The sequence below is a fragment of the Diceros bicornis genome, chromosome 4 (genome assembly GCF_020826845.1).
Source record: "Diceros bicornis minor isolate mBicDic1 chromosome 4, mDicBic1.mat.cur, whole genome shotgun sequence".
NCBI classification, from domain to species: domain Eukaryota; kingdom Metazoa; phylum Chordata; class Mammalia; order Perissodactyla; family Rhinocerotidae; genus Diceros; species Diceros bicornis.
The window spans coordinates 94,850,662-94,994,840 of NC_080743.1; the positions used below are offsets into that span (position 1 = coordinate 94,850,662).

Here is a 144,179-nt window from a genome sequence, read left to right on the forward strand (position 1 = left end):
CTGCCTGAGAGCCCAGTTTTGACCCGTTCACCAGGAGGTTGATTTGGGAGCTGGTTTTTGGATCTCTCTAGGGCCTGAGGAAGAGTTAAGCCAAGTGAGGCCTTTTGAAGTTTTTCGAGGACGACTAGGTCCTAGACTGTGCTTGCATTGAAGCCACTAGGCTACTCGAAACTGTTTTCATTTATGTAGCAAGTATGTTTCCCTACAGTTACCTGTGGACACATAAGAGCATATAGTGGGAAATTATAAGGGTCTGTAACAGGGTGTGGGCCACTTCAGTCTGAGTCTTAGTTTCCTCAAATGCAAAATAATGATAATAATATGTACATCACAGCAATGTCCTGAGAATTAAATGAGGTATATGTGACATTACCTGCTACCCTGTAGGCATTCAGTGTGGAGCAACAATTTTTGAGCCCCTACTATGTGCCAGACACCATTTTAAGTTATGTACATGTATCACATCTAATCCTCACCACAATCCTGCAAGATAGATATCATCTTTTCCATTTTACAGACGAGTGGTAGAGCTCAGAAGAGGTTGCACGACTTCACAAGCCACGCAGTTAATGTTAAATCTCAGCATATTGGGCACAGGTATTTTACACTAACTAGGCTAACCCTACTGGAGCACAAAATATTACTAAACCACAGCTAGGTTACAGATCATTTAAAATCCATTTACTTAATATGGATCATAAGCTATGCCAACATATGCATGAGGGATCTGTGGATTCTGTCTCCCTTCTGTAATCTGATCATTCTAAGGATAACATTCCTTCATGCTCCCCAGGATCGCATGGCTGAGTTTAAAGAATTTTTCTCCATTACCTAGTAACTGGTGTCAAGATTATGGAAAAATTCTAGAATTTCTTGGAGAAAGAGCAGAGAATGAATCTTGTTATTTTAGCATAGACTTAGTATCCCTTTGGCCATCTGGAACTGTGAACCATGAATGAATGCTAGGCAGTTGTCAGGGCTGTTTTTGCCTTCTCAGTTTATTTATATGTTTGTCTTCACCCACTAGACTGTGAGAACCATGAAATGCAAACTGTGCCCCCTAGTTTCTAGTTCAGTGCCCGGTGCTGGTAGATATATACTTAATCGAATAAAAATAGAATGAGTGAATAAATGAAGACAAGGAGTCTTTCCAAAGTGCGTTAGTTTAATAGTTTTAAATTTATGTTCCATATCTGACTTTCATGCTGGTAAGGGTAGAGATTTTCATCCCATCTTATGGATTCATATACAAGATTTTTTTGTGGAAGAGACACAGTGGTTTGTTTCCTCTCACTAGTTATAGAACCAATTCCCATATGTGCAGTGATCAAGCTCCTGCCAAATGTTAGGAGAAGAGCACAACAAGCTTGATAGTCATATCAAGTATGACTTGATAGTAGCAAACACTTATATTGTATTTACCACGTGCACTGTTCTGAACACTTTACATTCCATTTGTTATCTCTTTCAACACACGAGACAACTCTGTGAGGAACATACTATGATCATCTCCATGACACAAATGAAGAAATTGAGGCACTAAAAACATAGTCAGTCACCCAAGGTCATACAGCTGGTACGGTGGTGGGGCTGGGATTTGAACCCAAGCCATCTGGCTCCAGAGTCTGAGTGCTTAATCACTACTTTATAAAGCTGCCTTACATCAAGGAATTTACAGTAAATATAAACAATGATAATAACTATATAGTGGGACAATATTTCAATATATTAACTAATTTTGTTGTTGTTTTCAGTACTTCCTGAACTTGATGATCCTTTCCTTCCTTCAAATCAGTGACTTAGTACCCTTAGGGAAGGCATGACAGAATGGAACACAGAACATGGGAAGGATTAAACTGTGAGCTCTGGGCATAAACAAAAGATTTGAAAAATACCATTTCCTCTCATGTCCCAGGCCAGGTGGGCTTGTTTCCTCAGTGGAGCAGAGAGAACTGGAACATATGATTCTAGCTGCCCCTCCCTCAAGTTCCCTTGATGGGAGGGAGGGATAAATGCACTTCAGGGATTTGCAGATCTGCGGCAGAGAGACCCTGATCCTCCTGCTTATCCTCACAGACCTGAGGAAGCATGTGGAAGCTGGCAGGACCCCAGAGCTTCCCTGGCCCAAGCTGGAATGGGGAGGGTAGAATTAAAGGGCAATGTGCCTTAGGCAGCCCCGCCTAACTTCCCACGGCTGGCATTTAGCAGAAGTAACTGATTCTTTATCATGTGTCAGAGAGGCCGTGAGTAGCTGGGAGAGCTGAGTGGCATGAGATCTTGAGGTGGGGATGAACAGGGTCCAGGGGTAACCTAGCAGATGAATGACTGAACACCTGACAGACGGGAGGCGCTCTCAGAGGATGTCATTGTGGTGATGATGACTGAGGACCAACTGCATCACTCTTCCATCCCCCTCAGCACCTGATGGCTTGGGGCTACATGAGCCCTCGGGAGCCTACCTGCAGATGGAGCTGGGGCAACAACCTGAATTGACTAAGTTTCTGTCACGAGATAGAAAAAGAGCTTGTGACAAAAATTAAGTTGTTACAGAAAAATACAGATAATATGGAAACTAAATGTCTTGCATATTAAAATTTGTGCTTGTGAACAATCTTCAGTACAATAGGTAGCATTTACCGTTTAATGTATGCCAAGAACTGTGCCAAGTACTTTAAAATAGTTTTTTCATCTAGACCTCGTAATGAATTTAGGACAGGGGTTCCATTCATGTTCCCCCATTTTACATATGTGGGAATTGAGGCTTGAGGTAGGTAAGTAACTTGCCCAAAGTCACCAACTGGGTCACTGAGGGAGGAGTCAATTCCCGTCTCTCTAGATCCAAAGCTTCTGCTCTTAAACATTCCATCAGTTCCTCAGACTTTATCTCCATGGAGTTGAAATAAAATAACAGAAATTTGGGACTAATCTTTACTGTCTTCTTTCTCTTATCCCTTATATTCCATTTTCAAAACCTCTGGCGTCTATGCCCCAAATCCACACTGACTCCATCCACTTCTTTTTACTGGTCCTGGTACTACCATAGTTTAAGCTACTGTCAAAGCTGCCGTGTGCAAAGACCAGAGGGAAGCCTGCAGACCATGAAAAGCTGTGAGAGCACTGCGTTGACAATTTTCATGGTGTCTTAAAAGAGGGGACTAAGGAAATGTACTTACACGTTTTGGGAGCTGGAGTTATCAAAGGGAGGTTTTAAGACAGAAGAAAGAATGCAAGGTCTTGGTCAGAATTTGTGAACTTGGCAGGAGATGCTGGTCTTTTCTTGGGAACTCACGAGTCTGTGCAGAGGTACTGTTAGATCAGTTAGCCTGCAGTCTTTTGGAGCATATGGGTCTGAGTAAGCTGGTGGTGAAGCTATTTGAGCTTAGTTCATGCTACACATCACGGTTTGGTAGGCTTTATCTATCTTGTGAGTCACCGTACAGTTCGCCACCACCACTTCTTTCTTGGCCTTGTGCAGCAGCCCAACTAGTCTCCCTGCTTCCACGCTCTCTCACCTCCAATCCTTTCTCGACGAAGCAGCCAATGCCATCTTTTTTAAAATCTCAAATTGGATGTCTTTTTCCTGCCTAAAACTCTTCAATGGCTTCATTGGACTTGAAATAAAACCCAAAATTCTTGGAACAGACTACACCTCTGTCAACAATTCCAGTGTCATCCTATGCCACTGTCCTCCCCTACTTTGGTCCACCAACCCTGGCCGTCTTTGTTTCTTCAACATGCCAACTCGTTACCACCTCAGTCCCTACAAACCTGATGTTCCATCTGCCTGAATGATCTTCTCCAACTCTTTCGCTGCTACATTCCCATAAAACCCCCACATCTCAGCTTAAAGAAGCCTCTCAAATCCTCATTTTGTATTAGGTCCCTTTAGGACATGATCTCAGAGAATATTGTATTTCCTTTTATAGCATACATAATTTATAATCATATACTTATTTGTATGCTTATTTGTTTAATATTGCCTTCCCATGAGCTTAACCTTGTATCCCCAGCACTGCTTGGCAGACAGCACTTGAGAAACATTAACTCAATGACAAGAATTGCAGGGAGTATACCCGGGCTTGGTTTTGGAAAAGAAGCTGGGCGTCCTTCTGATGCCCCAGGCTCCCCACTTCTCCATATATGTACCTATGGCTAGCTCAGTCTGTGACCAGCTCTTGATTAAGGAAGGTAATAAACTGGGCCGGCCCCGTGGCTTAGTGGTTAAGTGCGCGCGCTCCGTTACTGGTGGCCAGGGTTTGGATCCGGGCACGCACCAACACACTGCTTCTCTGGCCATGCTGAGGCCGCGTCCCACATACAGCAACTAGAAGGATGTGCAGCTATGACATACAACTATCTACTGGGGCTCTGGGGGGAAAATAAATAAATAAATAAATAATTTAAAAAAACACTTTAAAAAAAAGGAAGGTAATAAACTTAATTTTTTTTTTTTTTAAAACTTAACTAGGAATATATCCTCCTACAATAAATAAAGTTGTTGTGAAGGTGACAGATGTAAAAGGTTTCTGTAATCAGGATCTTTGTATGAATGGAAGGTACTGCACCCACAAAGTGTGATGACCTCATGTTATGAGCCTAATAAGATTGGAAGCAGCAGAGCTTAACAATCAATGTTGGGTGAGTTACAGTTGGGAAGTCTGGCTTTGAACCCTTGCATCTCCACTTACTAGTTGTGTGTCCTTGGGCAAATTACTTTCTATCTGTGTGTCTTGGTTTCTTTATCTATAAAAAGAGAATAAAAAAATCGCTTACCTTCAGAGCGTGGTTATGTGGATGAAATCATATAATACAGACAGAGTGCTTGGCTCTTAGGAAGAGCTTGATAAAAGTTTACTATGCTCAGTTTAGACACAGAAACACACTTGGAGGAGGAAAGTTGGAAACCTGTGTAACCTGAAGAGCCAAGCAGGGATGTGTTATTTTGTAATTGTGACTTAACAAATTAAAAAATTGCGAAGAACTTTTAGAAGTCAGCGTTAAATCTGTGAGATGATAGTATTTTTTAAAAATATTTCTTCATTTAGTAAAGACTTAACGGCTATTTGAAATACCTTAATATCCTCTGAATGCATGGATTCTGTTTATTTAAACTTTTCTGAAGTAGTTAGAGAATATTTCATTGTTGGGAAGTTTTTCTAGTAAACACATCTGTAACGTGATAGACATTTTACGAGCAAAGAATGATCTAAAGTTCTCCAGAATTCCAAGATGTTATGCAATGATTTATGAAATTAATATTGTGTATATATTAGGCTTTATTGATTTATACCTTTTGTATCTTCTTGAAGAACACTATGAAATACCCTTTCTTAGCTCATTTATTGCAATGGTCATCACGTTCATTTTAGCCACTGTTGGTCCAGATAACTCTCATTTCTTGGAGATTTTCATCCATTCACCCATTCTTCTCTATTAAAATGTCTTTTTTTTTTTTGCTGTTCTTGGCTACAGTTATAACCCTTAATGAATTACCTTCCTCTGTAGCTGATACTTTGTGAAAGAAAATTTTATCTTGGGACACACTTCATATCTGTAGGTGGTGAAAAGAGAGACTAAAAGGAAGGGAGAAAGGCATTAACTGAAATCAAGCTGTAAAGAAATAGGATCCCAAAATATCAGGAATTAAATTCCCTGAAGTTGTGGGATAGCTCAGTGCTTCTGGCCTCATAAACATATTTCTAAGTAGTGATCCAATTCCAATCAGCATATTATCAGAGAATTGCTGTTCCTGGTTCTTTGACAAAGGACGTCCAAAAAGAATATTTTTTACCATTCTCCTTTCAAACTGTGGATTTAGAGTTCTACTAGGTTTTCTTTCAATGTCCTGGTGAGGTCGTGAGGGAAGAGGGCAAGAGGGAAGGTTTCCTTGAAGAGGAATCAGCAGAGTTTGGTGAAAACAGAGCAATAGGTGCAAAACTGCTGAATTCTCCTCCAGTTCTGCACCTGAGCACCTGGTGGTCTGAGGAGGCTTAACTTTCTGAGGCTTCACGTTTTGCATCTTACCCTATCCTCACTGGGCTGGGAGGATAAAGTGGGATATTGCCTTTCATAGGTGTAATGTTGTATTTTGAAATATTCTAAGTGCAACAGAAATGCAAGGTTCTGCCTCTCATTCCCACTGTCAGTCTTGGTGGAAGCCCTCACTTACCCTCACCTGCAGTACCTTAGTGGCAGCGCGGCTGGATTTCCCGATGGTACTCTCGCCTCTTCCATCTCCGGCAGATTGCTGTCAAACCAATTTTTCCTGATATTCCACTTTAATTAAATCACAGCCCTGCTCCAAATCACTGCTTTGTGCTCAACATATCTACCTTAAATTCCTCTACATAACAAGGTTTTATAATTCCCCAGATATTTATCAAGTTCCTAATGTGGGCCAGGCATTGTGCAAAGTGCTGGGGATTCAATAACAAATATGACATGGCCCTTATCACAAAGGAGCGTTTAGATTAACGATGAGAAAGCAAATGACGGGCCGGCCCTGTGGCTTAGCGGTTAAGTGCGGCGCTCCGCTGCTGGTGGCCCAGGCTCGGATCCGGGGCGCGCACCGACGCACCGCTTCTCCGGCCATGCTGAGGCCATGTCCCACATACAGCAACTAGAAGGATGTGCAGCTATGACATACAACTATCTACTGGGGCTTTGGGGGGGAAATAAATAAGTAAATAAAATCTTAAAAAAAAAAAAGCAAATGACTTCTGTCTTAGTCCATTTGGGGTGCTATAACAAAGTGCCACAGGCAGGGTAGCTTATAAAGAACAGAAATTTACCTCTCACAGTTCTGGATGCTAGAAGTCCGGGATCGGGGTGCCAGCATTGTTGGGAGAGGGCCCTCTTCTGGTCGCAGACTTCTTGGTGTATCTTCACGAGGTGGAAGGGGCTAGGAGGCTCTGTGGGGTCTCTTTAATAAGGACAAAAATCCCATTCATGAGGCCTCTGCCTTCATGACCTAATCACCCCCAAAATCTCCACCTCCTAATACCATCACATTGGGCATTAGGATTTCAACATATGAATTTTGGGGGGACACTAACATTCACACCATGGCAATTTCTGTATTTCCTTTTCAATGACATTAACTTACTTAAAAATCATTCATTTGATCAGCATATATTTGAGTGCCTGCCAAATGACAGGCACTGTTCTGGGATTTGGGATTACAGTGGTGAATAATATTAAATGTTCACTCTCATTGTGCTTACATTTTGGCTTAGATTACTTATAAAAAGTAATACACCCTTATAATTAAAGAAAGCAAAATGTAAAAGTCTGCTTTCCTATACTATATCCTTCGTTTCTACTCCTCAGAGGTAATTAGCATTAATGGCTTTTTGTGTACCTTTCCAATAATTTCTATGTATATGCCAATTGTACGACTATTTTATCTTTTAAGCAAACGCATCAAACTCTAACTCTACGTAATGTATTTAATTGAGTCATATTTTAACATCCCTGTAATGGGGACTTGTCTTACAATCAATGCCATCTTACAATTTTAATTGGCAGAATGTTTTCTTTTTCCTTTGTGGTACATAAAATAAGGGTGAGTCTTAGGATTGAGCCAATAAAATATGGTATTTATTTATTTATTTTTTTGGTGAGGAAGATTGGCCCTGAGCTAACATCTGTGCCAATCTTTCTCTATTTTGTATGTGGGATGCCACAGCATGGCTTGATGAACAGTGTGTAGGTCTGTGCCCGGGATCCAAACCCGCAAACCCCGAGCTGCTGAAGCAGAGCACACAAACTTAACCACTATGCCACGAGGCTGGCCCCCTAAAATATGGTATTTTAATAATAAAAGATTTGGCTGCAAGTACAGAAAACAATACTGTACCAGTCAGAAATTACATCAGACTGCAAGTAACCAAAATTAAAACCAATAGATTAAAAAAGGAGTGTAATTTTTCTCATCCAACAGGGAGTCAGGAGCTGGGAAGGCAGAGTTAACGCTTGGCTTTCATGTGCCACCACGGCCCAGGCTCCTTTTGTCTTTCTGCTCCTCATGGTGGTCCACAAGGTGGCTCCTTTTCCTTCCTAATAGTGTGACCACATTCCTGTCAAGAAGAAAGGGTGTTATCTGCCTTTAACCATTCAAAATACAACAGTGGAGAAGGAACATGGTAAATACAATAAAAACTAGCATTCAGATAAGGGGAGGATGGGAAACACGTGGTGATTACTGGTCCATTGATTTCACCAAATCCTGCCGGGCAGAGACAGTGAGGACTCTGGGCCCCAGCACGGGAGTATGCTCATTGGTTAGGCATTTTGGCAACTCCTGGTTCCACTTTCTGAGAGAATCTCTCCTGTCCATTGTCCTCTGTGACCTGGATCTTTCCTCTTCAAGGCGGAGATTATGATGGATGCACTCGCTTTTGAGGCTGTTTTTTGGGTGTGAGTTTGGGTGCGCTGAGATTATTCTGGCGGTCAAAAACTGTTGTAAGCCAGGCTTGGGGTTTCTTTGATCAATTGATTCCATTAAAAGTAGCAGGCTTGCTGTCTGTTTGCTTACAGTCATTTTCACACGTAAGAAACAACAGCCAAGGATCTTGTAACGACACACTTTTTACACATGAAATTTCTGATCTTTTACTTACTGGTTTCTGTGCTGCCTTTTTAGATGGCTCCTGCTGTGAGAAAATTTGAGAAAATAGCAAATGACAATACTCCATCTCACTTCCATCTCACCTACAACAGAGGCTTTTTGCTTTTGCGTGACAGTTGTGATAATTTTATCTCCTAAACTTCTGCCTGTAATGTCTTCTGCTGGAAGTACAGAAATGGTTGGCTTTCTTAACTCTGTAAGTCTACAAGCTCTGGGACTGGGGCAGAGAGTATTCCCCCCAAACGTGTGCAACATTATTTCCAATCCTCCACACTCTTCTTACACTCTTACTGTGACATTCCTCTTACTGAATGATGGGGTCTATGTTCTTTTCTCAAGCATCTGGGTGGGCCTGTGGCTACAGCAGAAGTGACACATTGTGACTTCCAAGGATGGGTCATAAAAAGTAATACAGCTTTCTTCGGGTTCTCTTGGGATGCTCCCTCTTGGAGCTATAGGAAGCCCAGGCCACATGGAGAGGCCATGGTTTCTGGCCAACAGACTCAGCTGAGTTCCGGTAACTGCCCCCATCCACCGCCATTCATGTGAATGTTTGGGACTATTGCATCAAATGAAATGAAAACAGAAAGGGTAATTTTCAAATAATACTGAAAGTAGACACATTGATGGCATGTCAGATGATATAGAGATACTAGTCTAGAAGATGATTAAATAAAAATGCTTTAATTGCAGATTGATGCATTAAAGACCTAAATAATTGTCATCAGTTAGAATCTCTGAAGAGAGATACTTGGAGGACTACTATTTATTCTGTAAAACACTGAAGTTTTTGTTTGCTCAAAGCAAGAGTTTTATCAATATAACTAACAAGTAACTTTTTAAAAGTTTGAGAATTGTCACTTTGCACACTTTTTGAAAGATAGTTGCTGATTTGTTAAAAGGGATGAAATATTCAAAATGGTAAACAAATAATTTGAAACACATGAGATTTTAAGGAAACACTGAATAAGTGAGTATATTGAGGGAACAATGCAATAATAGGGAAATATAACAATTTTATATCAAAAAGTTCATTTTGAAAACACTATGTTTCAAATAATCCATTGTTTGACTCATACAGAAGCTATGATCTGTAAACGTTTGCCCATATGTCTGAATTCCACACAAGATATTATATTAGTCAAGACATTTAGGCTATGCTTTGGGAATATACAAACCCTGAAATCCAATGGTTTAACATCAAAAGTGTATTTTTTGCTCACATAACAGTCTAATGTGGGTCGGCACCTTTTCGGGGAAATTGTCCTCCAAGTAATTACTCAAGGATCCAAGCACCTTTCATCTTGTGAAGCCATCATCTTTAACAAGTGGCCTCTGATGCAAAAGAGAAAGAGTGAGTTTTTTTAATACTTAACCACCTAGACACAGAAGTGATGTTCATCGCTGTCACTCACATGTGACTGGCCAGAACTAGTCACTTGGCCAACCTAACTGCAAGGGAACCTGGGAAATCTCCTCTTCCTATTTACTAGAAGGAGAAAGGAATTGCTAAGGATCTAGCTACTCTATGCCACAGATTCTATCATTAAATTGATTATACCAAGAAAATCCAAGCACTATAGAGCCGTCCATTTTCAGCTCTATACAAAAACACTGGATCAGAATACAGCTATAATTTTGTCAGTCCAGCGGAAGAATTTTGCCATTGTATACTGGGCCAGACCTTGGGAAGCTACACCTGACTAAGGAGCCAGTGTGTCACCCAGAGGTCACAGCATTGGAGCTGAGAGCGGGAACTAGATGAGAGTATTGTCTTCCAATGGAAAGCAGTACGTTCTGGGGGTATGCAGAGTTGTGTTATATTTTTCATTCTCCTTCAGAAAGAATCTTTTAGACTCATTAATTTGAAGACATAATTGATGAATACTACTTCATTATGCTAATCCTTCCTGAGATACAGTGTTTGCATTTTAACAGAGGTGTTTTTATGGCAAAGGATGAACATTTAAAAATGTAATTTCAGGCTTTATGGAGCTGGGTGCTTGGAAAGGGGCCATGTTAATGAGAGTGAAGATGCAATCACTGCAATAAAGAGATCTGTAAATGAAAGACTAAAACAGACAGTTGTTGATGCCTCTTTAATGTGAGACTCCAGAATGGGTAGGGCCTGCTCTGAGAAGCCATCTGGATGTCCAGGCTGGTGGGGGGCTCTGCCACATTCCAAAGGGCATATTATTGTCTGCAAGGTTGAAGCTGAGTTCCACATCCAAATGCACACAGCAGGAAAGAATAGAGAAGATGTCTAGGGTATGAGATTTCCTCCTTAAGCAAATGATGCTCAAGTTGTACACTTTGCTTTGTGTACAAAGTGGTGAGAACTCTGGCCACCCCTAGTCCCAAAGCCACTGGTCTGTTGTTGAGGAGCCATGTGCCTATGTGGGGGCAGACTCCACCATGGAGTGCTTTCCTTTGCCTTGAAATCACTTCTTAAGACCTGCCTCATATACTCCACTGCCATGGAGCTCCACATTCAGAAGTTATATTTTCTTTCCCTCATTTGAAAAAGAAAGAAGATATCTCAGTTGCTATGATAGTCACAGCTTGAATAGGCAAACCGTTCCTTACAGTGTGTCCACAACCTTAGGAAGTAGCTTGTCCACGGATTTGGGCTTTAATACTGACGTACAGACTGATACCATTCACCGAATACATTCACTGGCTGATCTTCACGCCTCATAAGGACATACTGAGCAGATAGGCCCTAATTACAGATGCTTGCCCTTTAGTCTAAGTGCTCCTAAGGTTGTGTAACAGGAGCTTAAGGGAGTTTCCTCCAGGGCTATGCTATCTCAGGCAGGGTGGGAGTGATGCACGTTCCAGCAGAGGCTAAAACCATCATCACATCCCAGGATCCTGGTACAGAGAGGGTAGTGGGTTTGGTCAGGTGGTTGGGTCAGTGTGTTCAGGGAGAATGGGGCTGTTTTCCAGCATTCTTTTATTTTTTTTAATTGAAGTATCACAGAAATAGAACAAATAATCCTAAAATTTGTATGGAACTACAAAAGACCCCAAATAGCCAAATCAATCTTGAGGAAGAAGAACAAAACCGGAGGCATCATGGTCCCTAATTTCAAACTATATTACAAAGCTATAGTAATCAAAACAGTATGGTACTGGCATAAAAACAGGTGCATAGGTCAATGCAACAGATAAACCCACGCATATATGGTCAACTAATTTATGACAAGGGAGCCAAGAATACACAGTGGTGAAAGGGCAGTCTCTTAAATAAATGATGTTGGAAATACTGGACAGTCACATGCAAAAGAATGAAACTGGACCACTATATTACACCATACACAAAAACTAACTCAAAATGAATTAAAGACTTGAACATAAGACCTGACACCATAAAACTCCCAGAAGAAAACATAGGCAGTAAGCTCCTTGATATAGCTCTTGGCAATGATATTTTGAATCTGGTACCAAAAACAAAAGCAGCAAAAGTAAAAATAAACAAATAGGACTACATCAAACTAAAAGGCTTCTGTACAGCAAAGGAAACCATCAATAAAATAAAAAGGGAACCTACTGAATGGGAGAAAATATTTGCAAATCATATATCTGATAAGGGGTTACTATCCAAAATATATAAAGAACTCATACAACTCAATAGCAAAAAACCAAACAATCTGATTAAAAATTGGGCAGAAGATCTGAATAGACATTTTACCAAAGGAGACATACAAATGGCTAGCAGGTACATAAAAAGAGGCTCAACATCACTAATCATCAGGGAAATGCAAATCAAAACCACAGTGAGATATCAATTCACACCTGGTTAGAATGGCTATCATCAAAAAGATAAGTAATAACAAGTGTTGGGGAGGATGTGGAGAAAAGGGAACTCTTGTGCACTGTTGGTGGGAATGTAAATTGGTGTAGCCACTGTGGGAAAGAGTATGGAGTTTCCTCAGAAAATTGGAAATAGAGCTACCATATGATCTAGCATTTCCACTTCTGGGTATTTATTTGAAGAAAATGAAAATACTAACTCGAAAAGATATCTGCACCTCTATGCTCATTGCAGCATTATTTATAACAGCCAAGATATGGAAACAACATAAGTGTTCATTAATGGATGAATGGATAAAGAAGATGTGGTATATATATACAATGGAATATTATTCAGCCATAAAAATGATGAAATCTTGCCATTTGCAGCAACGTGGAAGGACCTTGAAGGTATTATGCTAAGTGCAATAAGTCAGACAGAGAAAGACAAATATTGTATGATCTCTCTTACATGTGAAATCTAAAAAAAGCAAAAAAACAAAACAAAACAAAATAAAACCAAGCTCTCAGATACAGAGAACAGATTGGTGGTGGCCAGAAGTGGGGTGGTGGAGGTGGGAGAAATGGATTAAAAAAAATGTTGAACTTCTGAATGGAAATAAACATCTCTAACAAAAGTAAACAGCAGATCAATGAGAAAATGAAGGTAAGTCCGCCCCCAGCCTCGGCGCTGGCACCAAGAGTTCCATTTTAAACGCTACTCAGCCACTGCCCGGAGGAGCCACCCAGGCAAGTCACTTTACCTTTCTCATCTATGGATTCCTCATCGGTGAAACAGGGAGAGTACCATCGTGGGCTCAGATGAGATGCTGCCTGGGGGCTTTACTTCTGTCTGACTGCCAGCGCCGTCTGCGTCCGGGGCGCCCTGCCCGAGAGCCAGCAAGCTGCCAACTCCACACTCCTGACTTCACGGCACAATCTGGGCCATGGTCCAGGCTGCCACTGTCCTCCCTTGTCCTGCCCCTTCCCAAGCTGCTGCTTCCTCATTTCCAAACTCTGTAAGTTGCCCCATTAAGAAAAAAAAATTGGGATAAAATTCACATAACCTAATATTAATCATTTAAGAGTAATTCAGTGGCATTTAGTATATTAATAATGTTGTGCAGCCATCACCTCTGTCTAATTCTAGAACATTTTCATCACCACACGAGGAAACCCCAAATTTATTAAGTAGTTACTGCCCATTCCTCCCCGCTCCCAGCCCCTGGCAACACTAATCTGCTTTCTGTCTCAGTGGATTTACCTCTTCCAGATATTTCATACAAATGGAACCATACAGCATGTGGACTTTTGTGTCTGGCTTTCTTCACCTAGCACAATGTTTTACAGATTCATCCCTGCTGTAACATGTATCTTCAGCACGTCCTTCATTCCTTTGTACGGCTGAATAATATTTTATTGTATAGGTATACCACGTATTGTTTATCCATTCATCTGTTGATGGGCATTTGATTCATTTCCACCTTTTTTTCTATCACTCTTGACAGAGACACTGTTATGTAATTTTTTTTCCTTCTCAGGAACTGAACTTCTCAGTTCAGTGTTCAGGTACCATTGACTTTGTTATCTAACCCACCAGATACTTTTGTGTTTTAGGTCTTGGGCCAAATATGTCACACTGCTAGAGGAAGAGGCCAGAGGAACCCCAGCCACATTCTGAGAGGAGCTGGGTCTGTGGAATCCTGCAGAGCTGTGTGTGAATCGTGCGCTGCCTGGCGCTACCTCCCTGACCTTAGGCAAATCTTACAGACTTTCTTCATTTGCAAGTCTGGGATAATAAAGTTTGTTTTAAAGTGTTACCACGAAGATTGCAGGAGGTAAAATTTCTGTGAGGTGACTTGTACCGTGACTAGTGCACCTTGCACTTTTCAGTTTCCCTTCACATGTGTAAAGCCTTTTCAGAGAATACTGGCTGCCAAGGTGGAAGATGTGTTGGGATCACCCCCGTTATGCCTTTCTGATCTCAGGTGTCAATTGCAAGCCACAAGGCCTAGCCCAGGTGTATCTGGTTGGCAAGAATTACTGCCATCATGCCAGCTAAAGTATCCTTTTGATTTCAGGGTGGCACCAGCTACTCAAAATTTCCTATTCCTTTAGCAGAACCCTCTCCTCAGGCCTGTTCTTTCATTCTTTCATCGGACCAGGCATAAAGAACTACTGGGAACACAAAAATGAATGAGAAAGAATCCTTTTCTCAAGGAACACTCATCTGTTGGAGAAAACAGACCTGAAAATAGGCAGTTAAAATTTGCTGTAATAAATATTCTGACTCTGTACGGAATCACAGAAGGACACCCCAGATAGTCTTAGGAAGCCAGGGGAGAGTGTCAGGAAGAGGTGAAGAATTGGCCGAATCCCCAAATCAGGTGGGAATTAGTGATTCACTATTTATCAACCTGGCATCAATGTCTATTTAGATATTGTAAAAAAGCAAGATATATTGGAAAGTAGACAAATTAATACAAGTGTATTAAAATTCTAATTTTTATTTTGCCAGATGCTTAGAATCCTGACTGCCCCTCTAAAGAGCAACTCTCTTTAGAATTTAGATATCCTTTTTTAGATATCCAAAAAAAAATTTCTTTTTTAAATAGGGAAACAGTTTCTCTTCCCCTGCTACCTCACCCTATTGTGCAAGAACTCACTGGCAATGCTTAATTTATATCCTTATTTCCCAGTACAGTGCCTTGCTTACCCTAGATGCTAAATAAATGTTTGTTTCTAAATATGTGATTGGTTCCTGTCTAATTGGTTTCTATTACCCAACAAAGCATACATAAATTTTATTAAGTTTTTCTCCATGTGTCAGACACAGTGCTGAATGCTGGGGATACAGAAATGTCTAAATCCAATCTCAAGGAGCAACTAACACATTGACTCACAATACTATCTTCCCTCTAGATCCACCTGGATTCTTAAAAAATGCTGATGCCCAGGCCTCAAGCCCAAAGATTCTGAGGTAAATGATCTGGAATAAAGTCTGCTTACTGGTATTTTTTTTTTTTTAAACTATCCAAGTGATTACAATATACAACCTGGGTTTACACTCTGTGGGAAAAACATACCCATAAAAAGGCAAATACCATGGTATAGTGATTAAGGGCCCTGGGTCTGGAGTCCCTGAGTTCAAATGTACTATCGACCTCTCCCTAAGTTGCGTGATGATGATTTACCCAATCTCCCTGAGACTCAGATTCCTTATCTATAAAATGGGAACAGTAATAGTACCCAACTACTAAGATTGTCGGAAAGAATAAATTGGATAACGTGAGTAAAGCACTTTGTACAGTGTCTGGCATATAGTAGCCGCTCAGGTTTATCAATTATTATTATTTTGTTTGAGGGGTAGGCAGAGTGTGCTACGGGAATATTGAGAATTAGAGAAGACCTCTCAGTGGGAGGATATTTTCTTCCCTGACCAAGTGCCACCATGATTTTGTTGTACAAAATGGAACCCAGTTGTCATTCCTGGAATAGTGACCTCACCAGGGACCCCTCGCATCCCCTCCAGCTACATGGATATCAAAGCCAATAAAGCGTATGCTAGTGCCTCATCTGCACAATGGGGCAAAAATACCTCTTTTCCAGAGTTATTGTGGGGGTGAAATGAAATGATCACATGAAAATTGCCTATCACATAGTAGGTCTATAACAAATGTCAGCCCCTTTCCCTATACCAGGGCCACAGCAATCAAGCTCAGGCTGACTCTTCCAATAAGCATTATTACCAACATATCTGGCCACCCAATATCAGAAAACCTGGTCATTGGTTTATGCACTCATTCATTCATTCATTCACCCACGTGAAAAATGTATATTAAATACTACTAAATGTATGGCACTGTGACAGCCCCTGTGGATACAGGCATGACCAAACAGACACAATTCATGATCTTAGGAGCAGATGTTTTAGCAATGGGACCAGAGTATAGGCAACTAAATGCAAAATGAATTAATTTTTTCATTAATTTGTTCCATAATTATCCTAGTTATTGTTATTGTGGTAAGTGCTACAAAGGTATATAGGGGTTCAGAGAAGCTTCCTGTGGAAATAACTTTTGGGTTGGATTTTGAAAGATGGGTAGGAACTGACTGGGTGACAAGGAAGGAAGAGTGTTTCAGGCATAGGAAGAGCATGAGTGAGGGCCCTAATGCATGGGTGACACGAGGAGTTGAGAAAGCTGGTACCTTTAGGGTGGAGAGTAAGGAGATAAGTGTTATATGAGGTTGGCAAATCATGCACGGCCAGATCCCACATGACATCAAAGGCCACATTAACTATTTCCATCTTACTTCTACAAACAATGGGGAAGCTTGCAAGGATTATTATAATTAAAAAAAAAATAGGAGTGACATAGTCATGTGCTAAGGGGAAATGTGCAATTCAAAACCACAACTGTCTACTTAAGAAGGTAGAATCTATTGAAGAGATGCTTTTATTTCTTCAGAGTACATGGAAGATCTGGGTATCCAGGTTGGAGCTGGAACCTGTGGAGAGCCAAGTGTTTTACAAAATAAAGTGAAAATAACTCAGAGTTCCCGGGGAAATCAGGAAATTATGGGCTGAAGAGAAGAGATGGGAGGGAAAAGAGAACCAGCAGATGATGAAATAGGTTACTGTGTAGGGTGAGAGTGAAGGAGAAATCCCGGGTGGTGTGGTGGCCTAAAGGACTTGGAAGAACATGTCTACCATAAACATCACAGAGCATCAGACCTTTTACAGAAACCTTAAAATTTGTACAAGGTCCACTATACTCCCTGCTATGTCTATTTTTTTTGTTGTTGTTGTGGGGAGGAGGTGGTTATTGTTTGGCTTTATTTGTTTTGTTTTGTAGAAATCTAGGTATATTAGTTTCCTATTGCTGCTCTAACAAATTACCACAAACTTAGTGGCTTAAAACAACACAAATTTATTATTTTACAGTTCTGAAGGTCAGACATCCAAAATGGGCTTCAATGGGTGGAAATCAAGGTGTTGGCAGGACCATGCCCACTGGAGACTATAGAGGAGAATCCATTTTCTTGAGTTTTTTCAGCTTCTAGAGTTTCATTCCTTGCATTTCTTGGCTCATGGTTCCTACCTCCATCTCCAAAGCTAGCATTACAGCATCTTTAAAAAATCTCTCCCTCTCTGACCTCCCACCTTCCTCTTATGAAGACCATTGTGATTACATTGGACCCACCTGGGTAATCCAGGATAATCTCCACATCTCAAAATTCTTAATTGAATCATGTTTGTAAATACCCTTTTGCCATGTAAGGCAAAGTATTTGTAGATCCCTGAGACTAGGAATTGCATATCTTTGGGGAGGTCATTATTCAGCCTACCACATTAGACATCCTGCTGGTTTAATGGTGAGAAAGGAATTTGCCCTGATTTTGAAAAGTGAGGTCTGGGACATCTAGGTAATATGAAATACTATGGATTAAGGAGTAAATTAAAATCATCCGTTCCTTCATTATTTCTAATAGTAAGTAATACTCATAAATACCTGAAATTTTTTCTTGAAGCATGAGGGCAATATGTTCTGTTAGCATTTCATGTATTTGGCAAGTATTCATTGAGCATACATTAGGTGCCAGACACTGTGAGTTCCAAGGTACTCAACCAAGTGTAAGCTATAACATTTGCCTTCAAGAAACTTCAATTTTATGGGGCAGAAAAAGAAGAAAATTAGTAATTTCATTACAGTCGGATGAATGCAATGAAAGGTACATGCATTACAACAGCCACCTGCTTGACCCAAGGGGCCTGGAAAACGCATCTCAGATATATCAGTCAGGGTTCAATTAGAGACACAGAACCAGGGATTTGACTGTAAGCAACTGCGGGAACAGCTTAAGCAGTCTCTGCAAGGCTGTCGTCTTCACCTCAGATGCTGGAGCTTGAATTCTGCAGGGCAGACAGTTGGGAAGGGAAGAGAGGGTGCGTGTAACGTGGGAGACAAGGACAAGATAGAACCCACAAGCTCAGAACTGTGTCAGTCTCTTACGGCCTCCAATATCCATGATGTTGATGATGTGGGTGTCCTGAAGGAGAAACTGGTGTCCTTTGTTAACAGAACTGAACCCACTTGACCCAGAAGTCAGAGAAGCTGAAGGAGGACTGAGCGGAAGGTGGAGCGGCTGCTGCTCCACACCAGCGAGGTGAGCCGGCAGAGAAATGAAAACATGCGTGAGCTACAAGTTGACACGCTACAAAGCCGCAACACCTGAATCAACAGAGGAACAGGGGCTTTCGTCTAACAGCAAGTAGTTTACTGTGGCTGGAGTGGTTTATGCTAGGGTGGAAATACAGGGGTGGGAGGAGGGTGAGGTGAGAGAAATGCAAGATGAGCCTGGAGCCTTAAGTCAAAACGGATCACCGAGGATCAATGTTCATACGTCAACTTTCTTATAAACCAGGGCAAAGTGTTTGGCTGGATCCTGATGGCAATGGGGAACCCCCAACTTTGATTGACCATCCAATTTTCACTTTAGAAAGTTTAAACCAATTAGCACAGCACAATCTTCCCCTCGGGTCTCAGCTCTCCCCATTCTTCTTTCCTTCCCCACCGTTGTATCCACAGCAAACTCTCTAGCTTCCCCCAACACTCTTCTCGCCTCAATGTCTCCACCTGGAATACATTTCCCTGCTCTCTTCCCCTTCCCCTGCAAGTTCCATTTCCTTCTTTGTGAACACCACCCTAGGCAGCATTCATCCTAGCAGGATGGAAATGACCACGCTGTGTGTCACTGGACTGTGACCTTCCTGAGGATGGGAAACTTGCCTATATCTTCCAAATATATATATTTGTGCCTAGCACAGTGTCTGGCACTTCGAAGGTGTTCAATAGATGCTTATTGATTGAATCAAGTTCCAAGAGCTTCTCATCAAACACTTTGTTCATATGATTTTTCAATTTTATTAGTGGATTTGATGAAGTAGGGTTTCTGATCACTGTCAGACAGAGAGAGGCAACAAATTCTCAGATTTCTGTATTTGAATGGAGAATTAAGAAGACACAGTCAAGGCTTCCAGAATCCTTTGGAAAACCATCTACAAATAGACTTAAGTTATCAAGAAGGACAGGAAAATTATTCCTTTTCAGAGGTGCACTTCGAGGCACGAGGGAACTTCTTTCCTAAAATGTCTTTATAATTCTCATCCATAAGGCTTTCCTTGTCATTCTTCGTTTCTTTAATCCCCATAGGACTGACTGTCAGGTTGTTGGGCCCATTATAATTATAAAGAGGCTTCAATTTTTTGACGCAGATGAAGTTAAACAATCTTCGGAAGCTTTGTTTAAGATTTGAGGTGGTAAATCTATCGGCTATTTCCTTAAAAATGCTGTGGGTTATTTTCGCCAACTCCTTGATCACAGGGTCTTCATCCCGAAGCATTCGGTCAACAGCTGTAACAGCAGAAGGGTCTTTGGTTCAAGGTATCTCTCTGAGTCTGAAAGCCCTAACCCTGAATAGCCCCACCACCTTTCACAGAGTCTCCCTCCTTCCCTCCCCATCCCCTCAGTTTTCATTACATTGAGTAATAGCATCCAGAAAGTTTTCTCCTCTATCCTCACCAGATTTTATTAAAAGAAAAATGGAAATATTCACTGAATATTGACTGAGTGGCTATTATGTGCAGGCATTCTGCTAGATAGCATAAATATATATTCATGAAGAGATTCACTATTGCTCATAATAATGAAAAAAGTTGGAGTCAGTCTAAATGTTCATCAATAGGGAACTGTTTAAAAATTAGGAATATCATAAAATGAAACAGCACACACATTAACGTGATGATGTAGATCCATACTTCTTGGCGTAAAAAGATGTTTATGATACATGAGTAAGTGAAAAATGTTATGAAACAGTTATGATAGTTTTAAAAATAAATATATAATAGTTTATATTCTTTAAAAATATCTGGAATAACATATATACCAAAATGCTAATATCATTATATCCAGATACTGGGCTTGTGGGAAATTATTATTTTCTTTCTTAATGAAAAGAAATAGAGAGGGGGAAAAAGGACAGATTTAGGAAAGAGAGAGGAGAAAGAGTAAGAGGAGGAGGAAAGAAAGAAGAAAAACATTCTGAGAGACATGGAGGGAAAATTATAGTGCTTAGTGTTTAGCAGGCAGTCAATAAATATGTGTTGAATAAATGAGTGAATGAATGAACGTATGAATGAAAAAGGAAGGAAGATGATGTGTCAATGTAGGTTCATCAGTTGTAACAAATGCACCACTTTGGTGGGGGATGTTGTTAATGGGGGAGGCTATGCATGTGTAGGGGCAGGAGGTGTGTGGAAAATCTCTGTACCTTTCTCTTAATTTTGCTGTAAATCTAAAACTGTGCTAAAAAATAAACTCTATTACCAAAAAAAAAAAAGGAAGAAAGGCAGCCACCCTATTGTCTACCTCACCTGTTGTAATTCTGATCCCCATGGGGAAATAGACAGAGGCTAAGAGAGAGATGCCAAAGATCGAAACATTTTGATAGAATAAACATTACTCTTCTTAAATTCCCTCTGGTGCAAGTGTACATTGCTTTCCTTTAAAATGTAAATTCTCTGAGGAAAGGGACTTTGCTTTATTTGTTGAAGATACACCTCAGCAGCTAGAATAAAGCTGTCACATAGTAGATGCTGGGAAAATATTTGGTGGGTGAATGAATTCTCAATTCTGTAGTTCCTAAGGGCTCCAGGATGATAGTTAGATCTCAAATAATGAGAGAGATAGATGGAGAAATTGAAACAGATTGAGAAAGAGAGGGAGAATAGAAAAGAAAAAAAGATGTTTCTTAACCCAGTCCTTCATTGATTCCCCCCAAGCACCACCCACCACTACCACTCTCTTTGCATCATCCCTGGCACCATTTCAGAACTCACATGTTTTTGGGTTTTTTTGGTGAGGAAGATTAGCCCTGAGCTAACATCTGTGCCCATCTTCCTCTATTTTGTATATGGGATGCCGACACAGCATGGCTTGGTGAGCGGTGCATAGGTCTGCACCGGGAATTCAAACCCACAAACCCTGGGCTGCCCAAGTGGAGATCACGAACTTAACCACTACGCCACCAGGCTGGCCTCCAGAACTCATATGTTAATCAAGTCACAATAGTGAATTTATTTAGACCTATGCATAAAAATTTCATTATAGCCTCAACACTTACCCTCAAGCATAACTTCAATTTCATCTCTGTGTAGCAAATGGCCACACAATTTTGCCAAGTACCCTAGGCACAAAGTAAAATTAAAGTTACCCCAAAACACATTATGAAAATACATTCTCCAATATTATCTATCTATCTTTATTGCTTTCGTCAAAGCAAAGCATCTCTAGATTATCCTTGAATCATCTTTTAGCGCTTTCAAATAACTATTATTTAATAAAACTTTTTATTGAGCTATATGTATGTGTATAAACGTGCACAAATCATAACTGCACAGCCCTATGAATGACCACAAAGTGAACACTTCTAGCTACCACCTACGTCATTAAATAGTATATTACTAGCATCCCAGAAGCCTCTCTCACACCCTTCCCAATCTGCAACCCCACCCTTCAAAATATGTTTTGTGTCTGCCTCCTCTTGCTCAACATTATATTGTGACATTAATCCATGTTCTTTAATATAGCAATAGTTCATTTATTTCCATTGCTACATGGCAGAGGTTGGCGAATAGTTTTCTTGAAAACACAGCCATACTCATTAGCTCATTTGTTTACACATTATCTCTGGCTGCTTTCACCCTACAACGGTTTAGTTGTTGCTACAGAGACCATATAGTACTCGAGGCCTAAAATATTTACTATTGGGCCTTTTACAGAAAGAGTTTGCTGAACGCTGCTATATGATATTCCATCCTATGAATGAAGCATCTTTTATCCATTCTGTTGATGATGGACAGACAATGTGTTGTTTCCAATTTGCAGCTATCATGATATGATGTTATTATGGGCATGCTTGTACATGAATTTTGGTATGGATTTATATGCACTGTGGTTTGGTTTACAGCTAGTAGATTTATTGGCTGATAGATATGCTTATGTTCACCTTTAATTGTCACTGCCAAACAGTATCCAAAATGGTTGCATCAATTTTTACTCCCACCAATAATGTATGAACATTTCCATTGGTCGACATCCTCTCTAACTCCTGACATTGTTAGTTTTTTTCCTTTCAGTCATTCTCATGGGTTTGGTGGTAGTATCACATTGTGATTTTAATTTGTTTTTTGGAGGGATGATTCATAAGAGTTTTGTGTATTTATTGGCCATTTGGATATTTCTTTCGTGAAATGCCTATTCAAGTAAGTGTCTCGCCTGTTTTCATATTGAGTTGTCTGGCTTTTTCTTATTTACTTGCAGGCATTTTATATTCTGGATATTAATCTTTTAAAATGTTATGCACCTTACAAATAGCTTCTCCTACTCCACGGCTAAACTTTTCCATCTGTATTTTTTTTTTTGATGAACAGAAGTCCCTAATTTTAATGTAGTCCAATCCATCATCTTTTTATTTATGGTTATTTATGGGTGGCATTTTTTTTAAATTCAATTTTTTAGTTGTTTATTGCTAGCGTATAGAAACCCAACTGATCTTTGTATATTGATGTTGTACCTAGAAAACTTGCTAAATTTATTTATTAATTCAAATAGTTTTTCTGAATTCTTTCCAATGTTCCAACTATGCAATTATTTATTGGCAAATTTTGAAAGTTTTATTTTCTTTTATCCAAACTTACACATTTTATTTCTCGTTATTACCTTATTTCAGTTTTGGAAAATTCTTGGGCATTATCTCTTCAAGTATTTCTTCTGTCTCATTCTCTCCCCTCTCTCCTTACAGAATGCTTATGTTAGACCTTTTAATCATGTCTTATATTCTTATGTTCTTTTTGTAGTTTTCATTTTTATCTCTTCAAGCTTTGCTCCTGAGGCTGAATATTTTATTCTGATATCTAATTCTCTAAATCTCTTTCAGCTCTTTTTAATTTGCTGCTAATTTCATCCATTGAGTTCTGTATTCCATCTCATTTAATTTAATCTTTTGATCTTATTAATCACATTTATTTTAAAGTTTTTATCTAATAACTTCAATAACTGAATATCCTGAGTTGTGTTTCTATTGTGTTTGTTTTTTTCTTGTAATTAAAAATATTTTCTGTATGTCAGGTTATTTTGATTGTATGTCAGCTATTATGCATAAAATTTTGTGTAGATAATTTGAATCTGTGGTCAATGTATCTTCTCCTAGAGAGAATATTTTTGCTTTTGGCAGGCAGTTAGGGTAGAGGTATATGTTCTTAATCCACACAGGGAGTTAGGTATTCAAAGCTTCAATCATTATAAGGGCTGGTCTATTTCCCGTTTACTCTTACTCTTAGGGTGGAGACATGAGGGATCCCAGCTAAAAGCCTGGAAGTATTCACCAGGGTTCTTCCTCATTCTCAGTCCACTCCAAGTTTTGTTCCTCCGGCTCAGTGCGACACCAAAATTTCTGCACAATTCCTCAGCCTTCCAACTACCATTTTTGCATTTAGAATTGGCAAAATCTAAAAAGAAAAATAATCTCCAAATATCAGGCCTACTTCTTTTGGTTTTTCTATTCTTCTGTTCTGGATCACTGCCTTTATAAAAGCTCTCCAATGTCTTCAGATAGGTTTTTAAAATCTTTTTGAGGCTGTTCTTATTATCCTCATTTTACAGATGATAAAACCAAAACTCATAGAGATTAAGTAACTTGGCAAAGGTCACATAGCTAGTAGAGTTCATTCTGAGATTTGAATGCAAGCTTATCTGACTCTCACCAGTATTTCATATTGCCTCTGCTTCAGTCAAAATAGTGACCACAAAATCACAACAATCGATCACTTTTATAATACAATCTACAGATGGTAAAGCTCACAATACTCTGTCGGCAGGTAGAGTATGGGCTTAAAAATTTAAGAATAATGCTTGAAACAAAAGCCTGTGTGGCAGGGGTATCTTTAATTGGCATGCTTTTCCACCTGCTTGATTTTGTAATCCAATGCAATTCCTTTTAGAATTAGATTGAAGGAACAAATAAATGAATGAAAATTTTCTATGCTAGAGAGTATTAATTTCTCCTAATATCAAATTGCTTTTTTTCCCTTTAGTTCTCTTGCTAAAACTACTGAGTTTTAGCCGGACACATTGCCACCTAGCAGATGACTAGATTTTCAAAACTTCTTTGCAGCTAGGTGTGGCAACACGCCTATATTCTGGGCTAATGATCATTTAGCATGATATTTGCTCTTTAAAGAGATGGGTGTGACCTCTTGATATTTTTTCCTTTCCAAGTGACTGGCATGTAGAAGTGGTTCCAGGAGCTGGAGCACACATCTTGGACCTGATGTAGGAAGCCGTGTGATGAGAATGCTAGAGCAACAAAAAAGCTGGTGCTAGTCTACTTACACTTGGACTGTTACATGAGAGAAATAAATTACTATCTTGTTTAAGCCATGGTTCTATTTGGGTCTTTCTTACACTGCAGCAACTTATTTCATAAACACAATATTGCCACACTGGAACAAAACAGGTGGCAAAATTAGGCAAAAACATCTGAAAATTAAATGGCTCTATTGAAAGTCACAAATGAACTTTCACAGAGAATTTGATGTATTGAAAAACATGGCAGATGAACTAAAATGCCGACAAGGCCCACCTGGGTGTGATGTCAGCTATGTGGAAGAATGCAATTGGTGGTGGTGGGGAGGGTGGTGAACAGGAAGTACAAGCTCCATCCACAAGTGGGGCCGGTGGTCGGCTCCGCTCAGCTGCTACCATGCAGAAACACAGGTTCAGTGTAGCCTTATCTTCCTTTTCCTCCCACAAAATAATTAGAAATCCAGATACTTCTGTAAAAACTCAAATTTTAAACGTTGGCAATTGTGATACACTTCTAGCTGCCAATCCAATTTCATTGTCCCCTTCTTGCCCATTTAAAAAACCATATTCCAAGCATCTCATGGAACTAATGGCGGCACTGTGAAAGTTCTGATCCTTCGGGGGGTAAGATAAACCACTGGCTGGGACTTTGAAGAACACTTTGTAAAATTGGGTTGATCCAGCCACACCTTCTGCCCTTTACCTTTTTGTTTTTTCCTTGGTGTAACACTATTAAAATGCTGAAGGTAATCAGAAAATGCAAATGGGAATAAAAGCCACATGTTAAGGATGGATGGCATTATAAAGTCAACGATGCTACGAACATCTATGTACATACATCATTTCTCACATGTGAGTATATCAGAGGACAAATTTTCTTAAGAGGAGTTTACTGAGTCAAGAGAATATGCATTTCACATTTTGATGAATGTTACCAAACTGTTCTTCTTAGAGATTGTAGCAATTTACACTCTCACCAGTAAAATGATTGCCTACTTCCTGCAACCTGGACAAAACTGTGTAGTATGAAACTTTTTGATCTTTTTCAATTTGATGGATAGAAACATTTCATTATTTCAACTTGCATCACTTTTTGGATGAAGTTGTGAAAATTTTATTTTATGAGCCAAATATATTTTTTTCATGTTCTTTGTCCATTCTTCTAGTGGGTTGTCTTTTCTTATGGACTTGTAAGGATTCTTTAGACAGTAAGAATTCATCCTTTCTAAATGATAAATGTCATAATTATTTTATCCCAATTTGGCTTTGACTCTGTTTATAGTAGTTTTGCCTTGCAGAAATGTTTACTTTTTACAAGGTTTATCAGTCTTTTCTTTATGGTTCCTAGATTTTGACTTTTACTGAGAAAGATCTTACCCCATGATTATAAAGCAAATTCTTCCACACTATTTTATTTATTATTATGGTTTCATTTTTAGCATTTGAGCTTTTGACCATCTGGAACTTATTTAGTGTAAGAAGTGAGACAGGAATGAAATAATTTTTAAAATTCCAGATGGCTCACCAAGTGTCCCCAAACCATTTAAGGAATATTCTATATTTTCATCACTGTTAGTTAAAGCCAATGATTCACTTGCTAAAATATTGCATGTTTTGGGGGTTATTTCTGGATCGCATTTTGTTCCATTTGTCTGTCTATTCATTCCGTGTGATTTTGATGACTGTAGCTATATTAATATCTGAGAGGGTTGGTTCTCTCTCTCTCTCTCCCTTTTTTCAGTTAGAATTTCCTGGATATTCTTGCATATTAACTTTTCTGCATTAATTTTAGAACCAACATGTCAATTTTTTTTTTTAAAAGCCCTATTGATATTTTAATTGGTATCTCATTCTATATACAGATTCATTTAGGAAAGAATTGGCACATTTTAAATTGCGATTCTTTCTTTCTCAAAATATGGTTTATGCCTTTCTATTTATTCAAATCTTCTTTGTGTCTTTCAGTAATGTTTGCAAGTTTTCCTTATAGAAATATTGCATATATTTTAAAGTTTCTTTTAGATCTCCCCTCCTCCTCCCATCTGTCCTTCCTTCCTTCTTTCTTTCCTGTCTTCTTTCCTTCCTTCCTTCCTCCCTCCCTCCCTCTCTCATTTCCCTCGCTCCCTCCCTCCCTATGGGACTCTTCCCCCACCCCCACAGACCTCTCTTCCTCCCTCCCTTCTTCTTTCCTTTCTCCTTTCTTCCTTCCTCCTCCTCTTCCTCATTCTTCCCTCCCTTCTTTATTTTTCACCCATTGTAAATGAAACCTTTTCTTCCACTGTGTTTTCTGATGCATAAGTTGTTTTTTGTATAGGAAAGTTATCGATTTTTCAGATTAGCATAAGTTTTAAATAAAAAATATAATAAATACAAAAAGGTATATATAATAGTTGTACATTTAAAAAAGTTGTAATAAATGGAACATTCATGTGCCCTGCTATAGGCTTAAGAAATAGAAAATACTGGTGCTTTTTATGTCCTTCCTTAAACACATTTTTCTTCCTTCCTCCTCCTTTCAGGTAAACCATTATGCTGAATTTTGTGTTCACCATTTCCTTGATTTTTCATACCATTTTCTAGCAAATTAATATGAATTTCCAAGTAATGTACTTATAGATGTGTCTGCTTTGACCTTTATATAAGTGGCATGTATTCTTTTTTTTTTCATTCAATGTTTGGTTTTTGGTAGTCTATTTTGGTGAGTGGAGTTATAGTTCATTTTTGTTTTTTGTTTTTTTTTTTAATTTCCTTGCTATCCAATGTTTCATTTGTGATCATACAACAATTATTTACCTACCCTACTTGTGATGGACATTTGGATCATTTCCAGTTTTTCTGTTGTTACAAATAATACTGCAGTGAACTTTCTTTTACATGTCTCCAAGTACACCTATGTAGGAGTTTCTCTAAGGTGTATACCTAAAATTGGTATTTCTAGGTCATAGGGACATTATACTCAACTTCAGCTTACAAGATAACATAAAATTATTTTCTAAACGTTTGTATCAATTTCTGCTTCCACTATTACCAGCAAAAATTCCCATTGCTCCACATTTTTTTCAACCCTATGATATATCTGTGTATGTCTATATATAATTTTACTTTTTAAATTTAATAACATACATATCATAAGGGCATGTATCATAAATGTACAGCTTAGGGAATTTTCAAATGCTAATACATCCAAGGTCAAGACACAGGCACAAGATACAACCCAAAAATCCCCTCTTGGGCTCCCTTTCAGTCTCCACAAGTATAAACATTATCTGTAGTACTAATACCATTGGTTAGGTCTAGCTGTTTTTGTATTTTATATCAATGGAATCATACAGTACGTACTCTTTTTGTGACTGGCTTCTGTTACTCAACACTGTAAGGTTTATCCACTTTGCCGTATGTAGTTATAGATTTTTTCTTTTTCATTGCTAGATAGTATTTCATTGTGTGAATCTACCACAATTTATTCATCTAACTGTTGACTTGCAGGATTGAGTTATAACTAATAGTGCTTCTTTGAATATTCTAGTGCATATTTCTTTTGTGAACACGTATGTATTTCTTTTATACAGAATTCCTGAGTTACAGGATACGGATGTGTTCAGTTTTATCAGGTACAGCTGAGCAGTTTTCCAAAGTGGTTTATGAATTTTCACTTCCAACAGCACATAAGAGAGTTCTGATTGTTCCATATCCTTAATAACATTTAGGATTGTCAATCTTTTTCATTTTAGACATTCCATTGGATGTATAATGGTATCTTATTGTGGTTCTAATTTGCATTTTCCTGATGACTAATGAAGTCAAATATCTTTTCATATGTTTGTTGGTCATTTGGATATCCTTTTCTAAGAAGTATAAGTTAAGTCATCATCCATTTTTCTATTAGGTGGTCTTTTTCTTATTGATTTATATAAGTTCTTTACATATCCTGATATGATTTTTTTGTTAGATACATGTATTGTAAACAACTTCCATTTGGTGGTTACCTTTCCTTTCGGATAATGGTGTCTTTTGATAAAGAGAAACTTTCAATTTTAACATCAGTTTTTCTTTTCCTATATTTAAAAAAAATTTTGCCACTCTGTTGATTGTGAAATGGAATGTTATTGCTGTTTCAATTTGCATGCCTTTCATTATTTATATCTTGAGCATCTTCTCACATGGTTATTTGCATTCATGTTTTCCCTTCTGTGAAATTTCTTTGCATGGTTTTCATTTTTATTTATTCTTGCTCTTTTTATTTTTTGTTCTATAGAATTTTTGTCTTTTTCTTATTAAGTTATTATACTTAATATACTTGGGATATTAATATGTTTTATTATATGTAGTGCAAATATTTTCTCCCAGTGTGTTACTTGATTTTCATATGTTTTTGTCTTTAGAAATATTTTGCTTACCTTTGGTTACAAAGATATTATCCTACATTTTCTTCTGAAAGTTTTTAAAGATACGTGCTTCACATTTACGTGGCTTGATACATCTAGAATTAATTTTTGTGTAGAGTGTCAGGTAGGAATTTGTGTGTGTGTATTCTCAATTGTCTTAGCACCTTTTATTAGACAGCCCATCATTTCTGATCTGATAGACACTGCCAGTTCTGATTTATACATTAGGTCTCTGTATATGTGTCGATCTGTTTCTACACTTTCTATTCTGTTTCATAGGTCTGTTTGTCTTTCCTTGGGTAAGTAACAGACTATCTAAAATTCTATAACTTCATAATAAATCTTTATAACCGTTGGACTAGCAGCCCACATTTTTCTCTTCAGGAGTATCCTGGCCTTTTGCTCTTCCCCATCCATTTGGAATCAACTTGTCAAGATCTATAAAATCATCTGTTGGTATTTTTATTACAATTGCACTGAACTCAGTGAACTCAGTGAACACTGAAATCAGTATTTCTCAACAAGTTTTCAGTGGGCTTTCTAGATGGGATAGTTTGTTCGTGAATAGCACTGTCACAATGATTACTGAATATTGAGCATACTCTCGTCCATTAAATGAATTACCAACCTGGAAGCAAGCCGGCAGGGGAGCTTGGGAGGTGTAGACCATAGAGGTCAGTTTCTAAAGGCACAGAAAAAAGCAAAAAATGGTGGAGAATGGATTGGGCAATGGAAGTCCAAAGTTAAGTAGATATTGCATGTCCTTTTGCAGTAGTTTATCCTTTCATTCTTTAGTTGGCTGAATTCCTTCCTTCAACGATATCTTCAAGAAGGGTTCATCCTGAGTTCTTGTGTTTTTGAAAATGTTTTCCTATTATCATCATAGTTGGATATAATTTTGCTGATTATAAAATTCTTCAGTCACAATTTTCTTCCCACTTAATGATTTTGTAGGCACTAGTCTACAATATTTTAGAATTGCATACTGAAGTGGACAAATCTAATGCCAGAGTTATTTATTTTGTAACTTAAAGGTGACTTTCTTCTTTTTTTGCTTAAATGCTCAAAGAATTCTTTAACTCTAAACTTCCATAACTGTATTAGGAAATGTCTATATAAAATATTTCTTGAAAAATTATTTACCATCTCAGTACACTTAATCAGGTCTTTTTTATTTCTTAAATTATATCTTTGCATAATTTTTCTGTTCTAATTGTATATTTTTCTTCTTTAGGCATATCATTTATGCATATTTGCATTTCTTTCATCTATCATCTATATCTCTCATTGCTCCCTAATGTTTCAGACCATTTCTTGCTGATTTTCATTTTATTTTGCTAGCATTTCTCAGCACTGTACTCCTTGTCTCTTACTGGGTTATCAACAATATATATTTTCTTTTCTGCTGATAGCAATGTAGTTTTTCTAAGGGCTATATATTTTTTTCTTACACTTTCCCCCTATACTTGAAAGCTTATTTTTCATGTGCTTCCACTATCTTGTCATATGGTCTCTGTGCTCTTATCTATACTTTAGATCTTTATTTCAAAAAGCTTTGGATTCACAGAAATATTTATCATGAACTTCATCTGCTCTGTAGAAACATTTTCTAAATTTGTTTTTCTTTTTTCTTTCCTCTCATTTCCCCTGGAAATACCTCTGTAGAAAGAGAATGCCATTTCCTTTTTGATTACTTATTTTTGGATCTTGCACTATTATATACACAGGACTGTTTGTGGAAAGTTCCAGGGTAGAATTCAAGATAGCAGGAATTCTTTCCAGTTTGAAATAAAGTTCTTATGACACAAGGTTTTCTGTGACTCTGTGTGTGTGTGTCTTCCTGTACTCCTCTCTGATCAACACAGATCTAGTGCTGATCATAATTCAGTTTGTCTTCTACCCTGACTAACTGACAGACTCCTCTCTAGAGGTATGATGGGACGATGTATTTCCTCATTTTTTGATGCTCCATGATGCCAAATACGGTCAAGGGAAGATCCTACTACCAAGTTGGGAACTCACGTGCGATTATTCCAAATAAAAGATTATTAGTTTTGATCTCCATGGTAAGAATCTAGTGGGAAAAAACTGGTCTGGTTTGTCAAAGATCAAAAACTTCAGTTGTCTTCTTTTAGAACCTTCCTGCACTCCCCCTACTTCTACATATTTTTTTAACTTTACTAGATTTCATAGCTCTTCCTCATCTATTGTAGTTTGTAGTTACAGATGTCCCAAGTTTTGCTGCAGATGGTGTTTGTATATTTTAATATTATTTTTATTATTCTCATTATTCTTATGTTTAGTGATTTTTAAGCGGTGAAGGGGAATAGTTAGTAGTGGTTTGCCACCGCCTTAAATTGCGAAATTCGTCCTGTTGATTACACTTTGTATAATAATTTAATCACACGGCTGTGCTCACTGTGTCTTATAACATAGAACCCTCTCCTAGTCACACATGTTGACCTCTGTGCATCACAGATGTCACCATCACAGGTGCTGTCCATCACAAACAAAGACAATGATCGTTTCTTCAAGGAGGAATTCCAGCTGCTAGCCTATTCTGCACATGTTAAGGTAAATTAGGAAACGAGAATTGAATTTTATTTACCTATTAAAATAACTGATGTTCTCCTCAGATGTGCCCGGGAGCTCTTCAAGAATCCTAAGGTATCAGATATCAAATCTCTAATGTACCTTCCATGAGAAAGACGCTGAGAATAAAAAGGAAAAAAAAAATACTCTCTCAATTGTTGAAAAAGCACATTTGCTCCTTCCAGAGAGGCTTCCAGAGAAAAGAACTTGGTTGCTTATACCAAATCTGGACTGATTTAAAACCTGGGGACTTCTATGTATGAATTTACCCTTCTGCTTGCACATATTATTCAATTTATTATATGATTCCCAAGCCCAACTTTGTGTTTCCAGCCTTTGGTTAGCATTCTTCCATCACCACTTATCTATCACTGCAGTTCATGCTGGTTTTCAGAGGACCAGCTCATTAGGCGGTGACAAAGTAATTCCAATTTTTCTTTTGATGATCTGGAATGCTGTTCCTACCTTTATATCCATCCATAGCTCAAAGTAGGTGGGTTGGAGGATGAAAATAAGATAGATGGTCAATGTTGAAGAAAAGGAAGTGGAAAACTTTAACTTTCTCTGGTCCTAAGCCCTAGATGTAATCACTCATTTATTATCTTTTCTTCACATTCCTTCTCCAAGACCCGCTCTTGTCCCCAGCACACTTTCCATCACTTTGGGTGTCCTTTAAAGTTCTTCCTATAACTCTTATGGTAGCAAACACTGAGGGGTCACTTACGAGACTGTTACAGATGTTGATCACCAGCAGCTCAAAATTGTAATTCTCTTCAGTGAGCGAATATGGTTTTGACCAACCTAATTCTGAGGCACAGATTTCTAATGTGTATTTACATGCCTGTGAAGTAGAAAAGAGGTCATTGAGGATGCGTTTATCCAGTGTTACATGAAACACTGTGATTCTCTGCAAAACTAAGAAACACAGGATCACAGGACTTACTTTAACTACTTTTGTCTCTGTATCCTCCAAAAACAGGATCAGGGGCACCAAGACTCGAAGAATCACATCATTCAGCATCCATGTGTACTGACTCATGTCCCTGAGCAATTCACCAAAGTGTTGAATGGCCATACTCCGAATCTCTCCGTTACTCTGGAATATGCACACAGAAAACGGCCTCATTTGAGGATATTACTGGGGCTTCTTTCTTTAAGCAGTGGGAGATACATATATATATATATCACTTTTTCATATATATGTTTAGATGTATTTATATGTATATATACTATCTGTGCATATATACTATATATGTATATGTACATATGCACATATTTATGAAATTATTATTATCATTTATTTTTAGAAAAGATCCACATTGGGTCGTCTAACTGGTCAGTTCTTCTTTTGATTTTAAAATAAGATTTGTTTACCAAAATTCAAATTGCACTAAAAAAAATCCCCTGTGAAAGTAAGTTTCTTAAATTTAGGAAGACGGTATTTAACAATGTCTTAAAAATATAAACTGGAATAATCTGTATAACTTGAGGATAATTTCTACAAAGATACTTTAAAGTAACCATGCTGTATTCAAATGCTGGAGGCCTTTGCAGAGTTGCCAGTGAATACCAATGGGAGCTCTTTGCATACTGGCATAGAACCAGGTTTTCAAGGGCTTGCTGATGCCAAATAGGAAGTTGATTGGATTATAAAGATTCTAGAAGAGAAAAACTGCAATTTCTTCTTCTGAAAAATTGTCAGAGGAAGAAGTTAATTTTTAAAAATATAATATCACCTTCCAGTTTTTAAGAAATGTTTATGATTTTTTTTTACCTCTTCCTTTCTGTTCTCAGGAATATATCAACTATATTCCCAACAAAATATAAATGGCTAATATGGTTTCATATGTTCTTTTCAGATGTAATTATGGGGATCAAAGCCTAAACCTAAAGCAGTGATAGTCAAATCATATGTCACAGGGGCTGGATAGGTGATGTAAATGAGTGAAGCGAGTGGCATTCAAGGAAAGCAGGGAGACGATGGAGACCAGGACAAAGGAGAGCCCTGGTCTTTCTCAGAGAGGGCACTCAGCTCCCGCAGACTGTTGCCAAGTGGGTTTGTGGGCTCCAGTATTCCCAGATCTTCTGACATTTCACTCACAATTCAGATTTTTGTGAGAAATATTCCAGTTTAAGAATATCGGACTTATACTGTTTGAGAGCTAAACTTAACACACTTGCAAGTTGCATTGATCTGTCAGCTACCTGTTTGTATTCTCGGACTCCAAGAAGATGTGCCAGCTATTGAAAGGCTGTATGGACCAGTGGAAAGAGCTCTGGAGTGCCCCATACCTGTTGAAATCCCAGTTTTGTCCCCCATAGGTTTAGTAAACTTGATGAAAGTTTTTTTTTTTCTTTTAATATTGAGAAACATAGGAACATAGGTTCATTAATATCCTAACATTTTTCAAATGTTCTGCCTCCAAGGAATGACGTAGGGTAAATTGATACTTGATAACTTTCTAGTCTCTCTGATTTTCTTCTTTGCATTTGGTTTGGTTTGATTATTTATTTAGTTAGTGGGGCTTTCCCCCCTCCAAATGATTTCATTTTTAAAATAACTTTTTACATGGACATTCCAACTACTTATTAGTGTGCGAATTTGGCCAAATATTCACTTCTCTTTGCCTCAGTTTCCTTATATATAAACTGGATAATAGTAAAAGAGTTGTTTAGAGAATTATATGAGATAGTGCATGTCAATCCCTTACAATGATGCCTCGTACACAGTAAATGCTCAATAAATTTTAGCCAATATTATTATTACTATTATTATTATTATGCTTATGAAAATAATTTTTGCCACTAAATTCTTTACTTTCTATAATTTAATAATATTGTGCCTGTCATTGAAATCTAAATAACTAAGAACATAAATTTTGGCAAGATAAATTACTAAGAAATAATTCTCTGGTTCACAAACAATTTATTATAGAAATCTTTAAAAATAAAAATAAATAGATTCCCCATGGCATACTGAAGTGTTCTTGCTTATTAAAATATATTACTGTCATCTAACTTTTCTGGAACACACTTATTACCACACAAAATGAGAATTTTCAAAATGCACAACTTTCTGATGAGATACTTTTTAATTATACTTTTATATGATAATAACAAACACGTTTGAGGCATTACATACGTTGTTTCTAACCCACATGATACACCTGCTACTGTCTCTATTTTACAGATGGGGAGACTGATGCACTAAGATACTGAACCACTTGCTCAAGATTTCACATCTAGTAAGAGACAGAATGGGAATTTGAACCCAGTCAGTTCAGATCCAGAGTTAACCAGTATATAGCCACTAAGCTCCCATTCCTCTTTCATCCAAGGACGGAGGCTGTTCTTTGATTCTCCTTTGTTATAGGTAGACTTTTCCAGGTTCTCGTAAAAAAAAAAAAGACAGTGCTTATCTGACTAATTTTGTTATCTCTGGAAAAGAAATGGTGGCCCTGCCCAAAATGACTATCTTCTGTTGCCTCATTCTGGGACGTAATGCCATTGCCTCAGCTGGGGCTTCAGCTGAACTATAAAACCTAGTGATCGCACACATCTTACTGTGTAACTCACATGATCCATCAGAGGACAGTAGCTGGAAGCAATTCTGGTACACAAAGAGGAGTAGGTCACCTTGTCCAGTTTGTCTAAAAGTTTTCGAACGGTGAGCAAGGCCTGAATTGTAACAGTCTTGTCTTTGGAGAGGAAGGCATCCAGGATGGATGTTAATAAGCTGCAGACATTTTCTATCTACATATAAAAGGAAAACAATGGTGGGGTTTTGGAACCAGAAGGAGCCTTGAGCCAGCATTTCGTGTGCACACCTCTGCGCAGTGTGCTGGAGTTGGCTCACAAGAGTCAATTCTCAAACCGTCAAACCTTTTGTAAGCTGATCATTAAAAAGAGTCACTATTAAAAATTAAATTTTATGAATTTAGAAATAAATAAAAACAGTGGTAGTAAATACTCACAACTTACCACTTCCTGTTTCTTTTGCTATGTTTTACTCTTATATGCCCTTGAGGTTATTTATATGTATTGTATCAGTATGGTGGTAACATTAAATAATGATGTGCTATTGTGCATCTCTTCCCAACTCCATGTTTAATGACGTCCCTTTGATAGCTTAAAATCAGCCATGGTGGGAGTATTTACACCAGGGAAATTGATCTTATTTCCAGGAAGCTGATTGTTAAACATTTACCAACACACCACTGGCAGTATGACCTCTAAACAGTGACCTGTTTGCACATGAGAGACACTGAGTTGCTGAGCCAGGTCATAGGAGTAAATTGCAGTTCAGAGCCAAAGAATATAAGGCAAGGAAAAACATGAAAAGGAGACACCAAAGAAGAGAAAGAAAGGCTGGAAAGACAAGAAGTACAATAAATAAATAAATACTATTTGCAAGAATAATAGCCAGAGGCCACTTGTGTCTGGCTGGAAAGTTGAGTCTTTACCCATAGTAGGTGAAACCTCAGCTCAGATCACTCTCCACTAGTTCTCTCTCCCTCTCTTAGATAACCCTGGCGCAGTATCTCCCTTTCAGTTCTTAATAACATTGGGAACAGTGCTAGACAAGGCAATAAATAACTTGCTGTTTACTAAAAAAAAGGTGCGTTGAATTGCATGATTTATTTAAAGCAAAGAGACCACGGCTCATTTCATTCTAAATTCAAAATGAGTGTCCCTTGACAGCCTTTAGGCTCTCAGAGACTATGCTTAATAGATAAACAAAGACTTGTTGTTAAATCAGCAATGATTTATGGACCATCTGCACTCTCAGCATAGTGCAAAGTACTTTGGAATTTACAACAGAATTACAAAACATAGGGGTGTGCTTAGATTCAATCCTCCTGGAAGGCAAGAAGTATTTATGTGACTCAGTGGGAAACAATATAAGACAGTGGTTCTCAAGTTTAACCTGTATTAGAATCACCTGGAGGACTTTTGAGACCACAGATTGATTGATGGGCCCCACTTTCAGGATTTCTGATTCTACAGGCCTGGGGTGGGGCCTGACAATTTGTGTTTCTAGCATGTTTCCAGGAGATGCAGATGTTGCTGGTTCAAGAATCATATGGAGAGAACCGCTGATACAAAATGTTATAAAAGCAATTGCTCGTAGTTGGCGTGGCTCTGAAAGTGAGGAGGCTGCTAGAGATGAGAATATTCAGTGAAATTTGACTTGAGCTGATCGTTGAAAAGGGAGAAAATTGTGAATATGTATGAGTGAAGGAAGAAAGTGTTACGAGTGGAAGAAAAAGCTTGAGCAAGTGCTCTGAGATAGGAACTAATGTGTATGCATGTGTGTACGCTGGGGGGGAAATTAACGCATATGTGTGTGGTTTAGACTATAAGAACAGTGTTCGTGTTGGGCAATGCTGATAAATTCTGAGTGCAGTGAATGATCTTCTGGGAAAAATGTAAATGAGGTGATAAAGCCACTAAACTGATTTAACACATCCCTTCCACTCAACCCAGTCTCCTTATTGATAAAGTATCAGGTTTTAATATTGTTTTGGCTATACAGAAACTGAAAAATATCAGTGTTTTATTGGTAAGGATATTGAATAATATCAAATCTCAGACTATGACTTCGATGGTGCTGGCAGAGACAAATCACACACACACGTACCTCATTGATAACTGGTGCCAGGTGAGCAATTTTCTGAAGGCTCAGCTCACTCACTGTAGGATTGGAGTCTTTGACCCAGTTTCTGAAGAGAATCAAAAATTCTTCCGGGAATGGGTTCTTGAAGAAGTTATTCAGAAGCTGAAAGAACACAGTTAATAAGTTCATAAGTAGAGTAAAGGCCAATGTACAATTTCTGCTTCAGTTATAAAAATTAAGACATTTTCAAGAGAACTGGAACACAAGTCACACTAAAACTCCAAATACTTATACGTATTCCTACATATATTTCTGTGTTCATAGAAGGAAGAAGTAGCAATCATAATAGGAAATAGATGCTTTGTTTTATATATATATATTTATTATTTGTATATTATATATTTATATATATTATAAATAGTATATTTATATGTATACATATATTTATTTATCTTTTTTCTGTCCGTTGTTGGAAACCAAGTGACCAGATTTAACTTACCTCTCTCTCCCAGGTTGTAGTCAGGTGGGAGAATTCCTTGACCATGAATGTTTATATATGCTGGGAGGTCATGCCTACTATGAGCTTGGCACCGTCCTTGTAAACGTGGATACAGTAGCGAGCAAAACAGTCTCCATCCATCACCTTGGAGCTTATAGACTAGCTGGAGAGACTGATACTGTGCAATGATACTATAACACACTATACTATACTACTCTAGTGAAAAGAGAACTGCTAACTGTGATCAGTATTAAAAAGGAATGCTACAAGGTGCCACAAGAACATTTAAAGGAGTACTGAATTTAGATTGTGTAGTGTAGATTGAATTTAGAATGAAAAGTGATATTTGGATTTGGACTTGAAAGCAGAGTTGGCATTAGCCAGATAAAGTGTTTGGAGAGATATCTCCAAGGCGGGTAGCTCATGTGCAAAGGCCCTGAGGTAGATGAAGCAGGGTGTGTTTGAGCACCTGAAAGAAGGCCAGAGTGATGGGAAGAAAGGGAAGGGAAGACTGGAGGCCAGGTTAACAAGTTTTAGTCTTCAACAGCTAATACCCAAAATGAAGATGTGATTACCATGAGCCTTTATGCATCTAATAACTAACAGCCAAAATATACATATTTGTAAAATCTCTTAGAAACACTATGACAGTTTTATAAAAAACTAATTTTCATGGAAGAATTTAAAATATCACCAAGACAGATCAAGTACACGGAAAAATAGAGAGTGAGAGAGAACAAGAGGGAGGGAAAGTGAGTGAGAGGGAAGGAGGGAAGGAGTGAGAGAATGTAGCATTCTTTTCAACATCCCAAAGAACTTTCATGCAAATTAAATACCAGATCAAAAAAACCCAACAACTTCCCTAAAGTAAAACATTTCAAAAGCACTTAAAAAAAAAACAAACCATGGCATATGTAATAAAATAAGAAACCAAGAAGAAAGTTTAAATGGAAAAACAAGAAAGCCAATAAGTACTTGGAATTTAAGAGAACCTTTCCCCATTTTGTGCATTAAAATTATAAACCACAGAAGAAATCAAACATACAATAAGGATTCCTACAAAACAACAAAAAACAGTAAAAGATTATATAATACAATAAATATCTACACTGTAGTTGGAAGTAAATGCATAACTTGACTTTACTCAAAAAGAAATGTTAAAAATGAAGAAGTTATTTATTTCCTGAAATTACAAGAAATAAAATACCACAAAAAATAAAATAGTGCTAAAGAAAATTAGCGTAAGAAAATAATACAGGCAGAGATTATTGAATTGGAAACAAAAAAAGTAGAATTAATAACTCTAATGCCTGGTACGCACGAGAAAACCATTAACATAGATTTTGACCAATATAATATTAAAAAGGACACGAAAAATGAGCACTGAGGAAAAAAGTGTGAAGTAGATTAAAATTTAAAGGGGATACTGCATACTCTCTGCCGGTGGTCTTGAACCAAGGATGCACACCAGGATCTTCTGGGGCAGCTTTTCCATATTACACATGTTGGGGCTTCGTTTCAGTCATGAAGCAAAGAAAGTTAGATAATTGAAATAGATTAGGAAATGGAAGACTGATAGTTATCAGTGTGTGATTTCCAAATAGGATCAAGTTCAATTCTTTTTGAGTGATCTCTACACATCAAAATGTAAAGGCACATTTTCCCTTTATATTTAGTAACTAATCTGTGGGGTGACATCTTGGTACCATGTGAATATTCTATTTTCCAACAATTTTTGTCTTATTGGTTTTAAAATTCATTGATGATTTTTTCTTCATTCAGTTATTACATTGGGCCTTGCAAAATAGTGATTTTCTACTTCTAGCATTCCTTCTACATTTACCGGCTGGCATCCGTCTCTGTCTCTGTCTCTATCCATCTGTCTGTCTGTCTCTCTCTCTTCCAGCTCTCCAATTTTGAGTACCACCAAGGACTCACACATTTAAAAAATTTTTTTCAACATATTACAATTATTTGCAGTTACTATTTCTTTGATGCTCAAATTTGGCCAATAGGAGTCTCTTTAAGTTGACTCTTGTGTCCTTTTGACCTGACCTATTTACCTTTGAGCACATCTTTGCTTGTGAAAAAATTAGATGTCCCAGGCTCGTCTTATATCTTCCTTGTCCCTTGAAATCAACCATTCTTCAGAGACAAGTTTCCTTTTTAGTGAGCAATGGTGTTCAGAAACCATCAGACATGGGTACTAGAGTGTACTCATTGCTCTTGGAATAGCATATCTTTTTGACCCTTACCTGAGCTAGGAAAATACTTTTTTTTTTAGTCATGAATTTATTTTGTCAATGTTGATATATTCAATTCAAATCTAATATAACAGTTTATGTTAACTTTTTACAGTTTTATGTTTTCCCCAGCCTTCTGTTACCTGGAAAATCTTGGTACCTAATAGCATTAACATATTTACTCATTTGCTTTCTGCTATATAATATATACCATAGTCTTAAAATTATGATATCAACATACAATATCAATAAACCTCCTGAGTTAAAGTGAGTATTTCTTTACAGATTATTTTCTCCTTAGAATATATCTTGCTAAGGATGTACTACTAAAATACTATGTTCATAAGTTATTAGATATCCTTCACAAATTGTGTTTGTGTGTGTGTGTATGTGTGTGTATGTAGGAGGGAGAAAGAGAGTCAGAGAGGAAATCGTACAATTCATTGAGAAAAACTCTAAGACCATAAAAGGTAAATAGGCAGGGAAAGATCAGATTATTCATAAGACGGAACTATAAAGTAAAGGCCAAGGCAAAAAACACGATTCAGGAAAATAAAAGTAATGATTTGAACAGAGGAAACAATATCATGCTTATTTTTCAAACACCAGGATCACAGGACTAGATAACCCAAGAGAATCAATTAAAATATTATTAGAATTACTATAAGAGCACAGGAAAGTCGCTGAATTCAAGATAATACAATTTAACTGGTTTTCCTGAACATCCAACACTAATGAGCTTGAAAATCTAATGAAAAAGGCCAGATTCTCACTAACAATTTAAAATAATACAAGCTACTCAATAATTCCAAAATTAATATGTAAGATTTATATGAAAATGACAAAATATTGAATAAAGAGAAGTGAAAATATTATAAAAATATCAAATATTCATAAGAAGCTCATAGCTTTAACGTAATTGTAATCATAATTTCAGCAAAAGGTTGTTTTTCATTTAAACCTAGCAAAATTATTTTAAAATTTAACTAGAAGAACAAATATATAGGAAGGACTAAAGAAATTTTGAAAAGAAGAAAGTTGAAGGGAAGTTGCTTTGCTAGATATTAAAATTTACTTGCAAATTGCCATAATTCAACAGTGTGATGCTTCCACAGGAATGAAAAAACAGATGGAACCTGGTAGATTAATCTGAGACAGACCCAATGATGTGTGTGTGTTTGTGTGTGTGTGTATGTGCGTACATATATGAAATTAATAAAGGTAGTATTACTAGAATTTAAGGCTTATTAATTAAATGAGCTAGGATAGGTGGTTAATTATTTAGCAAGAACTAAAGTTAGATCCTCACTTCATGGTATATGATATAAACTTCATGTGAAACAAAATTACATGTAAAAATGTATATAAAAATATATACATATATATATCATATATCATATATAAATGAATATTTATCAAGTCTTTGGCCAGGGTAGGTTTTTTTGAGGCTTAATTTTCGTGAAAAATAATCACATTCCAGGAGCCAGCCAGGTGGCGTAGTGATTAAGTTCACGTGCTCCATTTCGGCTGCCTGGGGTATGTGGGTTTGGATCCCAGGCACAAACCTACACACTGCTTGTCAAGCCATGCTGTGGTGGTGTCCCACATACAAAATAGAGGAAGATTGGCACAGATATTAGCTCAGGGCCAAACTTCCTCACCAAAAAAAAAAAAACCAAATCACATTCCATAAATAAAATTAAAAGGAAAACAACAAACTGGTTACTGATTCCCAACAGGCATTATAATCAAATGTATAATACACTTAATATCCTTCACAAATTTGTGTGTGTATGTGTGTGTGAGAGAGGGGGAGAGACAGTGACAGAGAGAGAATCATAAAGTTCATTGAGAAAAACACTAAGATCATAATAGGTAAATGGGCAAAGGAGAGATCAGATTGTTCAGAATGCGGAACTTTAATTTATGAATAATTATATTTTTTAAATGTTCAACCTCTCTAAAAATTTAAAAATTAAGGGCAAATCAAATCACCCACAAGGACATCACGTCTCCCTTTCAAATGGGAAAGTTCCTCACTGGTGGCGAGAGTGCAGTGGGTGAGGACGTCCACAAACTGTGTGGGGAGCATTGGTGGGCACTGCCTTCCAGAAATCAGCTTGGCATTAAAAATCCTCAGCCGTGAAAAAGTTTACCCCTTTAAGTATTATTGCAGATTCTTGGAATCTATTAACAGGAAATTATCTAAAATACTAAAAGAAAGAACATTTCGGCACAAAGATGTAAACTCTATTGCTACTTATGTTAGTAGAAAATTAGAAATAACAAATATATATATAAAAATAAATGGCATAAGCATCCATAGTACTATCTTAAGTACTGCTGGCTGATAAAACCAAAATAAAGTAAAATGCATAGATTGTGTGGTCAGAACAACTAAAGGCCAAGAGACCTCACAGTCAACTGGACAGTTGAGGATTGCCCAGAATTTCCAGTTAGAGAAAGTGGCGGGAGAATGTGGTCATTGCTGAGTTCTTGGAAGGACATAGATGCCAATCTCCAACAGCAGTAAGCACTAAATTCATGGTGAGAGAGACAATTGGCTTTCATTAAACATCATCAGTCATATTAATGATACTCCTATAAATCTATGAGTTTGTAAATTTCTTTGAATGTATTATTTTATGGGAGCAATCATGTATGTCATATTTAGACGTATTTAATGTTTGTACATAATTAAATGACAATAAAATAAAAATGAGAGATTCAAATGCATCAAGTAAGTTTGAAAAACATTGGTGATTTGCTACTGCAATATTCAGTTAAACTGATTTATGTATCCTACTGAAAGCTTTAAAAGGACAGTATAGTGTACAGGTGTGTCTTTTATAGTTTAGCAACTGTTTTGTTGACTATGCTTGAAATCATGTCAAATTTTTGAAAATATTTGGCATCGCATCTTAGATCAATACTTGCTTGTTATATATTACTTTTAAGGAAAAATTAGATTTGACTCAGATAATTTCAATTTATAGACCTTTCCACATGTCTTTGGCAAGCAAAGGGCATCCTCAATTTGCTTGACTCTAGTGTGGCATTACAATATATGATGTAATATTCACATACAAAGTAAAATAGTTCCACATCTTTATTTTACCTAGTTATCTGGCCCATTACTTATTTTGTTCCAGACGGTCTGAGGCATCATTTAGATCCCAGATATTATAGTTAGTATCTTTAGTAAACTCAATTATCCCTTGATATACTTTAACAAGCATGCAGAAACATGTGAACTGATACTACAAAAATAATTAGTGTTTGTGCAAATCCATCTCCTCTAGGAAACGACAAAAGCCAAATCCTAGAGCAGGCTAAGGGACAACCCTCCTACAGTCCAGGTCTATCTCCATCTCACCCCCTCAACTTCAGTTATCTGTCATTGTCTTAACTCTTGGTAAGAATCAGTATTCAGGGAGGGAGATAAAAGGTTGGGGTGTCTATTTAAGTTTGGATAAGGAAAGGGGAGGGGAACCCAGTTGTTCACAGTCTCCTAATAAAACTCACTTGAGTGAGGAATATTACTGTGATGACACTGTCTTCTGACCTTCTAGGACCTTCTACCGAGAGCTTGTAGAGATAATGCAAAGTCTCTGGAAACTGTGGGAAGTTATATTCACTGAGAGTTCTGTAAAGGAGAATAAGGCACTGAATTAGCAAAAAAGATGAAAACACTTTCTAGATCAGTAAATGCTCATGGTAGTAAAGAGAGAATCGTGATTCTCATATCTTATACCACTCACATAATAAGAAAGATATTCTCTAATATTCCCTAATCCAAGGTGAACTGCAGCCCCATTATAAATTATACACAGACTCTCAGGTATTATATACACTTGGATCACTGACAATGTCTTTCCTTAAAGTCACTCCCCTTTCCTGGCTCTCCCATCCCATGCCACAGGACAGAATGCCCTATATTGCCATCAATGCCTCACCAAAGGGGGAGAAGATAAATAGTGGAAGATAAATATCTTGGCAATCCAACATGTCCACGCAGGTCACCTTTGTGGTTTTAAACCAAGTCCTTCCTTTGAATGATGTAACAAAGAAGAGGGTTTGGGTCTATTTGGGTTATTCACGGGAAGAGATGGTGAGCTCTTATTCACTAAGCCGTTCTCCATAACACACTTGGGCAGTGGCCAGGCTCACAGTTGTCCTGCCATGTTGGCCTGGATCAGATCGATAATGACAGGATTGGGAAGGATGATGTAACAGTGATTTCATTTTAAGACTCCAGGTCGGGATTCCAAACCATTGCTTCTCACACTTTAACATGTGTGCAAATCACCCAGGGATCTTGCTAAAGTGCAGATTCTGATTCAGTAGGTTTGGAGTGGGCCATGAGACTCTGTATTTTTAACTACCAGTTGACGCTGTTGCTATTGGTCTGTGGACCACACTTTGAGTAAAAAGATCCAAAAGTATTAAGGATAGAGGGACTCTTCCCTGCACCCACCTGCAGGGTGCAGCTGTACTATACTTTTGCAGAGTAAGATGTGTTCCTGAAACCTGTACGCAAATAAGATGCTGTTTTAAAAGCACCAAGAGCTCAGAGACCATATAGACTGTATTTCTGGGTCAGTCACAACTTCAAATGCTCTGTTGTGTTGTCAAGGCCATGTATCCTGATTCTTGATCAGAAAATCTGATCCCTATAATCAGAAGCTTGCTATTCACTAATGAGTTAAGTAGACCCTTTCTAGTACAAGAAAAATAAAAGTCCTCTTCCATTATACTTTCCCAAGTTTAATTGTCTCATTGAGCACAGGTTTTCATCAGACCTCTGAAGTGGGAGCACATTTATAACTGTCTGATGCCCGCAGAGCAGGAATCAGCTAACAGCAGAGGGAAGAAAAAGCAGACTCCCCTCTAGTTCCCCACATCTCCAGATCTTCATACCTCTTCTGTGGAGGGAGGATAATTGGGTATCTGTATCATCAGGTAAGAGGTAAGGAAAGGGAAAATTATCCCAAAGTAAAAATCCCTCAAAATAAGAAAAGAAGTGGAAATCAAATGCCAATTCAGATCCTAAGGAGAGATTTGGATATCAGAGTGGATATTGATTGTATTCCCACATGGCTTAATTGAAGAAAGATGGAGAAGGTGGAATGGAGACTCAGAACCCTATGCAGAGTGCCCGTTCTTACTTGGCCACAAGGTGGACCCCGGAATGGTCAAACAGCTCTTGGGAAAACTGGGTCCAGCAATTCTGTTTCTCTAGAGCAGTATCCACCTGTTGCAGTCCAGAACAATTCAGCAGAACTCTCAGGGCATCCTGGGCATACCTAAGGCCCCAAGGAGAGCAGAGTCATCACCTGACAGTGGGCTGCATATAACTAAGTATATGTGACCTGCCTCTTCATTCCATCTTGGGCAGGATGTAGGTTTTGGGAAAGGGGATGTTCCTTCATCTCCCCTCATTAACAGTACATGAGATATGGAGTTAAACTGAAATTGTAGCCTGTAATATCCAGGATTAATCATGGAGCAGCTTATTAGTTTATTAGCTTAATAACAGCTTATTAGCAAAAGATGTTAAATGATGTGATGATGTGATGACTTGCTAAAGGTGCTTGTTGATTTTCTTCTTTGGATGTTTTAAATAAATATAATATATTCTCATCTACTTGGAATGATTTGGTGTATGTCTGCTTGGAGGACAGAGAGTGGATTGAATATCTTAATGGGACTGATTGCGATTTAGAGTTCTTCCTGGCCTAGAAGGAGTGGCTTCCTTGCCCTTACCAGACAAGGGCAAACAGCAGACAACTGGGTCCAGATTTCCCAAAGCTAATTGTACTTCTTGGGCCAAAGGGAAAAGCTGAACCTCACCTTATGTGGACAGAATGACTGCAGGCTATCGTGAGCCTACATATCATATCACCAACCACAAAACAACTTTACAGTTCACAGAGCACATCTGTGCACATTATTTTATCTCACCCGTACAATTGCCCTGAGACATCACTATCAGAGGGTAAACGGCAGAGCTGGAATATGTCTGGCTTTGGGTCTAATGCTCCTCTCAGCGCTCTCTCTCTCTCTCTCTCTCTCTCTCTCTCTCTCTCTCTCTCTCTCTCTCTCTCTCGGTGGCCTCCCATTGTGGCAGGAATATGGGAGTTGTTCTTCATACACTACACGCATACTCAGGTAAGGTCCTAGCTAACTTCTACTTAAGATAGCTACTTTTCTGAAGGCATTCTACCCTTCAGAGGAGAGAAAACTTTAATAAATGAGCACACTGCATATGGGATTATAAAGCGTTCCACATGAACCCAAGGGAGTAGAAATTGTTGACAGCTGGAAGCGTATTTCTTATTCAATCTGAAATAACCACTACTATTTCACAAAGGCCCGTCCCCTGTCATCAGTTTCTGGTTGCTGCTGTAAAAGAGTTGACACAGGAGAGCCATCAGGAGCTGGGGGAAAAACTGGGCCACTGCTTTCTTGTAAGAACCAACAGGCAGCAATGTGCATAGGGCCTGGGATGCCTATAAGGAAAGGAAAAAGGAGTCAAGAATGTAACCGTTTCTCTCTAAACCTAGTCATCCTTAGTGAGGGGGTGAAGGGAGGGACTCTGCAACTCCTCCCTCAACTTGCTTGAAGGAAGCCTGAAGCATGCGCGTGTATTCATTCATTCAATAACAAAGTTCATTCTTAACCAGGGACTGTGCCAAGCATTCTATGCAAGGGGCTCCCAAAGCAGTGTCAATAATCCCTCAGCTGCCAAACCAGTGGGAAGCAAGCTGTTGCCCCAGAAGGGCATACATCCCAAGGTCCCCTTCATATGTCGCCACGAAGAATAGTCCTACTAATAACCCAGGTCCTCCTTGTGCTTAAACAATACAGGGCAGTGGGATATCTAAGGAGGGGCATGCCAGGTCACTAACAAATCTTTTGGCCCACCCGCCCACTGCAGTACTCATCGCGTCAGAGAAACATATCCCACCACCTTACATTTGTGAAGCATCATCCATTTTTTTCTACTATATCTCTGTAAGACTTGCATTTACCCCCAGGAGTGGAGATTTTGGTTCTTGGGAGATACATAATGATGGTCACAAATGAGATTTGGCCCCCACATGCCTATAAAAGTCTATATGATTTGGCTGGTGTCACCTCCGTGACATCGTCTCTTATACTTTCACCCTTGCTCAATTCTCTCCAGACTCTTTGCCTCCTTGCATTCACTGACCTGCCGGGTAAGCTCCTATCACTGCATGGCTTTTGCCTGTCTCTCTTTCTAGAACTCTCTTGCCCTGATCCCTGCAAGGATCACTCCCTCACCTCCTTCAGGTTTCTGATTAGATGTCACCTCAGCGTAGAGGCCGGCCCTGAGCAACTTACCTAAACCCTCCATGACGCTTTCTTTTCCCCACACCACCTTACATTTCTTCTGAGCTTTATATGACCCGACATATGACACATTTATGTGTCCATTGTCTGTGTTTCTTACCAGAATGTAAGCTCCATCATCAGGGTGTGGCACATAGTAGGCACTCAATAAATATGTGTTGAATGAATGAATGAATGAATGAATGAGAGCAGGACTGTGTAGAGGAAGAATGACTGAGCTTGTGGGCAGATAGGGATTTTCATGATCAGGTAGACAGCGCTGAGAAAAAGAAACACTCGTCATATTATTTACCGCCACGGGCATCATATTAGTAACATCAATAGAGAAGCGTCTTCTTTCCATTAGGTTATCGTGCATTTCCCCAGGCTTTCCTTTCAGGATCAACAAAATGGTCTTCAGCACATGAGGGGCCACGCTGGACACAGAACCGGCCGTATGCCACATCAGTATCAAAGTGCTGCGAACGCAACCCCACACCCGGAAAAAGAGTCATAAGTTTTTCATTTCCTACTTAATACAGTGACATGAATCAGGAAAAGAGTCTTGGTTTTACATCTTTATATGGCAAAGATACTGCAAACGAGTGCAAAACAAACTGATATTCCCATTTCCCAATGATCTCATTCAGACTCTTGTCCTTGAAAACAGAGGAAGAATTTCAGAAGGTCTTCTGGAAAATACAGCCTGCAAGTCTGCAAGTTCATTTCCTACTGCTGTTTAAATATCTGTCCAGCTCACTGTCAAGAACTGATCAGCTTTCTGCACCCCACACTCTGTTTCTCCCACCTTGTGACCTTGTTTGTCCAGGGATAATAGGACATTTAAAAACTGGAAGGGAAATACAAATTAATATATAAATAAACATATCAATTAAAAAATCCTAAATAGATTAAAAAACTACATAAATTTAAAAATTTAAAAATACTTTACACACAGTGGGGGCTTAGTTCCTGAATGAGAAAACATTGAGTCTTATGAAGATTTTTAGTTTCCAGGAATCTTCTAAATAGTAAAATGCTTTATGAGTTTAAGTTTCTTAAATAAATACAATCTTTCAGTTGGAAAGAGCAAGTCAGTTATATAATTTGTTTAGCATTTTGTTGATTTTGATACCTTTCACAGACATTAACTCATTTAACCCATATAACAGCTTTATAGATAGAAAGAACTTTCCTCATTTCACAGATGAAGAAATTGAGGATCAAAAAGTTTATGAAACTTGCTTGATGTCACACAGAATGTAAGGGTCAAGGCTGGGTTGGAATTCAGATTCATTTGTTTTCAAAGCCTGTATCCTATAACCTCCTACCTTTTACACTGTTGATAGTACAGAAGTAATATCTTCCTTTCCAATGTATCAATGATAGAAATGGAGTGGTATGATTTACTAAGCTCTTCTAACATGCCTGTTAGATTCATACTGTCCCATGGGCTTACAGTAGCATTCTTTTCTTCTTTAATATTTCTCATGATCCTGGATCATGAATTTCAGATGAACAGTTAATGGACAAGGCACTCCCAATTATATCAGGGAATATTTAATGATTCATTGTTTTATTGGTGGGTGGAAATATCCTACATTGGTACTTCATAAATGAGAAAAACACTCTGTGACTTTTATCACATATGAGGGAAAAGCCTATTATCAGTTTGAGGAGAGATTTGTTTCTATGGAATATGCAGTAGAACACAATTTAAAGCCTCAGTTAAATGATAGTGACAATGATCACTTCTTGATGGTCTACTGTGTGCCAGGTATTGTACAAAGATACGAATAATACATATGATCTTATTTAAGCCTTACAATCAACCTCGTTGATGTGAAAATAGATATTCTCTTTCAGATAAAAAGAAACCAGACCAGACCTGTCCAGTCTGTCTGACTCTGGAGACCGGGAACAAACCCTTGCAGAAACGGCAGCGGGGCCCTTACTTGTCTGCTGGGACTGGGTAGTCCATTAGTTGAAAGATGACCTTCTTCGGTGAAGCGAGTGTCAATAAGGCGATGACTTGCAACATAGCCTGCTTCATAATGTGAGAAGGATTTCCACACAATTGCTTATAAATAGCATCCACAATCTTAGACATCTGGAAAAGTAATTTCACAGGTCGACAAGAGTCTCTTGTTTCATGGCTACCACTAAACCAAGGTATTTCTTGGACATAAGAATTCAGTCCTTCTCAGAATAAACAAGGCAGCACTTCACACACAAATAAACACCAGCAGAAAGCATAGTTATGTGCTTGAATACACAATGCAAAATATTTATTTGGTTGAGGAATAAACCTGTGCATTTACAGACAGTAGAAAAATACCCATTTTGTAAAATTTTATCTTTAGGGGGTAGACTTCATTATACAAGACATACAAGCTCAGTACAGAAAACACATGTATAATTCAAGTCCTTTAAGAAGAAAGTAAAAATAATGGAACAGAATAACAATGAAACTATATACATAAAAAAAAAAAAACCCTCTCTGAAAATTAAAGAAGATTTGAATCTACATATCAATGAAGTGAACAATGTGTTGGAGGAATGGCCCAGAGCAGTAAACATTGAGTCAAAATTTTGCAAACTCTATTCACAGGCCTCATGTTAGTTTTATTTTTTCCCCTTTTTATTCATCCTTGAACAAGGAGAGTTCTAGCTAGACCTGGAATTTGTCTTATATCAATGGTTGTGTATGCAGCATCAACTTAATCCACCCAGATCACCTCACTTCTTATTTTGAAAATACTCCTTAGAGATCATAAACTGAAAAGTTGGATGATGTAAATTTACATTCCATTACAATTGCATAACATACAATGCAATTATCTGTGCACAATCCTCTACTCTAAACAAAAGAAAAAACATAAATGAAATGTTAAGTAGTGCAGGACATTCCTCCTGCCACATATGCTCTAAGGTGAGCATGAAATGGGAGACATTAAACCATTGTTCTTCTCCATTGACCTCTTAACTATTGGGTTTAGAACTTTTCTTTCTCCTCCTCCGTTAAATGCAGCATATCCCTGAAACAAGCCCATATGTTACCGGATGCTTAATTATAGAAATGATGATTTGTTTTAATCCTCAAGGAAAGACTTGCTGTGTTAGATTTATTTAGAGACTGTAAGCCCACATACTATATGTGCAATTTAGGAGATTTTCAGGGATAATTTTAATCACACACAATTTCTCATTATAACTGACTTTAGAATCTAACTCTGTTTAAGACAAGAATCCAGTGTATTTATTAGTTCAATAGTTTGTGGGACCTGGGACGGGGCAGTAAGCTGCTGAACTCCGTTTTTGTTCAGTTTTTTCTCTGTGTTTAATGATTTTACTGTAGCAGAAGCTAATTTTACACATCTAGTTTTCTGTTTGGCTTTTCTTCTGCTCCAGAAACATGATATGGCTTTATCTAGCCTCCCTTTTGGTGCTCTCTCTCACTGCATGAGAGGAGAACTTTATTTTGTCAAGGAAAAGACTGCTGCCCTCCAGCTTTCCCCTTGGCTGTGCCTGCCTTCTGGAATGCTCCTGACTAGCAGCATTGGAGTTCTTCAAGAAGCATTACTTCCTCTTTCCTGCTCTCTGAATTTGAGTATGAGCTCCCAGTTTATTTTCAATCACATAACACTGCTATGTCAGGAGAGGGAACTGGGAGTTTCAGGGAGCTGGTTTCATGGGCATGTGATCTATGCATTTGCACAGGGTCCCACATTCAGAAGGTCCCCTCATTTTGTTTAAAGCTCTGCTGCCGCCATCTTGAAATTTTTAATAATTTTATTTTTGAGCTCTTGTTTTGTAAGTGAAGTCCCATGGGACTTCACCCATCAGGATGCGTGTGAGCAGAGGAGATCTATGCAAAGGTGAGTCAGCTGTGGTTCCTGCAGTCCTTTCATATGCAGCCTTTATGATACCCTAAGTGCACAGTACACCCACCATGTGTAATAGCTCAGTGGGAAATCAAAGTGAGTGTAAGATAAGCATTTATTGAAGCCTCAAACACTTAGGCTGATAATGATGACATATAAGGAAAGGGAAAGATGGGAAACCCACAAATCCTTTTCCTTTCAGTCTTTCCTTATTCATCAATACGCTGAAGGTAGAGAGCATTAATAGAATGTGTGAGTGACAAGAAATGAAACAAAGACAACTGAGTTTTATGTACTGTTTCCACTCTTCTGGTAAGAATAAAATACATACGCATGGACAAGCCAAGAAATATGAATTACATTATTTTGTTGATTCTGCATATGACTTAAATGCTGTTATATTTACATCTATAACTGCCATTGCACAATATAAAGATGGATGGTAAAATTCACGCCATTAATTTAAAACTTCAATTGTTTACTTAGAGAGATATTAAATAGAAAATAAAAACACCATGACAAACAGAGAGAGAGACTCTGGAGGAAAGGAAAAAGCTTCATATGTTTGTACATTTAATGGTACTTTTTTCCTATGTTTTGAACAAGAAGCTCACGTTTCATTTTGCAATAGGCCCTGCAAATTATGTAGCCAGCTCTACAGCAAGCTGAGGGTCCTTGAAAACTTTTCTTAATGATTAGAAAGGGGATTTTAATTATAGCTGTACTATTTTGTTATTATTAATGTATTTCTTTAAAAAATTTGAAGCAAATACAGCAAAATATTATGATTTGGTATGATTGGTGATGAATGTTCATTTCATTATTTTCTAAACTTTTCTGTAACTTGAAATATTTCACAAAAATAGCCTCATTTGATTAAAGTGACGTAATGAACAATGGCAAGACATATATATGAAAAGAAGTAGGCATATAACAAATTCAACAAGAGCTCTTTAGAGAACAAACTCTGTGCTCCCTGCTCACGGTCAAGCATCTTACCATGGTGACCTTATGGGCGTGATATTCCAGAGTCAATTTCAACAGGGTTGCCGCCTCGGATGCAGTTGTATAATCAGATGCAGAAAGTCTCATCAGGAGACTCCACACTAAGTCAGTCAGCATGGATGGCATTAAGGATTGTCCTACATCCTGAAACCAAAAAGGAGAGCCATGACTCAGGCCTTACTTGCATCAACATAAGACAGACAGACAAACTCAGACATCCTGGGGGGAAGCTTCAGGGCCAGGCAGGGCCACATGATTTTCCTGGGCCCCAGGCCATTTTGCTGTTGTGGAACTCTCCTTCACTAAAAAATGTTACAAAATATATTTTACAACTGTGTTGGTATTAAGCTGACTATAATACAAGTTGAATTATATTTATTTTTTTCTTCTGATTTTAAAGCAATTAAAACATTTTCATCTGGATAAATCAGCTATAGAGGCAGGCCAGGGAGAAGTGGAAAAGCATGGCATTAAAATTAAGAGGAACTGTAAAATATTGGTTTTACCCAAGGTCAGCTGTTCAAATATTATAAATTGTTCTGAACTTCTTCAGCTTTGGGAATGAGTTTGCTCAGATCAGAAACAAGCATGATTAATAGAAGATGCAGGAGGGGAGGAGACAAGAAAGGCAAGGTGATTCCAGGGTTTGGACTTTTCTTTTTCCCAGAGAAGGATCAAGAAGCTGAACAGATAAAAGGCCCATATGTCCATGATTGAGGTACAAGAACTACAATTCAAACAATCCCTTGCTAAAGTTAGAGGAACATCCATGGACCATAAAATATGAACAAAATTACATGATTATGGATCTCTCACTTAAGAAAGATGAATGAGCCATATGTTCTCCTATGTCATTCTGCCAAGTACAGAAGGTACCCAATCTTGCCAATAAAAGTTTTTCTGCATCCCCTGTGAAAGGATGGAGCATTGCTTTTTTTTCGTCAATGGGGCAGGACTGAGGTCTGAATGAGAATGGATGGCCACCAGGCTCTCTCCCACTGCGCAGAGGAGTGAGGGATGGTATTCTTGGAAAACTATGGAAGAAAGCTAAAATAGGGTCACCGAGGCTTGGTGAGGTAGACTGAATATCACTAATAGTTTGCCCTTCCTTAAGAAAGCCAGATTTAATTATATAAGGTGTTGAATTTTTAAAAAATCACTGGAAGGGGGAATATTCTCTTTTGAATATTTATTTGTTTATTCAACAAAATATTTTGTTTTACTGTCTATTTAAAAGTTGTAGAAGAAGCAATTCCTGGTGAAACAGAGCTAGCGTTAAAAGTTTCTGTCATATGAAGGTACAGATATGACAGAGTGCATCAAATGATAGGGCTCACTTTGTAAAACATGATCTATACACAACTCATCAGAAATATGCCAATCACATAGGACAGCTGGATTCTTGAGAGACCATCTTTATCTATCTTTATCTCTTCCTGTCTCTTACTATTACACCACGTTATTACATATTCTTGGTGCTACTCATTGTAATAGCTGCATAATGTACTATTAACTTGATATTCCACAATTGGTCATTTATTTCTCCATGTTTGACACACAGTTTTTTAAAAAAATCATACACTGTGAAGGACCTCTTCTCATAAATAGATATATCATTTTGAGTTACTTCCTTTCTATAAATTCCCATGAGTGAGATTACTACTTTATTTGGTGTGAATATTTTTTTTTTGTTCAGTCTGTGACACTGTCATGGCCCTGTTTGGCTCCTTTAGAAGACAGTGTCCTCTCTTACAAGTGGTTCCTATATAAAACAGAGAGCCCCTTAATTTATGAACTGCTTTTTTTTTCCCTAACCCAATCATCCTGTTTAATGGTGTTTTGTTTCTAGCTCTCTTGGCTAGAAACCTTGCTGTTTATACTCCTATTTGTGTCCTTTGGACTTCGTCTTTGGCTATGGTCCTCTTGGTCTCCTTACTACAGCCTTAGATTCTCTCAACCCACCTGTTCAATCTACCTCTGGCAGGCTATACCTCAGGGTTTTCCAGCTACTGATCTTGCCCGCAGTGCTAGCACTGGGCCTGCGTTGGTCTGACAGTTGGGAACTGAATAACAGGTTATAATACAAGGACCCAGGGCACCCTCCCCCAAGCCCAAGGATTTCTAAATCTGATGGACATTAAACTCAGGTAAGAGAGGACACCAACCTGGAAGTGGTGGTAGCCTCATGAACTGCTTGGAAGAGAGTCTGAGAAGGCTGCCAGTCGTAGGCTCACTGGCCTAACCATGGCCCTCAGGGTTTCAATTCCAGGGCACTAGAGTGGAGGATGGAAGACTGTAGAAGTATTTTCTAGTAAACTTATACAAATACCTGGTTTCTTCATGTAGATGGACAACTTCATAGTCAACCAGACTTATGATTTTTGAGGGGAGGTGGATTAAGGATAATGCTTGATTTTGGAAAGATGCACCATCATGCAGATGCATATTTAAGACGTCTGTGCAGTATTTTTGAGCATATTATGTGAGGTATATCACTTCCACATCTCCTCAGCCTCCCACAATTCTATCTACCTCAGCTGTGGGAGGGGAAGGTACTACTTTATATGTGTAGTTTTAGGAGGAACCATGAGACCCTCCCTACCCCCAGGAGATGAGCTAGACTGAAGGTCCTCCCCAGCAGCTTTGCTAAGCTGCTGGCTCCATGTGAACAATAGAAGGCCATTTGTTGGACAGCCCAACTGAGGCTCTCATGCTGGGCGACCTCTCAAACATATGGGTAAGCCTGTGTAATTTAAAGAAAGTGAGGGAAAATATAGAGCTATAGAGACTCATGGTTTCCCCCAAGTGTTTGGTCAGTGTAAAAACTATTTACTTGGTGCTGAGGATTATCACTTAAACTTAAAAAAGAAATTTAAATTTAATAGATTTTTTTAAACAAAATCTAAGACACTTTATTTTGATGTTTTCTGAGTAAATTATAATAGTATTGAAAAGCTGTTAATCGATGACTCCATTAATTTTGCCAAATAACCAGAAGTTCCCATCTTCAGTGACCTATTTGTTAGCTAAACAAGAAGCAGAAAACTAGGAAACACATTCCTCATTTGCATTAATTAAATAAAATAATATAAATTGCTATATTCAGGAATAATAGGCATAATTCTCATTAATAGAAATGAAAATCAGGAAGCCAAATATTCTATATATCATTTCCTCTTTGCTTCACTGAACTTTTAAAAAATGGAAAAAAATTATTAAAAATATAAACTGATGAAATAAGTTGCCACTATAAGTAATAATACACATAAAACAAAATGCATAGGATAAAGCAGAGGCTAAGTTACCTGAGCGATTTTAGTTTTCTCTTGTTGTGAGATCTTGGGTGGTAATTCTATACCACAGGGAAAAGGCAGGAGGCAATGGCTTCCAGACTTATCATACTTTGTAGTTTTATTTTTTGCAATATCTGCTGTAGTAAGGAAAAGAGTTTAAGGTTTTTATTTGATCACTGGTTCTTTCTACAGCATTGCTATTTCCAATTTCCTCTTCCTGCCAATTCTGGAGATCTAAAGTTTTCTGAATCTTGAACTCTCTGCTGATAGTTTAGTCATGTAAAATATTATACTGCACTCACCCAGAGTTTATAAAGTGTTTAAGAGAGGCCTCTGTGAAATATAAATGGAGGACATAGATAATTTTAATAGGTTGACCAGATGTCACCTACACTTAGGCCACCAAATGCATTGTTCAGGGCACTGGAAAAACTGTTGCTAAGTTGGAGAGTCTATTGGTAGAAGAACAGACTTGGAGGCATTTTGGAGAGAGCTGAGGGAGTGGTCTAGCAGGAAAGTGAGAAGCTCTCAACGAAAGCTTCAGGTGCAGAAGTCTCTAGTTCTCTACTTCTAGAGAAGGTGGGTTTTAAACGACTTTGTCAGTTAACAGCTTTACAGAGATATAATAGAATGCAACATATTTAAAGTGTACAATTTGGTAAGTTTTTATAGATGTATGTATCTATGAAAACATTACCATTGTCAAAAAAAAAAATTCATCGCCTCCAAAAGTTTCCTCATGTCCTTTTGTAATCCCTCACATCTACTCCCTGTACCCAACCCCTGAGTTAAAGGTAACCACTGATCCGCTTTCTGTTATCTACTTTCTATCAAGGTTGTATTTTCCAATTTTATATAAATGGAGTCTTACAGTATGTACTGTTTCGTTGTCTGGTTTCTTTCACTCAGCAAAATTATTTTGCGATTCATCCATGGTGTTGCGTGTGTCAATAGTTCATTTCTTTTTACTGATGAATACTATTCCATTGTATGTATATACCATCATCTGTTTATCCATTTGCCTGTTGATGAATATTTTGGTTGTTTTCAGTTTTTGGCTATTACAAATAAAGGCGCTATCAACCTCTGTGTACAAGTCTTTGTATGGATATTTGCTTTCATGTCTCTTAGGTAAATACTAAGTTGTGGAATGACCAGATCATATGATAGATGTGTGTCTAACTTTTTAGAATACTGCCAAATTATTTTCCAAAGTAGTCGTACCATTTCACATTCCTTCCAGCAATGTATACGAGTTCCAGTTGCTTCGCATCTTAAATAACATATGGTATGGTCAGTCTTTTCCATTTTAGACATTCTCATGGGTGCCTAGTGGTATCTCATTGAAGTTTTGGTTTACATTTCTTTTATGACTATACAGTGAACATCGTTTGATGTGCTTCCTTGCCATCTGTGCTTCTTTGGTGAAATGATTATTCAAATCTACTAATATTTTTTAATTTGTCTGTTTTCTTATTGAGTTTTGAGTGTTTTTTTTAAATTCTGGATACAAGTCTTTTATCAGACCTGTAACTTGCAAATATTTTTTCCCAGTCTGTGGCTTACCTATTCTCTTAACAGTGTCTTTCAAAGAGCATAAATACTTAATTTATCATTATTTTTCATTTATGGGTCATGCTTTGATGTTGTATTTAAGAAATCTTTGCCTAACCCAAGGTAAAAGATTTCTTCTAGTTTCATAGTTTTAGGTTTTACAGTTAGTCCTATGATCCATTTTGAATTACCTTTTGTATATGTATGAGACACAGATCAAAGTTCTTTTTTTTGCATATAAATAACTAATTTTTCCAACACCATTTATTGAAGTTCATTCTTTCTCCACCAAATCACCTTTGAACCTTGGTCGCAAATCATTTGACCATATATGTGTGGATCTATTTATGGACTCTTTATTCTATTATATTCAGTACAATGTTGAAAAGAAGTAATGACAATGCACATCCTTGCCTTTTTCCTGATCTTTTGAGGAAATCATTCAGTATTTCACCATTAAGAATGATGTTAGCTTTAGGTTTTTCAAAGACATGCTTTAGCATGTGGAGGAAGTCTCTTTCTATTCCTAGTTTTCTGAGAGTATTTATCAGGAATGGATGTTGAATTTTGTCAAAGCTTTTTCTTTATCTACTGATATGATTACATAGTTATCTTTTTTCATCTGTTAATGTGGTATGGTACATTGGTTGGTCTTCAAATGTTAAATTGACATTACACTACTCCTGGGATAAATTCCACATGGTCATGGATATTATGCTTTTTATGTATTGAGGTATTTGATTTGCTAAACTTATTAAAATTTTTTGCATCTATGTTTCTGAGGGACATTGGTCTATAGTTTTTTGTTTTTGTTTTTATTTTTTGGGTAATGTCTTTATGTGATTTTGGTATCAGAATAATGCTGGCCTGATAGAATGAATTGGAAAGTATTCCCTCATCCTCACATTTCTCAAAGAATATATATAGAATTGGTATAATTTCTTCCTTAAATGTTTGCTATATCATTTCAGTCTGGAGTTTTCTTTGTGGGTCTGGAGTTTTCTTTGCAAGGTTTTTAACTGCAAGTTCAATTTCTTTGATAGACGTAGGGTATTCGGGTTATCTATCTCTTCTTGAGTGAGCTTTGGTAATTTGTGTCTTTCAATGAATTTCTCTATTTTATCTAAGCTGTCAAATTTATGGGCATAAAATTGTTCATAATACCCCTTATTATTCTTTTGATATACATAGAATCGCTAGTGAAGTTATCTCTCTCATTTCTGATATTGGTAATTTATGTCTTCTCTCTTATTTTTCCCCCTGATCTTCTCAAGGAATCTGCTTTTGGCTTCATTGCTTTTCTATTATTGCTTTTCCGCTTTCATTTTTATTGGTTTTTGTTCAGATCTTTATTATTTTCTCTCCTCTGCTTACTTTGGGTTTTATTTACTCTTCTTTCTCTATTTTCTTAAGGTGGAAGCTGAGATCATTGACTTGAGAACTTTTCTTGGTTCTAATGTAGGCATACAGTGCTGTGAATTTCCCTGCCGGGAACTTGTTTAGCTGTATCCCATGAATGTTGAAATTTTGTATTTTCATTTTCCTTTAGTTTAAAATACTTTTAATTGGGGCCAGTCCGGTGGCATAGTGGTTAGGTTTGCACGCTCCGCTTCAGTGGCCTGGGGTTCCCGGGTTCGGATCCTGGACACAGACCTACACACTGCTCATCAGCCACTCTGTGGTGGCAGCCCATGTACAAAATAGAGGAAGACTGGCACAGCAGTTAGCTCAGGGACAATCTTCCTCAAGTAAAAAGAGGAAGATTGGCAACAGATGTTAGCTCAGGGCCAATCTTCCACACACACACAAAAACCTTTTAATTTCCCTTTTTATTTCTTTTTTCAACACAGGTTGTTTAGAAGTAGATTATCTAGTTTCCAAATATTTTGGATTTTTTTAGATATCTTTCTGGTTTTGATTTCCAATTTAACTCCATTTTGGTCAGATAATATATTTTGTTTGACTTAACTACCTTTTGATTTCTTGAGATTTATTTTATTGCCTAGAATATGGTCTATTTTGATAAATTTTCTGCTTTCCCTTGAAAAGAATGTTCATTTTCCAGTGTTCTATAAATGTCAATATGGTCAAGTTGGTTCAAGTCTATATCCTTATTGAATTTCTGTGTAATTATGAGTTATTGAGAAAGAGGTATTGCATTCTCTGACTGTAATTGCAGATCTGTCTACTTCTTGCAGTTCTATCAGTTTTTAATGTATTTTGATTTTTTATTTTAACATATTTTTGTTTTCAGGTACGTAAGTGTTTAGGATTATTATGTCTTCTTAATTAATTGACCTCTTTATCATTATAAAATGACTCTCTTTTTCCCTGGAAGCATTCTTTGCTCTGAAATATATTTTTTTGATATTGATATAGCCATTCCAGTTTTCTTTTGACTAGTGTTAGCATGTTATATCATTTTCTAACTTTTAACTTTTAAATTCTATTTGTGTCTTTACATTTAAAGTGGATTTCTCATGGACAGCCTATTTATAGTTGAGTCTTGCTTTTTATCCAATCTGATAATCTCTGCTTTTTCTTTGGAGGCATTTAGAGCATTTAAATTTATTCTGGATGAGTTTAAGTCTTTACTTCACTATGTGCTTTTTATTTTTCCCATCCATTCTTCTTTCTATCCTTCCTCTTTTTTGTCTTCTTTTTGATAATTTTTTATGATTCCATTTTATCTCCATTTTGGCTCATTATACATAACTCTTTACTATACTATCTCAGTGGTTGCTTTAGGGTTTATGTCATACATCTTTAACTTATCACAGTTTACTTTTAAGTTATATTTCATGACTTTGTGTATAAGAAACTTAAATACTATTCATACTTCACCTTCTTTCAAGCCTCTGTGCTATTGCTGTCATATATTTACATTTTACGTTATTATTTTATGCTTTAAACAGATGATTATCATTTAAAGAGATTTAATAATAAGAAAGAGAATTTTAATATTTACCTACGTAGTTTCAATCCAGTGTTCTTCATTCTTTTATGTAGATCTAGATTTTCCTCTAGTATCATGTTTTTTCTTGAAGGATTTCCTTTAGTATTTCTTATAGTGCAGATCTACTAGTGATGAATTCTACTAGCTTTCATATATCTAAAAATGTCTTTACTTTTGTTTTTTGAAAGATATTTTTGCTAGTTAAAGAACTCTAGATTGACAGTTTTTTTTTTTTTTTTTTTTTTTTTTTTTTTTGTGAGGAGATCAGCCCTGAGCTAACATCCGCCAATCCTCCTCTTTTTTTTTGCTGAGGAAGATGGCCCTGGGCTAACATCGGTGCCTATCTTCCTCCACTTTACATGGGACGCCGCCACAGCATGGCTTACCAAGCAGTACCTCGGTGCGCGCCCGGGATCCGAACCAGCGAACCCCGGGCCGCCGCAGCGGAGCGCGCGCACTTAACCGCTTGCGCCACCGGGCCGGCCCCTAGATTGACAGTTTTTTTTCAGTACATTATGAGGTTGCTCCATTGCCTATGGCTTACATTGTTTCTGATGAGAAATTTGCTGTCATCTTTACCTTTGTTCCTCTAAATGAAATGTGTCTCTTTTCCTCTGCCTGTCTTTAAGATTACACTGTTAATCCGGGCCAGAGTGTTTTTCATGTCAGATATTGTAGTTTTCCCCTCCAGAGGTTCAATTTAGTCTTTTAGAAACATTTCTATGTCTCTCCTTAACACATTCATCTTCCCCTCTAACTCCTTAAATAAATGGAGTATTGTTATAATAGTTGTTTTAATATCCGTTTCTACTACTTCTATCACGTGTGTTGTTTCTGAGTCAGTTTTGATTCATTTTTCTCTTCATTATGGGCTGTATTCTGCTTCTCTGTATGCCTAATAATTTTTTATTGCATGTCAGATGTTGTTAATTTTATCTTGTTGAGTCTGGAATTTTTGTATTCCTAAAAGTAGTCTTGAGCTTTGTTCTCACGAGCAATTAAAGTATTTGGAGGTCATTTGATCCTTTTACGTCTTGTTTTTAAGCTTCGTTAAGTGGCACTAAAACAAGTAATCTAGGGATAATTTTTTCCTGCTAATGAGACAAAATCCCCTTGAGTACTCTACCTCACTATTGTGAATTACGAAGTTTTAAATTCTGGCTTATAGGCACAGGCACTATTCCCAGCCTTTGTGAATTCACTGGACTTCTCTCTCTAATACTTTCTGGTGTCTCCCCCTCCAGCCTCAGGCAGTTTCCCCACTTGCGTGTTCTATCACTACCTAGCCAAATAGTTAAAGGGGACCCTTTGCAGATCTCTGGAGTTCTCTTTGTATATGCCTCTCTGGTACTCTGCCCTGTGAACTCTAGCTATCTTGGCCTCTCTGGATTCTCAATTCTGTCTCTTCAGTTAGGTGAGATCATTGGGTTACTCCTTTTTGTGCTACAGTCTAGAAACTTACTCTAGGTAATAAGCTTAGGCAATTGTAGACCCCACCTCATTTGTTCATTTGTTCTCATCTCTCAGGAATCATTGTCCTTTGTTATCTGATGTCCAATGACGTGAGAACCATTATTTTGTATATAAAAATATATATACACAATCTTTAATAGTTGTTTATTATGAGAGGGTAAATTTATTCTCTGTTAAAGTTATTTGGAAATAGTTTGATATTTTCAAGTCTTGCTTTTATGCTTTGTTAGGCAGGCCAGAGCAGCATTTATTTTAGTCTTGGGCTAATTTTTCCCCACAGTGGAAGCAGGAATCTGAGTGTTCTATCTGATGCCCCATTAAGGGGAAAAAATATGCCTCTTTTTTAAAAGTCCCATTGGTAACCTTTCTTCTTCTTCTTCCCTGCCTCCGCCTAGCATTCCTGTCCCCACCATTAACACCCAACACTAATGTAAGTGCAGTACTTTATAGATCTTGAAGAACCAACCAAATCACTTCTAGCATTTTTTTATAATTCTAAAAGGATTAAAAGATACATTTTAGAAAGTGAAGTATAGATCTTGGGGCAGGATTTAGAAATCCACAGACCCAGAGCCTTCTTAGGACCCACAAGTAGAATAATTAGGGACAGATTCTTAGTAACCCTTAGAAAAGACAGTGAATCTTTCTTACCATCCTGATACTTTGCAATACAGAGTAGGTGATACATTCCTGAGGATGCTTGCTGTATGATTGAGGGATCAGTATGGAAACACAAAAGAAAGAGTTCTGCTGCCAGGATACCCAAACATGGAATATCAAAACTTTCCTAATGGAAAAACAAAGGAGAAAAATGCATTGGCTACACATAGTCAACATTAAATGTCTGCATCTAACCCTCTAATATATATACAAGACTAAGATTAGAGCATGAGTTTCAGGGTTCGCAAAATCTGTATTCAAATCCTGGCTGTGTTACAGAGCCTCAATTTCCTTATCTATGAAATGTGTATAACAAACGCTATCTTGTCACAGTTATGATGGGGACCGAGGGGGTAATATTTATGATAAAAAAGAAAGTTCCTAGCAAAGTGCTCAGAAATGATAGTGACTTAACTAATGTTAGTTTCTAGTCCATGAATTAGGTAGCAATTTACAGGTAACAAATTCCTAGGATACCAGGTTGGGGGGTGGATATCCAAAAACTTTCATGTTTCCTTCTCCATATATGAAATACTTCAGATAACTCTGTAAGTCACTGGAGAAATGTGACTTTTCCACTTGGAATTGCTGATTCTTCCCAAAGAAATTAATTTTTTAAAACTCAGAGCATTTACTGCTGATGTCAAAGCTACTACCACAACATTTATGTATCTTCCTCCACAACTTCCTTGGCTGCTCAAATATTTAGATTTTCATCTTGACTGATTTGTTTGGCCAGATCAAATGTGTATAGAGAAGGGAGTGGAGACATAAAAGAAGAGAGGAGAGGTAGAAGAAACATTTTGCTTTTGTGAAGGTATGAATACAATTACCCATTACCAGTGGGTTCTACCCACAGGTAAGTTTGGAAAACAAGTGGGCCTGCAGAGTCTCCTTGTCTCTAAGACAAGTGATTACTTTTCCTAGACAGATGCTTTGATGATTGGAGCAAATGTTGCTGGGAAAAGTTAGAGTCCAAGTCAATCCTCTGGGGGGATCCCAAGGCCTATTTCTCCTCCTTTCTACTTCTTTCATGCCCCTTATCCCTGCCTCTCATGTTGCTTGACCCACCCACCTCTCTTTCTCTCTCAATCTTTCACACACACACACACACACACACACACACACACACACACACACACAGTCATTGCTGAAGAAGAATGTGAAGTGATCTGGGTCATGGGCCAAGGGCATAACTGAATTAGAATGCTGAGAGTGATGGTCTCAGTAGACGAGGGAAGACAATCTCTTGCTTCTGTGGATGTTCTCCTTGGATTCTTTCCACTCATACTTCTTTCTAAGACTGGACGGGGGCTCCCCCTCTTTTAGGAGTCCTATGATTTAGGAGAATCTAGAAGCAGACAGCAGAGCGTGCCTCACTCTAGGCCTTAGGAAGAAATGTTTTCTTTCCCTGGGTGTTCTTTTCTTTGGATTTGCATTTCAGGTTTCTTCTTCCGTCTAATGCCAAGATTTTAAGAACCACCACTGCATTATGGGCCCAAGGAAAAAGGGTGAGGAATTGTCTTTCTCTATTGGGCATGATAAAGGAAGGAGTACTTCTCACAGCTTGGTTCACTCAAGCTGAGGACCATTTACAGGAGATTGGCCCTAAAGTCTTATTGTAGCATAGTTTTTGCCTCAAATGTCCTCTCTGATTATTCCTTCTCACAATCTTGTGAATGTATAGTTCTTAGCATGTGTTGTTGTACATGAAGCTACTAGTAGTCTATCTATTCTGTTTGGCACATAGGGTCTGTGTAGGTGTGTGTCTCTAGCAGAGTAGATGTGGCCATGTTTAGATTGCATCACCTGTTTGAGGAGGAGGGGGAACATGACCTAGGGTAGGCTAAGAGAGGGGTAAGACTATGCGGACTGTAGAGTACACTGATTGTGCCCTGCACAGTCCCTTCAGAAGTGTGCCAACTACAGTTACCACTCCCCCCTCCCCAAAACACAAGACCTGGGAACTTGCAATATAATATGGCTCTGCTTTTATAGAAAATCTATCCAAGTGCTGAAAGAAGGAGAAAGTTAAGACCTGGAGAAAAGTAACTTCTCGGTATTCATTCCTAAGCCTGAGTACTGCTGTTTGGCTTTCTGACGCATTCTTACTGGATTCCTTCTTCATTGTAGATCTGGCCCCTCCTGTTCCTGTCTTAACAACGATAGTCTTAAGTGCTAAATTCCAGAGGCAACCACTTCTAAGTTCTTAGCTGCTTCTTCTGGAAGTCACCGTTATATCTTTAGACAATTGACTTCCACATCTGTTGTAACATCACTTTGGGACATTGCCTGTCTATTCCTGCTATGATAAATTAGGGTTTAGCTCAATTACATCCTTCTACTTTGCCACAATCCTTTCAATGTAGCATAATTCCCATTATAGTACATTGCTATTTTTAGTTTTTCCACTTTTGTGTTTTAATAATATGGTAATACTTTTATTTCTAGTTTCATAATATACAGATATCTTGTTGATCTTCCACTTTATAAGGTAAGTATTCTGGAACACTTTTATTTCCCTTCAACTTCCTTCTATCACTTCTATTTCTCTACTTCTGTTGCCTGTACTTTATTTTGTATTTTTTTATTGTGGTAAAAAATATACATAACCTAGGGCCGGCCCCGGGGCTTAACGGTTAAGCACTCCACTACTGGCAGCCCGGGTTCGGATCTGGGCGCGCACTGACACACCGCTTCTCCGGCCATGCTGAGGCCGCGTCCCACATACAGCAACTAGAAGGATGTGCAGCTATGACATACAACTATCTACTGGGGCTTTAGGGGAAAAAAAGGAGGATTGGCAATAGATGTTAGCTGTTTGCTGAGGTCTTCCTCAGCAAAAAAGAGGAGGATTCGCATGGATGTTAGCTCAGGGCTGATCTTCCTCAAAAAAAAAAAAATATATATATATATATACATAACCTACAATTTACCATTTTAACCATTTTAAAGCATATAATTCAGTGGCATCACAATGTTGAGCAACCATCACCACTATCTAGTTCCAGAACTTTTCTATCACCTCAAGTGAAAACCACATACCCATTAAGCAGGCATTCCTTATTCCTCTCTCTCCCAGCCACAGGCAACGACAAATCTGCACCCTGTCTCTATAGATTTGCGTATTCTGTCATTTCATATAAATGGAATCATACAACATGTAGCCTCTTGTATCTCACTTCTTTCACTTGGTATAATGTTTTCAAGGTCATCAATATTGTAGCATATATCAGATTTCATTTCTTTTTATGGCTGAGTAATATTCCATTGTGTGATTATACCATATTTTATTTGTCCATTCATTTGTTGATGGACATTTGCATTGTTTCCACTTCTTGGCTGTTTGAATTGTGCTGCTATGAACATTTGTGTATAAGTTTTTGTTTGAACCTATTTTTAATTTTTTCAGGTACATACCTAGGATTGCTGGGTTGTATGGTAATTCTATGTCTAACTTGTTGAAGAACCACTAAACTATTCCCTGCACTTATTTTTGCATTGTTGAGTTCATAGCATTTACATTGTATTCAATAACTTATTTGAGTGTTTTGTGATTGGCCTATAGATTGATGCTAACAGTTGAAAATCAATAATGTGGTCTCATTATTGTGACTAAGTAAAATTGTTCAATGCATAGGCCATGCTCATTTTAGTTATATTTCCTTTTGGCATATAAATATGTCTTCTTTACTCTTTTTGAGACTCAATTCTCATCTATACCCTGAATTGTCTCTATTTTTGACAATCATTTTTTTCTCTTTATTTACCTTGAGTTGTCTCTTGTATTTGGAGGGTTTTCTCAAATGTCTGGTAAATCTTGGCTGTCCAGTCATATTAAAGAGTGTGATGCCTCTTGGTGGGGTTTTGTATGTGAGCAAGTCTTGTCAATGGGTGAGCTGTGCTTTAGAGTGGTTTGGTGGGGAGACTGGGGTCATGCTGAAGTATATCTAAACAACAGAATCAAGATGATTTTCTCAGGGAATTTACAATTGTTTTGAGAAAAAAATTCCTCAAATTTTGCTTGCTAATGGACTCATGTCCCTGAGGAGTATAGCGTGTGTGTAAAGGGGAATGAGAGGCAATATAGAGTCTTCTGCATAAACTTTCAATGAATATTATGTATTCCGTTAATACATATGTTTTCATATAATAGTTCATACGTTTTCATAGAATACTTTCAGTTAATACATATGTTTTCAGCCTTCCTTTGCCTCCTACCTTTCATCATTACTTGGACTTACCATAGCTCTAGCCACTCCAGGGTTCCACAGGGCAAATTGCCTCCCTTTTCAGCTGTGCCCCATCCTAATATTCATGAACCCCTGCCTTTCAGCTTCCCCTGCCAGGCTTTGTCAGTTAGCATCTTCTGTCTATTCTATCATTCAGAAGTTTGTTGACATTGCTAGCCCATTGAAAACCCTTCACTAATTTAACAAATTTCAGTACTATCATTTTGTGAGGACTCTGGAGGGAGAGGAGATAAAGGCATGTGGACAAACTGTTAGCTTTCATTGGAAATCCTCCACCCATCTTTTAAGTGTTGATGTGCCAAAGGAAGAAATCCAGGAAAAATCTCTTTCTGTTAACGCTATAAGATGACATGTTTAGCTCGCATTTCTTCGCCTGTTGGAAAATTGAATAGCTTAATTGAAGAGACAAATATTCTTGGATATTTGGAGTTTCTTCACTCTGATGGGCACCTGGGTCATGTAAGGGGAATTACCACTTTAAAAAACATTTCTGATAGAATACAAATGATGGTCAGGATAGTTCAACAGGAGGAGGACCTCTGAGACTCTGGAAGACATAGGCTAGGGTAATTATGAAGAAAAAAGATTTTATCCAGTGAATGGACAGTACCTGAGAACAGAATAGGTAGTTACATTTAGTTAGAGAAGGGCAGAACAAATCTTTATTGATTATTTACAATGTGTCAGATATAGAGATACACAGACTAGGCCTGTGGGAAGCTTAGCTTTTAATTTATTAATAGTTTTGATTGTTTTGTTTTATATATTTGTCCCCCACCTCCGTGAATTTCACTGACTTAACCATCTTTAGAAGACATTATTTTAAAGAGACAGTTAACTCAGTAAAGGTTTATGCTTCCCTGACTGTGATGAGCTGGCTGAGGCTAGCTCTTAGTTCCCATGTTCTGGAAAACGCTGGTGTGCTTCCACCTGGTGGCATTTAGTGAACACTGCAAAACAGAGTGGTTATCCCATTTGGCTTCTCCATCGAGTCTCAGTTACTGCTAGCAACTCTCAACAATTTATGAGAGCCTTCTGCTGCTCATGTGAATTTACACATTTATTCTTTCACAGTTGAGGGGCGGGCTGTGTGCAGAGGATAATGAGCTTTACAACTGTAATTGAAAGAGAGAAGAAGTGATAGAAGAAGATGAAATCCCAAAACATTTGTCTGCTACCTGAGCGGAGTATATATACATATACATGTATTCCAATGCGGAGAGAAGCGTGTGAATAGACCCTAGTCAGACAGTCACCGTCCAATGCTTGCTGAGTGAGGAAATTGTATTAGGAACTATGCAGAAAACAGGCTGAAGTGATAAACTATACTTAGTCTCAAGCCTCACTTGCAAAGTTTTCTGTAATGAACATTTTAGACATTTGAATGGATAGCCTGGAGCATTTTACAAATAGAGGGAGGCTGCCTTTCCAGGCCAGAGAGTCAGAAGATTTAAACAAGAAGTCACTCCATCTCTCTTTTGGACACTGAAATAGGGAATCAGCATGATGCAAGAACATCAACGGACTGGATTTCCCCCGTGTAGGAAAACTACGTAATGTTCCAAAGCTGATTTTAAACAAAGTAATAAAAATTCAGATCTGTTGTAAGCTTATCGAGGCTTTTTGTCTCCATATGTCTGGAGACTGTGTGAGTAGCACAAAATGGATACGTGAAGATGGCATCACCAATGCATATTTCTGACCCCCCTTATTCTGAACTCCTGAAATGATTGAAGCAATCAGGGAAGCGATTAGTAGAATATTTTTAAAAACCACAGTGAAGGATGAGTTGCAAAACAGAGGCTAGACATACAGTATCCATAAGAGAGAGAACTGTTCATAGATAATACGAGTTTCTTAGAAGGCAGGCAATGATGTCATTCAAAATACAGAAAAGCTCAGTAAATACTGGCAGTTATGAGATAGCTATTTGTTTTCTATCGGAAAGGCAACAATTAAAAAGTCTGATAATATCCCAGTGTTTGTGAAGGCGTGGGGAAATGGACACTCTAATATTCACAGGAATGCAAACGGGAGCACAATTGTGCATTACTAAACTTTCACCATCCATACTTTTTGATCTAAATATTATCTTTCTAAGCATTTGTAAGTACACACATATTTGCAAAAAGATGGCCATTTTTATATTGTTTGAAGCAGAAAAAACTACAATATACCTCAATATCCATCAATTGAAGAATAGTTAAGTAGATTATAACACCTCAAAACTATAGGATATATACTTAGGCTAAAAGAATGAAATAAGTGTACATATATTGCCATGAAAATATCTGTAGGACGTATTGCTCAGTGAAAAAAGCAAATTGCAGAACCATGTGTAAATATGATGTAACTTTAATAAAGAAAGTCTAAGTAACAAAGCCGTATATCTCAGTGTGTGCACGTATATGTGAGTGTGTTCATCGAAGCTGTTTGGCAGGACACATCCTACCGACATGGCTAGGGAGGGGTTTGGGGTGGAGAGGATAGTAAAGGAACACTTCTGCTCTATCTCTTGCATTTTTTACAATGAAAGTACTCAAGAATTACTTATATAAATTTAAAATAAAGAAATAATGTTTTAAAAAATATTTTAGGAAAAGGAGAAATTAGAAGGAAAGTAAGGATGGAAGAATTTATAAGTTTACAGATAATGCTGTGGTCCACAGAGGAGAATCTAGAGAGTCACTTGGTTTTGACACACTCATACTTAATCAATTGTTTGAGAAACTCTGCTCTGGTTGACATAACGTCATGTAGGATATTGACTCCTTTCCCAATATCCCAACCTGTCAGTACAACAATACCAAGCAGGCTTCTAGCCCTCTCAAGACTCAAGAATTGGAAAGCAGCACTCTAGAAATGCAGTCTTCAGAAGCAGGTGGCTTGGTTACATTCTGTGACTTACATATCTCCTGACTTTCCCGCATGCAAAGCTTAGCACCCTGCTGATGATCACCATGGCTCTCTCCTGCAGGTACGAACTATCTTCACTCATCCACACGGCCATTTCCTGTTGAAAACACAAGAATCGTCCTAGAACCACAATTTTCCATTTCCACAAGTCCCCTCCTTCTAGTCTCCAACTTCACCAAGTCAAGGGTCCCCCATGGTCTCCTAATTACTTCACATCTAACCTATATTTATTTTAAAAATGTGACAACAAGCTAGTATATTGTTGTCTAGTATATTACTTCTACCATAGCAACTATAGCTGGGTTTTATGTTATTTAACTCTATCCAACAAATATTTACTAATATCCACTATAACAGTCACTTTGCCAGACACTGTGAAAAGTTTAACGGGAGGCTATGATGGAATTATCAGATGCTTCTCCTCTTTTTCTTTCAAAATACATATTCTCTCATTTTTTTTTTTTTTTTTTTTCTGTGTTTTTTTTTTTTTTTTTTTTTTTTTTTTTTGGTGAGGAGATCAGCCCTGTGCTAACATCTGCCAATCCTCCTCTTTTTTTGCTGAGGAAGACGGCCCTGGGCTAACATCTGTGCCCATCTTCCTCCACTTTATATGGGACGCCGCCACAGCATGGCCTGCCAAGCAGTGCGTCGGTGCGCGCCCGGGATCCGAACCAGCGAACCCCGGGCCGCCGCAGCGGAGCGCGCGCACTTAACCGCTTGCGCCACCGGGCCGGCCCCTCTCATTTTTTTTTTTTAAATCACAGGATCTGATTTACAGTTAAAAAAAAAAAGAATTGAAATGTTATCTGATTCTGAAATGTCATCTTGTCCCAGAATTTCCGTTGCAAAATCACCACCCAGGTATTTCCTGGCTCATGGTAGCCGAGCACATTCCCGGAAGCACTCGGTTAGAAAGTTCTTGCTAATTTTGGTTCAGATCTGTCTTGCTGTCACTTCCATCTATTTGTTCTAAATCATCAGACGCAGGGACATATTTACAACCCTGGGAAGAGAAGAAGATTGCATATGTCTCACGTGCCAACCACTGTTAATGGACTCCCTAAGACAGTCTGTTGGAGTTGATAGTATTTAAGCCAATGGTTGGGCAAATCTCTTCGCCTTCACATGCTCCCATTGTATAAAACTGTTCTGAAGTCCGTTTCCTAGGGCAGAAGAGTCTTTAAATCTCAGGAGGTCAGCCTCTGCCTTTTCCAAGAGTGAAGTTCACATCTTATTGAGGATTAGGAGAATTTCTAGACACAGTAGGTATAAGAGCAAAATGGTTAAGTAACAGGCTCTCAAGTTAGAGCGGCTCCTCCACTCACTAGCATGCACATATTATTGCTTCCATTTTCTTATCTGTGAAACGAGAGAAATAATAATAACTTCCTCATAGGGTTATTTTCAGGATTAAATGAGATAACCCATATATCAAGTATTCAGCTTGGTGCCTGACGTAGAGTAAATGCTCAATAAGCGGCATGGGCTGATTTAAAGAGCACACTTGGGAAAAGGGTTGTAATAATGGGGTAATAATAACTACTTTGAAGGGTTGTGAGGTTCAAATTTTAAAAATGCACAGAAAACATTTGGCTCGAATTAGGCAAAAATTAGCTCAATATATTTTATTTTCCCTCATTTTCCTTCTTGTCTTCATAGATACCAATTCTGCTTCTTTACTTGAATGTATTTTATGATTTGCACAACCCATGGATGCTCCTGGTAGAGTAAGTCAACCTAGTTTCCCAGTATTTCCAGGCAGCTGCCCCCCGATGCCACCAATTTTAGGAATGCAAAATTGAAGACCATAAGATGTCCAGAGCAGTCTTCTATCTCTGGCTGAGACATTAAAAACACAATGAAGTCTTGGATATGAAAAGTGAGGTTTTGGACCAGTTGTTAGGCCTTCCTTTGATATCATGGTATCCATGAAGATAGGATGCTCACAGGATTCCCTAGCCCCAGAGTTGTTAGGGAAGAACATGCATATAGACACTATTAAAGTATGGTTCATTGTTACATGGACTTGAATGTGCTTCAGGCCAATCATCCTATTCTCTACTGCCCCATGTTGTGTCACTCTTGTGTTGCCACATAACAGTTGGCTTCTCAAGTGTCTGTTGATGCCATCCTCCCAAAACTGAATTCTTAAAATTGCATCTCTGTAATTCAAATACTAAAGGGAAGTGACCTCATTTGGGGGGATAATCACACATACTGGGAGGTAAAGAAAAATTTTCAGTTGCCAAATACTTGAAGGAGATGTAGGTAGGGCAAATGGTAAATAATAAGTGAAATATAGTGTGTTCTTTAGATTTATGACAAGAAAATAAAGCTGCATATTTTCCTTTTACTTTACCTTCAAGATTTGTAGCTTGTAGAGGTCTTTAGACACTAAAATCAGAAGAGTGTCCTCAAATATGTTTAAAATATTTTGGTATAAATTCTGAAAAACAAAAATGTTTCACAACTAGCCAGCCAGGCAGCCTTAGATAAAATTTTACCCAATGTCTATAGTTTTGCATCGTGGGGTCCTGAGTTCTCCCCATAAACTGAAGGTAAGAAAGGACAGAGGTAGCTATGGATATGAGACCACGCCCAATACCATATGCCGTGAATTACTTCTATGCCTTATAGGGTCAGTGCTCTGTGTAGCTCTGCTGAGGAAATGGAGACAACAGAAGTTGCTACTCTTCCTAAAGGACTCTTCCTACGTCTACCTTTCTTGGCTCACATTTCCTTAACTGCAGCACTTGCTGGTAAACTCCATGTCCCTGCTAAACCAATTAACCAAAAACTTATTTACCTATTTGTTCCTACAAATCCTATACAATCCATTACATCCCATGAGTTATAGAATTCACAGGAGTCCAGGGGTATAGATTAGTGCTGGAATATAGTATTTATCTATTATATCTAAAAAGAGTGAAGCAGAAAAAAACAAAGACTATGACCTATGGAGAGAGATTCTGCAGGAGTGCTGTGGTGCCTAACGGTGTCTCATCATGGTTAAAAGAAGCAAAATCTTACCTCCAGGTCATCTTTGTCGTCTTCATTGTCCCTCATTTCTTTCACTTTGTCAATACTTGGCATAGCAAATACCATTTTAAAGGATAACTCTATTATCTTCAATTGAGACTCAAATTGCAGTAAGGGATCCACAAAGCTGACAAGAAAAAGATGTAATTACTAAGTTGAGAGAACAAATGCAATGTAACTTTAGTGGCTTTTTCTTAGTGATAAGAGAGAGTGTACCAGAAAATGAGGCCCAGCTTTTGGCTATATACAACACATGGGTTTTAAATATTCTTGTAGAAATGACAATGTTACTTTAAATACAAAGGAATGAATTTCTTTGTAAAAATCATCTGTAATCAGTTATTTAGAAATAAGAATGTATTTCTCCACAGACATGATAATGTCAAGAGTGGTTACATTCCCACTCACGCCCACAAAGCCATGCTGAAGCTTTAGGCAGTTGAAATACATTACTGCCACATTTTCTCTAACCCATGCTACTGTATTTCTCACATTTTAATATTTCTGATATTGGAATGTATCTTCTAATTGATGGCAAAAGAAGCCTGCCCATCAGCAGCTGGAAAGATAAGTTGTGACACAGTTGTTATTCCTTGGTATGTGTGATCTGGATAACAGTTCTTCTTGATTTTTTTGAGGTGAAAATAATTTTTTATTTTTTGAAAAGACAGTGATATAGATGGTAAGGTAGGAAATCTTGTGATGGACTCAGAATCTCTTTGCTCTATTGGATAAGAAAATCTAAATATCTGAGATCCACTGTTTGAAATGGAATCTCTTGGAATATATTAGGTAATTTTCAAATCTTGGGAAGATTTATTTGAATTATTCATGGGTTCTGAATAGCTATCTATCAAAAGCTTCCAGTAGAATTTTCAGTGGAAGGTATTTAACTTCTAGGGATATACGATTTGATTTAGGGAAATGCAAAATTAAGATTTTGATGAAATAGAAACTAGTGTCTTTCAAGGTACTTGGAAATCATATTGCAGTCCTAAAAATGCTAAAATGGTCCAGGTCATAAACAAGGATTAGGAAAGTAGCATGATAGTCTGATGCCATGCATAACTGCTGAGGGACAAAGGATCTTCAAATTTTAAATGTGATGAAGGCTACAAGTCAGACATTGGCAATACTAAAGAAAAAGTCACATGCAAATCTATGGGTCAACATGAGCAACTGTCAGCAAGTATATAATTTTTTTGTCTACATGTAATTTGTTTTCAAAAGAACAGTTATCAGTGGCCGGCCCGGTGGCATGGTGGTTAAGTGTGCGCGCTCTGCTGTGGTGGCCTGAGGGTACGTAGGTTCAGATCCCGGGCGCGCACGAACGCACCGCTTGTCAAGCCATGCTGTGGTGGCATCCCATACCAAGTGGAGGAAGATGGGCACGGATGCTAGCCCAGGGCCGGTCTTCCTCAGCAAAAAGAGGAGGATTGGCAGATGTTAGCTCAGGGCTGATCTTCCTCACAAAAAAAAAAAAAAGAACAGTTATAAAATTACTAATGTGTTTTACAACAAGCGATATCTTAGAATTAAGAATCGCAGTATAAATGCTTTCCTATATTCCAGGATGTATGACCAGATGGTATAGAAAGGAACTTAAGAAAAAAGAATAGGCATTCATCAGTAAATGACTAGATGAGTTTGCTTTTGATACATTTTTGAGCTGAATGTTTGCTGCAAAGATTGGAGTGAAGTAAGAAGTTGAGGTAGACTAATATACTAAAAAAATTACTTGGAAATGTTTTATTTTTTCCTATTATGAAGTAATAAGACTTATAGAAGATAACTAAGGAAAAGAATACATATTTTTGGAAGTATAATTTCAAGAATCACAATTGAATAAAAGAAAGTTTCCTAATAAAAGCATGGGGAAATTATATTAAACATAGAAATAAATCAGAAGGGCCATATTAATATCACACAAAGTTTAATTCAAATGAGAGAGTATTAAGAGAGATATATACAATTATTACAAAACAATGAGACATAGTTAATAATAAAGTAATAATATGAAATCCTCCAAACCACATAGACACAAAATTGAAAAATTATTAAAAATAATTATTAAAAGATATAAATTATTAAAATTATTAAAAATACAAGGAGAAATAGAAATTATTAAATAAAATTATTAAAGATAAAATGAGAAATAGAAACACAGTTATAAGAAAAGATTAAACATTCAATTATCAGCATATGGTGGGTAAAAATAAGAATTCTGCAAAAGAAAGGATCTTTAATTTAACTAATAAGGAGATACAAATAAGTCGTATTAAATGAGATAACAAAGATTATCTTTTTAGATAATCATGGAATCCTGACAAATATTTATCATATACTCAGCCATAGAAAGTTTCAAAATATAAAAGGATATATGTTTTATTTTCTAATGATAATGAGAAATCTATTTTAAAAATTAGGAAATTCACAGTACTTAAAAATACTTGAGGGTCTTGTCAGCAACATGGCATAGTGAGCTGTTCCTTTTGTCTCTTCCCCTCTGAATTACAACTAAATGGACATTCATTGACCAATGGAGGATACCCACACAGCACAACAGGATGCCTGAGAGACCCATGCAGCTATACATCTGAAGGTAGACGGACTGGGTCTCTGGGAAGCAGTGGAGACAGTTGAATGCTCCCCTACCCCTCCCTGGCCACAGTGAGCCAGGTCACAGGTCCTCTCACAGTGGCCGGCGCTACTCTGAGAGGAGGCAGGGATAGCCCAGACTATGGACAAATGCTATGGTGGCTGATGGGAGTGCACACCGTGCTGTGGTGGCCCCACCAGTGGGGATGCACCCCGGTGCAACTGTAAGAGGAGCTGGCAGCACTCCTTCACATGTGCATGAACACTATCCCAGCCTGCGGGAGCACCATAGTGCTGCCATGGCCCCAGTGAGTGGCCCTGGCTCAGATCTCATGAAGAAGCCCTGCCCACTGAGCACAGAGGCCGGCATGACTGTAAGCAGAGGGAGCGATAGCCTGGTGCACATGCGAATGCTATCCCGTCCTGCAAAAGCACCTACCATAGCTGCACAACTTCCAACAGACGAGGTGGGATCAGAAACACAGCTCCTGCTTTCCCCAAGTGGTAGCAGGTGGAATCTGCAACCTGGTATTGCCACAAATGAACTGGCAAAGGAATAGTTCATTAAACACCATGAAAAACTATATAGTAACAATTCAGAGCAGAAGGAAAATGACAAGTCTCCAGAAACCAACCCTGAAGTCACAGAAATTTACAATCTAAATGACAGAGAATTCAAAATAGTTGTCATAAAAAAACTCAATGAGTTACAAGAACTCAGAAAGACAGTTCAGAGAGCTTGGGAATAAAATTAATGAGCAGAAGGAATACTTCACCAAAGAGATTGAAACTATTATAAAAACCAAACAAAAATCCTGGATATGAAGAATACAATTAATAAGATAAAAAATAATCTAGAATCCTTAAAAAATAGAGCTGACTTTATGGAGGACAGAATTAGTGAAATAACTAATTCAATTAGGAAAAGCAACATAAGGATTATAGATATTCCAGAGGAAGAAGTGGGGGAGAAAGGAGCAGAGAGTTTATTCAAAGAAATAATAGCTGAGAACTTCCCAAAGCTGGGAAGGAATGGGACTTACAAATACATGAAGCCAATAGAACTAATTACATCAATGCAAAAAGACCTTCTCTGTGGCATATAACAGTAAGACTAGCAAAAGTCAATGATAAAGAAAAAATATTAAGGCAGAAAGGCAGAAGAAAATAATCTACAAAGGAACCCCTATCAGACTTTCAGTGGATTTCTTGGCAGAAACCTTACAGGCTAGGAGAGAATGGAATGATATATTCAAAATACTGAAAGACAAAAACTTTCAGCCAAGAATACTCTATCCAACAAAACTATCCTTCCTATACGATGGAGTAATAAAAGCTTTCCCAGATACACAAAAGCTGAGGGAGTTCATTGCCACTAGACCTCTCTTACAAGAAATGATAAAGGAAGCTCTCATACCTGAAACAAAAAGGCAAAAGTCTACAAAGCTTTGAGCAAGGAAATAAACAGACAGATGAAATCAGAAAACTGCAGTTCTCTATCAGAACATGTTAGCAAACACTTTATAATTACATGAAAGATAAAGGGAAGGAAAGCATCAAAAATAACTATAAACACTTCAATTTGGTCACATGGTGGAGTGAGCTGTTTTCAATAGAACAGTTTTGTTCTGTTGTTCACAACACAAAAAAGAATAATTTGTGGCAAAAATAACTCTGAAGGGGAAGAGGAAAGGGATGGAACCTGCTTAGGCTAATGGAGATAAGAGACTATCAGAAAATTGACTATCTCATCTAAGAGATATTTTATACAAACCTCATGGGAACCACTAAACAAAAAATCAGAGCAGAGCCACAATTCACAAATAAAGAGAAACCTAAGAAAACCACCAGAGAAAACCACCAAACTGAAATGGCAGTTAGAAATACAATGGAAGAGAAACAATGGAAATATAGAACAACCAGAAAACAAGAGATAAAATGGCAGTATTAAGCCCTTATATATCAATAATCACTCTAAATGTAAATGGATTGAATTCTCCAATCAAAAGATACAGAGTAGCTGGATGAATTAAAAAATATGACCCAACAATATGCTGCCTCCAGGAAACATATCTCTGCTCTAAAGGCAAACATAGGCTCAGAGTAAAGGGATGGAAGACAATACTCCAAGCAATTGGCAAGCAAAAGAATGCAGGTGTTGCCATACTTATATCAGACAAAGGAGACTTCAAGTTAAAAAAAATAATAAGAGACAAAGAGGGGCAGTATATAATGATAAAGGGACTTTCCACCAAGAGGAAATAACACATATAAATAAGATGCACCTAACACAGGAGTACCAAAGTATACAAAGCAACTATTGACACACCTAAAGGGAGAAATTAACAGCAACACAATAATAGTAGGGAACCTCAACACCGCACTTACATCAATGGATAGATCATCCAGACAGAAAGTCAACAAGGAAATAGTGGATTTAAATGAAATGCTTAATCAGATGGACTTAATAGATATATATATAGAACATTCCATCCCCAAACAGAGCACACGTTCTTCTCAGGTGCACACGGAACATTCTCAAAGATAGAACACATGTTGGGAAACAAGGCAAGTCTCAATAAATTTAAGAAGATTGAAATCATATCAAGCATCTTTTCCAAGCACAATGCTATGAAACTAGAAGTCAACTACAAGAAAAAAGATTGGAAAGTCACTAATAGGCAGAGACTAAACAACATGCTATTGAACAACTGTTGGATCAATGAAGAAATCAAAGGAGAAATTAAAAAATACTTGGAGACAAATCAAAATGAAAATACAGCATATCAACTCTTATGGGATGCAGCAAAAGTGGTTATAAGAGGGAAATTCATAGCAATACAGGCCCACCTCAACAAACAAGAAAAATCTCAAATAAGTAATCTTAAACTACACCTAACAGAACTAGAAAAAGAAGAACAAACAAAACCCAAAGTCAGCAGAAGAAGGGAAATAATAAAATTAGAGCAGAAATAAACAAAATAGAGTCTAAAAAAATAGAAAAGATCAATGAAACTAAGAGCTGTTTCTTTCAGAAGATAAACAAAACTGACAAACCCTTAGCCAGACTTAGTAAGAAAAAAGACACAAGGCTCAAATAAATAAAATTAGAAATTAAAGAGGAGAAATTACAATGGATACCACAGAAATACAAAGGAGTATAAGAGAATACTATGAAAAACTATACGCCAACCAATTGGATAACCTAGAAGCAATGGATAAATTCTTAGACTCATACAACCTCCCAAAACTGAATCAAGAAGAAACAGAGCATCTGAATAGACCAATCAGAAGTAAAGAAATTGAAATAGTAATCAAAAACTTCCCAAAAAACAAAAGTCCAGGACCAGATGGTCCTCTGAAGAATTCTACCAAATATTCAAAAAAGATTTAATACCTATCCTTCTCAAACTACTCCAAAAAATTGAAGAAGATGGAATGCTTCCTAACTCATTCTATGAGGCCACCATTACCTTAATACCAAAACCAGGCAAGGACAACACAAAGAAGGAAGATCACAGGCCAATATTGCTGATTATGTGCAAAAATCCCCAACAAAATATTGGCAAACCGAATACAGCCATACATTAAAAGGATCATATACAATGATAAAGTGAGATTTATACCAGGAATGCAGGTATGGTTCAGCATCCACAAATCAATCAATGTGATACACCACATTAACAAAATGAGGAATAAAAATCACATGATCATCTCAATAGATACAGAGAAAGCATTTGACAAGATCCAACATCCATTTATGATAAAAACTGTCTATACAATTGGTATAGAAAGAAAGTAGCTCAACAAAATAAAGGCCATATATGACAAACTCACAGCTAACATCATACTTAATGGTGAAAAACTAAAAGGCCTCCCTTTGAGAAGAGGAACAAGACAAAGGTGCCCACTCTCGCCACTCCTATTCAACAGAGTACTGGAGGTTTTGGCCAGAGCAATTAAACAAGAAAAAGAAATAAAAGGTATCCAAATTGGAAAGGAAGAAGTGAAACTCTCACTGTTAGCAGATGACTTGATTTTATATACAGAAAACCCTAAAGAATCCATTATAAAACTTGGAGAAATAATCAAAAACTAGAGCAAAGTTGCAGGGTACAAAATCAACTTACAGAAATCAGTTGCATTTCTATATACTAAAAACGAGCTAACAGAAAGAGAACTCAAGAAGACAATTCCATTTACAATTGCAACAAAAAGAAAAAAAATATCTAGGAATAAATTTAACTGAGGAGGTGAAAGACCTATACAATGAAAACTATAAGACATTATTGAAAGTAGTTGAAGAAGACATAAAGAAATGGAAAGATATTCCACGCTCATGGATTGGACGAATAAACATGGTTAAAATGTCCATATTACTTGAAGCAATCTACAGACTCATTGCAATCCCAGTCAGAATCCCAACAACATTCTTCACGGAAATAGAACAAAGAATCCTAAAATTTCAGGAACAACAAAAGATCCTGAATGGCCATAGCAATCCTGAGAAAAAAGAACAAAGCTGGAGGCATCACAATCCTGGCTTCAAAATATACTATGAAGCTATAGTAATCAAAAAGCATGGTACTGTCAAAAAAACAGACACACAGATCAATGGAACAGAATTGAAAGCCCAGAAATAAAACCACCCATCTATAGACAGTTAATCTTCAACAAAGGAGCCAAGAACATACAATGGAGAAAGGAAAATCTCTTCAATAAATGGTGCTGGGAAAACTGGACAGTTACATGCAAAAGAACGAAAGTAGACCATTATCTTAGACCATACACAAAAATTAACTCAAAAGGGATTAAAGACTTGAATGTAAGACCTGAAACTATAAAACTCCTAGAAGAAAATAAGGCAGTACACTCATTGACATCGGTCTTAGCAACATCTTTTCTAATACCATGTCTATTCAGGCAAGACAAAAGAAACAAAAGAAAAAATAAACAAATAGGACTATATCAGACTAAAAAGCTTCTGCAAGGCAAAAGGAACCATGAACAAAACTAAAAGACAACCCACCAACTGGGAGAAAATATTTGCAAATCATATATCTGACAAGGGGGGGTTAATTTCCAAAATACATAAAGAATTCACACAACTCAAGAACAAAAAAACAACCAACCCAATCAAAAAATGGGCAGAGGATATGAACAGATAGTTTTGCAAAGAAGATATACAGTTGGCCAAGAGGCAAATGAAAAGATGTCCAGCCTTACTAATTATTAGGGGAAGGCAAATCAAAACTACAATGAGATATTACGTTACACCTGTCAGAATGGCTATAATTACCAAGACAAAAATAACAAATGTTGGAGAGGATGTGGAGAAAAGAGAACACTCATACACTGCTGGTGGGAATGCAAACTTGTGCAGCCACTATGGAAAACAGTATGGAGATGTCCCAAAAAACTGAAAATAGAAATACCATATATGATCCAGCTATCCCACTACTTAGTATTTACCCAAAGAACTTGAAATCAACAGTTCAAAGAGATTTATGCACCCCTATGTTCATTGCAGCATTATTCACAATAGCCAAGTTGTGGAAGCAACCCAAGTGCCTTTCAAATGATGAATAGATAAAGATGATGTGGTATAGATATACAGTGGAATATTACTCAGCCATGAAAAAGATACAGTCTTCCCATTTGCAACAACATGGATGGACCTTGAAGGTATGATGTTAAGAGAAATAAGCCAGAAAGAGAAAGACAAACACTGCGTGGTTTCACTCATATGTGGAAGATAAACAAACACATGGATAATGAGAAAAGATCAGTGGTTACCAGGGAAGGGGATTGGAAGGTGGGCAAAAGGGGTCAAGGGGCACATGTATATAGTGACGGATAAAAATTAGACTATTGGTGGTGAGTACGATGCAGTCTGTACAGAAACTGACAAATAATAATGTACACCTGAAATTACACAATGTTATAAACCATTATGATCTCAAAAAAATAATTGAAAAAAAACAATTGAATACTGTCAAGAGTTTTTCTCATTTAGAATGACAGAAAAATAACAAACTAAGCGTACAATTTAAGATTTTAAAAGGACTAAAATATAATCTAAGAAATAAGGGACATAAGCAAAATAAGTATATTATAAAATGGGGAGAACAGGAAGTAATGAGTATAATGATCCTCACTGGCAAATTTAAATAAAGATTTAAAAAAGAGGAAAAAGAGGAAGCAGAAACTAAATAATAGTCAAGAAAGACTACATTAGTTGTAAAAAGAAGTAAGCTATTATGTGGGTCTAATAGAAACAAGTAAGATTGATTTATATTACTAAATTATACAGGTATATATGAAGATATAGCATGCATGAATCTTTCAGTACTAAATAATACTTGGGCAAAACATGAAAAGCAAAATCTATGATAAATATAAAAAAATTAAAGAATAACTGTTACATAGGAGATTTTTTGTTTGTTTATTGCAGTAACATTGGTTTATAACATTGTATAAATTTCAGGTGTACATCATTTTACTTCTATTTCTGCATAGATTACATCATGTTCTCATGTTCACCACCCAAATATTAATTACAATCTATCACCACACACACGTGCCTCATTATCCCTTTCACCCTCCTCCCTCCCCCTTTCCCCTCTGGTAACCACCAATCTAATCTCTGTCTCTATGTGTTTGTTTGTTGTTGTTATTATCTACTACTTAATGAGTGAGATCATACGGTATTTGACTTTCTCCCTCTGACTTATTTCACTTTGCAATTAACACATTTACATAGACCAAAAAAATTAAATTAAAATACAGAATAGGGTATCCTAATCTAGGGACTACCTTTCCATGAACCTTATGAAATTATATCCAAGTTTTGTTTATTTGTATCTATGTGTATTTTTGGGGGAATGAGTCCAAAATTTTCATCAGATTCCTAAAGGAATATTAAACTAGATTAAGAAGCACTGATATTGAGAACTTGAACACCAGGCACTAGGTGTTTTACTTTCTCTGCATTATCATCCCAATATATCTTCACAGAAACACTAGGAGTAAATACTATTGTTACCCTCATTTTCAGATAAGGAATCTGAGGCTTAGAGAAATTAACTTCATCAAAATCAAAATCTCTGAATGGTGGCGCTGATATCAGAAGCTTCGTCTGTCTGACTCCAAAGTCTTCATGCTTAACCACTATTTCTCCTTGTTTAGTATTATTTTGTAACTTCTAGTTAATTCAACTGGGGAAGATACATACACACACGCACACACACACCCCCCAAAACAAAACAATAAATGAGTTTATAAGTCCAGAAAAATCACCCATAAGTGGAAATCAAGGATCTGGTTCAAATTGAGTTATAATAAAAGAAAATCTCAAAAATATTAACTAATTTCACTTATGAGTATAAATTTTAACTAAATTTTTAGAACAATATTAAAACAATAATAAAAGAATAATATAATACCACCAATTGTGGTTTATCATCTGAATATAAAGACGGTCCAATATCCTAAAAACTATTAATCAATACATACCTATTAATAGATTAAATAATAAAATGTCCTTTAATCAATCCTGAAAAAGTATTTAATAAATCTTAATATTATTTTCTAAGAAAAGAACTATAAAATAGTTCATTGGAAGGTTTCATTTAAACCAAGAACCAACATTTTGCTAATTGAGAAGTAGTATAAGTGTTGTTATTAAAAATAGGAAAAACATGAGTTCGATTTCCTATTTTAAAATGTTGTGTTAGAGTTTCTTGTATTTCTAAAAAGGCATGATCTAACAAAAAATGTTCAGTAAGCTCATTCAAATACAGAATAAACATCCCCCCAAAAATACCATTTGCACCCCAGTATGTGGATAATTGCTTTCTAAACAATAAAACAAAGAAACCAAAATACAATATATCAAAGAAATTGATCTAGGAATGTGCAGAACCTATATTAAAAATGCTTCAAGGAGTGACGTCAACATCATGGCGGAGTGAGCTTTCCCGTGAACTCTTCCCCCGACAAGATACAACAAAAGCAACAGTCACAGACCAACAACGGTATCCCAGACAGTGAAAACCTAGAGCAGAGGGATCCACACTGCCGCACATCTGAGAGCGGAACGTGCTGGGCCCCCGGAGGAAGTGGGGAGAGGTAAGGAGAACTCCGCTCCCACCCCATCAGATCAGCGATCCCGGTCCATGCGGCTCCCAGAGAGGGGGGAGGGGCGGCCCTCGGCGGGGAAACCGTGGCTTTTCGGACTCTCTCAGCCAGTGGGAAACTCCCGCACAGAGGGCTCAGAGGAGCCACAGGGCTACCATCAACAGCTGAGCACCCCAGAGAGCGGATAAAGAGGGGCAAACGAGAAGCCTCCCACGTCAGGGACCCAGGGGGCAAAAGAGAGAGCTCCCCCCTCCCCGCAACCTGGACTCTGCAGCTCAACCGACCAGACCTAGCGATCCGAGGCAGACCTGATCAAACAACTGGACCCGTGGATCGCAGCGGGGAAAAAAAAACAAAACAAAACTGCGGATCGCAGCAGAAAAACCGGGGCAGAGCACAGGGGGCTTAGACTACACAGCCCTTTACCACCAGACAGTGGCGGCAGGTGGAAATTGCAACCAGAGACTTCCAGGATGAGGAAAAACAAAACCAACACAGGAACCACAATGCAAAAATATATGAAATCACCAGACCAGAAACAAAATGACAAGCACCCAGAAATCAACCCCGAAGACACAGAAATCCATAAACTAAATGACAGAGATTTCAAAATAGCTATCATAAAAACACTCAACGAAATACGAGACAACACAGACAAACAATTAAATGAGATTAGGAGTTTCTTCACAAAAGAGATTGAAATCATAAAGAAAAACCAATCAGTGCTGATGGAGATGAAGAACACAATGGAGGAGATAAAGGAGAATCTGGAATCTTTAAAGAACAGAGCTGACAATATGGAGGAAAGAATTAGTACTTTAGAGGATAGGAATACAGATATACTCCAGATGGAAGAGGAGAGAGAACTAAGACTAAAAAGAAATGAAGAAAGACTCCGAGAAATATCTGACTCTATTAGAAAATGTAACATAAGAATTATAGGTATTCCTGAGGGAGAGGAGAGGGAAAGAGGAACAGAGAGCCTATTCAAGGAAATAAAAAAAATTTCCCAAATCTGGGGAAGGAGCAGGAAATACCAGTAAGCGAAGCCAATAGGACACCTATATATATTAACAGACAGAGGACTTCACCACGACACCTAGTGGTAAGGCTAGCCAGGGTCAACGACAAAGAAACAATATTAAGGGCAGCTAGGCAAAAACAAAAAATAACGTACAAAGGAACTCCCATCAGGCTCTCAGCGGATTTCTCAACAGAAACTTTTCAGGCTAGAAGAGACTGGAATAATATATTCAAAATACTGAAAGACAAAAACTTTCAGCCAAGAATACTCTATCCAGCAAAAATATCCTTCAAATATGATGGAGAAATAGTAACTCTCCCAGATAAACAAAAGCTAAGGGTGTTCATGGCCACGAGACCCCCACTACAAGAAATACTCAAGAAGGCCCTCAGGCCTGAAAAAAAGAAGAGAAAGGGAACACAGAGCTTGGAGGAAGGAGAAAAGTAGGTAGACAAAATCAGAAAAATAGTAGATCTTTACCGGAATAGGTTAGCAACCACTTAAATACTAAACTCAAAGATCAAAGGAAGAAATTCACCAAAAATAAATTTAACCTCATCACTGTAAACACACAGCCACAACACAAGATAGAATAAGGTATAACAAGAACAACTTAGAAGGGGAAGAGGAAAGTGACTGAATTGACTTAGTATAAGGAAATAGGAGGCTATCAGATAATGGACTATCTCATACACAAGATTGTTTGCCCAAACCTCAAGGTAACCACTAAACAAATAATCAAAGCAAAACCACATATGATAAACAGAGAGAAAACTAGAAGAATCATAAGACAGAACAACCAAACTGAATTGGCAGTCCAAAACAAATGGGACAAGAAACAAAGGAAATGCAAAAGAACCAGAAAATAAGTGACAAAACAGCAAAATTAAGCCCTCATATATCAATAATTACCTTAAATGTAAATGGATTGAACTCTCCAATCAAAAGATACAGAGTGGCAGGATGGATTAAAAAGCAAGACCCAACAATATGCTGCCTTCAGGAAACACATCTTAGCACTAAAGACAAGCACAGGCTCAGAGTGAAAGGATGGAAGACAATACTCCAAGCTAATGGCAAACAAAAGAAAGCAGGTGTTGCCATACTCATATCAGACAAAGTAGACTTCAAAATAAAACAGGTTAAGAAAGACAAAGAAGGGAAATATATAATGATAAAAGGGACACTCCATCAAGAAGACATATCACTTATAAATATATATGCACCCAACATAGGAGCACCAACGTACATAAAGCAACTATTAACAAACCTAAAAGGAGAAATCAACAACAACACAATAATAGTAGGGGATCTTAACACCCCACTTACAGCAATGGATAGATCATCCAGACAAAAAGTTAATAAAGAAATATTAGACTTAAATGAAAAACTGGACGAGATGGACCTAGTAGACATATACAGAGCACTCCATCCAAAAACAGCTGGCTACACATTCTTCTCAAGCACACATGGAACATTCTCTAGGATAGACCATATGTTGGGAAACAAAGCAAGCCTCAATAAATTTAAGAAGATTGAAATCATAACAAGCATCTTTTCAGACCATAAGGCTATGAAACTGGAAATGAACCAGGAAAAAAAAACTGGGAAAGTGACAAAAATGTGGAGATTAAACAACATGCTACTGAACAACCAATGGATCATTGATGAAATTAAAGGAGAAATCAAGAACTATCTGGAAACAAACGAAAATGATAACATGCCATATCAAACCATATGGGATGCAGCAAAAGCGGTCCTGAGAGGGAAACTCATAGCGATACAAGCCCACCTTAACAAACAAGAAAAAGCCCTAATAGGCAACCTTAAATTACACCTAACAGAACTAGAAAAAGAAGAACAAACAAAGCCCAAAGCCAGCAGAAGGAAAGAAATCATAAAAATCAGAGCAGAAATAAATGATATTGAGACCAAAAAAACAGTAGAAAGGATTAATGAAACAAAGAGTTCGTTCTTCGAGAAGATAAACAAAATCGACAAACCCTTAGCCAGGCTTACTAAGAAAAAAAGAGAAAAGGCTCAAGTAAATAAAATTAGAAATGAAAGAGGAGAAATTACAATGGATACCATGGAAATACAGAGGATTATAAGAGAATACTATGAGAAATTATATGCCAACAAATTGGACAATCTAGAAGAAATGGATAAATTCTTAGACTTATACAACCTCCCAAAATTGAACCAAGAAGAAATGGAGAATCTGAATAGACCAATCACAAGTAAAGAGATTGAAATAGTAATCAAAAACCTCCCAAAAAATAAAAGTCCAGGACCAGATGGCTTCTCCAGTGAATTTTACCAAACATTCAAAGAAGATTTAATACCCATGCTTCTCAAACTATTCCAAAAAATAGAGGAAGATGGAACACTTCCTAAATCATTCTATGAGGCCAACATCACCCTGATACCAAAACCAGACAAAGACAATACAAAGAAAGAAAATTACAGGCCAATATCGCTGATGAACATTGATGCAAAAATCCTCAACAAAATATTGGCAAACTGAATACAACAATATATTAAAAAGATCATACACCATGATCAAGTGGGATTTATACCAGAGACGCAGGGATGGTTCAACATCCGCAAATCAATCAACGTGATACATCACATCAACAAAACAAAGAATAAAAACCACATGATCATCTCAATAGACGCAGAGAAGGCATTTGACAAGATTCAACATCCATTTATGATAAAAACTCTCAATAAAATGGGAATAGAAGGAAAGTACCTCAACATAATAAAGGCCATATATGACAAACCCACAGCCAACATCATACTCAACGGGGAAAGACTGAAAGCCATTCCTCTGAGAACAGGAACGAGGCAGGGCTGCCCACTCTCACCACTCCTGTTCAACATAGTACTGGAGGTTTTGGCCAGAGCAATTAGGCAAGAAAAAGGAATAAAAGGAATCCAAATAGGTAACGAAGAAGTGAAACTCTCACTATTTGCAGATGACATGATTGTATATATAGAAAACCCTAAAGAATCTGTTGGAAAACTATTAGAAACAATCAACAACTACAGCAAAGTTGCAGGGTACAAAATCAATCTACAAAAATCAGTTGCATTTCTATATGCTAATAATGAACTAACAGAAAGAGAGCTCAAAAAGATAATACCATTTACAATTGCATCAAAAAGAATAAAATACCTAGGAATAAATCTTACCAAGGAGGTGAAGGACCTATACAATGAGAACTACAAGACATTATTGAAAGAAATCCATGATGACATAAAGAAATGGAAAGACATCCCATGCACGTGGATTGGAAGAATAAACATAGTTAAAATGTCTATATTACCTAAAGCAATCTACAGATTCAATGCAATCCCAATCCGAATCCCAATGAGATTCTTCACAGAAATAGAAAAAAGAATACTAAAATTTATATGGGGCAACAAAAGACCCCGAATAGCTAAAGAAATCCTAAAGAAAAAGAACAAAGCAGGAGGCATCACAATCCCTGACTTCAAAACATACTACAAAGCAATAGTAATCAAAACAGCATGGTACTGGTACAAAAACAGACACACAGATCAGTGGAACAGAATTGAAAGCCCAGAAATAAAACCACACATATACGGACAGCTAATTTTCGACAAAGGTGCTAAGAACATGCAATGGAGAAAGGAAAGTCTCTTCAATAAATGGTGTTGGGAAAACTGGACAGCCACATGCAAAAGAATGAAAGTGGACCATGTGCTATCGCCATTCACAAAAATTAACTCAAAATGGATCAAAGACCTGAAGGTGAGACCTGAAACTATAAAACTCATAGAAGAAAATATAGGCAACACACTATTTGACATTGGTTTTAAAGGAATCTTTTCGGATGACATGCCTATCCAGACTAGGGAAACTAAAGAAAAAATAAACAAGTGGGACTTTATCAGATTAAAGAGCTTTTATAAGACAAATGAAACCAGAATCAGGATGAACAGACAACCAACCAGCTGGGAGAGAATATTTGCAAAACATACATCTGACAAGGGGTTGATCTCCATAATATATAAAGAACTCACACAATTGAACAACAAAAAAACAAACAACCCGATCAAAAAATGGGCAGAGGAAATGAACAGACACTTCTCCAAGGAAGATATACAGATGGCCAATAGGCACATGAAAAGATGCTCAACATCACTAATCATCAGGGAAATGCAAATCAAAACAACACTAAGATACCACCTCACGCCTGTTAGAATGGCTATAATCACCAAGACAAAAAACAACAAATGTTGGAGAGGATGTAGAGAAACAGGAACCCTCATACACAGCTGGTGGGAATGCAAATTGGTGCAGCCTCTATGGAAAACGGTATGGAGATTCCTCAAAGAATTAAAAATAGAGATGCCCTATGATCCAGCCATCCCACTACTGGGAATCTATCCAACGCACCTGAAATCAACAATCCAAAGAGGCTTATGCACCACCCCTATGTTCATTGCAGCATTATTCATCATAGCCAAGAAGTGGAAACAACCTAAGTGTCCCTCGACAGACGATTGGATTAAGAAAATGTGGTATATATATATACAATGGAATACTACTCAGCCATAAAAAAAGACAAAATCGTCCCATTTGCAACAACATGGATGGGCCTGGAGTGTATTATGTTAAGTGAAATAAGCCAGAAAGAGAAAGACAAACACTGTATGATCTCACTCATATGTGGAATATAAACCAACACATGGACAGAGAAAACTGGACTGTGGTTACCAGGGGCAGTGGGGGTAGGGGGTGGGCACAAGGGGTGAAGGGAGTCATATATATGGTGATGGACAAAGAAAAATGTACAACCCAAAATTTCACAATGTTAGAAACCATTAAAACATCAATAAAAAAAATGCTTCAAAATTTCAGGAGAGATATAAAACAGAACTTGAATAATTAGAATGATATTTATAAATAGGAAGATAATTTATAAATGTCAATTATTCTTAAATTATTTTACAAACTCTAAAGTTGCGATTAAAATTTCAGAACATTTTTGTCAGAAGTTGATAAACTATACCTACATTTTATTTGGAAAAATAAATTAGAAGGAATATCATAGGCTACTTTTTGAAAAAGATCAATAAAATGAGGAAGATCTAGCTCAATCAGGTATTAGAATCTATTACAAAACAACACTAAATCAAAATAGTGTAGTGGTGGCACCACAATAAAGCTCTAAACAATGGAATAGAATAGAAATTCTGGAAAATACCCTAATATGAGAATAACAAATAGATGGATAAATACTATATCTTCCTTTCCAGGCCAAATGTGGCACTAATTTATTGTGGCAGTATTTCATGTTGGGTCAGAATGCAGTCTCAGACCCCTTTTTTTCCTTGAAAATTTTATTGAGATATTTGTAGATTCACATGCCGCTGTAAGAAATAATGCAGAGAGACCTCCTGTACACTTCATCCAGTTTCCCCCAATGGTGAAATTCTCCAGAAACTATAGTATATCACCACCAGGATATGGACAATGATTCAATCCACCAATTTTGTTCAGATTTCCCCAGTTTTACTTGTGCTCGTGTGTGTGTGTGTGTGTGTGTGTATTTAGTTCTGTACCATTTTATCACACACGGAGGCTCATATATCCACCACTACTGTCAAGATACTCATAGCCCAGAAACCTTTAAAAACATAACTATTCCATTATACAGACAGATACAAAAAACATTCAAAGAGTTAAATAAGCCTTTGGAAATGAAGCATTTTAAATAAGTATTATCTGTATCAGGGGTCAGCAAACATTTTCTGTGATGATCCAGTTAATAAATAAGGCTTTGCTGGCCAAATGATCTCTGTCTACTCAACTCCACCTTTGTAATGCTAATGCAGCCATAGACGATACATGAATGAACGGGTGTGGTTGGTTTCTAATGAGACTTTGTTTATGGATCCTAAAATTTGACTTGCATATAGCATTTACATGTTACGAAATATTCTTCTTTTGATTTTTTCCCCCAACTACTTAAAAATGTAAAAGACATTCATATCTCTTGGGATGTACAAAAATAGGCTGTAAAAACAGCAGGATTTAGCTCATGGACCATGGTTTGTTGACTTCTGGTCTATATAATGGAATTGTGAAGCATAAATTAAATTAATTCATAAGTAAAAATAACTATTATAGATTAAAGGGTAACAAAACTCAAGTAAGAAAAAACTAGGAGAAATTGAACATAATATTAAAGTGCAGTGTAGAATTAATTTTGTATCAGATATCATACAAAAAAGTAAAAGACAAAATATCTAGCTATGACTATAAAATCAATTCTAACAAGAAAAAAGATAATAAAAATTTAAAAACCATAAAATATCCTGTGATGCTTACTGAATATATACTTCCACTAAAATCCTAATAAACTGGCAAAGAACATGAGAAAATTCCCACGTGAGAAAATTTATAAACACAGGAACATATAGAAAATATTGAGTCTTGCTTGTAATGAAAGTAATACAAATTAAAATAACAATGAGGTATAATTTTGAACCTATTAAATCAGTAAAATAGCAAAAAGTATGTATGTATGTCTATCTTCTAGGTGACTAGGCTTTGAAGAAACTTTTAGTATTAGTGCAGTTCTTCTGGACAGCAAATTGACAGCATTTATTTAAAGCTCTGAAATGTTCATCCCATCTGCATTAGTTCAGGTTCAGGGGAAGCAGATGCCAAAATAGGATTAGAGGTGCAGGTGATTTCCACAAGGAGGAGAGAAAGAAAGAAGAAGGATTAAAGTAGGAAGAGTCTTGGACTGCAACAAGTTCCAAGAAAGTTTCGGCCAGGCTGATGGGGATTCCTCAAGCGAAAGTCACCCACTGGAGTTGTTTGCCCCACCAGCAGCCTGGGTCATCAGCGGGAGCAGCCTGTGGCATCGAGGCCTTAGCAATCATGCTCGTGGATCTGCAGGGGCAGCAGCTGGCGCTGTCGCCCAGTTAGGATACCCCGCATTTGCACAGTTTCCTACCGCCTAAATCAATAACCTCACTCTCAGAACGGTATTTCAAAGAAGTTTTTCAGAGAAGATATGCTCTTTTATAGACAAAGATGATTATCATAATATTGGTAACATATAATGTAGAAATTTTCAAAATTTAGGAATATTACACTGCCATTAAAATGAAAATATGATTATGTAGAAAAATAAAAACTTAAGACAATGCCAGAATGAAAAGAATTACAGAAAATTGAATGTGCAATCTGCTTATGATTCTACAATAATTAGATTATCTGCCTCTCCATGCAATACAGAAAGATTGGGAAAGAACATGAAAAAGAAAGAAATAATAGCTGCTGAGTTAGGATGGCAGAATTTGGAGTAATTTTTTATTTTCATAATTGCAATTTTTCTTTATTACATTTTAAAGACATTCAGTCAGTGAAATAACAGAGAATTACAGTTTCTTATACCTGGAGTTCACGGCCAGGATCATGGCTTGGTGAGTTAGGATGTCCGAGTATGCATCGTATAGGCTGGTAGCCACGTGCTCCTGTAAGTACCAAGAAAAAGAAAAGAATCAGTGATGACAGACTTGTGAGGTTTATGACATCATGTGTAGTTCTTCCTTTCACAGAGACTAAAGGGACCATATTGGACTGGAATATAAGCTCAAAAGTTCATAAAAGTGTTGAGACCAGACAAACTGTAATTTAAACCCACAATATTGAATGCTGGCCATTTACAGCTAACCACTGTGTTTATATAATTAGCCTGGCCAGACAAAATTGTGTTAGGAATGCTCTTTACCAGGTGCTCTTCTGTACACCACTGTAACTGTTAAGTGCAATCTACTCAATGTGGAGTCTACCTATAAAAATACCAGAAGGGTAAGTCAGGCCTTACTAAAGAATGTCTAAACTTACAGTGTAGAATGAGAACCACTTACAGGTCAATGCATAGCAGTCTAACGTAACTATTTAACCATATACATGATAATAAATGGAAACCATTAAGAATTTCCTATTCTTTATTCAAGAAACTGGATGGGGGCCGGCCTGGAGGCGTAGTGGTTAAGTTCAGCGCACTTCGCTTCGGTGGCCCAGGTTCACGTGTTCAGATCCCAGGCGTGGACCTACACTACTCATCAGCCATGCTGTGGTGGCGACTCACATACAAAATAGATAAAGACTGGTACAGATATTAGCTCAAGGCTAATCTTCCTTAAGCAAAAGAAAGAGGAAGATTTGCAACAGGTGATAGCTCAGGGCAAATCTTCCTCAGCAAAAAAAACCAAACAACAACAAAAAAGAAAGAAACTGGAGAGCTGGAGAAAGCCTAATAGAATAGCGTCTCTTTTCTTCTGTGCACCCCAGTCTTGTTCATGCAAGCCTCTGCTGCACTGTCACTTCTTGTATCAGGGCGATTAGTGCTGTTTATAGAAATTCTCAGTTTCTGCCTCTAAAATAGCTCAAAGTTCTCTTTTAGGTACTGCCGTATAATAACGATCTTTCTAAAGAGATTTATTCCCTCTAATGCATAGGCAAATGCCTGCCCTTGATTACTTATCACTCTAAAAAAAGCCCTCTTGTTTGGTCAGTGCTGCTTCTCTGACCCCAGAACTGAGTGCCCTGTGGGATCTGTGCTCTGCCTCTGTGGAATGTCAGAGCTATCTTAATGGATAGGTCTAGATGCCCGTCTATTACATCCCTATTATGGACTACATGTTTGTCTCCCTTCAAAATTCACATGTAGAAACCCTAATCCTCAATGTGATGGTATTAGGAGGTGGGGCCTTTGGAAGGTAATTAGGTTTAGATGAGGTCATGAGGGTGGGGCCCCCATGATGGAATTAGTACCTCCATAAGAAGAGACACAAGAGAGCTTGCTTTCAATCTCTCTCTCCACCATGTGAGGATTCAAGAAGAGGGCTGTATGAAAACCAGGAAGAGGAATCTTACCAGATACTGAGTCTGCCATACTCTGGTCTTCGACTTCTCAGCCTCCAGGATTATGAGAAATAAATTTCTGTTGTTTAGCCACCGAGTCTATGCCTGAACTGACTAAGGTAGTCAGATAAACTTCCTGACTGGGGATTTGAACTAAAAAATGGTGTTTCCCCACTAGGCATAAGCATCCTGCCATGACCTTCCTGGGAAACAGCACGTTAAACATTTTCTACACCCCGTCTCTGGGCTATGCTCAGATTGAGTGGTGCAGAGGACTTATTCTCCTTCCTCTAAAATATTTGTATTCATAGCTATCATTGATTCCTAACAACACCAAACATAATTTTACTTAATCTTGAGAGAATCATTCTTTGCTATGCTGCTTATTAGTATATCGCATGTTATCGTTACTTCTCTATGGCAGACAACTCTCACTATAACATGGAACTCAATGGTGATTTGTCTATTTTGAAATAAGACACTTTTGTCCTTGTCATTATTTTCAGTTTGTCCATAAATTCACTAGCCGTCATTTCTCTGGGCAGTGGCTGACTGCATGTTCTGTCTCTGTGTCAGGAATTTCTCTGGGACTACTGCCCTAATGGGAACTTCTCTCATAGACCAGGTGCTAACGGAGCTTGAGTCCTTGGAAATCAACTCGTAACACTGAAAATCTAAACCAGTGGTTCTCACCACTAACAGTACGTTAAGGGGCTGAAAAATATTGATTTTGATTCTTGGGCCACACCTCCAAAGATTTGGATTTAATCCATCTGTATTCAAGACCAGACATCAATATTAAAAAAAAAAAAGCCTTCCAGGTGATTCTGATGCACAGGTAGGATGGAGAAGCACTTTTTAAGTGATCTATTTTCGCTCAGTCCTGGAGCTTTCTTGCACAATAATAAGTTGCCATTTAGTTGATCTACAATAAAGTGGACCTCCGCTTCCATCTGTTAGCTAGCTTCTCTTTTCTTCATGGAGCCAAATTGTTACTACAACTCCATCACCACGTTGTTGTTCTGTCTGTATTATGTTAGCATCCATCTTTTGTTGATTCACTGATTTACAGCATGTCCTTTCCTTGTTATAAGAATGCTTTCACCTGTGCCATATTACTGCTAATGTGTATTTAATGCCAAAAGCCAATGCACACATTGATAAGCAGTAAGGATTGTCTAACATATATAAACAGGTTCTCCAGTGGTGTCAGTCTAGGAAGTCATAGGAATTAGTCAGGAATTTCACCTGCTTTCCCCAATTAGGCTTTTAGGTTCAGAATATATAATATGCTCACCAGTGTTCCTAGAAATTCATCAGCGCCTCCTCTGGGGACGTATGATTATCATTCTGGCTTTAACTTCTATTATATGGCTAAGTTCTCTTTCATCTCATTTTCAGTTACTCCCTAATCACTATGGATCCTCATTGGAAAGCACAGTAAATGATAAAATGGTCACAATCCTGGAAATCTGTACTTTGTAATATGTATCATAACACTGGACCAGTCTAGTGGGCCTTAAGCTTCCATACTTGTTATTTTGGCTTTCTTCTCTATGCTGACCATCTGCTTTTTATATATATCTTATATCATTTGCATTTTTGTTTAATATCTGTTGTCATTCTTGGCCAGAAAAGTTGGAGACATGCCAGTTTGACTAGTTCCTGAAATCTCAGATGTTTCAAATCACATACATATAATGTGTGTTTCTGATGCCACCTTAGCCTGGGGGAAAATGGAATTATCATAACCATTATGCTGAGGGAATTTGAACTCCCCTCTCGTAATTCCCAAACAATTCTGGCAATGGTCAGGAGGAGGCTTGGACTTGGTTCTCTAGAATATTATGTGAGTCTGCACCTTTTTCTCCATCTCTAGATCACTAGAATGTCTCCTTTCTCTGACAATAGCAAAATATCAAAAGTGTGGAAGATGAGCCATCTGAATTGAGGGCGTGAATATCCAATGCCCTTACCTCTTAGGCTTCCCGTCTGTGCTGGTGCCTTACTGAAGGTAGTGGCGCTGTTGCTGATGCAGTCACGTCCCTATCAACCTTGCCAAAGCCAGATATTGAGAGAGCTGAAGACTATGCTCAGAATAAATTCACCCTCTACTCCCAAAGCTAGTTTAATTATTTTTCACCACTGCAGAAGCCACCAGAACGAGTGTAACTACATTGTGCACTCTCAGTATTATAGTTCTTTCAGTTTCTGCTTGTTTTTATATTCATTGCCTTGTTTTTGACTTAAATGCTAGGGAAGGTTGGTGGGAGAAATCCCTGAAAGAAAGTTACTGTGTTGTACACAGAATTGTCCCAATATTTTCTCACGGACCCTTCTCTTTAAACTAGTTTTGTGCCCCTACTGTCTTTCCTTAGAAAGTTGTTTTCCAGGAAGATGTGGGGTCCTCATCTCCACACATTACCGGAAGGCCTACCTCACCAATTCTCCAGATAGTTGAGAATCTTAGGATCAACGTGGCCTAGGCTCAAGGTGGGACCCCAAATACACATTTCCCTCACCAAAAAGTCTTTGCCATCCTCTCAATCAAGAATCTTGTTGTGGAAAGATGGAGAACTAAATAGTTCTTTAATATCTCTCCAAGTTTGAATTCCCAGGACACAGACATTTTCAACCGACCACCAGATATTTATTTAGAGTCTATTATGTACTAGGCACTGTGTTAGGCAGTGGGGCTAGAGCACGGGCAAGACGGTTTTTGCCTATAGTCTTGTAGGAAAGCAAACATGAAACAACAGAAATTGTGATGTGTTTCAAAAGAGGAATTACAGAAATTATTGAGGGAAGCTAAACTAGCAGAGGATATAAAGGAAAATTTGTTTTTTGGAGACGTTTTAAGCCCAAACTTAGAGATTATAGAGGTGGGGGCGGGGGGAGCAGAGGAAGAGTTTTTCAAACAGAGGAACCATATGTGTTAAGGACTTGAGAAAGTGTTTGATGCACAGAGAAGTCATTCTTAACCCTGGCTGAACCTTAAAAATCCCTTTGGATACCTTTTAAAAATACAAATGCCTAGACCTCACCCCACACCAGTGAATCAAAATCGTTGGAGGAGTGGCCCTAGCAACAGTATTTTTTTTAAAGCTCCAGACATAATTCTAATATGAAGACAGAATTGAGAAGTGCTGTATTAGAGGACACGAAAGGCGGCCATATGGCTGGAGTAAGGAGAGTGGTTAGTCATGGGGCCAGAGAGACTGGATCACAGCTAGTCCTTTTGTGAGCCCTAGATAAAGATTTACTACTCATCTCTAAGGACAATGGGAAGCCATTTAATAGAAGGAGGGACAAGACCACAGTGCTGCTTTGTAGAGACTTGATTGAACAAGGCAAAGTGGTTGCAAGGAGAACAACTAAGGCTAACGTTACCCAGGAGTGAGGTTGCAATAGACTAGGATTAGGGCATCGGCAGTGGAAATAGAAGAGATTTAAGAGATACGTAGCAACTGATAGCAGTGTCAAATGCTGCTTAAATGTCACACAAGAAAAAGATAGAAAATTATCCTTTGGATTTGGAGACATGAAGGCCGTTGGAGACCTGGGTGGGAATCATTCAGTAGAGGGTTGCTGTAGATGCCCAGATTGGCAGGTCATCATGCTGAGCATTCAGTTCAAGTCTTACATTTGGATCTGAAGTCCTCAGCTATCTTCAGACACAAATGACTCTATACACAAATAGACAAAGAAAAAGACTCTACCAACCAAATGTTGCTTTTCCTTTCTACAAGACCAAAGTCAACAAGTGAGACTCTTAAAAAAGCAAGAATGTATTATTGTGGCAAAATCATTTGTTTCTATTTCAGAACCATGTGTACTTGGTGCGAAACCTGCCATTTTACTGATTCTGGTGTAAAATATTAATACTCATTGAAGAGACCTTGACATTTTATGCCTAGAGAGCTTAGGCCTTTCTCTTTATCATTTTTGTCAGCTGGACTTCTGCCCCTTGTATTTTCTTTGATTCCTCTACCCCCAACAGAGCAGTGAGCTTTTCTGATGAGTTGCATTGTTGATGGCCACTAAAGCATACTCTCTTGAGGTAAATCAAAAGCTATAGCATGACTATAAAAGCAGAGAACCTCTACAAACACAAATATCCCTGACTTCCTTAATGCACAGGATTTCTACTTTCCTTGATTGGGCCAGCAAAAAAAAGAGCTTTATTTTTAAGCTTAAGTATACACGGACATCGTAACCAGTTAGTGCATCCAATATCACTGCCCAGTAATATCTTACTTGGTACTGGTTAGTCAAAGTGTTGTTTTAAGTCCAAGTCTCAATGTGACTTCATACATGCATTCCAAAACTCGTTGGTGACTGCCCATTTTGGAGCCCTATGTTCATAGACATCTGTCTCAATACCTAATAAAATTCTGCTGATAAAACTTATTGGTTTCTTTCCCTCTCATCTTTTTAATATAATATTATAAACCCTCAGAACTAGCAATACACAGTACTATTAGTATGTAAATATAAGAAAAGAACCTGAGAAAAACAGATCATGAAAACCATCATGTTCATATCAACTCCAATGGTACAAGAGGATGAGGATCCCTGATTACTATCTTATTTTTCAAAGGCTCCTTATGGCTCCTTACTCTAACATATCTCTAGTTTAGACCCCTCAGGTTGGGTAACTAAGGATTATCATAATAACATAAAAATTCTTCACAACTCTCCTATGATATCTATTGAAGCAGAAAATTTTACTCCAAACAATTGATAAGATTTAGCCAGCTGGTCATTGCAGACACCGTTTCTTTATCCTCACATTTTAAAAAGGCCTATAGAACTGGCATTTATTTTGGAACAATTTTGGGTCAGCTTTACCCAGTCCAGTTAGGACTTTAATTGGCCATCTCTTATGCCTTTCATTATCCACTTTGATGATATTAATGTTACCTATGAACGCTAATACTTCTAGGTAGATCATATTACTGAACTGCTTCTCAATTCAGTATTGGAAGGTTCCCCTTTAAGCTAATAATTCTCCAATGGGTAGAAAAAGTGTTCGTTCTTATCCTTAGTCAATATTATCTAGTCAAGTTGGAAGTGGTAGCACTGACTCAGCAAATCTAACTCGTGAGAACCACAGACTCCCCAGCAAGTGTCAAGTGACCCCTGAAGGCAAGATCGTGTGAATTGATGCAGTGATTAAAAATCTTCCAGATTTCTTTTTATTATTACTATTGGACAGACATTTAATAATAGCAGTTAGAATGAACCACAAAACTACATTTTAGTTATATGAATATTCAAGGCATTAATCTCTCCTCAGTCCTCCTAGAGCATTAGTGAAATTATCTTGTCAGTTAACATTCTGATCACATGGAGAAACACTTTGGTTCTGTCCTGAGCTGACTCATCAGTATGTTTTTATGCGTCTCAGACAGTGGGGAGTCCCAAAATTCAAACCCATGAGATCTTGAGATTTCTTAAAAAGTTACAATCCAATATCTAACTAATAGGAGTCCCAGAAAGAAATAATGGAGAAACATAATGAAGAAACTTGTCTAATCAATAATGCAAGATAATTTCTTGGAGATAAATGACTGGAGTCTTTAGATTGAAACATGAGTGAGTACCTAGTATATTTGAATAAAAAATACACCTAGACATGTTGTTATGAAATTTCAGTTTGCCCAAGATGAATCTTAAAGGCTTCCAGAGAGAAAACAGGGACAAAAGTTAGAGAATCAGGCTATGATCAGGTTTTTCATTGGTAATACTGAGTACCCTCCCAAAAATGTAGGTTATGTCTTCAAATATTTTTTAGAGAAAATGACTTGCAACCTAGGGAAATAGCTAGAACAATAATTGATGATGGTGGTAAATTTTTTTTTCACTCATCTATATTGCATGCATTTTTAAAAATGAGAACATGCCACTTTTGTAAAACTAAAAGCTTTTAAAATTTATCATATATCCACTGTACAAAGAAAGTCTCTTCAAGTACTCAGAGATAGAAGTTGTGCAGGTCACATTCTCTTGCAACAATGCTATGAGGTTATAATTTAAAAATAAAAGAATGAGACAATGGATATCTATATGCAAAAAGGTGAATTTATGTTCTTACTACGTATCTACACAGAAATAACTCGAAATAGATGATAGATCTAAATGTAAGAGCTAAAAATATAAAACCTTTGGGAGAAAACATAGGAGAAAATCTGTCGCCTTTGGCTTAGATACAGCCTCCAAAGCACAGTCAACAAAAGAAAAAAATGATAAATTGGACTTGCTCACTACTAAAATCTTTTGCTTTTCAAAAGATTCCATTAAGGAAAAATAAGCAATTCGTACTGGGAGAAAATATTTGCAAATCATATATTCTACACTCAATAACCATGCAATCCATAAAATATCCCTAGATAAATGATCAAGAATTTGATAAGGTCTACATAAAGAAAAAAACTTTACTGAAGATTCAAGTAAGTGGAAAGAAAAAACACCATGTTCCTGATGACAAGACAATAATTTAAAAAGTTAATTCTTCATAAATTAATCTATAAATTCTGGGAGGAATTTGACAAGTTTATTCCAAAGTTCTTCTGAAAGCATAAATAAGTAAAATTAGCCAACACATTTTTGAAAAAGAGAAATAATTGGATAGTCTTCCTTGTTGTTGTTAGTGCTGTTGAGTCGATTCCAACTCCTAGGGACCCTGTGTACAGTAGAGCGGAACCCTGCTGGGTCTTTTTGCACCGTCCTTTCACCTTCCAGTCCTCTATTAGACAATACTCTGCTAATATTTATACGGTTTTCATGGCCTATTTCTTTGGAAGTGGGTGGCCAGGTCCTTCTTGCTAGTCTGTCTTAGTCTGGAAGCTCCGCTGAAACCTGTCCACTACAGGTGACCCTGCTGGTATGTGAATACCGGTGGTGTAGCTTTCAGCATCACAGCGACATGCAGCAGCCACAGTATGACAACTGACAGACAGGTGGTGGGGTTCCCTGATCAGGAAAGGAACCCAGCTGGGCTGGTGAGAGCGCCAAATCTTAACCACTAGACCACCAGGGCTGGCTATAGTTGTGCTTATTTGGATATAAAAAGATTTTGTGTCATATATCTGAGCTATCCACAGTAGTTTAAAAGTGTGATAGCTCCTTTACTGCTACTGTCTGCTGTGATGACAGTGCCTATCCCTGCTGAAGCCAAAAGATACTGCTGAGGCTGCTGCTGCCACCTGTCAAAGGCACTGAGACTGCTGCTAGTGCCTGCTGATCAAGTCCTGCGGCTGTTGAGACCCATTATCAAGAGAACTGGGGTTGCATAAAAGGTGTGCTCACTTTACAGCAAAAGCCACAGGCAGCCTCATTCACGCTCACCTTTTCCAGCTGCTCACTGTTTTTCTCTCTTTTACCACAGCGCCACCTTTCTAGGACTCAGCCGCCGGCACTGTGCCACAGTGAGAACCACTCCTCCCCCTCTTCTACCAGCCCATCATCCTTGAATCACACGTACGCACTCTGATCATCTCTTCACCTAAGACGTGTTCTTCCCTGGCAGGCTCTTTCATCCTGCTGGTCCCGCCTCATCTTGGGTAGCCTGAACATACCTCAATCCTAGTGGGAACCCAGTTTAGGCTCAAACCCTGACCTCGACATCAAACATGTTTATGATTGGTTTCCCCTGAGCCATTTGACCATCCTTTTTTTCTGTATACAACTCTTTCCAAATGAAGTCTGTGTTATTCTCTTGAATATAATTTGGTTTCTGGGCTTAATCTTTTCCACAGCTAACTGAAGTACAGACCCTGCTTCTGAACAACAAATTAAGACCTGAAATTGTAGTGCAGAAGTTTTAACCTTCTTAGGATCACGTTCTACTCTGCAGGCTTAGCACGGGCTCACTAATTCCTGCTATGTCTCTATAGACAAATTGGTGGATCTAATAAACTTGTTTCTGTAATTGGAATATCATAAATTAACTCTTTAGGTTTTCTAAATATTCTGTACACTTCATATTGTCAATAAAACTCTTCATCAACATTTTGGCAATGATTGTGTTTGGACTATCCTATTTCTCTAACAGTGTATATATCCCACTAGATCAAAATTCAGTATGGCCATCTCTCACAGATGGAAAATCTCCACTTTACAATCCCTACTAGCAAAAAAAAAGAAAAAAGTTTCAAATCCACATAGGAGGATATCATCTTGCTCTCTACTAATTTAATCCATTGATTAAGAACCACCCTTTGCCCTCCTGGTGAAATGAAGAGGGATTTTAGGTGGCTTAGAGACAAAGAAAAAAAAAAAAACCCAATGATACAAAAATAAAGCCTAGAAGAACATAATAGTTGAAAAATTAAGATAAAATTAAGGATTTGAGGGTGAGGGACATTCACAGACATACATAATAAACAGCCCCTTTACAAGAGCAAGAGATGGACTGCAAATTTAGATACACATACATAATTTGATCCAGTGATGAAACTTAGGTTATCTATAGAAGCATCTCTTTGAATAAACTTTTAAAGTACTATACCCTATTTATTTAAATATTTAAAAAAGTAATGCACGCACATGTATGGTGCAGTACAAAGGGGTAAACAGTGGACAAAGTCTCTAAGTCTTCCTGCCACCTCCAGCTCCCATACCCTAGCTTCCATCCCTAGAGTCTACAATTGTTGCTGGTTTCCTGTGCAGCCTTCCAGAGCTAGAATATGGAGGTACAGGCACGTTAATAATCTCTTTGTGCCGAGTAGACTCAGCCTCTAATACCTAGGAATTGGTTCTATTTTTCATGTCACAGCTGCCACTGTGCTCTGTCCCTCTCTTCTCTGCCCTAGATTTCCTCCTAGATAGCTGTCTCCCTCATTGACTTCTAAGTCCCATTCCATGAATTTTCTATCTCTTTTCATTTTGAAAACATTTTCACCATTATTAATACTGAATCCTGTTTATTTAAAATCTTCAACCTCATAATTTATTTACAGGCCTTCCTTGATCCCCAGGGAAGGCAAGATTCTTTGTTTTAGGGTCAACATAGTATAGCTGGGTGCTTAGATCGGTGACTCTGGAACCAGATTCCATAGGTCTGTGTCCCGGCTCTGCCACTTTGTAGTTATGGGACCATGGATAGGCAGGTCACCTCCTGCCTCATTTTCCTCATTTGCCAAGTGAGGATACCAGTAGTACTTACCCTGTGGGGCTGTTGTGAGGATTAGATGAGTTATTCACTGAAAGCACACAGAGCATGCCTAACGTTATAAATGCGATGTAAGTGTCAGCTATTTTTACCATTACTGGAGTGGGGAGGGGTATCACAGCTTCCTCATATCCTGTCTTTATTTCTCTGCGGTTGTGGCTGTGAACTGGGAAAAATGTTTTTCTTTTTTTCTCTGCCCATGGTGTAACTTCTTGTCCTCTTCATCTTGGTCATTACTTCTGACCCAGTTTGGTGGGAAGGATTTCCACGATGGTGATTCAAGGAAGGATTTCCACGATGGTGATTCAAGGAAGGATATGAGCAGTCAGGAGCAAGGGGGTGGGTGGGGAAAACAGTAGGATGAGTCAAAACTTACATCCTTTTGAACTAGTGTTGAAGGTCATTTCCAGGGGCACACGAGGGTGAGCAAGAACATGACTTTAGGGAAGAAAAAGCTAAAAACAATTTTCAACCAAACTTTTTTTCCTTCCACCCACACACATGTATTTTAAACATTAATTGTGACAGCTTCATAATGAGACAGTGACTACGTTATTTTTTCCCAAGAGATTTCAATTACATTAATGTCCTTATAGAATGTCACTTACCATGTGATGCCATTTCACAGTGGACTGCAGAATCTGAAGACCAGTTACTAGTCAGGGAGAAACGGAGACTAATTAGAGTGAATAAACTTAATCTTTTATCACCTTAGTGATAGAAGACCAAAGTCCGATGTTAGTACAACCCTGATGGCAAAGCCCAAAATATATACATAGACTAAAACTTCAGACAAATTCATTATGAATATTACTGAACAACACCTAAAAAGATTAGCAAGCAGAATACAGAACCACATTCAAAGAAGAATAAACTATAACCAAGTGGTATTCATTCCAAACATACAAAAATGGCTCAATAAACGTGAACCTATAATACATTCTCAACATTAATTACTAAAAAAAATTTACATGATAATTTTTATCAAGGCAAAAATTTCTGACAAAGTTTTAAATCTATTCTTGATAACAATTCTTAATAAAATAAATAGGTAGTTAATTTCTTAATGTGATATATAAACACAAAGTCAGAACCAGATGTAATAAGGAAATAATTAGAAGCATTCTCATTAAGGAACAAGACAAAGATGAATATTATTGCTACTTTATTTGCCCTTGCTGGACATACCTTCCAGTATTATTAGAAAATAGAAAGAAGTAAGTGTATTAAAATTGGGGAAAAAAGATTGTGTTATTTTCGAATTATTTACTTCATGGGAAAGAATATAAGTGCGTTTTAAATTTCTCTATGTTATCAGAATGATTTAATTAGAATTGGAGTTTTCAGTTACTGAAATGTTTGGTAAAATTCTCTTATAAAGCCTTTAGGACCTGAAATGTTTTTGTTTGTTTGAGGAGGTAGCCCTTTGATAATTATTTTATTTATTTCATTTTAACTGCTCTGTTTAGATTTTCTAGGTCTTCTGTAGTTTTTCTTAATAATTTTTTTTTTTACTTTGGAGTAATTTTAGATTTACAGAAAAGTTGCAAAGATAGTACAGAGTTCTCATACGCCCTCACCCAGTTTCCCCCAATGTTAACATCTTACGTAGCCATGGCATATTTGTCAAAACTAAGAAATGAATATTGGTACAATTTTATTAACTATAGACTTTATTTGGATTTCACCCATTTTTCCATCAATGTCCTTTTCCTGTTCCACGATCCAATCCAGGATCCCACATTGCATTTAGTCATCATATTTCCTTAATTTCCTCTGATATGTAACTGTTTTGTAATCTTCCCTTGACAGTTTTTTTTTTGGTGAGGAAGATCAGCCCTGAGCTAACATCCGTGTCGATCTTCCTCCACTTTATGTGGGACACTGCCACAGCATGGCCTGTCAAGCGGTGCATCAGTGCACGCCCGGGATCCGAACCTGGGGTCGCCAGCAGTGGAGCGTGCGCGCTTAATCGCTATGCCACTGGGCTGGAGCTCCTTGACAGTTTTGAAGAGTACCAGTCAGGTATTTTGTAGAATGTCCCTGAATTTGCATGTATCTGTTTTTCTCATGACTAGACTGGGAATATAGAATTTTGGAAAAAATACCAAAGAAGTGAAGTGCCCTTTTTATCATGAGAAAGTGTCAGATTTTGAATTTATTCATTAGTCCTACTATTTTTCTCTCATCGAATTCAGGAATTCAGCTTCATCTTTCTGTATGCCTTCTTTCCTTCTGCCTTCCTTGGATTTATTTTGTTTTTCCTTTTCTAACTTCTTGTTTTGGATATTTGACTCAATTATTTTCATTATTTCTGGTTAATTACTCAAAGTATTTAGGGTTATTGATTTTTCTCTGTGCATCGTTTTGGCTGTATGCTATAGGTTCTGATGTATAATGTTATCAATATTCTGTAATTTCTGTATAAATTTTCTCTTTGACTCAAGAATTATTTAACATAGAAGAGATGGCAAATGATAGATTGTTTTCTGTTTGTTTGTTCCATAAGTTCATTATTACTTTCTAATTTTTTTGCATTGATATATATTGCTCTCTCTCACACACACACATACACATATATACACACACTTACCTCCTTCCTTACTGTGTCGTAGAGACTTACTTGCTCTATGACTCCTTGATGTCATGCTGACAGAGGTGAATTAAAGTCTTGTACTACTAATGCTGCAAAAGAGTATTTTGTATTAGTACATAAACCAGGAACTTTCCTATAGTTTTGTTTTGCTTTATCAGTTTTGATGCTACTATGTTATGTGGTATGTAGATCATATTAACTTTCTACTGCTGTGTAACAAATTACCACAAGCTTAATGGCTTAAAAAACCACCCATTTATTATTTGACAGTTTCTGTAGGTCAAAAGGTCAGGCTCTGCTTAGAGTCTCCAACTGCTGGAATCGAGATATCAGCAGGGACTATCTCATTTGAGGCTCAGGATCCTCTTCCAAGGTCATTTAGGTTGTTGGCAGAATTCAGTTCCTCGAGGCTGTCAGACTGACGGCCTTGTTCTCTTGCTGGCTATGTCTGAGGGCATCTCAGCTCCTAGAAGCTGTTTGCAGTTCATTGTCACATGCCCTCCACAGGCCTTCTCACACTGCCAGTATCTGACTCCTGTCTCTGCCCTTGAGACCCAGACTGAAAGGGCTCGTGTGATTACATCAGGCCTACTTGAATAATATTCCTTTTGGTTAACTTAAAGTCAATTGACTAGTAACTGTAATTACGTCTGTAAAATCCCTTTTGCCATATTATGTAACATCATCACATTCAGCCCATATCCTCTCTTCATTTTTCAGCTTCAAGGGGAGAGATTTACACCGGGCATGGATACTAAGAGACAGGAAAATTGAGCGACATTGTAAAATTCTTCTTACCACATAGATTTTTATCATTATTTTGTCTTCATTATGGATTATAAACTTTCTCATTATGTGATGCTTTAAAAAAATCACATTTAGTGCTTTAAAGTTTAACTCAAAGCCTGGAATTCAAAGTTGTCTGAAGAAGATCCTAACTCCTCATTTGTTGTTACTGTTGTCATTTACGTTTTCCTGGTCTGCTTTTTCCCCATCTTTTTATTTACAACCCCTTTGAGATATTTTGTTTTATTAATGTCTCTAGTATGTAGTGTATCGCCAGGTTTTGTCTGTAATTTAAGCAGATTCTTTTCTCCTTACATGTGATTTCCATCCATTTTGACTTATTTACATAACAGATTTTGGTTTTAGTTTTGTCTTATATTTTATGTTATGCTTTCACTGTTGTTGCCATTTTAAAATCTTTTATTATTTGGTATTTTTTCCCTTACTTTTTTTGTGTGTGTGATGAAGTGTGTTTCTTTAATGTGAAAGGTTTATATTCCTCTTGTGATTATGATTAAGATGACTAAAACCTTTTGTAATATATTTATTCTTCAAAACATTAGACTGAACTGTTGATTCCTAACTGTGAGAAAAGATGAAATATACTTATTTCTGTACCCTCCCCTCCCTCATTACCATATGATTTTAGCTGATTAAATTACTTATTGAAAACTTTATGACTTTCTGTTTATATTACTTGATTACTTATTAACTCAAGTTTTAATAATGAAGAAATCGATGTATTTACATTACCTTCCCCCTTATTTCTTAATTTTTTAGTGTTATTAGTTATACAATTCCTATAATTTCAAGGTTTATAATATTACGTTCAGTTCTATATCAATAATCCCCACTTTCTTTGATGTCTTAGCCCTACATTTAAATAGATTTAGTGCGCAATGAGGTGCCTTCTCCATTCATCTCTTGTTGGGCTCAAGTTCATTTTCTATTAGTCTGTTTAAGAGGGGAATCACATTCCTTGACTTCTTTCATATTCAAAAACGTCTGTTACACTCACACAGAGTTAAAAGTTTGGGTGGGTACAACATTCTTGGGCCACAATGTTTTCCTCCAGGATTTTATAGGCACTGCTCCATCGTCATCTAGCGTTGCTGTGGAAAAGGCTCAAGGTGAGCCGGATTTTTTCTTCTCCTATGTAGGTTAATTGAACATTTTCCCTTTTCCTGGATTTCTGAAGCATTCTTTGTTTATCTTTGAAAATCAGTAACTTTACTAGGATATAGCTCACCATTGATTGTCTCGAGTCAAATTTTCCACAGACATAGTCTGCTTTTCAGTCTATATATTCATGGAAAGTTTTATTAAAATTTTTATGTAAATATTTTCTTCTTTTATATTATTTTGGTTCTCTTTGGTGATATCAATTATGCTTATATTTAATCTCTTTTTAAAAGTCTTTCTAGTTTACCTCAATCTTGTCCGTCATGCTCCTCACCATGTTTTCAGCAATGTTTATCTTTTTTGTACTGTTTGCTACATGGCCTTTGTTTTTGTGAGAATATTTTTTTCCCTCCACTTCTTTCCTAAGCTCTTTTCCCTAAATTCTTGTATCTCTATTTTAAGATCACATTTTATGGGTAAAATGACTTCATTATATTATAAAGTCTTTTTCATCTGCTCTGTGAAGATATATTTCTAGAATTGTTTAACTGTCATTGATTTTTATATTACTTTCTTGCTTTTTTTCTTGTAAAATATTTGTTTACATCCTCTATTCTTTTTTTTAAAAATTTTTTGTTTATTGCAGTAACATTGGTTTATAATATTGTATAAATTTCAGGTGTACATCATTATACTTCTATTTCTGCATAGATTACATCATGTTCTTTTTAATTATTATTCAATATTGAATGAGATGAGTTACTCTCAGATCAAATGTTTGCTGGACTTTCACATGGAGGAATTCTCCTCTTGACCCAGAATTGTGGTGTAAATTTGCTCTTTTAGCCTTATTCTTCCCCAGCTATTTGATCCTGGCAGCTTCAGAGCTACTGTAGAGGTTGTCTCCTCCATCCCGACCCCTCTGCAACAATGGCTTATCTTTGTGATTTCTTGTATCATCCAGCCTCACTATCTTATCCTTGGTTCAAAACCAGAACCAAAGAAGATGCTTCAGTGGGCACATTCCATTCCCATTTCTCTGTCTAAGCTGCGCAACTTGTTTTCCTCATGCTTCCATCACAAAGAAAAGCATCAGTCAACTTCCCAGGCAGGTACCCCTAGGTCCAAACATGTGAACAACAGCCTCATTTCAGAGATGTCGTATTTACTCACAATTCAGCTCTTATTTGATTACTGGAGTATTTTCATTGTTATTTTCAAACATCCCGTATTTTACTAAACACGTCTTACTAGTCTACCCTATCAAAGACTTTGCTTTAGCAAAAGTTTGCTCTTTAAAAATCTCACAGAATTAAATACATACATGAAGAAATTTTAGGACAGGTTTAGAATTTTCCCCATAATACAATTTTTGCTATTCTATGCTTTTATGTGTGTATGATTTATTTTAATAAATAATTGTGACTTACTTTTTTAAATTGATGTTTAAAGTATTTGGTCTCATTTATATATAAATGTCTCATTTATGTATATTTATATATATAAATCATTATATATGATTTATAAATCATCTCATTTATATATAAATGGTGAATATAAAAATTCACCACCTGATGAACTTTTCTGTTTCCTGACTCCTTGAAATCCAGCTTCACTGAGGAAAATGAAATGTTTTCTGGAGGGGAGTTCAATTTTAGAGCTTGAAGGCTTGGGGTGAGACCAAACTTTTGTGTGTGCCAACTTAACGGGTAATTTACACTGCCGTAAGTTAACATGCCTGCAAGGCAGAAGAGATGTGGTCAGATGGCAGAAAAGAAGATAGAAAGTTAGGAGATCAATTAACAAAAATGAACTCTTCCAACTGGCAAATTTGGTGAGACCTTTGGAAGAGGGTCCACGGTGAGCTAAATTCTAATATATCCATAATTCTTTTAACAGAACAAAAACAAAGAAAAGTAGTCAAGGTTAGAAAGAAGACAGGTTTTTGACTGAATGAAGAATTAACAGGAGAAAAATCACTTACTTGTGTGTAACTTCTCTGTAACTGTTGATGAGGCAGGGTAGTGAAGAGAAACTCAAGCATTTTACCTCTTAGCCAAAGGTAAAATATTCTATCAACCAAAGGAATCCTTTGAGATGTTGTCACTTGTCATGGCAACCATATTTCAAAGATTCCATTCTGGAATGGATGTGATTCCTGCCTAGAAAATACTGACATGCCCAAGTGGCTGCTGCTAATGCTCACCTGTCGCTACCAAGGAGGGAAGCTTTGGTTTCCATGCTACCAGCGCTGAAAGGTAGTCCTGCAAACCAAGAACCCAATAGAAGGTGGGCAAAGGATATGAATAGAAAATTCACAGAAGAGGAAAACTGAATAGACAATAAATATGAAAAGATTCTTAATCTCCCTTGAAGTCATGGAAACGGAAATCAATGAAATGCCATTTCACAACAAATAAGTAAAAATAAAATAATAACTAAAAATAAGTAAAAATTTAAAAATTGATAAGTTCAAATATTGGCAAAAATAAAAAGAAACTGGAGCTTTCTCATGCCATTGAAGGAAGTATAAATGGATACAGCTGCTTTGTAGAGGAATTTGTCAAATTCTAGCAAAATTAAAAACCCACAACCCAGAATTTCCAATTGTAGGTTGATAGACTACAGAAACATTTGTACAATTTGTGCACTAGGAGATACGGAGAAGGATGTTCATTGTAGCATTCGTTTTCATAACAGATTTATTAAGATATAGCTCACATTCCATAAAATTCTTCCTTTTCAAGCGTACAATTCAGCAATTTTAAATATACTTACAGAGTTGCACAACTATGAGCGCTATCTAACTTTAGAACATTTTTATCAACCCCAAGAGAAACCCTGTGCCTATTAGCAGTTACTCTCTGTCTCCCTCTTCTTCTAGCACCTGGCAGCCACTAATCTACTTTCTGTCTTCATGGATTTGCTGATTCCGAACATTTCCTATAGATGGAATCATGCAATATATGGCCTTTTGTGATTGGCTTCATTCGCTTCTCATAATGTTTTCAAAATGCATCCATGTCATAGCGTGGATCAGTACTTCATTCCTTTCTATTGCTGAATAATACTCCACTGTGTGGATATGCCACCTTTGTTTATCCCTTCATCAGTTGTTGTACATTTGGGTTGTTTCCTACTTTTGACTATTCTGATAATGCTGCTATGAACATCTATGTACAAAGTTTTGTGTGAACATATGTTTTCATTTCTCTTGGGTGTGTACCTAGGAGTGGAATTGCTGGTTCATATGGTAACATTATTTTTAACGTTTTGAGGAAGTACCAAACTGCTGTCTAAGGTCGCTCCACCACTTCATAATCTGACCAGCAATGTATGAGGTTTCCAATTTCCCCGCGTGCTTGTCAACACTTGATATTGTCTTTTAAAATTATTTTTATAGCCATCCTAGACGTAAAGTGGTATCTCATTGTGATTTTGATTTGTATTTCCCTAATAACTAATAATGTTGAGCATGTTTTTATCTACTAATTAGCCATTTGTATATCTTCTTTGGAGAAATGTTTATGCAAGTCCTTTGGACATTTTTAAATTGGATTATTTGTCTTTTTATTGTTGAGTTGTAAGTAATTTTTTCTATATTTTGGATACTAGACACTTATCAGATATATGATTTGCAAATATTTTCTCCCATTTGTTGGGTTCTTAATAACGTCTCTCAAAGTACAAAGGTTTTTAATTTTCATGAATTCCAATTTATCCATTTTTTCTTTTGCTGTTTGTGCTTTTAATGTCATATCTAAGAAACAATTACCTAAACCAACTTCACAAAGACTTAAGCCTGTGTTTTCTTCTAAGAGTTTTATGGTTTTAGGTCTTATATTTAGGTCTTTGATCCATTGAGTTAATATTAGTATATGGTGTGAAGTAGGAGTCTAACTTTATTCTTTTGTATGTGGATATCTAGTTGTCTCAGCACCACTTGTTAAGAAGACTATTCTTTCCCCATTAAATTGTCTTGGTATCCTTGTTGAAAATAAATTGACTAAAATAGTAAGAGTATATTTCTGGACTCAGTTCTATCCCATTGATCTATATGTCTATCTTACTGTCTTGATTATTGTAGCTTTGTAGTAAGTTTTGAAATCACGAAGTGTGAGTCCTCCAACTTTGGTCTCCTTTTTCAAGATTGTCTTGGTTTTTCTGGGTCCCTTCCATTTCTATATGCATTTCAGATCAGCTTGAAAATTTCTACAATAAATACAGCTGGGATTTTGGTGGGAATTTGGATGCCTTTTATTTCTTTTTCTTGCCTAATTGCCCTGGCTAGAACTTCCAGTACAATGTTGACATTTTAGATGTAGATAGAAGAAGCGAGAGAATTCATTCTTTTGCCATTAAGTATGATGTCAGCTGCAGGTTTTTGGTAGATTACCGTTGTCATACTGAGAAAGTACCTTTCTATTCTTAGTTAAGTGTTTTTATCACAAAAGGATGTTAAGTTTTGTCAGATTTTTTTCTATGTTTATTAAGGTACTTATAAGATTTTTTTTAACTTCTGTTAAGATGGTGTTTTGCATTAATTGAGTTTTAGATGACAAACCAACATTGCATTCATGAAATAATGTCCACTTGGTCGTGGTTATAATAATCCTTTTTATACCTTGCTGGATTCAGTTTGCTGCTATTTTGTTGAGGATATTTCTGTCTATATATATATTTTTTATAATTTTATTTATTTATTTTTTCCCCCAAAGCCCCAGTAGATAGTTATATGTCATAGCTGCACATCCTTCTAGTTGCTGTATGTGGGACGTGGCCTCAGCGTGGCCAGAGAAATGGTGCATCGGTGCGCACCTGGGATCCGAACCCAGGCCGCCAGCAGCGGAGCGCGCGCACTTAACCGCTAAGCCACGGGGCCGGCCCATTTCTGTCTATATTCACAAGAGTTATTGGCCTGTAGTTGTCTTTTCTTGAGATAGCTTTGTCTGGTTTTGGTATCAGGGTAATTCTGGCCTCATAAAATCCTCTTCTATTTTTTTAGAAGAGTTTGTAAAGAATTGGTGTTGATTTGTCTTCAAACATTTGATAGAATTCACCAGTAAAGCCATCTGGTCCTGAGATTTTCTTTATAGGAAAGTTTTTGGTTACTAATTTATTTTCTTTACTTGTTAGAGTTCTTTTCAAATTTTTTCTACTTCTTGAGCCAGTTGGGATAGTTTGTGTCTTTCTAGAAATCTGTCCATTTCTTCTATGCTATCTAATTTGTTGACATACAATTGTTCAGAGCATTTCCTTATAATCCTTTCTATTTCTATAAGATTGATTGTAACGTTCTCTCATTCCTAATTTTGGTCATTTGAGTCTTCTCCCTTTTTTCTTGGGCAATATAGTTAAAGGTTTATCAATTTTACTATCTTTTCAAAGAACCAACTTTTGGTCTCAATTAATTTCTCTTTTTTCCCTAATCTCTATTTCATGTATGTTCGCCCTAATCGTTATTGTTTCTTTCTTTCTGCTAGCTTTGGATTAGTTTGCTTTTCTTTTTCTAATTTTTAAAGTGGAAAGTTAGGTTATTGATTTGAGATCTTTCTTCTTTCTTAATATAGGTATTTATTTCTATAAATTTAGCTGCATCCCATAACTTTTGGTGTGTTATGTTTTTGTCGTTATTCATCTCAAAGTATTTTCTAATTTCCCTTGTGATTTCTTCTTTGACCTATTGGTTACCTAGGAATGTACTGTTTAATTTTTGTATGTTTGTCTATTTTCCAAATTTCCGTCTGTTAATTTTATTCCATTATAAATGGACAACCTACTTTGTATTATTTCAGTCCTTTTAAATGTATTCCAGCTCATTTTATGGCTTCAGGTGGTCTATTTTGGAGAATGTTCATCGTGCACTTGAGAAGAATGTGAATTCTGCTATTGTTGAATGGAGGGTTCTATAGATGTCTCTTAGGTCCAGTTGGTTTGTACTGTTGTTCAAGTCTTTTATTTCCTTGTTGATTTTCTGACTAATTGTTCTATCCATTATTAAAAGTGGGTTATGGAAGTCTCCAACTATTGTTGTTGAATTTTATTTTTCCCTCCTATTCTGTCAGTTTTTGCTTCATATATTTCTAGGCTCTTTGGTTAGGTGCATATATGTATATAATTGTTATGTCTTCCTGATGGATTGACTCTTTTATCATTCTAAACTATCCTTCTGGTCTCTGGTAATAATTTTAGTCTTAAAGTTTATTTTGTCTGATATTATTAGAGCCAATTCATCTCTTTTTTGGTTACTATTTGAATGGTATATCTTTTTTCATCCTTTTACTTTCAATTTATTTGTATGTTTGAATCGGAAGTATGTCCTTGGCAAACAGCAAATATTTGGATCATTTTTCTTATTAATTTTGCCTGTCTCTAACTTTTGATTGAAGCATTTATTTCATTTACGTTTAATTTAATTACTGATGTGGTACGAGTTACATCTACTGTTTTGCCATTTTTTTAATATGTGTTTCATGTCTTTTCTGTTTCTCTATTTTTCCATTTCTGCTGAATTTTTTATGAAGTAGAAATTTTCTAGTGTACATTTTAGTTTCCCTTTTGTTTCTTCTACTATATGTTTTTAAATTATTTTCTTAGTGGTGTTCTAGTAATGAAAACTTTAGCTGAAAACAATGTTGTTTGAATAAATACCAGCTTAATTTCAATAGTATACAAAAACTTTGTTCCAAAATAGCTCATTCCCTCCCTTCTTCTATGGGCTATTATTGTCATAAACATTATACATGTACATATATATATGCATGTATACATTTTTACATTATAATATCATCAACTCAGTTTTATAATTATTGCTATATGCAGTTGCCTTTTAAATCTGCTAGGTGAGTACAACAAAAATACATTTCTATTGCATTTTATGTTTGGTTACGTAGTTAACTTTACTGGCATGCTCTCTTTATATAGAATTTACTGTCCAATACCCTATCATTTCAGCTGAAGTAATGTTTTTAGTATTTACTGTAGGGCAGATATGCTAGCAAAAAATTCCCTAATTTTTGTTTGTGAATGTCTTAAGTTTTCTTTCTTTCTTTTTTGCTGAGGAAGTTCGCCCTGGGCTAACATCTGTTGCCAATCTTCCTCTTTTTGCCTGAGGAAGATTCGCCCTGAGCTAACATTTGTGCCAATCTTCCTCCATTTGTATGTGGGTCGCTGCCATAACATGGCTGCCAATGACCAGTGTAGGTCTGCACCTGGGAACTGAACCTGGGCCACCAAAGCTGAGCACACCAAACTTAACCACTAGGCCATGGGACTGGCCCCAAGTTTTCCTTAATTTTTGAAGCATAGTTTTGCCAGATATAGAAACTTTGGTTGATAATCTTTTTTTCTCCCAGTCCTTTGAATATTTCATCCCACTATTTTCTGGCCTCCATGGTTTCTGATGACAAATCAGCTGTTAATTTTATTGACAACTTGTACATGATGAGTTGCTTTTCACTTGCTGCTTTTAAGATTTTCTCTTTGTCTTTGTCTTTAGACATACTACTGAAGTTGTTCAGCTTTTTGGATGTGTAGGTTAATGTTTTTTATCAAATTTTGGAAGTTTTTGGCCACTATTTCTGCAAATATTATTTCTACTTGCTTCTCTCCTCTCCTTCTGTGACTTCTATTAGACATATATCGGTATACTTGATGATGCCTAACAACTCCCTGAGGCTCTGGGTTTTTTTCTTCATTCTTTTTATTTTTATTGTTTAGGCTGGATAACATCAATTGACCTGTTGTGAAGTTCGCTGATTTTTCCTTCTGCTAATCAAATCTGCTCTTAAGCTCCTTTAGTAAATTTTTTATTTCAGTTATACTTTTTGTGTGTGTGTGTGAGGAAGACTGGCTCTGAGCTAACATCCATTGCCAATCCTCCTCCCTTTGCTGAGGAAGATTAGCTCTGAGCCAACATCTGCACCTATCTTCCTCCACTTTGCACATGGGACACTGCCACAGCATGGCTTGATGAACAGCACATATGTCTGCGCCTGGGATCCGAACCTGCAAACCCTGGGCTGCTGAAGTGGAGTGTGTGAACCCAGTCACTATGCCACCAGGCCGGCCCCTCAGTTATACTTTTTATTCCAGAATTTCTATTTGGTTATGTTGTATAATTATCTTTTTTCATCTTCTGTATTTGGTGATGGAAATATTGTTTTTGCACTTTCCTTTGTTATTTAAAGACATGGTTTCTTTCACTGTATTTATGATAGTTTATTAAAAATCTTTGTCTAATAAGTCCAACATTTGGTTTCCTCAGGGACAGTTTCTATTAATTGTTTTTTCCTAGATGGGTTATATTTTTCTTTTTCTTCGAGTGTGTGATAATTTTCATTAAAATCTAAATATTTTAAATAATATAATATGGCAGCTCTAGAAATCACATTGCTCCTTTCCTCAGAGTTTTTTTTTTTGATGCTTCTTGCTGTAGTTGTTGGTTTTATTTTGTGGATATAGTAACTTTCCTGCACTAATTCTGTAAAATCTGTATTCTTTGTTATATGTGACTCCTGAATTCTCTGTTCTGTTAGCTTAGAAGTCAATTAATGATTACAGTGATTTCCTTAAAGTCTTTGAACCAATAAGTCTCCCAGCCTTTGCCAATGGGCTTTGTATGTGTGTGTTGTGGAATGCCTTGCACACATTCAGCAGTTTACAACACTACCTTAGCCTTTGCTTCCTAATTGCAAAGAGCCTAAGGTTGGCCAGATGTGAGAGATTAGAGCCTTTTCAGGTCTTTCCTTGCTGTGTGCAGATCCCTGTACATGTACGCGCCTTCTAGATTTCCAGGAATATGTCAGAGCTTTCAAGACTCCCTATGGACATCTCCTTCTCCAAATTTCCCTTTTAAGTTTTTTGGTCAGCTTCTTGCTTCCCCAACTGGTATTGCCACCTCAGGCAGATTGCAAAGTCAAACAATTGCCACTGATTGGTTTTCACAAATGCTCTAGGAATAGGACTGTTTGCACCGAAAGAGCTCTGAGTCAGGTAAAATAAAGACAAATTCTATGAATGATACTTTTCCAAGGAGATAACAATAAGTCAAATAGTGATGGTTCCCTGGAGGATTTTGAGGGTGGTACAAACCTATTCTGCTCTCTGTAGCAGTGGCTAGCTGCTGGTTTTCACAGCTACAGTGGTTTTGAGGTTGTTGGTTTTCAGCCATTTTTCTTGAATAAACACTTCTTAGATGATTGCAAGCTTTTAGTTCTTCGAGTTCTGAAAAAGTTGATCTTGACAATTTTTCCAGTGTCATTGCTTTTATAGAGGAACAGATTTTTAGAGGTCCTTACTCTACCATTACAAGTACTCATGCACTATTGTTTTTGATAGGAAAAAAGATCAGAAAAAATTTTCTTACAGTAAGAGAATGGACAAATAAATTGTGATCTCTTCATTCAGTGGAACTCAGCAGTTAAAATAATGGACTAAGATTATATATCCAAACATGGATAGCTATAAAAAAATTGTAGGATGATACCTAAGGTAGAATAATATTATATAATTAAAACACACATAATATTTTTTATGGGTGCATATATGGAGAGCAAGTTATTTTTACAAAACATGGGCTGGGAGGACAAATACCATAAGCATGATAGTGATAGGGAATGGGATTGGAATGAAGGAAAAAATAAGATCAACCTTTTCCATAATATTTTCATTTTATTAAAGAAAATCTGGACATCTGAGCATTTACTATATTATTTTATGTGCTTTTCTCTATTTAAAACTTAGGAAGAAAGAAGAAGAAAGTCATAATAGATTTGGATTTTTGTGTTTTCTGGGAATTCACTTGACTCTGTCCAATTTTTTATAATCTATGGGTGGAGAGAAAACAAAAGACAAGAGTAAGATAAATAACTACTGAACCACAACTGGGTCTGTTATAAAATGATTTTGAAACGGCTTTCAGGTCTGGAATGTCAAATTCTGGTTTTCATTTTGCTTTTAAATAATCACAAGTTCAAACCAGACAGAAAAATGTGAATCATTGGCTTCTTCATATATATAAAAATCTCCACAGTATGCCTCTGCTACAGCCAGGGAAAGGAAACTTTTGACGTTGTTTCTCTACTTTTTTCTGCACTGTTGGTTTGTAATACTTCCATAGCTTCCAAAGGAGGGGAAGGGAGCTGCTTTATAACTATAACCATTTGAAAAAACAGAGCACCTTTCTTCCAGAGATTTTTGACCTCCCATCAGTGAGGAGGTCAGTGGAAGCACAAATATCAGTTCTATTTTACAGCTAGGAAGTGGGAGAATCTGAATCGCCATGGTACAAAGTCATTTTTCTCACATGACTATTTGACAAGTGTAAAGATGAAAAACAAACCCAAGCCTAGCCTCTCTTGGCGTGTTCCTCCGCCAGAGAAAGCTTCAAAGCATAACAGTATTCTCATTACAAAATGGAACCACTAGGTGTCACTAAAGATAGAAATTTGGAGGCATTAGGGATTAGGCATAGGGATTATAAATAGGAAAGCAGAAAAGGTGAGTGAAATTCACCACGTTGATGGAAAGAACTGAAATCTCCACCTTTAGGTGACACAATGGAAAGTAGAAACTCCCGCCAGCCCAATACCCCCCCAAAATGGTTTCAGACCCTGTATGCTGGACCTGTGTAGTGTATGGATCCATTTGGGTTGGCATCAGGTTTTAACAGAAAAATAACTAAATGAGCTCACAAAACTGAAGAAGTATGTTACAGTGATGACTGTTAATAAAATGTGGTTAAAATTCCTGGTCTCAGGTGATGGAGTCCCTCCTGGGAATTGAGTCCCCCAGGTGGTAGTGAGACACAGTTTGAATTCTCTTTAGAAAGGAGAATTGAGATCAGATTTTTTTTTTTCAAACCCATTTCTGTGTGCTATGATTTCTTTTCCCCTTCTATGTCTTTATTCTGAAGACCGTAACTGGCAAATAGTATGAATTCAATGTATATTTGTTTAACGAATAGTATGAATCAAGGGAAGGAAACCAACATTTATTTAGTGCCTCTCTATGCCTTGCTCTCTACTGCTTTCTTACATTCCTTTTTTTACATAGTCTTCACAAAAAACCTGCAATCATTGCTTTGTACAAGTAATGCTCGTGGGATATAATCACAAATGATCTTTATTTTTATTTCTCGTTATCTATTAAACTTTAGTGAGTAGGAAAGCTCTTTCCCTGCTCCTGGATAAAAACCTCAGGTACACCTCTGACATTTCTGATCTCTTTTTGATACTAAAAAGTCCTATAATCATTTTAAGTAGCAGAATTACCAAAATTTAGTAATTAAAACTGTCCAATGTCATGTAATAACACAACTTAATTCACTCAAAATCACAGCTTTTCCTCCTCCAAGCTAGGGCTGGTCTCCAGAAGGAGGTAAGGCATATTTCTTCTCTTTTTCTTACTGAACTCGTCCCCAGCTCCCTAACTTGGGTTGGAGAGGGTGGGAAGGAAGAAGAGATGAGGAGGACAGTAAAGTTTCCTTCTGTTAAGTGGTGCTTTTGGGGTATTCATTCATGCGTCCCTATAGAAATATTTGACTGCACTTCCCAAGATGCAGTCCATTTTCTTCTGGCTGGCCATTCTTCCTCAGTTTTTTACATATTTTTATCTTTTTAATCTACTTTTACAATTTTCTTTTATATATTTTTATTTCCTTTAACACAGCTTTTGAAATTTATTAAATACTGTGGCATTCTCTCCTTCTTCTATAATAACAGACTTCTCAATTTGTAGCTGAGTACATGGCCGCAAGGAATAAGGACTACACTTCGCAGCCTCCCTTACCATGGTCCGTGTGCAAATTCTTGGAAGAGTCCTTAAAGGGAGAGGCATGCTTTGTTTTCCCATTCCTGTTTCCTGTTGCCTGCAGCGAGGACATAATTGCAGACTGGACTAGGAGGTGGAAGCCCTGTGCTGAGGGCCTTGATGCTCATGGAACTGACTTGCCAGCCTAGCCAGCCCACCTCTGGCCTTAATCAAAAACAAAGATAAACTTCTTATCTACTGTTTTAAGTTTTTATCACTTGCAGACAAATGTCATCCTAACTGATAGAAATACACAACTAAATGCGGTTTTAATTTTAAGAAAGCTTTTGCTATAAATAAAGTTAAGATGCAGGTACTCCTGCATCCTGAGGTGTGTTACTTTACATGTATGACACTGTACGAGGTTCTGGAAGAAGAGCACGAAGGTGAAGTACGGCGGTCCCGCCCACAAGAGGTCGCTCTCATCCCCTTCTAGTCCTCCCCGCCCCGGACCCTGGATCCGCACCCTGCGGCTGATTTCCTCGCCAACATTTCATACCTGCTGCTGCCTTGTTCTCTGAGGTAGCAAACCCTGTTTTATTCTTGTTAAATTCCTAGAATATCTATTGACATAAGGGAAAATAAGTAAATAAACAAATAACTTACCATAGTTTCCTCATGCTTAACTTCCTATAATTCTATTTCTCTTAGATAAATTGACTTGTTTATTGTAATGTGTTATGAAAAGTTGTAATGGGAAGTTAGGGTTGTTTTTTATTATTTTTGTCCTAGAAAGGTCAATTCCCTGTCAGATTCTGGGGTGATTAGTGAACATTTCCCTGTGTGATATGGTTAACCATGTGCTCCACGAACCAGAGTCTATAGTCACTGTCTTCTTTTGCATATTCATATTGCATATTAGCATATTAAAGTGGCAGAGTACCCCTGAGGTGAAGAAATGTATTTAACTTTCTTTAGCCTAACATTTTACAATCTCATTTGATTATGGGACCCTTTTATCTTATGGTACCTATTAATGCTTATTAGCAGAGCACCCTCTGCATCCTAGGGTGTCACAGTGAGCTCCTCATGTTTCCTGTGGCAATGACCTATGAGTGTGATCACTGGTATTGAATAATGACAGTCTTTTCTTACTTTGCAGATAAAAGTGAGGCTCATGGAGACGATTTCCTTAATTTAAAGTTATCATCTCATAAATTTTGCTTAAATCTTTGGTGCCAATTATTATCTGCTTGACAAAATAAATGAGCAACTAACAAGCATTATTACTGGAAAAAAATTAAAATAGCAATATTACTTAGATTTATGGCTTATTTTTCCAAAATAACAGTTCCCATGGCTGTGACTTCATATTACCCATACATGGTATCATAGCTTTGTTAAAAAATTGTTTGTCGATCTTATGATAAAATACATTTTAACACTATTTCATGGTTAATCTCAAGAGTATAGCTAAGGAACTAAGAATCATCACTCTCCGGATTTAACAGTAGAGGCTTGAAGGAGCAGGAAGGGGTGGAGAGGGAAGGGGAGGAGAGGGAGAGGAGGCATTGCTTTCTTTCTAATGAAAACTTTGAGAAGCTCACATTTCCCATGTTTATAAACTATCCCAGAGAAAATTCCTTGTTTTCTCCTCCTACATTCCCCCTTTTTCTCTTTATTTTCCTCTTTTTATCATGTATCAAAATGGAAAGGATATGGTTGGGACGGACAGAAACCATTCTGATTCTTTTATTATAACCTAGCATTTAGTTAGAGTAATGGTGAATATATGGAGCTAAAAGCCAAATGGAAAACAATGTCTAATGGAAAAACCAACTGGAAAGCAGGATGTTGGCTCCATCCCCAGCATGTGCATTATAGTTTTAGTTCCGTTGTATTTGATTTTTCAAGTAATTATTTTTAAACTTTTCTTTTAATTAACAGGGAAATTTCTTTAAAACTACAACTAAATAATTATGCCTAGTTTTTTAAAAAAAAATCTTCCCACCTTCACACTAGAGAAAATTCCCCAAACAGTACACTTTAATTTTTTAAGTTCCATTTCCAGAGATGTGGAAATTTGGCAGAGGGGTGGGAGGAGGCTTGTTATGTTGCATTTTTGTTTAGACATGGTAATTCTTAGGACAGACTATTGAATTTAGAATGAAATTTTTATGATGGGAAATGGGGGAAAAAAGAGGAAAGGCCATAAACAATTATAATACACAATCTACTACACTCTATTTTATAGTAAAATTTGAGAATTGTTGCAAGAGACTCAAGATTCTCCCCTGGCAGTCTTTAACTATGAAAAATCTGTAATAATCTTGGGACTCCACCACCAAGTTTTTATTTTTAAAATACTCTTATATAATACATAGGACACAAGCTTATTGTATACTAACTTTTCTGGCCTTTCACACTACTGAATTTCAAAAGTTGAGAGAAAACACAGAAACTCATCTACATTCAATAAGCAAATAAAAAACTCTCAAAAATTATGGTCTAGTCAAACACCTAGAATTTTTTCTCAAAGCATTTAATAGAATGAAAACATGAAAGAATACTTGATGGGATTATGACGAATAAAACTTAGAGACTAAAGAGTCATCAGTGAAAAAAAGAAACGGCATTCTTGCCCTCATGGTTACCCTCTATGTGGGGAGTCACACAAAAAACAAGTAAACAAATATAAACTGTAGTGTGTTGTATGGTTATAAGTGCTACAAAGAAAAACAAGGTAGAGAAAGGGGCAGAGATTTAGGGCATAAGAGAGGAGTGAGTGTAGTCTGCAGTTTTAAATAGTGTGAATATCAGATGCTTCAGTGAGAAAGTCACATTTAGGCAAAGACTGAAAGGGAGTGAGAGCGAGAGCCGTGCATCTATGTGGGTGAGACTGTCCTAGGTAGAGGAAACAGCAGGTGTAAAGGCTTGGAGACCAGAGCATGCTTGGACTTCTCCAAGACTATCAAGGAGAACACTGTAGTTGGACATAAGTGAGAGCGAGTTCGAGTATTAGGAAAGGAGGTGAGAAGGGGACCTCAAAGACTGGTATGGGCACCTGACTGTCACTACGGGTGAGAAGGGAAGCTGTTGGGAGCTTTGGGCAGAGGAAGGACGTGATCTGACATATTGTTCTGACGCTGTTTTGAGAATAGTCTCAAATTGGCCTAATGCAGAAGTACGTAGACCAGTTAAGAGATGGTTGAATAATTTAGGCAAGAGGTGTGGTGCTGGACTGGAGTGGAAGCAGTGCAGGTAGGAACAGTGTCAGATTCTGATTCTCTTTTCAAAGTAGGCCTTCTGTATTAGGTGATGGATTGGATGTGGAGGTGTGAGAGAAAGAGAGAAGTCATGAACAAATAGAAGGATGGATACCCCACTCTGTAAGACAGGAAAGCCTGTGGGGGGAGCAAAGAAGATGCAGAACATAAGGAGTTTAATTTTTGTATGTTATTTATGCAGATGTTCTAGTAGAGATGCTGAGTAGACAATTGGATATGAGAAATTAGTTTATGATATAGGATGCATGACAAGACCCTGGAGAAGGTGTGGATTGGTCAACAAAGAGTGCAGACAAAACAAGTTGGAGGGGAGAATCAGTTTAGAGCTTAAAGTCACACAGTACAGCAAAAGTAATTCAAGTTGGAATAAAAAAATAAATGTTAAAAAAATAACAGTAGAAAATAGAAGTAAATTTCTGACCTCTGATGGAAAAAGGTTTTTCTGACTATAAAAATAATAGAAAAAATCAAAAGGGAAAATATTGGTGATTTTATGTACCTACAAATTTGAAATACCACCAAAAACATAAAATGTGAATAACAACCTAGGGAAATATACCAGAGATATGACAAACATGGGTCAATAGTCTTATATAAAGAGGTTTTACAAGCCAGTGATAAAAAGACTAAAATCCCATATAAAAAAGTCAAAGTTCATGAAGACACAATTTATGGAAAAAGAAAAGGCCAATAAATATATTTTAAGTGTTCAAACTGGCCAATAATCAAAATTAAAACAAAGTGCTCTCTCCCTCTTTTTTTGCTTATCAAGAGGCGTGTGCCCAGCAGCACTGCAGAAGAGCACTGTGGGGCTGTTCTCAGACCCTGTCATCCAGTGTTCTTGGGAACACATGTCTGGACCTTCGTGCACATGATTTGGAACAGAAATCAAAAGCCTTGGAAGAGTTCACACCGTGACATAACAATCACACTTCAGGAGATCTAAAAGAGATAGAGATTCATTCAAAATTTTGTTTACAAAGATATTCATCACATTATTACTTGTACTGTGAAACATAGGAAGAATGCAAGTATTAACAAAAGAAAAATGATTACCTTGGTTATGAGGCATACCCCTAACTAAAGACTACTATGCAGCTATTAAAATTATGTTTTGGAGAATTTTTAAAGATGGGAAAACTTGAACAAGGTAATTTTTACTAATAAAATCAGAATGCAAAACTACATATATCATGAATCTAATTACATAAACATTAAGAAAAAAATATATGATACAAAAAAATAGCTCACCATATACAAAAAAAATTAATGGATGCTTAATTTACATAATTTGGACTATATAGGAATGGAAAAATAAGACCATAGAAATAACCCACGACCTAGAGATGTAAGTGAGGCCATCCTAGACTATCAAGCCCCAGCTGAGTCAGCCCAGATCTGAAGAATCTCCCAGGAAACCCACAAGATATTGAAAGATAATAAATCATTGTTGTTTTAAGCTACTAAATTTTGTCATGATTTGTTACATTTGATACAGTTAGTTACTCAAACCCAGGGAGCAGTTTTTCTTCTCTCATTACAGTGTCTGGGAAAGGAAGGATCCCACTTTCAATAAGAGGAATGGTACAAATGAAGCAGCAGACAAAGGGCACATCTTATGTCCCCCTTGCCTCATTGCCCACACTTTTACTTCCAGAAAAGCAGGCTTTACCACGGATGGAATCTTCTCCCTGTTAACTTTGAGTGGTAACGTAATCCCATACGGGCCTTGCGAGAAGCCTATGAGCAAAGGCGCATTAGAGCTTCAGTACTTCGTGAGTGCTGCCTGCCTCCCATGGCTTCATGAGCTATTCTTACAAAACTCTAGGTGCCCCTTCAGTTTGTGGAATGCGAAGGAAGCCTGGAACTTAGTTAATTGAATTAATAAAGTCACACTTCAGAGTGGAAGAAAGCATCAGAGTATCAAAAGTGCCTGAAAAGGTAAGGCAGGGAATTCGAGTGACATTTGAGTGTCGGAAAACAGGTTGTCATTTCTTGGCAACACATTCTAATTCTTTCTTAAAGATCTTGGGTGGAAATTTTTCCCTCCCTTCATTTTTCAGCCCGTTTGTATTTCCAGGGAAATCCAATCCTTATATTTCTGATTCATTTATATAACTCATCACAATGTTTTTCAAGAACAATTTCTAGTGGGCCTTTAAAACATGATTTCATTCACTGGGAGAATAAGTTCTGAATCCTGTCTATCCCAGATAGCACACACACAAAGAGGTAGTGGCATTCCCTAGGAAAATTATTGGAATGCTGTTTCGTGGGGGAAATAGGACTCAACTGAATAATTCACTTTAATGCTCCCCATGCTCAATAGAATTAAAGGAAAGAAACCAAAATGTCCTGGTGGCTCTAAGCAACTTGCAATTAGTTTGGTGGAGAGGGACTGCCAGAACCATCCTGGAAAGGATGAGAGCCTCTAGGCCTATGGGGATGCAGAGATCACCTCATCTGACTGAGTGGGCCGTCAGTAACAACTGCAATAACTCACTGGGAGCAGCCCGTGTAGACAGGGACTGAGGTATGCTGTCCTGGACAGGATTAAGTAATCTATTTAATGACACTGAATAAACTCAATCTGATGAAGACTTCTAGAGAAAAGCACTCAACTATCTCAGAGGAGTGTTCTCCTACCTCCTTTCCTAAATCAATTCATCTATCTGTACCCTATCCTAATGTCCTCTTCAGAGAAACTGATTCATCAACTATCCTCTCTCTTTTGTATTCTTTCTCAATTGTTGCCTTCCAATCAGTGTATAAGCATGCACAGGTCTCCATTCAAAGCCCCTTCCTTAACTTTCTGTCTCTTTACTGTTCTACCTCCTTCCCTTCAACCGAGATTATGGGAAAATTAACTCATACTCACACTAACCATACTTTGATTCTCGATTGCTGCTCAACCGCTAAAACCTGTCTTTCACCTCTACCACTCACTTAAAATTTTTCTTGCTAAGACTGGCCAAAGATCTTCATAATTCGTATATCTGATGGAGGGGACACATTGCACTGCACATCACTCTTGATGTCTCTGTTGCATTGAATGCTATAGAAACGTATCTGTTCATTGACGGGTATCACCAACAAAGAAGCGTGACTGAGCTTCAGTGTCCGGAGTTTCTGTTGGGGTTCCATTGCATAGGCATGATTGATTGAATCATTGGCCATGTGATTGAACTAGATCTCCAGCCCTTCTTCCCTTCCTGCAACCCTCTAGTAACAAAGTTCGTCTTTCTTGTATGGCCAGAAACTATCTATGTGCCTACCATGAGTCACCTTGTTAGCATAAAGTCAGTGTAGTCTCCAGGGGTCCACCATGAATAGCAAAGACCCTCCTATCACTAAGGAAGTTCCAAGGGTTTAGGGGTTCCCTCTCAAGAACCAGGGACAAAGACCAGCTCAAATTATTTTTTATATAACACTCAGCTAAAACCATTGCAGGCACATTGAAATTCTATCAGGAAGGGGTGATTCACAGAAGGGTGCTATAGGGTTTCAATACACATTGAGTGTCCCTGTTAAAAAAAAACTCTTATATGGAAGTCAGATTTATGAAAACAAATTGAATACAACAATAATGGAGAGTTATTGAGTCACCATATGACAAATGGCAAAATATGTAGTCATTAAAATTATGCTCAAAGAGTTTTTAAAGACATGAGAAAAATGCTTAGATAATATTAACTCTTCCAAGTGGAGGAAAAGCAAGGAAGAAGGACAAAAACACAGCAAAGCAACATTAGCAAAGATCGTAGTTGGGAAGGAGTGGAAAACGGTGAAGGAAGAGTGAAGCTCTCAAGAATACCCTCTCGGCAGGCTCCAGATCCAGTGTTCACTCAGCAGGACTCGGGGGCCGGAGGCTCTGAAGTCCACACTGGCTGTGAGATTAAAATGGTAATGCTTTGTGTCCTCCCCTGTATATCAGTATGAGATGCAAAATAAAGTTGCAACCTAGCCGACTTGAAGACAAAGATGAGGGGAAAAAACCAAAACTGTTTCATGCTTTTATTTCTACTGAGTTCAGACTACTTAATTAATTGCTTTAATAGAAAGAGAGAGAGAGAATTTTAACAGTGGTTACCACATTTTTATGATTCCTATTTTCTTACGCCAATTTTTGTGTGTTTCTCAATTTTTTTTTTTTTTTTACGGTGAATGAATATTTTTCTCTAAAAAAACTCATGAGGTACAAAATGCTAACATGGCATTAAGAGTGATTTTCTACTGTCTTTCCCCCCCTTTTTCTTTCCTTTTTTCTCCCAGAAAAAATGTAAAACACTTTCTATATTTTCTACAAGGAGAGGTTTTACTTTTATGCTTAGAGAGGACAACCAATAAAAGGTTTAAAAAATAGGAAGTGATTACCTGCCTGACAAGTGTTCAGCTGAGAATTCTTTTCAAAACCAAGTTTTCTTGATGAATGCTAAATGTGTCATTGGGCAAAAATACACTTTCTAGTTGATCCACACACTTATTGTATCAAACTAGGTTCATTTGCACCAAAATTGCCTTTATCTGTTACATTATTTTGAGGGTAAATTTTTCCCCAATTCTGAGGTTAGTAATAGAGTTGCTATCCGATGCCAATAAACTGAAGTCACAGGTTTTACATTTCTTTGAAATGTTAAAGTGCAATTCTAGAAAAAAGAAATTGTCATTCTTGTATACTATGCAAGAGCTTAGAGTTCTTTCCTAGATTTGTCCAGTGAAGTATTGTCAAAGATCATTCCCATGGTAGAAAGGAAATAATAATATGGAGAATACAAATGTATTTTTCACATTTCAGATGCAAAGTGCTTTTATCATATTTAATTTAATTTCTTATTTTGTATTAGATATTTTTTAAACAGAATAAAAAGAAGCTTTAAAATTTTTTTTATTGAGGTAACAATTGTTTATAACATTATATAAATTTCAGGTGTACATCATTACATTTTGACTTCTGTACAGACTACATTGTGTTCACCACCAAAAGTTTTGTTATCAGGGCCGGCCCAGTGGCGTAGTGGTTAGATTCATGTGCTCTGCTTTGGTGGCCTGGGGTTCATGGTTTCAGATCCTGGGTGTGGACCTATGCGCTGCTCATCAAGCCATGCTGTGGTGGCATCCCACATGCAAAATAGAGGAAGACTGGCACAGATGTTAGCTTGGGGCTAATCTTCCTCAAGCAAAAAGAGGAAGATTGGCAACAGGTGTTAGCTCGGGGCCACTCTTCCTCACCAAAGAAAAAAAAAAAGGTTTGCTGTCATCCATCACCACACAAATGCACCCCTTTACCCCTTTCACCCTTGCCCCATCCCCCCACCTCTCCAGTAACCACCAACTTTTTCTCTGTATCTATGTGCTTGTTTGTTGTTGTTGTTGTTGTTGTTTGTGAGAAAGATCAGCCCTGAGCTAACATCCATGACAATCCTCCTCTCTTTTTTTTGCTGAGGAAAACCGGCCCTGGGCTAACATCTGTGCCCATCTTCCTCCACTTTATATGGGATGCCACCACAGCATGGCCTGACAGGCGGTGCATTGGTGCACTCCTGGGATCTGAACCTGGGCCGCCAGCAGCAGAGCATGTGTGCTTAACCGCTACACCACAGGGCCGGCCCCTGTTGTTGTTTTTTATCTTCCGCATGAGTGAAATCATATGGTATTTGTCTTTCTCTGTCTGACTTATTTTGCTTAGCACAGTGTCCTCAAAATTCATTCATGTTGTCACAAATGGCAAGATTTCATCCTTTTTTATGGCTGAGTGGCATTCCGTTGTAAATATGTATCGCATCTTCTTTATCCATACATCCATTGACGGGCACTTAGGTTGCTTCCAACTCTTGGCTATTGTGGATAGTGCTCCAATGAACACAGAAGTGCATGTATCTTCTCAAATTAGTGTTTTTGTGTTCTTTAGCTAAATATCCAGAAGTAGAATGGCTGGATCATATGGCAGTTCTATTTTTTAATTTTTTGAGAACTCTCAAAAATTTTACGTAGTGGCTGCACCAATTTATATTCCCACCAACAGTGCACAAGTGTTCCCTTTCTCCACATCCTCTCCAACACTTGTTATTTCTTCTCTTTTTATTAATAGCCACTCTGACGGGTGAGAAGTGATATCTCATTGTGGTTTTGATTTGCATTTCTCTAATAATTAGTGATGTTGAACATCTTTTATGTGCCTGTTGGCCATCTGTATATCTCCTTTGGAAAAATATCTGTTTAGATCCTCTGCCCCTTTTTTAATTGGGTTGTTTGTTTGTTTGTTGTTGACGTGTATGAGTTCTTTATATTTTGGTTATTAACCCCTTATTGGATATATGATTTGCAAATAACTTCTCCCAGTTGGTTGGTTGTCTTTTCATTTTGTTGATGGTTTCTTTTGCCATGCAGAAACTTTTTAGCTTACTGAAGTCCCATTTGTTTATTTTTTCTTTTGTTTTCCTTGCCTGAGGAGACATATTCAAAAAGATACTGCTAAGACCAATGTCAAAGAGCATACTGCCAACATTCCTTTGGCTAGGAGTTTTATGCTTTCAGGTCTTACATTCAAGTCTTTAATCCATTTTGAGTTAATTTTTGTGTTTGGTGTAAGATAGTGGTCCAGTTTCATCCTTTTGCATGTGGCTGTTCGGTTTTCCCAGCACCGTTTATTGAAGAGACTTTCCTTTCTCCATCGTATGTTCTTGGCTCCTTTGTCAAAAATTAGCTATCCATAAATGGGTGGTTTTTTTTCCGGGCTCTCAATTCTGTTCCACTGATCTGTGTGTCTGTTTTTCTACCAGTACCATAGTGTTTTGATTATTGCAGCTTTGTAGTACACTTTGAAATCAAGGAGTGTGATTTTTTCTCAGGATTGCTTTGGCCATGCAGCATCTTTGGTGTTCCATATAAATTTTAGGATCCTGTGTTCTATTTCTGTGAAAAATGTTGTTAGGACTTTGATAGGATTTGCATTCAATCTGTAGATTGATTAGGTAGTATGAACATTTAACTATGTTAATTCTTCCAATCCATTAGTGTGGAATGTCTTTCCATTTCTTTGTGTCTTCTTTGATTTCTTTCAATGATGTCTTATAGTTTTCAGTGTATACGTCTTTCACCTCCTTGGTTAAATTTACTACTATGTATTTTATTCTTTTTGTTGTGATTGTGAATGGGATTGTATTCTTGATTTCTCTTTCTGCTATTTTGTTGTTAGTGTATAGAAACACAACTGATTTTTGTGTGTTGATTTTGTACCCTGCAACTTTGCTGTAGGTGTTTATTATTTCAAATAGTTTTTTGGTGGATTCTTTGACATTTTCTTTGGGTGTATAAAATCATGTCGTCTGCAAATAATGGCAGTTTTAATTTTTCCTTTCCAATTTGGATCCCTTTTATTTCTTTTTTATGCCTAATTGCTCTGGCTAGGACTTCAAATACTCTGTTGAATAAGAGTGGTGACAGTGGGCATCCTTGTCTTATTCCTGCTCTTAGAGGGATAGCTTTCAGTTTTTCACCATTGAGTAAGATGTTAACTGTGGGTTTGTTGCATACGACCTTTATTATGTTGAGGTACTTTCCTTCTATACCCATTTTACTCAGAGTTTTTGTCATAAATGGATGCTGCCTCTTGTCAAATGTTTTCTCTGTGTCTATCAAGATGATCATGTGACTTTTATTCTTCATTTTGTTAATGTGGTGTATCATGTTGATTGATTTGCAAATATTGAACCATCCTTGTATCCCTGGAATAAATTCCACTTGATCATGGTGTATAATCCTTTTAAGGTATTGTTGTATTCAATTTGTTAATATTTTGTTGAGGATTTTTGCATTTATGTTCATCAGCGATATTGGCCTGTAATGTTCCTTTTGTGTGTTGTCCCTGTCTGGTTTTGGTATTAGGGTAATGTTGGCTTCATAAAATGAGTTAGGAAGTGTTCCTTCCTTTTCAATTTTTTGGAAGAGTTTGAGAAAGATAGGTATTAAATCTCTGAATGTTCGGTAGAATTCACTGGGAAGCTGTCTGGTCCTGGACTTTTATTTTTGGGGAGGTTTTTGATTACTGTTTCAATCTCTTTGCTTGTGATTGGCCTAGTCAGATTCTCTGTTTCTTCTTGATTCAGTTTTGGAAGGTTGTATAATTCTAAGAATTTATCCATTTCTTCTAGGTACCTTTCCCTGAAGTTCTATAGTTTCCTTGGTGTATTTCCTGTTGTTTTTCAAAGCTAAGTGTTTTGGGATCTCATCTCTCTTGTGCTGGATCTAAGGGCTCGGGTGCCTAATGTGGAGCTTGAATCTGCTGCTCCTCTGGGGAAAGCTCTGTACCTTTGAGATCGCTCCCAACTGTGAAGCCATGCAGTTAGGGTTTGTTTTTTTCCTCAGCAGGACTGTATCTCTGCCTCTTCAACTCCTGTCTGTGTTGTCTCTTGCTGTGCAGGTTCTTTTCATCCATTTTCCAGATCTCTCTCAGAAGAAATTTTTCCACAGGTAGTTGTAGGTTTGCTGTGTCTGTGGGAGGTGGCAAGCTTAGGAGCCTCCTATCCTACCATCTTCCAAACTCTCTAGATTTTTATTCATTTCATGCCATCATTTTACTGTTGAACTGCAATGATCAGGTTTGTAGCCTGCCCCTAACATACTCTACTTTAAGTATCTTCCATTAAAGGTTACTTTAGACACAACCTAAGTAGGAATTAAGCTCTCCTTTTTAAAGTCTAAGCTAGGATCTTTCCTCTTTCCCTCTCTTATAGTCTTTCTTTATTACATTTGTATTTCCAATTATACTCTGTCAGAATTAATATACTATAGGGAAGCAGTTTTCAAAGTTCATCAACAGATCCTTGGAGGTCCCTGAGATCCTATCAAATCTAAAATAGTCAAAACTATTTTCATAATAGTGCACTTAGGGTGTAAAAGCGTTGGTGGATAAAACCGCTAGTCTTTTAATATGAATCAATGTGGTGGCACCAAACTGTACTAGTAGCCACTGCATTCTTCACCACCACGCACTCACAGTCCAAAACAAAACAAAACAAGCAAAGCTAGCACATGTCTTTTTAATATTCTGTGTAATGAAATGGGAAGCATACATAAAGCACTTCTGCTACATAATGAAATACAATGACTTCTTATTTTTGAGGAAAAGCACTTATGCGATTATTTGAGTTGTGAACTGAACTTGCCACTTTATTCATGAAACATATTTTTTACTTGAAAGAAGGAATGACACACTATGGTTACTCAGACTTGGGTATTTGGCAGACAATTTCTCAAAAACGAATGAAGTGAGTTTGTCACTTCAGGGAAAACAAGTGTCTGTTGCCAATGTTAAATTAAAGTTTTAAAGAGAAAATTAGACTCTTGGAAAATTTTATCCACCACCAAGAGCTTGACAGCGTCCCAATACTTGAAGACTTTTCTGATGAAATTGGTGGTGATATTAATAAATGTGATTTTGTGTCAACCTTTGGAAGACCTGCATAACTCAGTAAACCAATATGTTCAAAATTACCAATGTATGATGTTATAAAATCGGTCATGAGTGAAAGATCTCCTCAAAGTGCAAGAAAGACAAATGGATTTTAATGTAATAGTGTTTGAAAAGTTTGTTGATATGGTTTCAGATTCTACATTGCAACTAACTTTTAATAAATTACTGCTTATCGAATTTTAGAATAGTAGCAAAGAATAGTCACAGATATGTGAAAAAGCATATGGAGAGACATGCTGTCCAGAGGACTACAAGTAGTTCAATAATGTCTAGAACAGTAGTTCTTTTGCAAGCATATTTGCTATTGAGAAATGTTTCTAAGACATTAAACTACTTTGTTGAAGTTATTGCTTCATTTACAAAATGGCTCCCTGTGTAAAAATGGTCTCTAAGTGTAGTAACTGCTTCATAGTTTTCTCTTCTATCAACAATTAACATGGCAAGGAGACATAAAAAGGGTTGATTGACCTTTGTAAAGGCCCATTTTGATTAAAGTACATTTTAAAGACAATATTCTGAATAATGACTTCAATTTTTAATTTCCTTGTGAATGTTTCTTCAACTTAGCTACCGAAATTTTCCAAGAATAGCTGACCGACTAAGAGATAATTTTACTATGTCTTTGAAATACACATTAGCTCTTAAGTGCCTCACAGATTAAAGCTTTGTTCTTGGCAGTGCAAGAAATATACACCCTTCTTTAAAACTGTTTTTGGGAAGGAATATGCTTACTTTGGATGTTCCCCTTGAACAGTTAGGATGCTCTCAAATAAAACAAATGTTTCCTTTATTTCAAGGCAAATAAATGATATTTTTTCAAATGCCTCCAAATAGACCTCAAAAATGATCCACACCACTGTCATTATTGAGTTCTTGGAGTGACCATTCTGAGGGGTCTTATTAGCCATGAAGGAAACCAGAGACTTGAGTGATTATAGGTACTACTGCCTAAGGTTTAACCTATAAAATCCTTTGGAGACTTGATCCTGCAGAACAAAGAGATGAGTGGTGGGGAATGATTCACTTTCCTACTAACCAGGCAGTGATGCTCTGGCTGTCTGCTCCAGCCCTCCTCAGCACTGATTCCTTTCTCTGCTTCCCAATATTTAGGGAAATCCCAAAATAAGACACCTTATAGATCTAGTTATAATTGGGTTAATGGATGAATGGACTTTCCCCAATGATACAAAGCTGGGATATAAGAAACACATAACTTGTCTTACTGGAATCTTGGGATCTGGATTCCAGGGACTGTTTAATTGCCAGCTGTGTGATTTTTAGCAAATTCTTTGGCCTCTCTGGGCCCCAATTTTCTCCTCAGTAAAAGAAAGGGATAAAGTAGATTCCAGCTACGAAATTCTATAATTTTATGAAAACTATCGTATCATTGGTTCTTGGGCTCCACAGAAAAGAGTAGGTAAATATTTCCATACACACACTACTTTCCCTACCTTTGCAGACCTAAGCCCAAGTTGTCTTTTGCTGTGCCTACATTTGGTCTCAAAATCATACTTATTTCAAGACTTTATGAAGCTACTACTAACTGATTAGAGTTGGAAAGTTTTCCATCTGAACTTCAAGATTAATTCCTGGTTAGGATGACTTATTTTTAAATTTATTGTTAGTGTGGTGGAATAGATCCCAACTCCTAGCGAGCCTGTGTGGAGCAGAGTGGAACCCTGCCTGGTCTTTTTGCACCATCTTCTCACCTTCTGGTGCCCTAACAGACAATGCTCTGCTGCTATTCACAGGGTTTTCTTGGCCATTTTTTCAGAAGTGGATGGCCAGGTCCTTCTTCCTAGTCTGCCTTTGTCTGGAAGCTCTGCTGAAACATGTCCCCCATGGGTGGCCCTGCTGGTATTTGAAATATCAGTGGCGTGGCTTTCAGCATCACAGCAACATGCAGCCACCGCAGTATGACAACCAACAGATGGGTGGTGTGGTTCCCTGACTGGGAAACAAACCCACACTGAGGTGGTGAGAATGCCAAATCTTAACCACTAGACCACCAGGGCTGGCTCTCTTCCAATAGTTAACAATGTATTAGCATACACTATGTATCCGTCACTGTTCCAAGTGCTTTACATGTGTTAATTCATGGAGTCTTGGCAACTTTGTTAGGTAAGTACCATTATTATCCCCATTGAACAGATGAGGAAACTGAGGTATAAGAAGATTGAGTACTTGATATGGTCACTTGGCTGGAATGTAGTAGAGCTGGAAGGCTGGAAGGCAGTTAATTAGAGAGCTGCATTATCAACCACAATCCTGGACTGTTTCCAACATTCACTTCTGTCTGTCTTTTCCCTCTTTTTACCCTGCTTATTATGGAAATATTAAAACATATATGAAAGTAGCAAAAACATTATAATAAATCTATGTATACCTATCACTAAGCCTCAATAATTATCAAACATGACCAAACATGTTTTACCTATACATCCCTTACCTTCTCCAAGTAGATTATTTTGAAACAAACCCCTTGTATCACATCCTTTATCCATAAATACTTCTGTATGTATCTCTAAAAGATTCCCATCAATATCATTTTCATAACTAAAATAACTAACAAATAATTCCCTAATATAATCAAATATTTAGTCAGTATTCAAATGTTCCTGATTATTTCATAATTTTAAAAATTTGTTATTTTTAAATAACAGTTTGTTGAACAGTTTGTTCAAATCAGAACCCAAAAGTGTTTGCACATTGCATCTGGTTGATATGGCTTTTAAATCTCTTTCAAACTATAGGTTTCCCCTCTCTCTTTTTTTCCCCTTTGCTATTTACTTGTGGAGGGAATTGAGCTGTTTAGTCTGTAGAATTTCCTATAGTCTGGAGTTGCTTATGGCATTCTATAGTGTCACTAACATGTTCCTCTGTCTCCTGTAGTTCTTGTAAACTATAGATTTGATATAGAGGCTTGATAAGATGCAGATTTGATTTTTGGCAAGAATACTTCACAGATGGTGTTGTGAATGTTCTATGCATCACTCCAGTAGCCACAAAATATTGGGTTGCTTTTCTTTTTGTGATATTAAGATCAGTGGGTTCCGGTGTTGTCAGTCTGAGCCATCCATTATAATGTCCCCCTTCAGCTTTTTGTCTAATGGTTTTAGTTTCCATTGATGATCATTGATTACATCCATTACTTTATTAGGGTTTACAAAATGATGATGATTTCTAATTCTATCGTTCCTCCTGCATTTGTTAGCTGAAATTCTGACACAAGACAGAATCTCTTTTTATAAACTACTTAGCTCAAAGTAGAGTTCATACGTCTTTCTTGTCTATTTTTAGCTGTGTGGTTGACAATGTACAACTTAAATTAGTTCAGTAGAATGCGTTTGTTTAATTTTGGAAAAGGCAAACGACAAAATAGAGAGAATATTAAAATGCTATAATTTACATGCCAGTCTTTCGACAACTCATTAACTATTATAACACATGAAAGATAGTTAGCTTAGTTTTCTTTCCTTTTTTTTTTTTGTGAGGAAGATCAGCCCTGAGCTAACATCCATGCTAATCCTCCTCTTTTTGCTGAGGAAGACCGGCCCTGAGCTAACATCTATTGCCAATCCTCCTCCTTTTTGTTTTTTTCCCCAAAGCCCCAGTAGATAGTTGTATGTCATAGTCGCACATCCTTCTAGTTGCTGTACATGGGACGCGGCCTCAGCATGGCTGGAGAAGCGGTGTGTCGGTGCGCGCCCGGAATCTGAACCCAGGCCGCCAGTAGCAGAGCGTGCGCACTTAACCACTGAGTCATGGGGCCGGCCCTGTTTAGTTTTCATATTAAATTTTTATCTTAAGTTTTTATTCCAAGAATGGTTTCATCATTTATTCATTTATACATTCATGAAATGTTGTATTAAGACCTCACTATGTGCAACGTACTCTGCTAGTCACTGGCTACACAACACCAAATGAAACAGTCTTTGCCTTCTCTGGTTGTCCAGTCCAGTGGGAAAGAGAAAAGTTAAACAATTACTCAAATGTGACATGAGGTATGAATAGTATATGGTGCTGTGAGAGCACATAACAGAGAAATGTCAGAGGTCAGTGGCTAATCAAGGAGTCTGTTATAAGTCTTTATTTCTTTAGAATCTCCATTTCTAAATTCTGAACCATTAGGCAGCCAGCACTAAAGCCTTAGTTGTTCATGGAAATCATAAAATGATCAATTAGCTAAACTACAATAACTTTACTGAAATTTGCTAGAGAATGCTGTTTCTGCTTATCTTTATGATTATTATATTTTCCCAGGGTAGTTAATGCTTAGCAAAATGTCACATGATCTTGATTGAAGTATTGAAGGGTATATCAAAGTACTGAAGGAAATGTGATTAAATCACAGTGATTGATATCTGTCTTTTCAGCATTCTGTGCAGGAAGATGAGAAGCAATTACAGAGCACTGGTCTTATACTCTGAAGTTCACTGGCTGTCCAAGTAAAGTTGCCACTTTGAGGTTCTGAAATAAGGAATGACATTAAAATTTCCTTATTAATACTGGAAATACCGTTGGGCTAATTTTATAATTGCCAGGGACTTGCTCCGGTGACATATTTCAGCAACTTAGTCAGCATTTATATAGCCAGAAACTATTAGATTGGGGGCAATATTATTACCATTTTTATTATTGAGGATGAGATATTAGGATTTTTAAAAGAAGATTGAGCTGGCACTATAGTTAATCACAGAGATCTTGATTCTTCTACATTTGGGAATTTTCTTCTCTCACTGAAGAAACTGATGATGTGTTGAGAATTGAGGAAAACAAAACAAATCAAAGCAAAACAAAACAGCACACGCAAGAGAGAACTAAGAAATGCTTTCCACAGCCAAATGAAAAAAACAAAAAACTGTTAGGAAACCATTGATCTTACTTCATTAATGCTTAATCTCTGAGGTTGAAGCATTTTTTTCTTCCGCACTCGAAGTGAGTGAAGCTGGCTGACTTGGCAACTGACACAGCACTGACTTCTTCAGTTAGAACCTTCTCAATGTTCCTGGGTCCAAGGTTGAATGTGAAAATCCAGAACTGTTGGATAGAGTCAACAAATTCTTCTGTTCCTAACAATCTGTAATTGCAAGCTGATTTTTTTCTAATTTAGTATACTGAAAAAGGAAGAAAAGAAGCATGGCATGTGATAAAATGATACTTCATGCTGATGGAGTGTATACTATGGGCCCTGCACTCACCTTGGCACGTTACATGTGTTATCTCACTTCATCTTCACAATAACTTTATGAAATTGATTCTATATTTTGTAGATGAAAAACTGAAGCACTTCTCTAACTAACTTACTCAAGGTCACACAGTCAGTAAGAGGTAAAACCAGGTTTTGAACCAGACATTCTAACCTGGAAGCCCTGCTTTTAATGACTACATTACACTACATTCAGGATGGAATCAACTGACCTGTGAGTCCAGATACCTCTACCAAGCAAGAGGTAAACACATGGGCTGACAAAACTCGTAAATAATATCACTGAAATAAAGTAGTCATTATAACGAATGATTTTTGATACTAGGAGGTTGGATTATTTAAAATTTTGATGACTGAATTTTGAATTGATATAAAATTAATCATCTTGTGAACTGAATGCTCAATAAAAAGCCTGAAGAAATGTTGCTTTAGATTATACCACTGTGATGAAAAATAAAATCTGTAAAGACTCGCCTAAGGATAAGGATAAAGAAAAAGAAGAGGAGAGGAAGAAAGAAGTAGAAGAGGAAGAATACAGGTTTCTTTTTGAGGTCTAGAGTAGTATTGCTTAATCTGGTCTTGTCTTGGGCTCTCAGGGTACAAGATCTCTGAAGGAAGAGGTAAATTCCAAGAAGGTAGAGACTATACCCATTTTGATGACTAGTGGCTTTCCAAGTGCTTTAGGCACAAATAAAAATTGCTGAAGGGACAATTGAGTGTTTTAAGGATGTTTGACTCCTCAGCAATGAGACCCAGTGGCTTTATGGGAAACGAGGAAAGAAAAGCAATGAGCTTTCCCTGTGGAGACTGAGATCCAGAGGTTAAAAAGGTGTACTATCCAATAAAGCCAAGTATACTCCTGTGGAAAAAAAAGTTGTACTGATTCACCTTCGAGAGCCAAGGCAACATTTCACAGAGAACTTCAGTGCCTTTAGTGTCTATTGGGGGCTGTAGCTACATCAATCAGTACACCTGTACTTTTGAGGATAACTTGTCCAGTATGGTAGCCACTAGTCACATGTCACGATTTAAATTTAAATTAATAAAACTAAATAAAATAAAAAGTCCATTTCCTCAGTTGCTCTAGCCACATTTCAAGTGCTCAATAGGCACATGCGACTATTGGCTACCAAACTGGACAGCTCAGCTCTAGGATATTACCATCATTACAGAAAGTTCTGCTGAGTAGTGCTGCTGTTAGGAATGAACAGAACATAATTATTCTATTGAAAGAGTTGATCTTGATAGAGTGCAAAATAAACAAGGAAGACAACTACCACCATCAATACTAACACCAACACCAAAAACAGAGTCTCTATCCTCGACCCACACTACTATACAAAATTGTCTTTCTGGAGTTTGCTGCTCCCTACCTCTTGGGTGAAATCTAGAGCAGGTCCCATGACTTTTCTGGTCACTCTCAAATGTGATTTTTATTCATGAAAGTTATGTCAGTAATTATTTTGTTTAATTTCATTTAATAATCAAAACTGCAATCTTCACTACTGGGAGTTCCCTTAACGTCGTCAATATTTCCTCTGGCTGGCCATGTACATCTTTCCCCCCTGCCCCCAGGTTTCAGCCCTTGTCAGATTGCCTTCTTTGAGATGTCTCTATGCTGACCCTCGGGAAAAAATTTATTGCTGTATTTCCAGGACACGTAACAATGCCTGGCACTGGTACTCAATCTATGCTTATAGTTAAGTAAATATGGTCACAAATTTTATAAGAAAATGAAGTTTAATTTTATACTCAAATACTCATAAGAAGTGGAAAAATATGGTGGAGGCATTTATGGAGAGATGATATCAAAAAGCAAAATTACAGTATGATTTTTTTATTATAAATTTTTCTTAAAATGAAAGTATAACTTACATCAAATGAAATAAATGCACAGATTTTAAGGATTGATGAGTTTTCCCAAATGTATACACCCATGTAACGCATTTTTTCCCCAAGATATAGAACATTTTACACACAGGAGATACTTTTCCTGCCCCATCACAGTCAATCCCTTCTAAGCACCCATTGCCCTGCCCCAGGGAACCATAGATTTGTTTTAACTGTTAACAGAACAGCTGAATGAAAATCAAACACTATTAAATGAAATCAAACATGATACACTCTTTTGTGTCTGACTTCTTTAACTCAGCATGTTTTTGAGGTTCAGCCATGTTGTGTGTAGTAGTCCATTGTCTGGATGTACCATAGTTTGTTTACTCATCTGTTAATGGACATTGGGTCATTTTCAGTTTTTTTACTATTATAAATAAAGTTGCTTTGAACATTCACTTTTTTATACATCTATGTCCATTTCTTTTGGGTAAGTACTTAAAGGTACGATTGCTGAGTCATAGATATGTGTATGTTTAACATTATGAAAGACTGCCAGAATGTTTCCAAAGTGATTTTACCATATAATATTCCCATCAGCAGTGTATGAGCGGTTAGAGTATTCCACATCTTTAACAGCAATTGGTGTTATCAGTCTTTAAATTTTAACCATTATTGTGAGTGTCAATTGATATCTTGTGATTTTAGTTTTCTTTTCCTTGAAGACTAATGATGTAGTGTACTTTGTATGTTTTTCATATGCAAATTGGCCATTCGTATATTGTCTTCATAAAATACTTGTCTTTTGTGCATTTTTTTTTTATTGATGTTTTAATGGTTTCTAACATTGTGAAATTTTGGGTTGTACATTTTTGTTTGTCCATCACCCCATATATGACTCCCTTCACCCCTTGTGCGCACCCCCCACCCCCACTTCCCGGGTAACCACAGTCCAGTTTTCTCTGTCCGTGTGTTGGTTTATATTCCACATATGAGTGAGATCATACAGTGTTTGTCTTTCTCTTTCTGGCTTATTTCACTTAACATAATACGCTCCACCCATCCATGTTGTTGCAAATGGGACGATTTTGTCTTTTTTTATGGCTGAGTAGTATTCCATTGTATATATATACCACATTTTCTTAATCCAATCGTCAGTCGAGGGACACTTAGGTTGCTTCCACTTCTTGGCTATGGTGAATAATGCTGCAATGAACATAGGGGTGCATAAGCCTCTTTGGATTGTTGATTTCAGGTGCGTTGGATAGATTCCCAGTAGTGGGATGGCTGGATCATAGGGCATCTCTATTTTTAATTCTTTGAGGAATCTCCATACCATTTTTCATAGAGGGTGCACCAATTTGCATTCCCACCAGCTGTGTATGAGGGTTCCTGTTTCTCCACATCCTCTCCAACATTTGTTGTTTTTTGTCTTGGTGATTATAGCCATTCTAACGGGCGTGAGGTGGTATCTTAGTGTTGTTTTGATTTGCATTTCCCTGATGATTAGTGATGTTGAGCATCTTTTCATGTGCCTATTGGCCATCTGTATATCTTCCTTGGAGAAGTGTCTGTTCATTTCCTCTGCCCATTTTTTGATCGGGTTGTTTGTTTTTTTGTTGTTCAATTGTGTGAGTTCTTTATATATTATGGAGATCAACCCCTTGTCAGGTGTATGTTTTGCAAATATTCTCTCCCAGCTGGTTGGTTGTCTGTTCATCTTGATTCTGGTTTCATTTGTCTTATAAAAGCTCTTTAGTCTGATAAAGTCCCACTTGTTTATTTTTTCTTTAGTTTCCCTAGTCTTGGTAGGCATGTCATCCGAAAAGATTCCTTTAAAACCAATGTCAAATAGTGTGTTGCCTATATTTTCTTCTATGAGTTTTATAGTTTCAGGTCTCACCTTCAGGTCTTTGATCCATTTTGAGTTAATTTTTGTGAATGGCGATAGCACATGGTCCACTTTCATTCTTTTGCATGTGGCTGTCCAGTTTTCCCAACACCATTTATTGAAGAGACTTTCCTTTCTCCATTGCATGTCCTTAGCACCTTTGTCGAAAATTAGCTGTCCGTATACGTGTGGTTTTATTTCTGGGCTTTCAATTCTGTTCCACTGATCTGTGTGTCTGTTTTTGTACCAGTACCATGCTGTTTTGATTACTATTGCTTTGTAGTATGTTTTGAAGTCAGGAATTGTGATGCCTCCTGCTTTGTTCTTTTTCTTTAGGATTTCTTTAGCTATTCGGGGTCTTTTGTTGCCCCATATAAATTTTAGTATTCTTTTTTCTATTTCTGTGAAGAATGTCATTGGGATTCTGATTGGGATTGCATTGAATCTGTAGATTGCTTTAGGTAATATAGACATTTTAACTATGTTTATTCTTCCAATCCACGTGCATGGGATATCTTTCCATTTCTTTATGTCATCGTGGATTTCCCTCAATAATGTCTTGTAGTTCTCATTGTATAGGTCCTTCACCTCCTTGGTAAGATTTATTCCTAGGTATTTTATTCTTTTTGATGCAATTGTAAATGGTATTATCTTTTTGAGCTCTCTTTCTGTTAGTTCATTATTAGCATATAGAAATGCAACTGATTTTTGTAGATTGATTTTTGTACCCTGCAACTTTGCTGTAGTTGTTGATTGTTTCTAACAGTTTTCCAACAGATTCTTTAGGGTTTTCTATATATACAATCATGTCATCTGCAAATAGTGAGAGTTTCACTTCTTCGTTACCTATTTGGATTCCTTTTATTCCTTTTTCTTGCCTAATTGCTCTGGCCAAAACCTCCAGTACTATGTTGAACAGGAGTGGTGAGAGTGGGCAGCCCTGCCTCGTTCCTGTTCTCAGAGGAATGGCTTTCAGTCTTTCCCCGTTGAGTATGATGTTAGCTGTGGGTTTGTCATATATGGCCTTTATTATGTTGAGGTACTTTCCTTCTATTCCCATTTTATTGAGAGTTTTTATCATAAATGGATGTTGTATCTTGTCAAATGCCTTCTCTGCGTCTATTGAGATGATCATGTGGTTTTTATTCTTTGTTTTGTTGATGTGATGTATCACGTTGATTGATTTGCGGATGTTGAACCATCCCTGCGTCTCTGGTATAAATCCCACTTGATCATGGTGTATGATCTTTTTAATATATTGTTGTATTCGGTTTGCCAATATTTTGTTGAGGATTTTTGCATCAATGTTCATCAGCGATATTGGCCTGTAATTTTCTTTCTTTGTATTGCCTTTGTCTGGTTTTGGTATCAGGGTGATGTTGGCCTCATAGAATGATTCAGGAAGTGTTCCATCTTCCTCTATTTTTTGGAATAGTTTGAGGAGGATGGGTATTAAATCTTCTTTGAATGTTTGGTAAAATTCACTGGAGAAGCCATCTGGTCCTGGACTTTTATTTTTTGGGAGGTTTTTGATTACTATTTCAATCTCTTTACTTGTGATTGGTCTATTCAGATTCTCCATTTCTTCTTGGTTCAATTTTGGGAGGTTGTATAAGTCTAAGAATTTATCCATTTCTTCTAGATTGTCCAATTTGTTGGCATATAATTTCTCATAGTATTCTCTTATAATCCTCTGTATTTCCATGGTATCCGTTGTAATTTCTCCTCTTTCATTTCTAATTTTATTTACTTGAGCCTTTTCTCTTTTTTTCTTAGTTAGCCTGGCTAAGGGTTTGTCTATTTTGTTTATCTTCTCGAAGAACCAACTCTTTGTTTCATTAATCCTTTCTACTGTTTTTTTGGTCTCAATATCATTTATTTCTGCTCTGATTTTTATTATTTCTCTCCTTCTGCTGGCTTTGGGCTTTGTTTGTTCTTCTTTTTCTAGTTCTGTTAGGTGTAATTTAAGGTTGCCTATTAGGGCTTTTTCTTGTTTGTTAAGGTGGGCTTGTATTGCTATGAGTTTCCCTCTCAGGACCGCTTTTGCTGCATCCCATATGGTTTGATATGGCATGTTATCATTTTCGTTTGTTTCCAGATAGTTTTTGATTTCTCCTTTAATTTCATCAATGATCCATTGGTTGTTCAGTAGCATGTTGTTTAATCTCCACATTTTTGTCACTTTCCCAGTTTTTTTTTCATGGTTCATTTCCAGTTTCATAGCCTTATGGTCTGAAAAGATGCTTGTTATGATTTCAATCTTCTTAAATTTATTGAGGCTTGCTTTGTTTCCCAACATATGGTCTATCCTAGAGAATGTTCCATGCACGCTTGAGAAGAATGTGTAGCCAGCTGTTTTTGGATGGAGTGCTCTGTATATGTCTACTAGGTCCATCTCGTCCAGTTTTTCATTTAAGTCTAATATTTCTTTATTAACTTTTTGTCTGGATGATCTATCCATTGCTGTAAGTGGGGTGTTAAGATCCCCTACTATTATTGTGTTGTTGTTGATTTCTCCTTTTAGGTTTGTTAATAGTTGTTTTATGTACATTGGTGCTCCTATATTGGGTGCATATATATTTATAAGTGATATGTCTTCTTGATGGAGTGTCCCTTTTATCATTATATATTTCCCTTCTTTGTCTTTCTTAACCTGTTTTATCTTGAAGTCTACTTTGTCTGATATGAGTATGGCAACACCTGCTTTCTTTTGTTTGCCATTAGCTTGGAGTATTGTCTTCCATCCTTTCACTCTGAGCCTGTGCTTGTCTTTAGTGCTAAGATGTGTTTCCTGAAGGCAGCATATTGTTGGGTCTTGCTTTTTAATCCATCCTGCCACTCTGTATCTTTTGATTGGAGAGTTCAATCCATTTACATTTAGGGTAATTATTGAAATATGAGGGCTGAATTTTGCTGTTTTGTCACTTATTTTCTGGTTCTTTTGCATTTCCTTTGTTTCTTGTCCCATTTGTTTTGGACTGCCAATTCAGTTTGGTTGTTCTGTCTTATGATTCTTCTAGTTTTCTCTTTGTTTATCATATGTGGTTTTAATTTGATTATTTGTTTAGTGGTTACCTTGAGGTTTGGGCAAAAAATCTTCTGTATGAGATAGTCCATTATCTGATAGCCTCCTATTTCCTTATACTAAGTCAATTCAGTCACTTTCCTCTTCTCCTTCTAAGTTGCTCTTGTTATACCTTATTCTGTCTTGTGTTGTGGCTGTGTGTTTACAGTGATGAGGTTAAATTTATTTTTGGTGAATTTCTTCCTTTGATCTTTGAGTTTAGTATTTAAGTGGTTGCTAACCTATTCCGGTAAAGATCTACTATTTCTCTGATTTTGTCTACCTACTTTTCTCCTTACTTCAAGCTTGGGTTCCCTTTCTCTTCTTGTTTTCAGGCCTGAGGGCCTTCTTGAGTATTTCTTGTAGTGGGGGTCTCGTGGCCATGAACTCCCTTAGCTTTTGTTTATCTGGGAGAGTTACTATTTCTCCATCATATTTGAAGGATATTTTTGCTGGATAGAGTATTCTTGGCTGAAAGTTTTTGTCTTTTAGTATTTTGAATATATCATTCCAGTCTCTTCTAGCCTGAAAAGTTTCTGTTGAGAAATCCGCTGAGAGCCTGATGGGAGTTCCTTTGTACGTTATTTTTTGTTTTTGTCTAGCTGCCCTTAATATTGTTTCTTTGTCGTTGACCCTGGCTAGCCTTACCACTACGTGTCGTGGTGAAGGCCTTTGTCTGTTAATATATATAGGCGTCTTGTTGGCTTCGCTTACTGGTATTTCCTGCTCCTTCCCCAG

The 144,179-nt window shown here is 37.2% G+C and overlaps 1 protein-coding gene across 1 annotated transcript; it reads right to left on the bottom strand.

Annotated features, from left to right (window-relative positions):
- Positions 1–19,311: 19,311 nt before the first annotated feature.
- Positions 19,312–105,094, bottom strand: MROH9 (maestro heat like repeat family member 9). The gene is made up of 21 exons (XM_058536979.1): positions 105,024–105,094; positions 103,039–103,085; positions 91,780–91,859; positions 72,566–72,701; positions 71,895–71,981; positions 69,528–69,632; positions 62,358–62,493; positions 55,736–55,860; positions 52,425–52,574; positions 49,497–49,651; positions 47,855–48,020; positions 46,555–46,697; positions 45,354–45,491; positions 43,711–43,831; positions 37,468–37,605; positions 35,403–35,579; positions 32,770–32,922; positions 32,551–32,667; positions 31,843–31,945; positions 21,608–21,670; positions 19,312–19,839 (listed from the first exon to the last, which is right to left on the bottom strand). The coding sequence occupies exons 1-21, from the start codon at positions 105,076–105,078 to the stop codon at positions 19,523–19,525; spliced, it is 2,712 nt and encodes a 903-aa protein (XP_058392962.1). The 5' UTR covers positions 105,079–105,094; the 3' UTR covers positions 19,312–19,522.
- Positions 105,095–144,179: the final 39,085 nt, after the last annotated feature.

Excerpts from the sequence above, each read along its gene's own strand:
- MROH9 (XM_058536979.1), bottom strand. The coding sequence starts at position 105,078 with ATGACATCAAGGAGTCATAGAGCAAGTAAGTCTCTACGACACAGTAAG. Across the intron at positions 69,633-71,894 it reads ACAAGCTACAAATCTTGAAG|GAAATGGCCGTGTGGATGAG; the intron begins GTAAAGTAAAAG and ends TGTTTTCAACAG. Across the intron at positions 46,698-47,854 it reads CTAATATGATGCCCGTGGCG|GCATCCCAGGCCCTATGCAC; the intron begins GTAAATAATATG and ends CTTTCCTTATAG.